Raw genomic sequence first — 139,605 nt, 5'->3', positions numbered from 1 at the left:
TAAGGAAGCTCTTGAAAACTATTCATCAGAAGGAATGCATTATACGACACACTGTCACTTTCCCATTTGGTCTAATCAGTAGAAGTGGGTGGAGAGTGCTGCTTGCAGAGGTTTGATGTGCCCTGCATGGGCTAATAAGGCAGGACATCAAAACACAAGGGAGAAAGCAAGTGGAAGATGTAAAATGATACTAATGTCACAGCAGACCTGGGAAAATGATGCATCAAAACCATCATTTTCCAAGGGGCAGGTGGATTCCCAGAGCACTGCTTTTCACCACTCAAAGCAGGGATAAGGTCCTCGAGCACAGGGGAAGAAAAACCCCAGAGATGTTACAAGAAGCATGCTCAGGGTGGTGATGGAGTTAACCAAAGTTCAGCTTGTCAAGGGAAAAGCAACCAGGGAATGTGTGATAATACAAAGATGCTGATCAAGAGCCTTCAGGATCCAGAGGACTTTGGCAGAATCTAAAGCCATCCCTAGGGTAACAGAAACATCGCTGCCCAAACAATCTAGAGCAACCAGTGAGATGCTGTTGTGTGTACAAAGCAGACAGCAGAAAAGGCACAGAGCTCATTGCAGCAGCAGGCAGGCCCAAAGCAAATCAATAAAGACTGGAGTACTACACAAGGGAAGAGTCATTGCATGCCCTGCTTCTCTTGTACTCTTTCCCACACAGCCTCTGTGGGCTTCAATCTCAGACCAAGTTGTCCTCAATGCAGCATCAGCCATGCTCTTACATACTAGGAATGGAATAAAAAAAAAAAGAAGTATAACTTGATACAGTCCCAAACCCAAGCAAGCAACTTCAATTTGCACTCAGCAAGGTGGATTTTGAGCTCTGGAACACAAATAGAATGACTAACATGAATGGGTTAATAAAAATGGAAATTACCCCATCTGAAGTGGAAGTAAAACCCAGAGCTTAATGTGCTCAAGTTAGAAGCACTGGGTAATTCCTGAGGATAATGATAATTAAAAAAATAAATCTATCAAGGAGTAAATGGCAGCATGTGCTAGGGAACAGCAAATGTAAAACTGTTTAAGAGAAGCCCATTAATCTGACTGCAATAGTGTGCAAGATTTCCTGAATAAGTTATGAAGGGACCAATAATTAAAAGATACAGTGGTTAATGGGAAGTGGTATAAAACGTAGCACGGGTTTACAAAAGGAAGCTCATGTCAGACTGAATCCAATGTCTTTCTTTAAAGAGATAACTGGGTTTTCAATGGGGAAAATGTGGTAGGTCTAATCTATTTGGACATCTGTAAGGAGCTTGCTAATAAAAGAGCACAGGAAATCGCTAGCTGGAACTAGAAAAGAGGAGGTGCTATAAGAATTAGTAGCAGGTACCTCACAGGAGGTGACAAGGATACACACAGCAATGTTATTAGTCCCAGAGGAGTCTTGGCTGAGCTTGAGAACAGCCCCCTCTTGCACTTGCAGTGCCAGCATTGGCTCACACAGAACAACTGCAAACTGATGGCAAACCAGGTGGGACAGACCAGCTCTAACAAGGGCACAGTGACCTGAGGACTGCACTAATAAAGCAGAATTAAAAAGCAAAACCTCTAAATTCAGTCACGCATTTCAGCATTAACGAACATTTGTGGTCTGACATGAAAGCTCATGGGTCAGAAAGGGAGCACATGAGCCCACCTCAGAGTAAACACAAGACAGCAAACAAGAGGCAGCCATGAAAGAGAAATTCAGTCCTAAAATATACCAAGTCAGGGATTTCTGCTAGAAGTTACTCAAACCTTTTGCACAGTGTCACAGAAGAAAGCAGTGAGGTGCCCATTAAGGATGTACGCACAGCTTATGGCTCACATTTTGGAAAGTTTGGATGCCAGCCATCCCTCAGACATGCATCCTGTCATAAACCCACCACACTTGGAGGCCAGTGATCCTGATAAATACATAAGTAAATGAAAAATCACCAACCCAAAGTCCCCTCAGCTTTCATTTGGCTGAAAAGAACCAACAAATCCTCCCTGGTAACACACAACCCCCAGCCCAGCATTCAGTAGCTGAGAAGTGCATCCCTCCTGGCACAGACTGATGGCCAACAAAGCATTTCCTCTATGTTATGTTCTTGCCCTCCCATCTTTTATCTTAGACTAACCTTAAAAAATTAAAACTACTGCTGGATTTCTGTGGTTGATGAAATCCAATTCTCACATCTCAGGTACTTGATAAAACTACATGCAGAATGAGGTTTTTTTCAGGGAACATTACAATTTATTGTCCTTTGAAGTAGACAAGGAAAGTTTTGTAGAAGTTTATGTCCTAAAATGGTTTCAGTCCATCTTCTGCCTCTTGGCTGCAAGCTCAGTCACATCACCGCAAATGCCAAGATGTGAAGTTTGCTTCACATTCACAAAGAGGAGATCCAGTTACTCTGTCCCCACCTCTGAGCTACGGATACTGCTGGGGCACCAAAAGGGGACACCAAGCGTGTGACACAAATCTGCTCCCACCACAGCTGGACTCCCTTTAGTGATGTTTTGCAGCATTTAAGGCTGTTCTCTATAACAGGAGGAACCCCTTGAAATCTGCTATGAATGTAGTATAGAAAAAGACACCCACTGGCAAAGGAAAGGACTTGAACCATTCTCCTAACATCACACAGGGAAAGTTACTCTTTATTTATGGCTATAAATTAATACCATGCTGGCACCAGTCAAGCCCAACACCAATCTACTGTGGAAAAGCCCAATACCACTTCCCTGCGCTATGGCAGTCAAGTCCAACATCAAACAGGAATGACATTGGCCTGGGCCATAGATTGTTGCATTTCCACCTGTGAGACCTTTCCACAAAGACACCTTCTCCTTGCCTGGCAAACTCCTATCCCGAGTTTTCCCCAGGCACAGCAGCTCTTCAGCTCTACAATCATGAGCCAGTGTGCATAAGGCACAATTTTCCCTATATTAGCAAAGTGGACAATACTTTAATAGCGATACAGACATTTTCATCCTGTTGAAGAAATAAAAATCAGGAAAGGCTGCACACACCAAGTGGTACTAAATTGCCATAAAATTCAAATTGGGCTGCATTACATTGCACAAACTTCCCCCCAAACGCACCCCAAGTAAGGTTATTAAATGGAAGTGATTTAAGTGCTGCAGAGGAAAAATAACATCAGAACTCCTAAGAAAGCCAATGTATAATTTTCCCATCTCAAGGCCATAATGTGGCAGTTCTAGAAAGGTTTCCCATTTTGGAAACATCAGGCAGGCACATCCTGTCTCCATCCCAGCATGCTCTAATCAAAAGCATCCAAATCTCAGGTTCAGCAGCTATTTGTGGGAACAGCCAGCAGCATGCAAGCAACAAGAGAGATTACAGAAGAGAGAAGTCCTGCATCGAGCAGCCTTAGCTGGGTCTCCTACCCTCCTGAAACATGTGCCTTTGTGCTTTAATATCCCCATACACTGCTGCACAGACCAGACAGGAACAACACAGACAAGATGTGAGCAGTATGGTCAAACCAGGCTTTCCAGAGCATCACTCACTCAAGGATGCTAAAGATAACTCGGTTTAATTGCACTTCTTGCAGTGTGTCTTGCAGCTTCTAGGTATGCTGAAGAAAGCAAGGAAGGAGTTGGGAGCAGGGTGGGAAGGTGCTCAATAGCCTGGAAAGCACCTGCAAAGAGCAACAGCACTTAAAATTAGAAGCTGGCTTTCCAACAGAGGACAGAAGTCCAGCTCTGATGTAATTTACAGTTTAACTGCTTCAAAGTGGCTCAGCTGCACACTGACTCACGGCTCTGCCCTCCCTGAAACCAGGGGTTCAGACACTGTGGAATGGAAATCAATGTCGATGAGCCAGAGCTCACTTTTCATTACCAAAATAATGAATAAACAGCCACTCCTTACAAAGGGCAATAGAAAACTTTACAAGACCATCCACAATTTGATTCTTAACAAGCATATAATATATGAATACCGTGAGCATTTGATCTCTTATGAGAGGTGGAAGAATATTAATTTACTGCTGAAGAATATTTTGGTTCCTCACCTCCTGTGATGAGTATCTCAGTTGGAGAAAAATCAAATCAGTTCACATTACTACCTGTATATCATCAGGCCACGCTGAGGTACCATTCAGAAGGTAATTGAATAAAGTTTTTAATCTCAGAGGACATTCAAACATAAGTAAACAGTTTTATCACTATTAAAACAATATCTTTCTTACTTAGCAGGCAGCAGACACGATAGCTTGTAAAGAGATTGCAGTATTAAGCTGAACGAAATGACAGAGCTGACAATACCTCTGCAGTGGTCGTTAGAAAACAAAGATTACTTGCAAATGTTTAATTCACTGTCTCAGCAGCTCTTTGGGAAAGATTGGCTATACATGGTCAGTAATGTATAGAAGACAATTAAGTTCTATTTGCAGAAAGTTAAATAAAAGATTTCAAAAAGACACAAAAAACTTAATGCAATTTATAAACCTCTTATTATTTCTTATACTACTATTCTCTCCAGAAGCTAATGAGAGCATCTCATCCTAACAGTCAAATAATTGTGGGAAAAGGCAATACATCAGCTTGGCAAACAGTTTCCTTATTTCTGATCATCCCTACAAAGAGATACCTTGAAATATTTCCATTGAAAAACCACAACAGCTTCCATCAAAAGCCTTAAGGAGATTATGAGAGCACTTTGTTTTGACACAAGGGCAGCTTGCTCAGCTGCTCCCCAGTCCTCCAGATGCCTTCTCCAGAGTCCAGTCCAGCTGGAACCTCACAGTCCTGAGCAGAGCACACAGCCTGAGCAGACTCAGAGAAACTCATGGGATCATTAACAAAACACCCCCAATTAAAACTCTACTTTTCTTCATACCCTGCTTGTCACCAAGTGATTTGCTGCCTGCAGGCTCCTGTGCCCACCATGCAGGGGGTGGACAGGCTGCAGCACTGGCACAGGGAGAGGATATCTGTGCTGCTGAGCTGCAAGGTAACACAGCCCTGGCACCTTCTAGGGCTCAGCCACCCCAGACCCACTGCAACCATCACAACAGCAGCACAGAAAATGCTGCACAAGGGTGTTATCCCTCTCTAGCTCTTGGTTTATCCCCACTTTGACACAGCCATTGCTTCCCCTGTGCCTGTCCTCCTGCTAAGCTGATCAGCACTGGGGAAGCCAGGGCAGCTCAGGTGCTGATGAGCAATGATGTCTCTACTTACCACCTTTTTGGGCACATCTGCCCTTCTGAGGCTTTAAAGAAATCTATATCCTCTGGTCTATGAGCAAGACACAAGGCATTATATTTTATTAGAACCGTGATATAGTCAGGAGAAAAAGCAAGATAAGAAAGAACATATTTGCCTGGAAGCCTTCCTCACTGCTGCTTTTACCTTAATACAGATATTGGAAACCTTCTTCTCTAGACATATGAACATTTAAAGCTTACAGGATTTGCTGAACACGACAAAAATAGCTCCACCTCAACACAGCAGTTCTCACAGTATAACCATCCTCCAACGACATCCACCTGAAAGAGACATTGCTGTCAAAGAGCAGCATGCCCACTAAACTGAATGGTATTGCAGAGACTGCAAAATTCCTTCAAGATGAAGACAAAATGCAGTAGTGCACAGTGCTGGGCTCACACAAGCCAAGATCCCCACAGGGGATTCTTTGGGCATCTCAGCTCCTGACTTCAGAGAACCATCCTTCCCCTCGCTGCCTGATCTATACATCAAAATGTACCCTGTCCTGCTGCCCTGCACCAGGCTCAGCCCTGCTTAACCTGCATGGTGCCCCACATGTCCCCATGTGTTTGAGAAACTCCTGCAGTCAGAATTGCTCTCTGTTGAGAATGGTTAACAATCCGATTAGCTAGTTTTAAGGTGCAAGGCAAGAAGGTACTTAAGTCAGGAGGAAACCTCTTTAATTAACTCTAGTGGAAAATAAGTTTGTCAGATCAGGTATGGGTATGTTTGTTTTGGTTCACTAGATTTCTTAATAAACACATTAGCTGTAACCTACTATGCAGAGCTTAATTGCACAGCTATAACAAAATTCCATAAAGAACATAGTTAACAATTGCTAAGCTGCAGTTGCTCCTGTTACTGCTCCTAGAGTTATTAGACAGTAGCGGCCATCTGGTTCCCCTGGAGTCCGAGCAGAGCAGGATCTGCATCAACCCACAAGAGGCAGAAAAGGGGAGAGAAAAACATACACTTAAACAGTTGTGTAGCTGGGTTTTGTCAACTTCAATTTCTGTTAACACTGCCTCCCACGAAGAGCAGACAGCTTCGGCTGGCATGGTCCATGCTTCTCCCACCCAGGAGCTGTTCTGTTCCATCGCCAAGAGCTACACTCACTGTGACTGCCTTGCCCCAAGCATCAGAGCCATGCTGAGTCCTGAAGAAAGCCTATGATACCACTCCTGAGGGTCGGGCCTCTGTGGCACTATGAAATTGCTCAACTGATAGTCCTACAGAGGTACCAGAAAATCATCCCTGGTGCTAAATCCGCAATCAAAGAGGCACAGACATGTTCTGAGTGTACAGCAGGACCAGAGTTCAAAGCTGTGAAAGGGTTTAAATACTGAGAGCATTCACTAGTCAGGTGAATGTAAGATCTACTTAAGACTATGAGCATTTAATAGTGCTGATAAAATTAGCAAAGGCTGGTAATTGCTTTGCAGAAAATACAAGGAATGAGCGGGGGAGGATTTAAACCGCTGTAATATTTAGATGTTTGTCCTTAAAATGCTTCACAGCTCTTTAAACTGGGAAGAGGACTTTCAGAAAGGGTTTTATGGATTTGAGACGTTCATTTGGAAATCATTCCTGAAGCCTTGGAGATTAAGTTGGAAGAAGTTATTATTGGGTGCCCTCAAGTCCAACTGATCCCCCAGGCTCAGCCCAGGAGCAGTTAAAACACCTCCTCAGTTTAGCATTACCTGCAGGGTGGCACAAGGTCTTGTCAGTGTTGGCAGAGAGGTCCTGTACAAGCCAGCACAACAGAATTCTTCCTTGACCAGATGTGGATTTCAGTGCTCAAGCAAATGCTTCAGACAAATGAGACAGATCATGGTAGCACTTTATGGATGTTCTCACAACCCAACCCAGCCCTCCCGATATCCAAGGCTTTGGATGAAGCTATCGCACTCCAGGAGTATCTCCAAGATCTGTCTTATCAGATGAGAAGCTTCTTTGAAGTCTTAGGCAAGGATATTCTAAAGGCTTTTCATTTTCTACTCGTTGATCCTATTTCAGTGGAAAGACATTTAACCTAATCCCTTTTAACTCTGGCTACAGAAAATAACTGGCCAAGACTGGCAGATAAGCAGTTAAAAGTCTCCAGTTCCTTTTTCAATTAAGGCTCTCTTGAAGATAACCTGTATCACATTTAGTGAACTTAAAATAGTTCATGCTTATTCAGTAAGTTTCACTGAAATTAATTTGTTTTTCTAAACACTGCTGATAGGTTGAAATACAGGATCTCTCCAAATTAAAATCCACTGTTGGGAGATGCAATCTAGTATTTCCTTCACATTAATGCCAACATTAGCAAAGTTTTCTTGAGCAGCTTTATTATTCCAAAGAGCTCTTAAATGATGGGAAATAAGTTATATATACAGAGGTCCAGGGTTCATCTTCCTTTGTGGGGCACCCTAAAGGGATCCCTTTGCTGCTCTCCCATCCCCACACAAAACAGGCATAGCTGTGGAGCACACACATGTCCACATTCACCTCCCTGCCTCACAGTGGGTCAGGGCTCACTGCATAGCCACAAACTGGCCAAGTCAAGGTCCTTTTGCTAAACCTGCCTTTAATGTGTGCATCCCACATGATCACTGGTTGGGTTGCTCTTCACAGCTGGATGGTGCTTGGCCAAAGCCTGTGCCCTGATTTATGCAGGCACTTGAAAGCATCCTGATGCTCAACTGTTAAGAAACATCTTTGCACAGACTCCTTCAGGAATCAGTAGCAGCATACAACAAATGGCAAGGGCAGTCTGTCAGCTACTGTGAAGCTTTGCCTTGGCATTATTTCCCTAAGTCAAAGCTAGACAAAGAGGAATCAGGGTTGGATGCCATCAGCTAGATCAGATCTTAAAATGGAGCAATATTATCCTAGCCAGTGCCACCAAGTCTCAGCAAAAGGCAGAGAAGCACTAACAAGATGCAGATTAATGGCCTCTTTGGCTCGCCTGTTCTTACCTAAGGGAGAAAAGAATCTCTAACAGCAGCAAAAGTGGTCCCAAGCAGGAACAGCAGCTTTAGGAAACCCTATAAACCCCTACACCCCCAGGCCTCCTCAGCAATACTTCAGCTACTTTGCCTGGGTAGAGAGATGGAATATACCCACTCCATCACCCCAAGGACAGAACCCTATTCAGTGCCAGTGACTTGGCATGAAGCATTAAAGGCTTTGCAGTGTGAGACAGAAATACAACACATGTAAAACATCAGTTACAGGTTTCTGCTGTAAGGCAGGGAGACAATGGAGCAGTGAGACTGGATTAGGTCTTTGAGGTATTTTAGGGCTCCAGCAGTGATGCCCAATTAACACAAACAGCAAGTGCCAAGAGCACTCCCAAAGCAGTAGGTGTAGATTACTCTGCAGAATTCAGCCATCAGCTTACCAGCTCCATGTGGTGTGTTTTCCAGAGGCTTTGAGCATCTTACCAAGTAGAGTTGTTTTCTTAACCTACCGCTGTAGGCTATGGGTTTAGAAACAATACAACAGGAGGAAAAATGAGTGTAACCCAAAGAAAAGAAACCTGCATTTGCTCTCAAGGAAACTGCTAGCTCATTCATCAGCCAAGAATTAAATAGCAATAGCTGTTCAGCTTGGATTTTGCTGTATTGCCCTATGAAATGAGGCACTTTGAGCCTGAATTCACTTGCTCTGCACACTGGGGGGGGCGGGGGTGGGGGTGTTATTAGATTATTGATATATAGTTGACAAAGGACAAGTGTTTTGAGATCCACTGAGCACTCCTGCCACAGTCCAGGTCCCTGCACACATACAATGGCTTCTATCTGCACCAAGTCCATAGTGTGCTGTGCACTTCCCCAGATGCCAGCCTCAAGGTGGGACCTCTGTGCCCATCATTACTGTCATATAAGGGAGCTCAGAGCCCAATGCTTGGAGTAGCATCAACACCAGTGTGGTATTCTCAGCTTGAACTTGCTTATCCTTGAAGGCACAAGTAAGAGCTGCAAGATGAGGCACCTTCATACTATACAGAGCACACCAGCCCATTGAGGTGTGTGGTGTGCAGTCAGCTGCTATATGAAAACAGACTTCTCCATCAGGTATTTGACCCTAGCAGCCTACATTCGGCCAATCCTGCTATCTGCCAGTGAAAGTAAGGGGGACAGAAGACATCAGGAGAAGCAGGAAATCAAAGATGCTTCCTTCTGCACTTCAGAGTACAAGAGTTGAGGTAAGTCAGTAACCTTGAGAGCTCTCTAGGTGATAAGCAGAAAAATGATTTACAAAGCATGCTTAAGCAAGGAATTACTCATGGCTGTTGAACAAGCTCTTGTAGCTCAGAAGATGAGACACTTAAAGCCCCGTGGCACTGCTGAGCAGCTTTCCATCTCCTGCATTGCAATGTTTCTTCATGCTGAGGTTAATGGATCACAAGGATGGAGGCTCACATCTCTGGGTTAGCTGAGATGCTTGACATCAACTTGAGATGGGAGCAGATGGGGCAGAACTATGGGGACAGCTATGCTGGCTGGCATCTCAATTCTTTCCCATTTTGTACTGAACCAGTGCACTGATCTGAGTGACAGTAGCTGGCAGCTGAGGAATAAGGGTGCAGGACTGCCTTGTCCACATGGCCAGGATGAATATTTAGTACAAGAGCATCTGGTGAGCTATTAGGTGACAGGGAGCAGGAAGGGTTAAAGGCAGACAGGTCTGTCATTACAAAAGGGTAACACAAACTAGAACTACAGGCTAGGGACAAGAGAGGGACAACCAGTCTAAGACCCAGTACAGCAGACAGCACAAGCCAAACTGCTCTGGTTTACAGTGACTGCTGATCTTACCCAGGGTCCCCAGGAACACAGAGGAAAAGGCTGAAAATGCACTGAGAAAATGAGTAAGGAAAGTAAGTGTGCTAGAGATGCAGACCATGTAATTACCAGCAGAAACCTCACTGGCTTAGAGGTAACTTAAGTTCATTAAGGGTCTAACACAAGATGGCCAATGACCTCAAGTGGCAGTGGTAGAGTGGAAATTAGCTCTTCAGGTTCAATACCAGCTTGTTTTGCATATCAGGATCCCAACAGAGCAGCCTGGGAGCAGCTGGGTAGGGGAAGCAAGCAAGAAGGTTTTCCTATAAACTCGTCTGGAGAGACCAGGGAAAACCAGGAGTGCAGCCAAGGCACTCACAGCAGGAACCTGCAGCCACAAACCTCTGCCTTAGCTTTGCAGCAGCTGGGAGATGCCTCTCCATACAGCAGCTCCAGTTTATTACACCAGCTTTGTACAGTGCTGCACTCTTCCTGAAGCAGAGTTTCCCTCATATCTCCTGCAAGCATGGTCCACAAGCACTAGGACAATGATATTCACATTGCACCTACTTCTGGGCCACCAAAACCATTTAAGAGCAAAGGGGACCACATTAAGGTCATCCCTTGCCCTGAAAAGCTCAGAAATGCCCTGCCTCCTGCCATATGACACCACCTTGTGCCATCAACTCCACACTCAGAAAGAAAACTGCTTTTTCAGCCCACAGCTCAAAGCATCCGTTGACTTTGTGCTGGCAAACCCCTACCTGATGTGTTAGTGAGGACAGTGCAAGGCAGAAATAAAGAGTTCAGAGAGGCACTGAGATCCAGAAGCACACTGGGCTTCTACTATCATCTTCATATCATGTAACATTGCAAAAAGGTGGAGAAAAAGGCACTTTCCTGTATCAAAGCCATTGGCAAAGACAAAGGGAGAACAGGAGCCGCCTCCTTGCAGGAGATGCTGAACAAACAGCAAACTGTGCCAGGCAGCGAGAGCACTGAGGGCACCAGCTGCTTTCCAGAGCTGGACAAAGACATGTACTGCCATCCCAGTCTTGGTGGCACCTCATGTCCCAGATCCCACTGGCAACACAGGTACTGCCTCACAGCAGCATAGTGACACACATAGCACTTGAGAACAAGCTGCCTCAGACAAACAAGAGAACTTGAATTCCTGCCCAGCAAATCATCCCCTTGAAAGGAACTTTGGGATCAGTGTTTATGAATTCCCGAGTGTGGGGTTTGTTTTTTTTCCCAAGAAACTTTGTCGGCTGTGACAATAACAAAAACATTGGTTTGGCAAAGTTTCTGTTTGAGGATTCCAGTGACAGCACAAGTGTTGTGCTGATAACAATAATACACATCTGTTTCATAGCCACTGCTATTTGCTGCAGACTATTTATGGGATGTACAAACCCCCTGTACACTCGGCACAGCTCAAGCTTTCCCCCCTGGAGAGGTCTTTTCCCAGTCAGGTGTTTTGTCTGGATAAAGCATAGATGTTACCTCCCAGAGATCCAGACTGGCACTTCTGCTGCACACATGGGCCAGCTCCACTGTTCTTCAGGGGACTAGGACTGCCCAGGGGCATTAGACAGTGCAGGTAGGAGCTGCACAAGACATGTACTCATCCACATCCATCCAATCCTGTTAGCTGGGGGTTCAACAGTCCTTGCAGGCTAAAGTCAAGGAGGCAGTGGACCTTCCAAAGGGACATCAGTTAACAGGGCTACTACTGCTTCAAAGGCCCTAGGTTCAGCCTAGTTCCTCACAGAGCCTCAGTCCAGGCACAGCAGCTCCAGCCACGTCATTACTTTATCCAACATACAGCAAAGCCTTCAAATAGACCTCACCTGGAAACTGAGCTGCAGTTCAGTTTAGCCAGAGCAATCACAGTTGTCCTGCTCCTGTGCACAAGGCACATAAAAGCCCACTTAACAGTTTTGCTTCCCTCCTGTTTTTCAAATCCAATCAACATTAGCACAAATAGATGCTCTCATATAAGCTGTTTCCAGGCAGCCCAGCTTATGACTATTTTATTTGACTTAAAAGTCTTTGTTTAAGCACTCCTTGCAGTTGAGACTGGGAGCATAAGGCAATCTCCCACGCTGGCTCTCACCTCACTCAGTTTGCCCAATAGATCTTGAGGCAATGCTGCCGATTACTTTATTGCTGCTAGATCTCACATTGCCCCCTCTGAAAAAGTGTGTTGACAGACACTGATGACTGTGGGTCAGAGCAAACAGCTGGCAAATGGCTACTACCGTTCCTGTGGAGGAAGCAAGACTATCAAGCCTGCAGTATTTATCAGGCAGTAGGAGAGCTGACTTGCCTGCTAAACAGGGTGGGCTGTGTTTTTAACTCCACTCAGATGAAGAGGGAGTAGAAATCTCATACAGTTGCTTGCTGGAAAGGAACAGCTTTCCCATCTAGCAATAGTGGCAGTGCCTGAATTACCACTGTACTGACAGCCAGGATATATTGCCTTACTACTCTAACAACTCTAACTACTCTGACAAGATTTGCAGCTCCACCCCCTATCATTAATCATCTAGGTCCAGAGATTTGACTTCTGTGCATCTCCAGCAGAGCTCTCTGATATGTAAAAGATTGCTCAACCCTATGGGATAGCTCCAACACAGAGGTGTCAAGAGCACCGTTCCCATTTTGACACAGGACCACAATACAAGTGGGGGCACTATGATGGGTCTGGACATCTTTGATACTTGCCTTCCTTAAAGACATGCACATGCTTGAAGACATGACATATATGAAGTCTCCAACTTGACTGGGATTTGCAGCCTACATACACAACACCAGGATTCACTGCTGAGCTGCTCAGGTCCGGGTTTGCCAGGTAAAAGCATCCCAGGTACATGCAGACAGGGCATTGCTCAAGAGTTGTGATGTATCTGCCATCATTACTGAACACAGCTGGTTTCCTTCATTTCTCAGTTAAGCTCATCAATCCATAGAGAGGCTATTACTGTTATTGATGTGCCTTGGACCCCAGGAGTTCTCAGACTTCCCACCCCAAGAGCTTTAAAGTCATGAATTAAGCCCTAAGAGTCATTATTAAAAGAGCTCCAACCACTGCATTATTTTCATCTACCGTCTGTTTAAATGCTTTAGGCTATACTTAGCTCAAGGTTTCCATCTATAAGAGCTAGAAATATACTTGCTTTTCATTAAGAAAAAAAGCAGTTGTCCTGGAGTTAAGCAAAGATTTGAAGTTTTCATTACTGTGATATTTGTAGCAAAGGCAAAACTCTCCAGTGCTTCCAGCCTGCCCTTGAGAACATATTGCTCAAGGTGGGAAAGAAAGAAAACCCAGGATCTGGCCACAGCTCCTATGGCATCATTTGTTCACACACCCCTATGGAAGACAAAGTTAAGACTATGCTACAGTTTACATCAAGACAGTGATTTCAGGGATTTTCATAGGTGTTTGCCTACACTCCTAGTGATATAAACCAAAACATGAGATCAAGAGGAACTTTGTTTCCCTTAACTTTTCCACTTGGGTTCATTTTTAAGCCACGAGAAGTGAATTGGAAACCACACCTTCAGTTTCCTAACATGTTCTGATGGATCCAACCCACTCTTCACAGAGAACAGCCTTCATTCACCTGCTTTAACCAAGAGCAACAGGAATGGTAACACATGTGGGGAGGAAAAGAATATTTGCCCTCAGCAATCCTCTTTACTGAACTCCCATTTCCCCCAAGTCCCAAAGAGGAACAAAGCTCAGCTACAGCCAATTAAAAGATGCTCTTTTCAGCAGTTACAGTGTCTGAAGTCCACCAACCTCAGCCAGAAAGAGCCCATTTAGATTTTAATTGCTGCTTCTAATTCACATAGTAGAAAGTTTGTGGTTACAAACTAGGATTCAGAGCTCCTTGAAGTCAGCAAAAAAAATGGCACTGAGATCAGACGATCAGACTTGGCCTTGTAAGGGGAAAAATCCTTTAAGAATAGCCTAAATTTCTATATTCAGTAGGAATTCAAGAAAAATTCAGTATGTTTTTCAAGCTGAACAGCAGTTCAGTTTATTTTCTGCTTTATAAAATAATCCTATTGGAAACATCGCTGTGCATACATTCAGTAACTATTTCAACAGAAAAGGAAACCCTACGCAATACTGCAGATAGGTTTAACAAATATTGAAAAGACTGCTCTACAAATACCACAGCCCTGCACAGCACTGGAATCACGAACAGCAGCTGGAAGGTGAATGCATCATCCCCATACATAAAGCATCCCATTTTCCTTCCACAATACCCTTGCTCTGCAATAGTCCCCTCTATATGGGTATCAGCTTAGTCAATAGCAATATAAAACAGATTTATAGCAAGACATCAACAAAAGAAAACTGTGAGGAACTTGTGCATTCACACTGCTGATAAGGTAATTGCTCCAGGAAGGAACAAGACCATTCACTGAAGTCAGTGGGAAAGGTCTTTATTTACAAATGGGAGCCCACAAAAATAGCTGTGCCTTTTACTGTGCTCTGAGCAGCTTCATGTTGCATGGATTGACTCTGGAGGGTGTGAACAGACCTGGACATCTATGGGTCCTCACATTATCGACAAGCACCATGCACTTTGCACAGGCCCCACTGCCTTTTTGAGTGGCTAGGTACAGAAAAATGAAAGCAAGAAATTGTTCTTAAGACCCTGAGTAAGCACTAAGTAATTTGTGATGCAAAACATACCCATCCTGGCTCAATCAATTAGTGTTTCCTGCTGCCAATACCAAGGTCTCCTTTCTGGAGAGCACCAAACACTCTAAAGCAGCTGTATCACTCACAAGGGCACTAAATTCTTCTAATAAGTAATTTTTAAACCATGTACCACACTCAGCCATTCATGTCTTCAGTGCTTATCTGCTGCTTTACTGAGGCCCTTTGTTAAGGCATGAGATTGACTGGAAGCTCTCTAGGGTGAGCTAATTTTCATAGAATATAGCTTTAACAAATTCTATGTAGCCAACTGGAAAATTAAGAACTGTTGCTTTTTCTCTGGGATTTATTAAGGTTGAAGTGGTCTTTATAAGTGTCTTCTCAACATGCCTGGGCAATCTAATCAATTGAAGAGAAATTAAGGGTTTGGTTAGATTTTCTTTCACAGGAATTGACCTGATGATTAGAGACGATGCCCTGTGTATTACTTCATCTACTGCAAGAAGAAAAAGAACTGTAGCTTGCTACAAGTGGCCAATTTTGGGTGCTTGAGGCAACCCCACCTAGCAAGAATCACTTGGTACTACTAAGAATGACTGTACAATGCATTTGCTTTGCATTTGATTTTGCTGAACTGGCACAGTTCTTAAACAGCTTCAAGCTGTGACAGCTTGAAATGCAGTGGGCCAGATTGGACCATGCAGACCCAAGCAGCTCCACACAGCTTCTTACGGTCATGACAATGCCTCCTCTGAGCCTTCCTGACAAGAGACAGAAGAACCTTCTGATTTCATATTTCCAAGAGACAACAGCACTATCTCCAAGCAGTGAAGGGCAGTTAACAGAAATTAAACCCAGATCCGACTTCGCGTATTCAAATCCCCATGTCAGGTAAATAGCCATTTCCTAAATCAGGTAAAGAAAAAGGCCAGGAAGCCCACACCAGCGTTCTCACTGAACACTTGCAGAGTCTGTAGCAATACCCACAGGGGAGAGAATGAGCATCACCATGGAGGCATCTGCCCAGCATCTATACATTAATCATTCAACATCTTGCCATTCAGAGCAGCCAGACACTAACCTTAACACAGCTGCTTTGACTTGTTATCAAGGCATCAGATTTGCTGGACAATATCAACATGTTCAGACTGATATCCTTCACCCTCTCAGTTGCAAGAGGTGCTTCTCAGACATACTGTACTGATGGCTGCAAGTCTGCCACGTGCCTGCAGAGATCCTGAAACCACCATGCATTCATTTCAAGGAAATTACTGGAACAGGGACAGGAATAAAATATAACCCACAGGAAAAAATAGTTTCTATTTGAGTGTAACAGATATCCCCTGGGAAGATGACAACCTCTGTGTATTTGTTGATAGAATAAGCCGTATCATCAGCTGGACCACAAGAGAGGCTAATGAGTTTCTGTGATTATTACAGAAGGTGTGCTCAGGAGAAGCTGAAGATTAGTGTCATTGCTCAGGTAGCAGTAGGGGATCAGAAAAACAGGATGAGCCCAGGCATCCCAATTCAGTAAAACTCTAATTCAGACTGGAACAGGCACAAAAAGCAGTGTTGTTTAGTTAATCTCACAAAAAAAGAGACTAAAAATAGCTCATTTTGGTTTGAAAAATGAAAGACCTGGCACACAATTACAGTCTTAACAGATCAAGGAGATTACTAGCATCAGACCCTGCCTATTTTCTCACTGAGAGCTGGAGTGACCCCAGTATTAGCACAAGAGGAATTCTGTATTTAATTTCCAGCACAAGCTCAGTTATTAGTTAAGTGTCTCAGTGTTAGATGAGGGTAAGTCTGGAAAAGTTTTCCTATAGGAGAACAGGAAGAAGTAGGCATCCCTCATTAAAGGCCATCTTGTCTTGTAGAGAGGATGACAGAGTGGCACTGCCAGTAGCAGTCTGGTCTGGGCTTCCTTTGCTCTTGCTTCAACAACATCTTACTTTTCCACTGATGACCATTTCATGACATGATGGAAGATTCTCCCTGAGATGCTGCCCAAGCACATCCCAGCAGCAGCACCTGCCTGCAAGTTCACCAAGCAGGACTGGGAATCTTCTTTGAACCAAAACAGTCAAACTTTTAGCTACCTCCCTTTTTCCCTTGACCCTAACACAGCAATGTGTGCAGGTACCAAAAGCCCCAGTAACATCTGCAAAGCCATTGATATTTTTCAGTCACCTTCTCACTATTTCCATGAAGCAATTGCAAGTTTTTAAGAAAAAAGGGAGAAGCAGCTTTAACATATTGAAAAATTAAAAATTTAGAGGGGCAGGATAAAACTGATGGAATCTTACATTAAATTATAAGACCGCAGGAATGCTAATGCAATTTTATCACTCATATTTAGTCTAATAAAACCCTCAGGCCTTTATCTCCACTCCAACACCATCCTGCATCACAAAATGGTTTGGCCAAGGAGCAGAGGTCGGATGCATTGTAAGGTGTCTAAGCCAGGGAAGCTGCCATCCTCAGGATTTACCCAGCCTGTTCAGTCCAGTCCCAGATTGCCTATGAAAGGGCAGAGCTGGGTACCAAATAATTGCCAGCAGGACATCTGACCCCAGGAGATCAAACAGCTCATGCTGGAGCTCTCATAACCTGCAAGACCTACTGGAATTTAACCCCCAGACCTGTAGGGATACGACAGGTGTTTTGTGCATCTTCTAGACCACAGATTTACTGTGCAGTTACCTGAGCTCAGTGTGCCATTAGCCTCATGTCCCTGCACTCCTTTGAAACCCTGTTCTGAGTTGTCGCAAGATAGGAATTCAGAGTGTTCTCAAGGATCTGTGTGCCTGAGACCTGGGTAGATATTAATTTCACACATTAAGTTGCTCACTAAAACCTTTCTACTCTATATCTATTTCCCAGCAGGATTCACAGGACCTTGCACTTGAAGGGCTACTGATCCCTTCCAGTCACTCACCCCACTCAAGCCCCAAGTTCAGCCTGTGCACAGTCACCCCAAAGTGAGCAGGGCATGATTTCCACAATGCACTTTAAGGCAATTTCTACTAAAAAAAGCCAACAAGAAAATGAAGAGCTGACTGAACTGCAGCAGAACTGACACATTGCATGGTTTTGAGGAATTATTTAATTTCCCCTATTGATAAAAGCTACACATTCGTAATCAGCTCAGTGCCTCACCAGCCTTGTGCCAGACTGAATCATTTCATCTGGAAGATGACAAACCACAAAAGTTCAAGGTTGCCACAACAGCAACCAGGCTTCAGGTATGGAAATACTATAGACAAGCAAAACTTGCCAGCCTCAAGACTCTGCATCACAGGCAGAGCAAGGCACATGCTGATGCTTGCTAGAGCAGTAGAGCTCCACAGCAGCCTTAGCCCAGAATGACACAGGAACACAGGGATTTAGCACCCATGGGATGGAGGGGACCCACCAGGTTCTGAAGGGCACCTTAGAGAGATCAGTACTTTCTTTGCTGTAAAGATGCCCTATACAGGCAGTTCTTGCCTTTAAAGTTTTAATCTATCCCAGGATGAAAAGGACCATCAGAGCATTGCCCCCAGACTGAGAAAGGCAATGTGACTGCACTGTCTTGCTGCTCTACAGGGACATCATGGCCAGCAACTATAAAGCTGAACTAAGCATGCACATATGGTCAGGGACCACTTTCAAAACATAGCTTTATTTTTGTTCCTGTGCCAGACATGTGGCATTTTACCTGTTTTAAATGCCATTAACTTCTATTGCCAGATTGTTTCTATCCAAAAATTGTTTTTTTTCTTCTCTTTAATATTTTAAACTGTAACAGAACTAGATTTTTCCGAAGGAAAAGTGTGTAGCCAAGCAAATACATCCATGTCATAAGATGAATGATTACAGCTAAAGCAGCTATGCTTTCAGGATTAGTCTTATCTAAATATTTCATTTCTTCTTGAATCATCAACCTCTTTTTACATAAATACTGATAGAGTTTATAGATCATTCCTGAAAGCAAAGTTTGATTAGAAAACCACTGGGGAAGAGGAATTCAGTGTTATCTAAAGGACAGATTTTGCTATCAAACAAAGAACCCATGACAAGATAATAGACAGATCGCTTATTTTTTCTAGTGGTTTTATTTTGAACAAGAGGACTATCATAAGCCTTTTGCTATTTCTGCCATTGCTGGATTATTATAATGAAGCATTTACATGGTATAAAACCATTAGGCATTGTCAGGGACTCCCTGGAACTCACTGTTCTGCAAGGACTCAGCACCACATGCACCTCCTATACTGTGGAATTCATCGAGAACTGTCAACACATGCTTCCTTCAGTAAATTAGAAAGTATAAGAAACCCTGTGGCAGGCAAGATGCAATACTGATGAGCTGCAATCAGCATAAATTACAACCTGAAAAGGAGATATAGCCAATACACAAGGAAAGAGAAAATGTCTATTATGACTATCGAAAAACCCAGGTGCAACAAGAACCTGAAGTCTCAAGATTGTTATTTACAGCAACTGGAGCTTTGCAGTAACACAAGACTCTGTTCATGTCTAGACACCATCAAGATGGTGTACACCATTACACATAGGCAAGCCCAGCTCCCTTGTGCACCGAGCTAGCTTTAATCTGCATTTACAAACTCTTTCTGGCAGAATCACACCTACAATAGATGGATGCACCCAAGTCCTGAGCAGCGCCTGTGCCAACTCCTAAGGGCAAGAGCTGACTCTAGCACCATAAGACAGCAGAGGATGTGTTGTCTGTGTGCTGGCCCCCTCCTCTGAAGACCACCTTGTCAGACCCTGGAATGACCTGGGATAGCATTAGAACTTTGTCTTGCCTTAATAATCCAGCTAATATGGAAAAGCCTCTCCCACATGCTGCTGGGTTTCCCTGATCCCCAGATCCTGTCCACGCTTCTTGCACCAAAGCCAGATGCTCAGCACCCAACTCAGAGGCTGTTGGAGGGCTGGATGGAAATAAAAAGGGTTAAATCTTCCAGAGGAGCAGTTCTTGCAGGAGGTTTCTGCATCTTGTGCAGGTCCAGCAAGGTCTGTTTTTCTCCTATGGACTGTTGTGCAGCCAGGACTGAGACCCAAACTGCACTGAAAATGCTTTAATAACTCATGAAGATGAGAAAAGGAGATTGGTGATAGGGATAAGAGCAGCCCAGTGTCACCAGGCATCCTAGTGAGTGACACAAATCATCCACGTTATGGATTTCATTTAGATCTCCCTGTTCTTACTACATGTGCACAATTCAGGTACCAATCTCCTCCAACAGCTCTTGTTAACTGGGTGATAAGTACCACTGATTACCAGCAGGCCTAACAACATCTTTACCTACTACCCCATTGGAAGATGCATTGATAAAGCTCCCTCCTGCAAGAGGAGAGATGGTATCTGCAAAGTGCTAATAGTCTAATGCCACTTTCAAAATAGCTTGTGCCAGCTAAGTTTATCCTACCTCTCAGCACTTTAAAAACAGAAGCTCCAAACACTTTTCCCCTACCAGTTTATCAAGATTTATATTAGATTTGGGTTCTCTATTCCAGCTTGACTTGCCCAATTTTTCAGCATTCTGTAATCAAACCCCAGGAGGCCCATGACTCCTGCACATGACATCATCTGCTTTCGAGATGCTCCTGTGCTCTGAAATGAAGAAGTAACTGTGTCAGGCAATAAGCAGGACGAGAATATTTCATGAATACAAAAGAAATAGTTAAAAGTCAGCAATTCATTTGGCAACATGGATGTGCTTTTGTTTGGTGAGAAAATGCCTCCCCTGGCTTTTTTAATCTTGGGATGCGCTGATTTATTGTGGCACTTTGTGCTTTTTCAGTGCTGTGCATTTCCATCCATTTTATTCCCTCAAGTGGGGCGGGCTTTCCAGTGGATTACCACCTTTTAGTAATTACAAATATAAATGTCACTGCTGTCAAATAACATAACGCACCTCACGCATCAGGACACAAGCTGTTTAAAATCAAGCTATTATAGTAAAGCCATCGCTGTGTGAATTCTCCTTGATTAAATGCATAGACATTAATCATTTTTAATAAAAACCGAATTGTGTCAAGGCAGCAATGAACTTTCCAGAAGACAGAGGAATGGAATGATGTTTCCAGAAGGCACTGTTCCTCCAGGCATCACTTCAGCACTGGAATACAGCTCAAGTACATAATGCATAGCAGCAAGAAGCATTACTTCAAAGTGACTTCCATACAGTAATATTGCAACAGCCCTGAAAGCTGCAACCCTAAACATATGGGAACCGCTCACCTGAGTGCAAGCAGAGCCACTGCAGTCGGAAGTGTCTGCATAAGCACAGCCCCGGCAAACCAAGGCCAGGGTCCATGGTAATTGGTTTTACTGCACTGTCAATCCTACCCCCAGGAAGAGGTTTCCCTGCCAGCCCCCTCAATGCCAAGACAGTTCCTATTTTCCATGCTGTCAGTCTCAGATCCTACCAGGTTTCAGGCTGTAGAAGACAGATTATCTCAGCAGCATCATGGCGGAGGCACTGCTGAGGATGGCCAGTTACTCAAAGAGAAAAGGGCACATTTTTTCCCCTATGCTTTTTTATCTGTGTCAGACCCATCTGCCATCCACTGCTGTGCTCATCTTTGTCACGCCTGGGAACCGTAACACCACCAAAGGGTCTGCAGCATGCACTAATTAAGCGGAAACACGGCTTGATGGAAGGATTTGGTTTCTTTATCCCTCCAGAGAAGGAATACTCTGGGAAAACAAGCTATGATTATTTCCCCTATATATTAAAAGAGTTATTTCACATCAGGATCAAATTGCAGTCACAGAGTGGAGCAGCCGCTTGGCATGATGATAGATTGCTATATCAGTCATACCTGTGAACCTTATTTACAGAAGCATCACAAAAACATTTGAGCTGGCAGCCTTCCATTTTGAGAGCAAATACAGGAAAAATGTTTTCTATTCCACAGAATTTACAACTTCTTAAAAAAGCCCCATGTGCAAACCATGCTTCCCTTCAGTCCTTCAGCTCCTGCTGACTTATTCAATATAGAGTCTTAAAGGCATCCCCCACTTCAAGCCCATGGAGAGCTCAGAACCCCCACAAGAACTGGGCACAGCCATAGTGACACCCAGCCCCATGTTGCTCCCTCTATCACCCCAGTACAGCTGCACAGGCAGCTGCACAACAAGAGCAGACAAGAAACTGTTCTGGGCTAAAAATAGAGGCAACTCTTTGCAAATAGTCTCTTATATTTAGCTTCAGAAGATGCAGCAAAACTCTGTTTGAAGGAAGCTGGTCTGTTACAAGCAAGATGCATCCCAGCAGGCAGTGCCCACCATGGCAGGCTCAGCTCCTCCTAGGAGACATGGGGTTTCTCTGTGGTGCCCTTGTGCACATCATGAATGTGCACATCATGTGCCCTGGTGGCTTTATCACAGTCTTAGCCAACAGCAGAAGCCCCTAGATGTTGGGGTTTGCTATTTCGTATAAGCTTTCCTTATCTGAACATGCAATTATACATTCCTCAGAAGTTATCTCTCTGCAGCCAAAAAGCACCACAGGCAAAACACAAAGAAGGAAGAAGTTGTTATAAATATTACAGCCAGAGTACACAGCCCTTCCAGCCCCCCTGCCCCAAGTCAAGTACATGAACCAGAACTGCAGCTCAGCCTCCTCTTCCCAATATAAACACATACAAGAAAGCAAGCAAACCCGGACACACACCACATTGCCACCTACCAACAGAGCCAGTGCTGCACTTTATACTTGTAAATCCCTTCTGGGTGGTCATTACAAGCTCAGGTCAACCTTTGACCTCCCTGGCATCACATGGAGCAGCTCTACTGAAAGCTGCTTCAATTGCAGGAGTCCAAGCACAACCCTTTCTCCCCAGGTATATCCCCTGAAAGACCAGAAGACCTCTTTATATTTAAGCAGGCTTTGCCCAGGTTCAAGCCCTCTCCTGCTCCTCAGCACCCCACAGCTAGAAACTGACCCCCAAAGGGCAGCAAGCTATTTCAAGCAGAAGCAAAACCAGAGCACTCACCACCCTGACCTACCACCCCTGGTCCCAAGCCGCTCCTCTTCCCTCAGCTACCTCCTCCTCTGGAAAGGCTCTTCATCCTGCAAGCCTCCAAAGTGAGCTCCTCACACACCACAATCCACCTGAGCTGGGGAGGAGCCTCTTATAAACTCATAGTGCTTAATGATTATCAGGTGGTCTGGATTCAAGGCACCGAAACAAAGCCTATCTGCTCCACCTGAGAGCTCTTCCCCCAGCTCCCTGGATTACCCAGGGAGGAAATGTGACTTCATGACAAATCATCCGTGGCTCTTCACATGGAGAACACGTATGGAAAGGCAAGCCCAGAGAAAAGAGCTGATAGAGCATCCAAGTTGAAATACTTTTGGTGTTTTATGGGGTTTTTACTTTCTTTCTGAGCAAGGAAACAAACTTTTCTATAAGGTAGAAACATAAAAATGTGAGGGGGAGATTCAGCAGCAGAGCACAAAAATTAATACATGTGATGAATACAAGCATCTGCATCTCGCTCTGCACTTCAGTATCATTGCAGATGTGTCCGCCCATACCACTGATGGTACCCAGCACTGCGGCTCTATCTGTAGAGCCAGGTCAGTGATGGAAGAACAACCTGGAGTCTACTCTGCCTCATAAATCACTGAAGAAATTACCTGGTGAGGAAAGACCTCGCTGGAAGAGGCAGAAAGAGTGGAGCCTGGCTTTGCCACCTAGATGTGGTAGCAAGCAGGGCTGGCTGGCAGCCTCAACCTGTCAGAATGTGGTCTCAGACCATGGTGTGCTGCCTTGCCCTTCACTGCTCAGCCTGTTCTTAATGTGCAGATGTTACATTTGTTTGTTTCAGAAAAGAGAACAGGTCTTCAGCAGTCTCCTACACCACAGATCTGTCAGTGCTTAATGTTGGGGTGATATGAGGCATCCCCTATTCTTACCCATGCATGATAAATGAAAGCCAGAGTGACAGCCGTACTTTACAAGCAAAGGGAACCTTCTTGTGTGCCATTGCAGAAATCATGCTCAGTAAACACATGGGTTTACTCTGCATGTGCAAATGTGAGCTCACAGAGATCACACAGGCATTACCTGCAAGAGCCCTGAAGCCCCTATGTGTAGCCAGCTTGGGGCAGGCACAGGAGCTGAGATGTGCTACAGCATCTACAGCATCCCGAGGTGGATCTAACTTACACCGGGGTGGATGTGCACCCAGGTTTTCCTTCCCGTATCAATCCAGAGAGCACAACATCCTCCTCATTTCCATAACCTTTGTACAAAGCAGAAGGGTTGAGTACTGCAGGGGGGCTGGGAGAGCTAGGAGGAGGTAAAAAGGTCCTGTTGCCAAAGTGATGGCCATACAGTGATAACGCAGCCATAGAACTGAGCTCCAATCTCCCCAAACATCACCCTCCTATCTGAATCTGAAAACCTTTAAAAAGCCTTTCATACACCTCAATTATCTTAACCACTAAGACATCACATTCCAGAATTGATTTGAACACACACCAATTATTTAAGTCAATTGCCTATTAAAATTCATTTTTTGGTGAAAGGTCAAACCTGCAGATTGAAACCAGAGGCAGTGCTTTATGGCTATCAGGATTGTGATCTGCACACAAGTTCATTATCATGTTTCTACAGAAGTAATTTCTCTTGTCAAACTGCTCTGTGTGCAAGTGTCACTGTTACAAGCTCTATTAATTAAGAGGGCTTTTTACTGTTATTAACAGAAAGTTTTAAATACTGCAGTCTCAAATAAAGGTAGGTAAAAGGCATTGGGGCTTATAACCAATGGCATGCTGCTCCTGATACTCAGAAAAAGAACTAAGTTTGCAGCTGGATGTTTATTTTATTCAGTTACAGAAGATCTCAGGAGCTTTAAGACTCCCTATGGAGAATAACAGTGCTAAGTGGTACCCTCTTCCAAAGCTGCTATTACATTCTGGTTGCACACACAGGGCTGCATCACTTATAAAGTGTGGTGGCTTCTGTTAATCCACCTGAAGCCCACCAAGAGGAAAAGGCCACAGCAATGGCCTCTCTGTGTCACCTTGAAGCTTCTGTCAACTCCTGATGAAAGGCAGCAGAAGAACAGCAAAGTAGCCTCAAAGCATTTACATTGCCCCCTCCCTTAGCAGCCAGAGCTGGGGAATCCCACTCTGGCTTCCTTCATTTCCCTAAGTTGCCATCTGATTGTAAGGTCCTAGGAAAAGGCCAGTTACTCATGGGTTGCTCCATCACTGCCTGCATGTGTCTTCCCCCAGCACACCTGCTTCCCTTTGCATCCTTCTTTTATGTAAAGGGATACAAGAGGCTTATGCAGTGAGGGGGCATTGGCACAGAGGGGCAAACACAGCATTTCCTTCCAGAGTCTCAGAAGTGTTTTATTGCTTTCGACATTGACCCTGTAACTCTCCCCAGAGAAAAATTAATTTTCTTCTGAACTAAACATCATTTGAAAGGAAGCCAGCAGTTCCAGTGGGAAAATGCTGGCATTCCCTTGGGAAAACAGGAAACAAGCCAAAAGAGAAGTTTTCATCTTAAAATGCCAGCTTGAAATACAACATTTGCATTTGTGCCCCCCAACAGCAGGCATAGCTTCCCTCTTAAGATGTTCTTTAAAAGGTTGTGTTTTGGTGGAAGGAGGAGGTGTTTGATATTTCTGATAGGAAAATCTGATCTCTGACCGTCTCTGAACATCTGAAAGTGTTTTGAGCTCTTTGCAACACAGCCTACATTATCAGTTCTGGGTGCTGCAAGTTGCACAGATCAAATCAACAAACTGTAAGCATCCTATGGGTAACTCTGTTCATTATGTCTCTTCCCAGCCCAGGGAATCGCTTCACTTCCACATGGCACCAACACAGACCAAGGCTGTGCTTTAATTACAGCTAATTCCATAGCTCTTCCAAGATTTCCTAACAGCTCTTTAAGCCAGTCACCAGGGAATAGTGGAACAGAAGCAAATGGGAGCACATAGGTGTTGCAAGGAGGATGGGTGGGTGACTGGGTCCATTCTCATATGAGTTCTTCATTCTCTTATCTTTCACCATGAATTGATTTCTTGTCTGCTGTTGAGCACAGTTTGGTTTCCTGTGGCATTTGCTGTAACAATGGAATGGTTAAATTTACTTGTTCTCAGCCAAGGTAAAAAGAGGGGAGATTGTTGGCTTCTCCAAAGTGACCCCCAAGAAACATCTGCTGCTGGATACAGATGAGAAGCCCCATCCAGCTCTATGTCTGGCTTTAGGTGAATAACCAGGAAAGAAAATTCACAGTAAAATTGGGGTTTTTTGTTCCCTTGCACCCACCCCTCTGCTTAAAACTTGGATAAATGTCACTGAATGAGAGGAAAAGTTTTCACTTACAACTAATGTTCAGAGCAAGCAGAGTAGCCAACTTCCAACTGATTTCTCTTCCCAGCTACTCATGTCCAGGAAGATCTGGGATAGTGGGATTTGCTTAACGAAAAGGGCACGTTATTCTTTATCCCCCCCCCCCCAACACCTCCCTTGAAATTAAGCCCAGGGAAGAACATACTTTACAGATTAGTTGGTATCCTAAGTGGGAAGTGCTGGAAAGACACAGGTGAAGGGGCTCCACCCAGAGTAGATGTTTCTCTGTTGCATGAGAAACGACAAGTTGTCTTCTGAAACCGAGAGCAAACAGCCACACAAAAGGAGATTGAGGATGGGGAAAGGCATCAAAAAGCAGAAGCCCTGTTTGAAGGGATGCAGTGCTGGTCCTGCTTCTGGTTGGGTTGGGCTTGACTCCTCTCTTTAAAACTGTTTGAAAATAACTCCATAGACACAACCTCTAGAAAGGGCCAGTGGAGGGGAGCAACCTGCTCTTTCAGTGCCCATCATGTTTCCAGTTCAGCTGCAGTGGCTGCTCTAAAGGCAGGCTGGGGCCTCTCTTGCAGTGTGTTTTGTGATACAGGCACATACGTGCTGGGAGGAGAGCGGCATGGCCAGGCCAGCAACATTAGCAGATGGTGAGCATCTTCCATCTCAGCACAAGCCGCAGGGCCGTCTCAGGAGGAGGGGAGGCTCAACACCTGCTCTTCGAGTCTCACACAGATCCCAGCAAGCAAAGGGATGGTCCAGGAGCAGGAGGTGCACTACCTAGAGCATCAACTCCCCAGCTGTGGTCTCTGGAGGCCATGGCAAGACATCTGCAGGACCACAGCTTCTGGGGACTGAAACTGCTCTGTTTGGCTGAAAGAAACCATAGGAAGGGACAGTGCCTTGGAGCTGTGTAGCCCAGGGGTTAAATTCCAAACTCAAGTATCTTCTCTCCACCTCCCTTCCTTTCTTAGAACAGGGTAAGTCCCTGGGCAGGACCTTACAGTAATGCCTCTCCGAATGTGAATGGCAAAGGGGAGGCATGTCAGAGCAACTTCCAAATGACCAGCATCGAGGAGCTACAGCAAATTGGCTGAGCTCATCCCAGTGCCAGTGTGAGATGGTCCCTGGGTAGGGTACACAGCTGATGTGAAACTGATGCTACACTTGATCTTAGTTGAAAGGCCATTAAAAGGAAATCAGAAGAGACAGGCTAAAAGCAATTTATGGGGTTACAAAATGATGTATTACATGCACCATGGCTCCAGATTTGCAGTAATTTAGACTGGTATTGATTGAGGAGCAACTGGGGCATATTCCACCACCTTTTTAATTTCAGTCTGATTTGGCCACTGCTTGCAGGTCAGCAGGCAATTTGCTGAGACAAAAACAAACCAAGCATTAGAGCAGCCTGAATCACCCTCTTCTACAAGTACCTTGTAAATAACTTTTAAGGCTGAACAAGGAGAAGAAAATGAAAGAACTGGTTAATCAAGACTGAAGTTTCAGGCTGAGAAAAAATGGTTTCACTGCATAGTTAAGAAGGACTATCACTCACACATAGCATCATTGCCTGCCTTTGTTTTCCCAGACAAATATGCTGTCTATTTCCTCATATTACAGTGCTAATTCTGATTCAATGTGAACTGATTAGATACCAAAATAAAGCCAAAGTACACACAGTTTCTCACAAAGGCCCCTAATCGTATCATTGCAGCAATGGGAAGGATGACTTGGTGGGATTCCAGATTATTCAAACCATGTAATGGTGAAGCATTGTGTTTACACTCTGAGGAGAGGAACAAGCTGTGAATCTGTGTGTAAATCTCCTATAAGGATAAACCTTTTCTCCTGGAGGTAGTGATTACAGTACTAATTGTACTGGCCCATGGAAGGTGATAGTGAATAGTGGAAACCCATCAGTACCTGAGGTGGGGAAATTGCCCATCAAATGACATCAGGGAAGAAAACTTGCCATGCATCAGGTGATATTCAGAAGACAAAGTGCAGGCAGAGGAAACGGGAGGAAAAGGTCATTTAATTCTTCATTCTGTCCGTTTGATGCTGGGGTTGAAGTGGTCCCTTCCTCACAAAGCTGCATTAACATGCATGAAATCTCAATCGTTTTCCCTGCTCCTTCCTAGAAATCTGCCCTATGTAGGAGCAGAGGGTGGAGGAGGGACGTGGTAAAAAGGGGAATCACTTCAAACCAATGAGTGTATCTGACTGCAAATTGCCTTCAGTGCCAGCAACAGCCCCAAGCTCACCTCTGCTGCGTGTGCGTATTGATCGCATGTATGTCATAGGCAAAGGTCTAAGTAAAGAAGATCAATTACGTGGCTTATACCAGCCGTAAGGTGCTCGATATAAATGGATTCTCCAAGTTTACTGTGACTATCAAAAGCCTGAACTCTGATACGCACAGGTAAGGAGACAGAGAAATCTCTGATTGAACTAATTAGCACTTTCCTGCTAGAAAAGCTCCTCTGATCTCTAATTGCATGTTCATTTCAGTTTTTTAATAGCATGCTTGTGAGGCTTTTTTTCTGCTTCCTGCAGGTAAAGGGAGCTGTGTCCTCATATTCTGTCACATGTGTTGGTGGAGCGGCAGATGTGATGTCCAGGTTTGTGGAAGCTTGGGAGGAAGCAGGAAAACTCTGCATTTACTTCAGACCAAGCAACTGCTAAGGGCCCATTTCCAGCTCATGAGGTGTTTGATCTCATAGCATCCCAGGTAAGATGAAGGGCCACAGTTCTGGCTCATAATAAAATCAGTTTGGGTGAAGTGAGGCAGGATAACTCCCATGTCCTTATGGAAATGATAACCTAATCCCAAATACACACGTGTGTTAGGAAGGCTCTGATGGATCCTCACAACTAGCATGGAAACATGTTCAGCTTCCAGTAAACCTGATCCCACCCTTCTAATAATGAGTTGTACAAGCAAATGAAACCACCTGGCATCTCCTGCCTTTGCCTCAACTCCAGAAGTCAAAGACCTCAAAGGTTATTGGCAGCTTTAATTAAAATTAGCTTTGAGATACAGAGCAACCTATAATGGTTATGGCTCATTCCAGATAGCACTGCAATAACCCTCTCTCATATTAAATATAGCAGCAATATTGTTCACCAGAGATGAGGACGTTAGCACAAAAAATCAGCCTCACTGTCATGGGGAGGGCACTGAAGCCAAGAAGGGGTCTAAAATGATTGCATTAAAGGCATTTGCTCCTGAAAAACAGGTATCCCACAGCCCTCTGCCCTCTTCAGCATCCTTCCCACAGTCTCCAGCAGATTAAATTCAAACTCCCCTTACCCTCAGCAAGGTGCTGCCAGTGGGAAGGCAGTTTCCAGGTTCCTGCCCCTGCCTGGGTAAAGGCTGCATTGTCTTTTCTGGAGGATCTCATTCACATGAGCCATTTGTCACTGGCACAGAGCTGGAGGCACAGCCATTGCAGATGTGTCCACAGTTTCAGCCCTGCTCAGCTTTTCCCATTCCAGGCCCTTGGCTCTGTCCAGGGGGTTGCAGCAAACATAAGGCTCAGCTCAGTTTACCCAGAGCTTAATGTTTGAGTAGGCTGACAAATATAACCACTGCTTTGTTGCATTTCAGATCTGAGATGGCCACAATGCTGCAGTAGAAGGGCTTTAGTTGGAAGCCCCTGAGGCTCTGTCTTGGCCTGGAGATGCAGAGAGCCACTGCAGATTAGCAAATCCTTGCTCTGAAGCAGTGAAGTCCAGTGGCTCTGCAGATGCACCCCTGCTGCAATGCCTAAGGGACATACAGAGAGTACATCAGTAACACCTACCCTCTGCTCACTTATAAATCCATGGTGTGGATGCAGTGTAACACCTCCTGTTCCCTCCTGTTGATTTAAACAGAAGTGTTTTTTACCTGGTGTAAATCCCCTCAACACATTTAAGGAAGCCACATGAGGAGTGGATTTGATCCAGGTAAGTTCATTTCATGGGTGGACATGGAAACTGCCCAAGTCAAATGGCCCTTGCAGCATCAGCCCACTGCAATTTCATGGGTAATGGAAAATTTAGTTGCTTCTGCACATGAATGACAGCCAAATCTCCAGTGCATTTTCAAGGCACCTGGAAAACCTCGAGAGACTGATTTGATTCAAAGGAGGCCTTTTGGAGATGATGAAAACAGACCATCTGAAGGAACTCCAGTTGAGTATCACAAGGCAAAGTCATCCAAGATCACTCCTTTCTTTTGCAAACCACACTTCTATGCTTCCTGAAATACTGAGCATGTGCATGGAACTCATTGAAACAAGTCTTTGCTCAGAAGACCATATCAGTGAAAAGGGATGTCATTTTTTTAAACTAATGAAACAAAATCTGACAATATTTCCCCTTTGAGAAAAATAATAAAACCTTCCTCCTTGGAATCTTTATTCCTTCTTCACCCTGTGCCTCCCACTAGATAATAAAGACAAATGGAAAAACACTGGGTTTGTTCTCAAAAGCTGTAAATGACTTCACAGGCTTTTTCTAAACTTGGGGAAACGCTTTGCTTTCCAACAGATGATACATTCCTTACTTATAGAACTATAAGCTCCTGCTAACTTGAAATCCCTCACATATGAAATGCACTTCAGTGGCCATTCTGTTCAGGAACAGTTCATCCTTGGGAAAATATTATTGCTGGAATGCTAAGTGAGTCCACAGCTTAGAGCTGGAAGATGCATTTAAATTCTCTAAAGAGGCTTTAGGAATTCATAACCATTCTTGATCTACCTTTAGGGGAGGGAATACATCTTTTTTGCACTGCAACAGCTAAAAGCATTAACTGGTTGATCTTTTCACTGATAACCCATTGTATTTCATTATACCCCTTTTATGGGTCTGTTCTGTTGCCCCAGTGCCTCGCTAAATATTTCCTAGCTGCAGGATGGCATCTTTGGAAGAGGAGCTCTGGCCATTGCTCTGCTCCTGAAGAATGAAAGCAAAATCAAAATGAAATGGGAAAACAACTGTCACCACAATGATAATCACACTGCAGACTCTTTTAGCATTTTTCCTCCGGAAGCTCTGGAATGAGGCACCAAGATGCGTATATTCCAACAGAATCATTATGTTATAATGAGACTGCCCTAACACATTCAGAAAGAGAAACAGTTGTCAAGACTGACTCAAATGGAAGTGTACAAGCAGAATACATAGCCTAAATGACAGTTAGGCTCTGTGCTGTCTTCCCCAGTCTGGAAGATTAGGATCAGTGTGGTCATACAGAGAAGCAAGTGTAAAATCCAGATCTGGATTTCAGGTTTTCCCTCAAGAGGTGGAAAATATACAGAGGAAGCCTTTCGATTCAGATTCATTTTGTAAAGGAAATGTGTATGTCTCTATCTGTTCACCCTAGTTCCAACAAGTAAATAACAGCCCCTCAGATCCCTGAGGAATGATGATTTACAACACTAGTGATGTGCACTGAAGAAAAATACAACTTGCTACTGAAAACAGCTGATTAAAGTGATCATAGTAAAGCCAAACAACTCAGGGCTTCCTGCTTTTATCATTCATACCTACTTTACCCCTTGTTACTCCACTCAGCAGCGCTAACTCCAATTTAATCTGCAGGAAGGTTGCTTGTCTGCAATGCTGATCAACCCAATCAGCCTTTGCAAACATTTACCAGTGCCAAGGGACCTTCTGGGAATGCTTTTAGCAGGAATAATTTTAAGGAAATTAATTGCTAAAATATAAACTTTCACAGAGACAGCACCAGGACTAACAACAGAGATGGCAAAACTGGAGTATCCACTGCCTGCTCAGTGCAAAGTAGCACTGCGAAGGGTAGGAGTTACTGAAGCAGTAGGGAAGCACAACTTGGCAGATCTGTTTAGTCCTGTCTCATCCACCATCACCGCTGCAATCTCTGCCAGGATTCTGTCATGGACAAGATCCATAAAGGGCAAAAGCTACTAGCAATGGAATCGAATATTCAATTCCCATTTGGGCAATGGCAAATCCTTTTCCTGGTTTGTCTCCCCTCTCCTGTTGCACTGCCCCAGGAACTGGCTAAAATGCTTTTTGCATTTTCTTCCACCACAATAGGAATACGTTATAACATCCATGGAGAGCAAGGATCCAAGTATCGGTCTCCCTACATCTGCTTTGCATACACACATAGCTTGTAGCTCCCTCCACACAAACCTCACCTTTGCCTTGTGGGCTTTCCCATCTCCCAGAGATCCAGCAAGATCCAATGACTAGAAGCTGGAACGTTACCTATCTGGATCAGAAACAGGGTGCAAATTCCAAGTAGCTTAACAACTGGGACAATTTACCACAGGTTGTGCTGGCATCTATGATGGACAGCTTAAAATTAGGATACCGGATGTTTTTAAATGATCACTGTGTTTCGAAAAGGAATTAATTCAGACATCCTCTAGCTAGTGTTTACTCTGCATTACCATGCTGTATTATCCTATAACTGGTTGTTACGCCAGGATTGTAACCCAGCAGGTTCCTCTTCCTTGTCTAATTAGTGTTTCTTCCTCATCACACAATGCAGGATTTGGTTTTACCCCCTACAGATCTCCATGTCCTGTGCACACCCCTCACAACACAAACTTATTCCCTCTTTCCCCTGCAACAAACCCTGGCACAGAAGAGCAGTGTTTGGGCTGATATGGAGTCTCTAACAAAACGAGCTTGACACAGTTCAAGTGTTGCAAACTTGGCAGCAGAGGCCAATTTGCCATCCAGATACTGTACATCTCCCTCCTTCCTAATCAGCAACCCTGCAGTGACATGAGTCGATCACCTTCCCTTCCTCTTAAAGCACGGGCTTTCCTGGGGCCAAGCCAACACATGGCACTGCACAGAGGTGTGCCATGTGAAGACATGGCTCTTGCGATGACACATCCTCCCCTACTGCATGACCAGTCTGATGTGTCCCAGCACTTGGCTTATGTAGGGTGTGAGTTACTGGTAGCACAAGCCCTTGTCTGTCTTCAGCTGTGTGAAGTGCCTGTAAATCCACAGGGCGATAACCAAAACACAGCATCACCCTAGTCATCATGCAAATCTCTTATCTCTCTAGAACCCTCAGTTAAGCGCAGCCAAATTCCTCCTGTATTTTGGCCTCGAAAACACAGCTCATGTCTTATCCCAGCCAATGGTTCTGCTCTTGCAAAATCAGGTATAAAGGCCAGCAAAATGGCTCCCCATGCCGTGCATTGTACTAGGTCCTAGACAGAGCAGTACCAGAAACACTGGACAACAAACTGGAACAGAAATGGGGACAAACTGGAAGGCATTTGCAGAAACCCCAAATTAAACCAGACTGAGATGTCTGGCACAATGCATTAAGGAAGATTAAAAGACTTAATCTGCATAGCTTGGCTGAGCAGTACAACTCAACAGCTATAGCCTGGCCTCAAAGGAAGACAAGAAACTGCATCCTGGTCCAGGGAACTGGCATTAGAGGTAATGAAGCGACACTAGTTTGGACAACAAGAGCTATTTGAGCAATTAGGAATGGGATGCGGTATCTGGTTCACCTATATCTAGACACAAACCTCTAGAGCAGGAGAGGAAGCTTGACCTTGTGCAGCCCCTACTTGAAGAGCAAACACTTGCTGGGACTGCCCTGCCCCAGGCACCACTGCATGTCCCACATTGTCTTGCAGGGACATTATTTGCCCCAGATAGGACACAGAGATCATTGGAGATTCCTCCTTAGGGTGGCTTCAGGTTGCATGTGGCAAGGTACTGAGGGATATGTGAGTTGTTGCATTAAAGCTGGCAACACAGGTGTAAGGAGTAAGGTCCTGGAGCTCTTCCGAAGGACTGCACTTCTTCCAGCAGCACAGACGTGGCTTACCCTTTTGTTGGCCCTCAGGAGTGGGGGAATCTTATCAGATCAGCCTCTGATTTCCTCTGTTTCCACAGCACAAGCAAGTATGCAAAGAAGTAAGATGACATTTGGCTTCTTGCAGAGAACAGCAGATAACTTAGTGAGATTAAAGTACAGCCTCCGCTCCCACAGAAACCATCTCCGCTTGGCCTGAACTTGCTCTGCTGGAAGGATGCGGCTCGAGCGCCTCTCTGTGGATCTGAGCTTTTCTCCTCAAGCTCTCACAAGCCCCAGCTCACAAACTGAGCTTTAACGTTTATTTTACTCTTAAAATACAGAGCCAAACTGCTCCTATTATATATAGCCAGGTAGCACCTCGGAGTTCACTGAGCTTGGCGCTCAGCTGGGAGTTGGTGCAGCCAGAACTCTTACTGTTTCATCTTTTGATGGTGATATATATGTTACCTCTCAAGGCCTTTATGTAGTTTCCAGCAGCAGAATAGCTCAAATTAGTCCAGACTTACAGCTTCCAAGGGCTCATGGAGTGACTGGGAATAGAAGAGCTGGCAAGGGCATCTTCTTAGCAATAAGCAGTCAGGTGCCTCTGGTCCTCTCCAAAACGTGCTGTGGAGCTCAGCACACAGCTCCATCACCAACACACATGTCAACACACTGATCATAGCAATTTTTCTGCATCCCTTCAAAGAAGCAGGAAACAAATGGTCCCCTGCTGAAGTCATGAGCAAAAACAAAGGCTCTTCATCAGCCTCCTGCAGCTGCTTGTTGTTTTGCTTTCTCTGTGGAGCCTGCCAGCTCCTGGTTATCTTGGCCAAGCACATGATTAAAGTTCTAGAGCAAATTCAAACTGCAAACAAACAAGCACATCTTGGGATGAATACACACAAACTGGTGGATGCACAGTATGTAGAACTGATTCGCAGATCTTGTACTGCCTCTTCTGATGCTAGGCAAGCCCTGCTCCTCTTCTGGATGGAAAGCAGATAGGGTAGGATTAAGGGCAAAGATCCCCAAGCCCTTTACATTTGCACAAATAGCAAGAACTAGACCCAGTGCTCTTTGAGGGGCCACAGATTAGTAGTGCTGGCTCTCTGCAGCATGGGAAAGATTGTAGGAATAAGAATTCCTGCCTTGAATAATCCCCCGTGCCCAGCTGTGGCAGAAGGCCCATTGTTTCTTAAAGAACCACAGAAACACAATCATAGTTACTGCCTCCACAGTGAGAACAGAAGAAAGGATCACGGATTGCTCCTTGTTCACTTCGGTGCTGAACCAGGTGGCTCAGTTTAAACAGGCATTGAGGGTGGTTTTAGCTAACCCTCTTGACTTTGCACTGAAGCAGATGGCAAGTGCTCACACAACCCAGTATCAATATCCATAACAATCAGATGAGCTGTGAAGCTGTAACCTGTGGCAGATGGAAAATGACAGCACAAAAGGCTTTACTATGGCCCTCAAAGCCTTTCACAAAGGTAGCAAATAGGAAGGTTTAATTCAGATAGTTTTTCATTCTCCAGAGCAAAACCAGGCATCTGGGACTGAACCAAGTGGGATGCTTCTTCCCTTTCCTACCTCCACCACACACTGGGTGACTTTATGTCCAGAGGATGAGCTGAGGCCTCTCATCAAAACCCAATCCAAAACAAGACAACTTGCTATGATAAAATTAAATAGGACCTTGACACTAGAGTGTCTACAGAGCTGAGCCTGCTGAATCCCTGGCTCCCTGCACTGATGCTTTACCAAACCTTTGGGGGCATCACTAGAATGAGACTTGGAGAACACACAGCTCATCCATGCACACAGATTGGAGGGGTTGCTGGTAGATTTGTCAGATTCCCTGTGGATTAGGCAGACATCCTGGAAGCAAGATCAGCTGTAAAAGGACAGAGGCCTCCTCCTGGTTTTTATGCCCAAGAAATCATATGTCTGGTCTGCTTAAGGATGGGTATTTTGGAAGATACCCAGTACAAGATGCAGGCAGGCTGAGAGCCCCCAGCTGAGCAGTCAGACTCTGCAGTTAATGTTTAGATGCTGTCAGTTTCCCACAGGACTACAGGCCTGAAAATACTGGTAAGTGAAAGACTGCCCAGGGAGCCTGCATACTTTTTTGCCCAATCTATCAGGTATACATGGCAAGCTGCTAACTTAATATACTTCTGGAGTAAGAAAAAAACACATGGATGCTTGACCTTGCATTGTCCCTGCTAGTTCTTTGCCTTTTGTTGCCTGTAGGAGGGATGCTTCAGCTCTTTATGGCCATGCTCCTGACCTGTCTTTGGCTTAGCACAGCCCTAACTTCTGTGGACACCTCAGCTTTGGTTCTTGGCTCAGACACCAGTCCTAGCTTGACCTCAACCCAGAGAGCTTGTCTGCACTTTTCCAGGCTGCAATTCCTTAGCAGTCTTAGCCCAAAATTGCCTGCTTTGAAGTCAAAAGAAAAACCCAAATTGCAGACCAGCCTAGCCCACACTGCAGAGTGTGCCCCTGCTGCTATGCTCTGGGGGATGACACTTTCAAGGCTGATTTGTTGCCTGGTTTGCAAAGAGCAGGTCTCTTGCTAAGCATAAGGATGTTGCTACCCATCTGGGTCAGAGCAGAAGATGACACACACTGGTGAGCCCTGGCAGCAGCAGGACAGAGCATCAGTGACAAAATACCAGGCCCATGAAGAGCAAGAGACTTTCACTGGAGAAAAACTTTTATTAAAGAGGGACGTTGTAACACACCATGTATCTGTGATGCTCCATGCCTCTGGGAGGATATCCAGACCAAATACTTAGCTGAGCCACACAGGGGTTGGGCCTGCCACTGCAATGAGAGGTCTTTCCTACTTCCAGACTCTTCCATCAATAGGTGTGTTTGTGCCTGATGAAAAGGGGCTTAGGCTGAGGGTTAGGTAAGGAAAGAAGGAAAGAGGCAGGGTGCAGATTTCTGTGGCTGAGCAGTGGCAGGCAAGCAGCTATTGGGGATGACAAATTGACCTAGGCTGAAAAACAGCAAGATAGATTTGAATAGAGTTGCTGTCAAACTATCAGTGCTGGATTGTGGGTTTTCAGGACTGTGATACTGCAGAGCCTTGCCCTCAGGATGAAAGGCTCACTACGGCTTCTTATGTCCCTTCTTTTTCTGTCTCTCCTCATCCATGGCAGCTGCTTGTGTCTGCAGCCGGCTCCAGAATTCAGGCAACTGCTCCCTGAGTCCCAGCAGGCTCTGCTGCCTAATGAGGGAAGAAGACGGTGGTTAAACCAGTGCCTGTCATTGTCCTGGTGCTCAGACAATCTTAGCTGGTTCCCCCAAGGGTACCTGAGGCTCACTACAAATTAAGCAGCTCAGACTTTTTTGTATCCAAAACCCCTCCGTGATTCCCTCATCCCACTCAGCACTCAAGTTTGCTGCTCTTGACAGCAACAACCTCCACATTCTTCTTTGCCTCTTAGCTTCTGTAGACACATGTCTCACTGCAGATGTATTTGCTCTCAGCTCTCAGTATCCAGGCAGCAACATATCCCTAGCTGTCATGTCTCCCCAGTTTTTCTGGTATAAGGCAGGCAGGAGTCTCCTCTCCAGCTTTATGAGAAGGGACAGAACTGGTGGCTGTTAGCATAGAATAAAACTTTTCTGCTCTAAACTAGCCAGACAGCACCACAGGATTCACCCCAGAGACAAGGAATTCGGGAAGACTACCACGTAATATGTGTTGTAAGGTCATACCTGCACCCGCCTGTTCCATTTCAAGTTGGAGAATTAAAGCATAGTGAAAAGAACAAACAGAAGAGTATCATTGACACGGGTCTGGCTAAACGTTCGCGAAAGAATTCAAGGCAAAGTCACTCAATAAGAGATGTCACATTGCCATCTAGTGACAGCATGGACCCAATGCAGCAGCTAAACTACAACCTCGGCCGGAGGGTGCTGGGAACCTTCACAAACCGCGAAACCTCCAACACAAATCTATTTAAACATCAGATGAAGCTATGAATGGGGGGGGGGGGGGGGGCAGGGGGGAGGAGGAGCAAGATACAAAGAGTTCCCAGCTCTGCCTGGCTATGGGGTCAAAAGGAAAATGCAGACACTTAAATGAGGATCATATTCCCTGACAATGTTCCCTGAACATCAACCTTACCCAAACATAAATCTGTCACAGCACACAGAAGAACCCAGAAGATCCAGGGTAAGATCTTGCATGGACCTGAGCAACACCATGGCTTACAATAATGCACTTACCTATCAGGCAGAAGGAGAACCTTACCTATCACGCAAGAAAATGTTACATCTCTCAAACCATGTCAGGGTCTGTGAGGATTTGAGAAGCAAATCTGGTTCCTGTGGGAAAGCCTCCTTCAGTGGGTAGGAGTTGAAGTCAAAAAGGAAGATGGTGCTGCAACTGGCCAATGCATCTGTCTGCTGCTGCTTATCTCCTAGACAGAAATGAGAACAGGGAGCTATTGCATGAGGGGTCATCCAGTAAGAAGAACTATCAAGGATCAGTACACAGCTGAATGCATCTAGTGACCATGTATCTAAGACCACCCCAGAGGCCTACTCACCTCGAAGCAGCAAGCACCAATTCACACTATCCACTGTGAACACTGGCTGCCAGGGGGATGCTACAGAATGAGAAGGTGGAATAATGAAGGAGTAAACAATCTGTGATGTGTCAGTGTTCATCAGGGACACTTTGCCATCCCAGGAGAAGACCAGCACCTGAAAAAGCAAGTTGACACTTGGATGCAAAACAAGTGAAAAGCATTTCCTGGAAAGAATATGGAATGACATTCAGGACTTCATATCCCCAATTATGATGGTGGGGTTTTTTGCTTGCCCTGTCAGTTGTCACCAGGCCACAGAAGATCAAATAAGAGGCTTTGCAGGGAACTTGAACTGGAATTGCTGCAGGCTGAGATTGGAAAAGGGCAGCAGAGCAGGTTAGAAATTAATTAAATCCAGCCTCTTGCATGGCTGGCTCTGGTGAGCAGCTTTAAGTCCTTTTCTCCCCATGCCTGAAAGTTTTCTGGGGCCATGTGAAAGGTCTGGCTGGACTTCTGCTTGTAACTTCCTCACCACGATGACTTCTCACATCTGACCCTGATGCCTGAAGCTTCACGGCTGACCCCTTTCATCTTTGCAGTTGGACTTGTCTCATGTGCCTCTCACCTCAGTGGTCAATTAGAAGACACTGGTGCAACTGGATGCTAAGTAAGATCATGGAAGAGAAATCCTTTGAGAGCGACCAGTTACATACAGACCTGTAACTGGTGCAGGAAGTCCCTATGCTAAAAATAGTTGGGAAAGGATGTGAGGGCAGCACCATATCTGATTGCTCTGTTCTTTATCTTCTTGGCACCCAGTTGCAGACATTACTGAAAACAGGATCCCAGGGCAGATGGACTTGTGTTCCCACCCAGTTCTTAAGAGAGCTGGCAGTAATACTCACTGCACTGGGGAATGCCAGCACAGGCACCACCACACTGACAGCAAGATTTGGATCTTCAGGCCTGTAAAACAGATTCAGACTTTTGCTGCTATCCATGTACTTGACATGTACTGAGAGGCTGTGATAATGACAAGGGCAGTTTGTGGCACACTGGCTGGCCTAAAGGTCCAGCCAAGCCCCTTGCCTATAGAGACAAAGCCTGTCTCCTTCCAGGCAGGAACCCCTGAAGCCCATTCCTGTGCAAGCCTGCCTAGGAACTATGTTGGAGATACAAATCCCCTGCCTGTCATGGAGACATGAAACCATAGCTTTTAGAGCAGCACCTCCCTCCAAACTGACCTTTTTTCTCAAATCAAGGGGATAAGTGAACATAAAATTGACAGAAAAATGGCAAGAAATGCTTATTCTGACTTTTGGCAAGGGCACAAAAGAAAGGCAAAAATTTCTCTGAGTATCTGACAGAGACCCAGCTAGCTGAACATCGGCCCCAGAGCAGTACTAAAAAGCACTTGTCTCTGGTGCATAGAAGAATCCAAAAAACCACTAATTCTGCCTTAACCATCAGGTTCTAGCACTGGAACTGATTCCTAGCAAAACTACACTTGCTGCTGACAGCAGGGCAGAGCTATCTGGGTCAAAGCAGTAGAAAGTTCTCTATTCCATAGAAACATGGGGCTCCCTGCTGGACCTGACCACTGCTCCACATGGTTTCTTTGGCTGGAGTGAGCTCTGTCAGAATCAACCTCACCTGTTTGCCAGGAGCATGACGCTGGACTTCTCAGCCCTGGGTGCTTTCACCAAATAGAGAGCACTGTCTGTACATAGCACTAGAAGCTGCACGATGGGACAGCCAGGATCTGTACCAGGACACGTTGTCTCATCACTGGCAACTGCAGAACTCCGTAGGAAGTGGATACTACGGATGAGGCGTCCCTCTGGAATAGTAGTCACAGACAGGGGGTATCCTGTGGAAGCAAGGGAAAAAAAGAGACAGCAGTTTAGGAAGACAAAGGAACTGACAATTTATTTAAGGAAAGCTTCAGCACAGGTATAGCCTGCTCAGGGGCAGCAGCCACCAGAAAATCCCCACAGAAGAAAATTCTTCTGCCAGAAGAATCCCTGCATCATGGCAGAATAACACCGGCAGGGATGGCAGCCTGGACTGCGTTGCCAGCACAACCTCAAAGATGACTTGTGGGTGCAGTGGCAAAGCAGTAACTGTCACTGTCTCACAGCTTCGGGGGCAAGACAGCTCAGTCCTTGCTGCAGCAGTTCACAGACACTTATTATGGATAGGAATGTCTCTGCAAAGGCCAGGGCAGTGATGCTGAGTTGGCAGCTTCTGGACAAGCATCCAGTGAACAAATGATTCCAAACTACTTTCAGATTTGCTTGTAAAGTCACTGCCAGTCCCTTGTTCCAACCAAGCCAGAGCCTTAAACTCCTAGGGAAAAGAGCAGCTTATCCACAGTGAACCCAATACACAGTTCCAAAGGGTAAGCTCACCTAGCTGCTTATCCCAGATAGTTATTGCTGCATCTTCACATGCCAGTGCCAGGTACCTGGAGCAGGAACTGACAGCTGAGCACACAATTGGAGCTGCACATGGCCACACAACATCAGGATTTGGATCAGAGTCTAAACAGAAGGACATGAAGAGAGCCAACTGTAAGAAGGTGCAGAGCATTCTCTCTAATAGTATTAGCATCCAGTTTCCCAATAAAACATGCACCATTCCATGGTCTCCTGCCAGTGTGGCTTTACTAAAGATACTGCCAGCCTGTGCAACATGGAGCCCCATATCCAAACACCAGCCTAACCCAAATGGTATGAGGCAGCTCTCCTCCCCATTCCTCATTTCCCTGAACCATGGCAACCTGGTTAAATGACAGGCACTGTCCACTGACTACTCCCACTCCCTACAGAGTACTCTGTTAAAGCAAGCAAGACATCCTTACCAACTTTATCCTTAAGTGAATGGTTAAGTAAGTAGAAGCAGAGATTGTGGCTTCCATGCCAGTGCACACTGATGCCAGCTGGAACATCTGGTACAGAGAAGGGGATGACAAAAGAGAGGAAGAGACTGGAGAGAAACAAAGGAACAACCCAGGACACCAAAACAGCATAAGAAAGCTCTCACTGAGCTCTCACAGTTTCTCTCGTGGAACAGAAACTCTGCTCACACACTAAAGCCAGAACAAAATTTTTATCCAGGCTTACACCCTTGGAGGTGGAATCGTTACAGTGAACCCAAGCCAGAGCCACTGAGCTCTAACTGGAGCTCAAAGTCATGCAATGACTTGCTTCAAATGGGCAAAAAGCTGTTAACCTATGGATTACCTGGCTGCACTTTCATTCCAGGCTGAACCTGTAGGATCTGGCTAGGCAGGAGAAAGTGAAAAGTAGCATGTCTGAAAAAAAGAAAGGAAGAAATATATCTATAATAAAGGCTTTGCTAAGTAGGTAGCACTGCAACAAGACCTGAAATGGCTCTAGCCCCTGCCCTGAAGCCTTGGGATGAAGAATCATAGAATGGTTAGGGTTGGAAAGGACCTTAAGATCATATAGCTCCAAGGAGGCAAAGTTAACACAGCAGCTTCCATCTGCACTTAAAAAGTGCCTGTGTTGATGTCTCATGGACTGAAATCCTGGTTGGTGCTCCCACTGACCTGGGCATCTCCTCTCTGCTCTCGCTCTCATCCTCAACCTCCAGATACTCCCGATACATCCTGCGGAAGATTGCTTCCTGCTGCTTCCACTGGGAATCTTTGATTAGGTGATTGTACCCCAAGCCAAGCACACTGTCATCATCCACTTTCTTCAAGGCATCCAAAGGGGTTTTAAAACTACTGCCTGCATTGGGCACACAAAGGGGAAATGCACAGCCCTGGAGAAGCAGACACCATAGACTGCTCAGAGACATTTAGACCATCCCTCCTTCAGGCTAGCATTATCTTGTACCTCTGGTGGGACTTTCCATATCACTAGCCCATCTTAGAATCATAGAAACATAGAATAGTTAGGGTTGGAAAGGACCTTAAGATCATCCAGTTCCAACCCCCCTGCCATGGGCAGGGACACCTCACACTAAACCATATCACCCAAGGCTCTGTCCAGCCTGGCCTTGAACACTGCCAGGGATGGAGCATTCACAACCTCCCTGGGCAACCCATTCCAGTGCCTCATCACCCTAACAGTAAAGAATTTCTTCCTTATATCCAATCTAAACCTCTGCTGTTTAAGTTTCAACCCGTTACCCCTTGTCCTGTCACTACAGTCCCTAATGAATAGTCCCTCCCCAGAATCCCTATAGGGCCCCTTCAGATACTAGAAGGCTGCTATGAGGTCTCCATGCAGCCTTCTCTTCTCCAGGCTGAAGAGTCCCAACTTTCTCAGCCTGTCTTCATATGGGAGGTGCTCCAGTCCCCTGATCATCCTCGTGGCCTCCTCTGGACTTGTTCCAACACTTCCATGTCCTTTTAATGTTGAGGACACCAGAACTGCACACAGTGCTCCAGGTGAGGTCTCACAAGAGCAGAGTAGAGGGGCAGGATCACCTCCTTCAACCTGCTGGTCACACTCCTTTTGATGCAGCCCAGGATACGCTTGGCTTTCTGGGCTGCAAGCGCACACTGCTGGCTCATGTTCATTTTCTCATTGACCAACACCCCGAAGTCCCTTTCTGCAGGGCTGCTCTGAATCTCTTCTCTGCCCAACCTGTAGCTGTGCCTGGGATTGCTCCAACCCAGGTGTAGGACCTTGAACTTGTCATGGCTAAACTTCATGAGGTTGGCATCAGCCCACCTCACAAGCGTGTCAAGGTCCCTCTGGATGGCATTCCTTCCCTCCAGCATATCAACTGAACCACACAGCTTGGTGTCATTGGCAAACTTGCTGAGGGTGCACTCAATCCCACTGTCCATGTCAGCAACAAAGATGTTAAACAAGACCGGTCCCAACACCGATCCCTGAGGGACACCACTCGTTACTGGTCTCCAGCCGGACATTGAGCCATTGACCACAACTCTCTGAATGCGACCATCCAGCCAGTTCTTTATCCATCGAGTTGTCCACCTATCAAACTGGTATCTCTCCAATTTGGAGACAAGGATGTGGGACAGTGTTAAATGCTTTGCACAAGTCCAGGTAGATGACGTCAACTGCTCCACCCCTGTCCATCAGTTCTGTAGCCCCATCATAGAAGGCCACCAAAGTGGTCAGGAGGATTTCCCCCTACTGAAGCCATGTTGGCTGTCACCAAGCACCTTGTTGTTTTTCATGTGCCCTCGCATGCCTTCCAGGAGAATCTGCTCCCAGATTTTGCCAGGCACAGAGGTGAGACTGACTGGTCTGTAATTCCCTGGGTCATCCATTTTCCCCTTCTTGAAAATGGGGGTTATATTTCCCTTTTTCCAGTCATCAGGAACTTCACCTGACTGCCATGATTTTTCAAATATGATGGAGAGTGGCTTTGCAACTTCATTCACCAGCTCCTTCAGGACCCAGGGATGGATTTCATCAGGGCCCATGGACTTGTGCATGTTCAGGTTCTTCCAGTATTTGAACGTAGCAACTAGGGCAAGTCATATGAGGACACGGCCCACCTTGCATTTCTGTGGCACTCTCCCTGACAGTATCCCAGCATAAGGTCTGCTCCCTCCTCATCCTCAGCATTTACCTATAAATCCAGGACTCTGAGAGATGAACTGGGGGTGCTAGGAACTAGGAAACAACCTCCTCCCCCTCCAGTGACAATAAAGCCAAGGGTATATGACACCCACTTCAAAACACACTGCATTATTTTGTGCTACAAAGGTGACACATGAAATGGTCAGGTAAGAAACAACTCCTGCTATAGGATTACATATAAGTACAGAAACAGGTCAGGAAGGGACCAAGGAGCACATTACTGGGACTTTCTGACCCGTTCTGCAGCCATAAGGGCCACAATTTCTTTGCCACCTGAAGGAGGCTGCAAGTTGCAAGTACAGAATCAGTCCTGACCTGTCACGGGTTTGGGAGGCTTCACTGTCAGCAGCAGCACTGGGAGACTCAACTTTAGATCAACTTTATTTGCAGCCACAGGAGACCCCTGCAACAGAAAATGTCAGCCTGAGAACTCTGTTGTGCCCTACACTGCTAAGTTTTCACCTGTTCACGGAATCAAACGCTTTCTAAAGAAAGTGTATGCAAAGGTTGGCTGACACTCCCTAGGATATACTGGGTTTAGGCTCATTCTTCAGGCCAGAAGCTTGAGGGAGGTCCCTAATTTCCCAACAACATTACAAAAGGTATCCTGCCCGAACACCTCCTATCTTTGTGTCCTAAATAACCTCCCCTTCTGATCTTCCTAATGTCTCTAAATTACTCTTGTTTCAGCACAGGCCTCCTTTGGGCACAGCAAGGCTCAGAAAAATACAGAAGGGAAAAAAAAGAAGCAGGACTAAAGGTTGCAGAGTGCTGCTGAATACACGAACCAGATTACACTCCAGAGAGACTGGAGGAAGTCACATATGTGCTTGGCTGGGAACAGAAAGTGCTAACAGGGGACCAGCATCAGTGTGTCACCACCATCACCCCATCCCACGCATACTGACACTTAGCTAAACAGAAAAGGTCTGGCTAAATAATCAACCTTGTCTGGGAAGGAAGAGGCAGGAACTTGGGTAGTTTACATGGAATCAGCAGAAGGAAAGCCTGGGTGTTTGCTTTTGGCTTGGCTAAGTTAAAGGGATGTTTGTCCTGAAGACAAGGCTGAAAAGCAGCTCCCTCTTAAATGGCCAGGAAAGTCTTTGCTGAAGGAAGAGAGAAGAGTTATGAGGCAGGTATCACAGAGGGTTACAGCTGGAGGTGCTGGGCAGAAAGTGATTGTGTTGAGAGGTGAAATCCAGCAGGGTGAAAGTGATGTAGGAGAGGGTTGAGCGCTGTCTCAGCGTTTTAAATTCCCCATAACAGCTCAGAACATTCACTGAGGTCAGTTACCATCTGTGCAGAATCATCTTTATGCAGCTCCAGACTTTTCTGCCAAAGAACCAGAGATGACAGTAGTTAATGCAACCAGGTAGAGGCCCTTCCCTGCTCAGGTGGGTTCATCCATGATCCCACCAGGGTCCTCTTGTTGTTAGTCTAAAACACAAACCCTGGTTCACGACCAGACTCCCAAGTGGAGGTATCAGGCCCAATTTCCACTCTTCCTAACCATTCCCCAGTAACATAAGGCAAAAGCCCTTTGAGAATACCCTTACATATGGCCTCCTCAGATGGGGCAATACTGTTGGGAAAGAAGCTGCAAGTTTCAGGGAGGGGCAGCAGGAGCGCTGGCCCTTGGGACTAAGGGAACTTTGTTGGGAAGCCTGTTTTGGGAGAGTAAACACGTCCCAGTAATACAAAGGCCTTATGAAATGTGGGCTGGGCAGCTGTAGAGACACACACTCCACCTCCCTGGGCCAACAGACTTGTTCAGCCTGTATCTTGCTGTCACTGTCTGCAGGAGAAAGGCCTGGAGAGAGACCTATAGGCAAAAAGCTATAGGAAAAAACAGCACAGTAGGAGATGGAACTTGTTTGTACCGCAGATGCATGGCTTGACCTCCTCTCCCCATCAGTCAGTCCTAATGCAGTTCCTGGGCTCTCCTCCATCTCCTTCAGCCAGGAATCCTTAGGCAATCGGTAGATCTCCAGCCAAGCTTTTGTGCTGTCTGCATTGGGAAACCATGTTGAGCAATTGGAAATGAGAGAAAAAGGTCTTTTCGTATATCCTTAAAAGAAGATTCGTATATTTTTGGAAATATAAAATCCCTGTGAGCTCCATGCAGCCCAGCTCTCCCCTCACTTCTGGCTTGACACGCTTGACTGGGACTGACATCTCAGCCTCTAGCTCAAGTCCTCAAGGTTCCACATCCACCAAAAAAATGCCATGGAGTGACTGAGTCAAATAATTTTAACTGTACCCTCTGAGGTAAAAGAGAAAGTGGGATGTGGTCACACACTGGTTCTCTGTGGATGCTACGTATCTCATTCTCGGCATATATTCAGGCAGATTCCATCAAACCTGGATCCAGAAAACCTGCTGGTAGCAAAGGGGCTGACAAAGGCAGCTGCCAACAAACAGAAGAATGTTGTAGCAAGGAATTTGTTGTAGTGTTTTCAGACACTGTCTCTGTCCTGTCTGGCTTACGTCTGCAGAGAAAATTTTTCAGGTCTATATATTTCCAGTGTAAAAGTGAGCCACAGTAAACCAGAGGAGGAACTGTGCCTGGTACTTCTGGAGAGGAGAGGGAAACCTGTTTTCACTGAGTCTTCTGGGAGCTGGGAACTACACTGACCAGTTCCAGAGACCTGACTTTTGGGATCAGTCTTGATTCACACCAGGCCATTTGGAGAAGACAGGGAGTGACAGGAGCAGCTCTCTAAGCTGGAAGAGGGACTGGGAGGCTTAAGAACAGAATCCCTGTGAATCTAGAACAGTTGGAGCATTTTAAAAGCACTGCTGTTGGCCCCTTTGCTACAACACAACAGCCTTCATTCATCACACCACGTGCACTTGCCTTGCAGCAGGACTCCTGCATAATCACCTTGTGGGGACAGCACCACCTCCACACAAGTATTTCTCTTGCTGATATCCTCCTGCCAAGGAAGAACAGGCATTAAAGGAAGATCGCTGATTCAGAGAACTCCATGGCCTTACACAGCCCTCAGTGGGGTGAAGGCCAGACAGATTGTTGAAGAACAGGAATAAATATGGGGCAGCTGCTGCTGCCCATGACAGAAATTACTGAGGGCAATTAGTCCTTCTTCATGATTGATTACTTACCAGCCTGTGCCCAGTGTCCATGGAATTAACTCAGTACTTACCACTTCATTTAGGATTTTAATGAGTAGGAAGCTTTCCTTGTGAAAGCAGAAGAGATAGACAAGCCCTGGAATAGAAATAGAGAAGTAGCATTAGGAGGAGAAAAGTGAACAGATGGTAGCCATGCTCTTTGAGGTGGCTGTGATAACACGTGCAGGACAGTGAACAGGACTACAGTTTTTTCATGGGCTAAAGGAAGAATATCTCACTGCTTCCAGCACTAAACTTTTGCTGGCTTCCTTAAACCAGCACCAGCAAACATTTGATTGTACATAGAGATGGCTAAGCCAGTTTGAAAAGTATCTCCACCAGAATTTAAACGCTTCAGATGTATCAACAAACTAACCAGAGGGCTGTGCAATTACAGCTGCAGGAGACCATGCCAAGCAGTGGTTTTCTGTCCAAAGTGTTCCTAAAATTTACTGTGCACCATATTCAGCTCTGCAAGTGCCTCTGCTGCTCCACATAGGACACCAAACCCACACCCTCTCTTAATCACAAGGCCCTAGGGCCACTCTGCCACTTTACATCTAACACCCTCTTTGCAGGGCTTTCCAGGAAACCTGTCTGCCCTTCAGTGTTCCTCCCGATTTAGCACTCTTCCATAATGCAGCTGCCAGCTCCAGAGCACAGCTGTCCCAGGCTAGGTCAAGGAAATCCACATCACACTCACCCATTTCATCCACAGCAAACAAGATGTGGACCTCATTTCCCAAATCCAAAGCATGGATAGCACAAATCTCTGTCCTGACTGCATCCCAAGCACAGACCTCTGTATAGTCAGACACCTTGAAGGCAGCCAGACCCACAGACAAGCCAACAAAGATGTATTTCCCGGACACTGCAAGGCAAGTGGCTGCTCCAGTTACCTACCAAGAAAGGGAAAAGAGAAGAGTACCCAACTGCTTCCCCAGTGGAGGATACATCAATACACCTAATCTTTCACCAAGAGAAAATGCTGATTTATCCTACAAGGGGGACATTTTTGCCTGAACTTCCATCAGAAGAGCAAGGAAGAGGCGCTCATCTCTGTCCCAGAGATTGTCCCGTGTTGACAATGAAAACGGTTGCTCCCACATTTCCCCTTCCAATAAACAGGGCTTTAAATGCCAAGAACTCAGTTCTGCCACTGCTAATGCAGAGCTGGGATGGGATACTGAACTCCTCTGGACAACCACAGAACTTCAGCAGACAGCATCATACCCTGTAGGAATACCTCCACATAACAATAGGGAAGACAATGCTGTCCTTCTGCTCACCATGCTTCCATTAAAGTGCTCACCATAACACAAACCTGAGTTTGCCCATTTATATGCTACTGACTAATCACCTTCTCCCCAGCCAGCAAGGGTGGAGCCAGCCTGAGAAGCAGGTGAATTTAGTTTAATGCCTGCTTCTCTGTTTTCAGAGAGGTGTGATAGATGGGCGGGAAGCAGAACCTGCCAGGCAAGCTCAGAAGCTGCAGCCTTTGAAGTGAATTAGTGAGCTCATGCTGGATCCTGGGGAAGGCGATGAACAGAAGAATGCGGCATCAACTGAATGGGTATTCTCTAGAAGAACTGCTACAGAGATTAATGCTGTCTCTGCTGAGAGGAGCTCTGTACCTGGAATTCAGCTGTAGCAAAGCATTCTGTGGGCTTGACCTTTAGTTTTTCTGCTTCTCGGAGCCTTTCCCTTCTTTCAATGATTTCCATCGCATCATCAAAAACCAGCATCACCAGTTTGGTGGCCATCCTGACAGGCTGAGGCAGCGCATCGCGCTCTCGCTCGGGATCCTGCAGGAAGAAGTCTTCCTCCTCATCCTTTAGCCAGTCCTTCTCAGATGGCGGAGGAATCTCCAGGGGATGCTTCCGGATATACCCAGCCATGGTGGTGCCCTTCCAGATGCAAACCGCACCAGAGATGCAGGAAGCACAGCACATGCAGAAGAATGAAGAATCGGGCAATATCTGCTTTCATGAGGTAATGGGGGGGAAAGGTTATTAATGATTTCTAAGAGGGAAAGGAGATCATTTCAGCATAGATAACCCTGTTCTAGATATAGATATATAGATATAGATAACCCTTCTTTCAACTGTCTGTATCACCCCTGTGACCCAGGGGCTTTGTCCCAGCCACACTGACTGCAGGAAAAGGGAGTATAAAACTTTTGGCACCGGATTGTATTAGAATTACACTAAAGCATTAAAAACTGTAAGTCTCTTCTTCATTAAATGACTTAATTCTGCCTGGATCAAACCCCAACACTCAATGGGGAGCACAGGTGGTTACACCGGAAGTTACAAACTCCATTTCGGGTGCTTTCGGCTCCCCCTCCGCACCCTCACACAGCGGCCTCACCTCGGAGCGGGAGCCGGACCCGACTGTCCCGGCCGAGGCGGAACCTCCGCAGCCGCGGCCAGCGACCACCGGGGCCCGGGGGGAACCCTTTAGCGGGGACACCCGCCCCGCTGTTGGCGGTTGCCGTGGCAACGGGGCGGCGCCGCGCGGCCCGGCCGGGAACGCGCTCCGCAGCGGAAGGTTCCCCCGGCGGGGCGGGGCCTGGGCGGAGCGGCCCGGTGCCCGCACGCATCCCGCCGCTGCCGCCATGGAGGGCTTCGTGGAGTTCACCAACCGTAGCCAGGGCCGAGACCAGCTCTTCCGGTGAGTGCGGCCTCGGGGCCGGCTTCCCGGGTACCCCCGTGGGCCCAGCGGCACCGGGGGGAGCAGCATCTCCAGTGGTGCTGTGGGTGACGGGGCCACAGCAGGGCCCTCAGCCGCTTTAGGGCGGCCTACCTCGGGCAGGAGGGCTGCCTGGGCCCGCTGTCCTTGTGCCCCTGCCCCGGGCACTGCCGAGGTGCGAGAGGGGCGGGCTGGAGCTCGGCCGTAAGCGCTGCCCTGCTGCTGCCGCGCCTGTGGATTGTCCGTGTTTCACCTCTGTACCGTTCTCCTCGTTTTTTCCGTTCCAGAGCCACTCAGTACACATGCATGTTGCTTAGCTATTTAATAGAGCGTAATGCTGATAAAGAGAAGCTGGTAATGAAACTCAAGCAGTTGGAGTCTAGCATGAGCTCTGGCCGCAAAAGTAAGTACCTGCTGTCTAGCGGGATAAGTCCTTCTTCGCTTGCTCCTTTCAGCAAAACAACTCCTGGCCTTGCTTTTCCTGTAGGTAACTTACCTTAGGCCACAAAACCTCTTTAGTACGTTCACAAAGTGGTCAATGGGCCTTACCCTGCCTCAGCTTGCCAGGCCACATGGGGCCAAATGGGCACTTGTTACTCCCTCAGCCTCTTCTCCCATTAGGCAATCCAAATTACTGCTGAGGGAATGAGAGACATAAGTCAACTGCAGAGATCAAGTTGTCAGCTCTGTCCAAGGCCAGACCACAGAGGTACAATGCAAGGCTGACTTGCTGCAGTCTTATTAGTCCTTCCAGCTAATGGGTTGAGACAGCCTGAGGTTCAGGATCATCATCCCAATAAAATCATCTCTGAAGGTCTATCCTTCAGTGTGCCTTTTATATCCTACTTCACATAGTAGTTGTCTTTAGCCATTTTTCTCTACTAAATCATACACCCTTCCATGCTTTTCTCATAGTCTCACTGTTTACATCACTTTGTTCTGTGTCATGGTTGCATCCATTATGGTTAGCCTGTTGCTGTGGTTGCACTGCTTGCTTTCCAGTTGACCTTACACCTACTTACGATTTGCTCAATATTGGAACAACTTCAATATCTGAGGCAAATATTCCAGTTTAATGTGTTACCATGGACGTGTTTTGTTATTCTGCTTAGCTCTAGTGTATGGCAATTTCTAGCAGAGAGGCCAGCTGATTTATCAGCATAGCTGTAATTCTCTTGCTTCTGCTAAAGAAACAGCTAATAAATGACAGTACTGCACTCTTGCAGTTCCACAGAGTTTGGGTGCTGCCAACATCTGTCACTGTGACACTGCAGCAGGTTATGAAAAGCATTTTTCATAACACTGCACTAATATTCACAAGGCAAACCCCAAACTGTACAGTGGATGAAATCAGGCTTGTCATGTGTTACAGCTTAAAATGAGATACACTGTTCCTGTTTGTGCAGGACTCTGACAAGTTGATGGCTGAGGAGGGATTTGGGTCTTAGTGTGCCAAGCATGTGAATCAATGGCTTTCCCAGAAGCTCAGGAATGTTGTAACTCATGGTTGCAGCAGGGTTAGTGCAGTAACATCTCCTGTCCAGAAAGTTAGGTGAGATCCAGTGAAACAGCTCAAATTGGAGGCTCTGTTTGTGTCCTGTTTGTTGACACTGGCTGGTGCAGGGCTGTCGGTCATACTGGTCCAGAGGGCACCCAGGCTCTGAGAATGGAGCAGTAGGAGAAGGCTGCAAGTCCTGGCTAGTAATAGAACTTGTGTGTAAGTCCTGGGCTGGTGCAGGACAGAACTGGGATGTGTACATCCCTATTTTTGCTGATAGTAGCTATTCACGCTGTGAGAAGAAAATGCTTAAGGATACAAATGCCCAAAGGCCACTAAGTTGTTTAAAAGTACACATGGACAGTGACAGGTTGACCTGTGCAGGGCTGTGTCTCTGCAGTTAAGACCATGCCATGCTAATCTTTGTGGGGTTTCTTGCAGTGTTCAGACTGGGAAACATGGTACATGCCTTGGTAGCAGCCAGAAGAACTACACAGCTGCCAGATGTGATTCCTCGCTTCTGCCTTACAGCCTCCAACCTGACCCGAGCCCTCTACTTCGTCTGTGATGCAGTACTATGGTTGAACAGCGTCGGGCTCCAACCTCATATTGATAAGCTAAAGTGGCGGAATTGGGCTACCAAGTGCTACTACATTTCGCTCTTGATGAATCTAGGTAGGGACTGGTATGAGATCTCCTGGAGGCTGGAACAAGCTATACAGGAAGAAAAGATAAAGGAGAACTCGTGCTGGGACAAACACAATCGGGAACTTAACGGTGTGAAAAGTGATGATGTGCAAGGATGTCTCCTCCTGCTGTTTCAGATATTGAAGAAACATCCTCCTTTGCTGCTGGACTTGGTGAAGAATTTCTGTGATCTCTCAGGTCCTTTGGATACACTAGGGATCTACAAGACCAACCCAGGAGTGATTGGTTTTTGTGGTGTCCTCTCCTCCCTGGTGGGGATCCTCACATTAGCAAGCCCACATCTGAAGCTGAAACAGTGACATGAAAGGAGGTGTATAGTATGCAGCAAGCCAAAGCCTTTGGTCCTCTGATAGGTTTTTATCCTCCATATGGCACTTTCAAAATGGACATGTCTCACAGTAACCTCAAGATTAATTTTGTCCTCTGAATAAGTGATTTCTACCCTTTATTCTTCCCTGTGTCTTTGCAGATGAGTTTGGTGCCGTGACACACTCCCTGATGGAGTAGATGGAGATGGGAGAAGGCATAAACAGGACTTGGAACATGGCTGCTAGATAAGGAAATATTGATGTTCCTATTTTTTAATACAGGGTTGTGAAACAGCTGCTTAGACAGCTGCAATAGGTATATGACTCATAACTAATCGTGTTTACACTGGAAAGCTGGAATTCCCTGATCAAAGGTCCCTACAGTCAGATTTTTTGTAGTGGGCGCAGGCAAGTTAGGAGCTGTTGTTAAAATGGCCTGAACCCAAGTAGAGGTGTTCTGATGGGTTTAGGTTGATAGATCCTGCTGTCTGTAGGTAGTGGTTTGAATGCAGTGTGATGGTAACTCGAGTGTATGATCTCTGTCACATGCACTGATGACACTGGATCCGTGGTCTAGTGAGTGCCAGTGTCCCAAGGAATTAGCACTGTGTTCTCCTTCAGTGATGTGAGCCAAGGACCACTGGCCACGGGCTCTGACTTCTCCAGCAGCCCATGGCTGTGGGTTTTAGTGAAGAACCCATGAGAGAAGCTTGGCTGAGTGCTGACGATGCTGTGATTTGTCAGGAACTGGGTTTCCAAAGCTGTGAATCTGAAACCACTCACAAGCACTAAATATCCTAATACATGCACCTTAACTCCCAAACCCCTGTGATTGCAAGTGCAACAGTTTTCCATTAATTATATTGTGATAAGGAGCTTGTTTTGCTGTTTTAATTTTATGTGAAAAGTCCCAGTATAATCAGGAGCTTTGGAACATGCAGTTGAGGAATTGAGCCTGGCTTAGAGCTTGTTGAGTCAGAAGAACTGCAAGGGAGTATTTCTAGTTGTGTAAGCTCCCAAGGGAAGGGAGTGGAGTTGATTGTGATAATACTATAATCCCTTGTGAGAGTTGAAGCTTATAACTGGATTTGGGCATTCATGGGTTAGATTGTCCTATCTGGTCCTCCCTCTCCTCTGTCATGACCACAAGGTTTCTTGTGTGTTACTCCCCTGGCTGAATGGGTTCTACCATTTGAAATGCCTTATGCTTGCCCTGCAACTGCATTATTATTCCTTACTTCCCTCACTGGGAATGATTGCCTGGTGGCATCATCTGGGTTAAAAGAGAAATGCAGTGTCCAGCTGTTTAATGCAGTATGAAGTGTTTGTTGCTCCTGACTTTGCAGATACCAGTTCTGACACCATATGAGGGAAATCTGCACGTTATGTAGGAGATAAATTATCATTATTCTTCATCAGTTAGGTCTGTGTGTCTTGCTGCTTTCTGGTGCGAGGACTCCTTGTTTAAGCTGTCAGGAGATGTGCACAGAGGCTACTCTAACCTGGATCAAGGTACTTTCTTATTATTTCTGATGCTGTCTAAAAACAGAAATGAAAAGGTGCTGGTCCCCTTTATTAAAAAGCAAAAGCTCTGCAATTGAGTAGGCACAGTAGGGCAGAGCCCAGTTAAATCATTGTGGTCAGACTTGGAATTACTTCCAGTTTGAATCTGAAGTGTTAGCCTGCCAGTGAAGTGTTTTAAAAACGCAGGTTGCTGGGCAGGATAAGTGTGCCTGAAGACCAGATGTGGCCTGCAGCAGCTCTTCTTTTTAGTATGGAAATGAATACCATTAAAAGTAGGGCATGCTGGCAGTACAGACTGTAGCGGAGCATTGTGTATGGGATACGTTATCTTCAAGGGCTTCCTCTCCTTTATAACAATGGAATATTTTTTGCTGCTTTGCTCCTTTTGCCTTACAGCTCCCAGCAGTGTGGAGCCCATCCCACCCTTGGTCAGATTTGATCGTTATCCCAGTGAATAGCAACCCCTGTGAGGAAGGAAGAGGAGTTTTGATGATCTGGAAGCAGAGGTTTGGGCACCTTTTGTCTACAGAATTTCATCTTCTTGCAAAAAAACAATGTATTTTGAAATTCCCTCTCAGGAAGCTCTGATACAAACCACTTCTTTCGCTGGTTTTGTGAACTCATTTCTCTTTTTCTCTTGTACTTTACCTGTAGGTAAAGGGAAATTGGTACTGAATAGTGCTGTGGCCCTACGGCAGCTACGCTTCCCTGTGCCCTGCAGAGGGAAAAGGGTGTTTTTTCCTCTGTGCCAGGCAAACACTGTGCAAGGCCCTGAGGCAGGCTTTGATGTTTCTCCTGTAGGGGCTGGCTTGCACTGGCAAGTACAGACTTCATGTGAGAGATGGGGCAGGGAGTTTTCAGCCTCTCTTAGCCTTACCTGTCCCGTTCTTCATGATATGGGTTGGAACATGCAGGAGTAACTCTCTTTACTGGATGTTAAGCACTAATAGTTGCCTTCTGCTCCCTAGCTGGAGGGGAGCAATTTGATGTACTTTAACATAATGTGACTGGAGCCATAGAATCACAATCATGTGGAGAAAATCCTTTTAGTGCCTTATTTTTGTATCTAATACAGCAGTTGGAATAAGGACAGCTCTTTGAACACAAGCAATAAACTGAGATGAGCCTGACAGTGTGTCTGTGTGTGTAACCTCTATGGTGGTGTAAAGTGATGGAAGGAGGAATCCTCCCTCAGTCTCTGATGGGGGATGATACTGCCTGTAGTTTCACCTGGGTTTATAGAGCTTCTTTTCACCATAGCAAGGTGGCAGCCAGATTCTTCAGACTAATTCACAATCCCCCACTTCAGCTGCAGAAACATGAAGCAGTAACTACAGGAGTACCAGGTTAAAACTGCATATATGAAATGCCCTGAAACCAAGTGCCATCAGTTGCCCTGAGTACCAGCAGTGAGAGCTGGAGCTTTGTGCCCAGCTACAGTGAAAGGAACGGCTGCATCCTCATTTTAGTATCTTATAAACAGTTTTCCATTGGGGTGGACTCTGCAGTTGTTTAATACCAAATGCCTGTTTCAGGGCAGGGAGTGAAGGGTGACATCTCCAGATGAGGTGGTGAGGGATGGAGCCAGGATAACATTTAAAACGAAGCATACTGTTAGTTCCTATTCCCTGCAGTGAGAGTCTTGCAAACTTGGAAGCTCCAAAATGTCAGTTCCTGAACAATACACAAAGCATGGCATTCAGCAGTGTTTGAGCAAGCGTCTCCTTCTGAATTACTGATCTCTTACACATTGTGTAGTGGAAACAGTTGTGACAGGAGAGTGGCCTTTGTGAGATGTGCAAAGTTAATCTACTTATAGACAAGGCCTTCCTAATGTTAATACCATGCTTGGTGTGGTATCTCAAGACACGAGGAGCCATTTGGGATTCCCAGATGAGTCGCAAGAGGATCAAAGGTCTAAAAAACCAACATCTCCAGGGATGGACCAAATGAACCAGTTCTGTAAGAGGAAAAGGTGACTGTGGGAGGGTGTGAGAAGGCTTCAAGTTTCTAAAAGGGTGTCAAGAAGAAGGCAATATATTGATCTTTAAGCCCATCCAGGAGGCAATACATACATATTGCAGCAAAGGAGAATTAAGTCACACTTCTTTTTGAACTGAAAATAACAATAAAAGACTAAATGGGTTGCCCAGGAAGGCAGTCCTAAGAAAGAACTGGACAGGACATCTGCCAGCAGTGGTTTAGGGGGTGCCAATACTGCCATAGGGCATGGAAATGAGTTAGCTACCCCTCCAGACCCAAGCATAAAGATACCTTGCAGGTCTGTGGGGATCTGGCCATAGCGTATAACTGGGTATGGAGCAGAATGCAGAGACCAGGGTATAAAACAGCTTCCCTGCACCCAGCTGATGTGGTGAGCTTTTGTTACACAGCGTGTTTCGAGGTGGAGGTGGTGGTACCTTTGCACTGCAGAGCCGGGGCTGGCACAGCCTTTGCCCTGGAGGAAGGGAGGGAATGAGCAAAGGCATTAGTAGGGCAAAGGGTGCATCGATCCCAGCTCCAGCCAAGGCAGAGGGAAGGTTGGCATGTTCCCTGCACTGTGAGCACGGCCAGCAGGGATGGAAACAGTCCCAGTGCCAAGAGAGCAAACGTTTGCTGCCCTTTGTCCTGCTGTCTGGAGAGCAGTGACTGCTGAGCTGGAGACAGCCCAGGACACCCACTCACCTCTGTGCCCAGCTTGGCAGAGCCCTGGGCTGGAAGGCAAAACTTTGAGGCTCTTCAGGAGGAAAGGGGTATTTTCCTCCCATGCATTGGAAATGTCCCACCTTCATGTACAAGGGAGCCATGGAGCTGTGTCAGATGCATGCCTCTGTGTCCTGCAAAGGGGGTGTTCAAGGACTTGGCTCTGCTGCCTGGGTCTCCCCAATGCTGAGCAGCATGCCAAGGGTCTCATTGCCTCATGGTGGCTAGTCCAGGACACTGAGCAGCCTTGTGTCAGCCTTGGATCATCTGCACTGATCCCCTTGGCAGAAGCAGCAGCAGTGGGAGCATTGCAGCAGGTCAGGGGGAGCAGTTGTTCCTCTCTTTAAAGCACATCTGGGGATCCATCTCCTGTTTTGTCCCCATCAGCACAGGGGAGATCTTGACTCCAGCAGAGGATCCCTGTAAGGGTAAGGCATTAGGGGCACAGAGCACATGCTGAACCAGCACAGACTGAAGCCCAAGCTCTGCTCAGAGGTGCACAGAGCCTGGATAAGAGATGGCAGGCACAAATTGCAACTGAGGAAATTCCATCTGGATATAAGGAAAAATGGGTATGGTTAGCACAGGAACTGGGCCGCAGAGAGACAGGGATCTTATCCTCGGAGACTTCAAGACTAGACAAGACCTTGAGCAGCCTGGTCTTGTTTTGAACAAGAGCTGGATGAGGTGATCTCCACTTCCAACCTGATTTTTAGCTCCATTTCTACTCCAAGCACCTGGAGTTTTCCTAATGCAGTGTCTGACCTAGCACCCAGCTAAAAGCCTCCTCACCAAAACCCTCAATGAATTCCCATCCTTGGACTTGCCCAAACCAGACTGGTCTGTGCAGGATGTGTCCCCCATGTCCACCTTCTGCTCCCTGTGCTTAGTGAACTCTCCTGGGGAGAAACTGTTCTTGGTCTGTGTTGCATTTCCCAACAGGATAGGATGCTGGTCTACCACAGGGCATAACAGAGGCTACAGAAACACAGGAAGGATTTAACCTCTGTGGAAACCCTGCCTGACTCTTCACCTTCTCCCTGGCTGCTCATCTGTTGCTTTTGAGGTGGTGAGGTCCAAGGGCAGCTTCATCTCATCTTCTCTTGATGAAACCGCATTAAACCCTGGTGCATCCCAGCTGGGCACCAGCATTACAGGGAAGACAACAAAGGGGATTTTCTGCTGTCATTTGTTCCAAATTACAGTGATTTCATGGAGCTTTTTGGCCACTTTCCACCGTAATGCTCCAGCTCCCAAACCCCACGCAACTGGGAGGTGGGGCCTGGTGGTGGTAGTGGCTGGGGCACGGTGCATCACTGTCAGAGGACCAGGGTGAAGGGACGGTGTCACCAGCACCCTCTGCTCCTGCTCTGCTGGGGACAGGCTGCCCCTCGGTGAGTAGCATGTCCCACCGGGACAGCTTCAGTGGGATGGCAGGATCAGCTGCTATCCCTAAGCCTCCTGAATTTCATCTGCTGGTAAGGAGAGGGAATCCATGGCTGGGAGCTGGAGCTGTGCTTTGTACTGGCACCCACCAGGAGCATTGGAGATGGGTGTTTTGCGGTGATTTTGCCCACTGGATGGAGCTGGGGCTGCACAGGGATAAGCAGTGGCATTGTGAGTGGCACAGCTGTAGATGTACAGGAGGGGGATGTACAGTCACATCACGACATCCCTACCCACAGCTCCTCTCTCTGCTCTCATCCTGCTGCTTTGCCCCCTTCCTAGCCTGCATTTCCCAGCCTCCATGCACATCCGTTAGCATTCCAGTTGCTCTGAGCTTGCTTTACAACACTGACATTTATCCTGCCTGCAGCTCTTCCACATTAGATGCCTCCCAACTAATACTTTGCATCTTTCGGGTGTTAAGACACACAGGCAGGGCAGGGCTGTGTGAAGACATTGGTTTTGCAGCTGAACTGGTAACAAGTCAAGCATTAGGCAATGCCGCATCCATTGCACCCATGGGAGAAGCCTCAGCCCAGCTCCCAGCCCTGCCATGCTATGGGGGGTGCAGGAGTGACTGGGGAAACCCATTCACAGCAGGGTCTGAGGCTCCCGGCTTTGCTTTGCAGGTGGGTGAGTCAGGATGACAGCCAAGAAGAACCAGACTCTACAGAATGGAAGTGCCAAGGTGGGTGCAGGAAGAGAGGGGAGGGCAGAGGGTGCTGGGTAGCACATACCAGCTTGGCCAGATGAATACAAGTCACGTCTCATGCTGTCCCATGTGCCCACCTCTTTACATAGACCTTTACCTGCAATAACATAGAGCATCAGCAAGGGGAAAGGATAAAACATGTAGTTTGCTTGAAATTAAATAGGTCAGAATCAAGGAAGTTAACCTTTGGTGGTGTCTGACAGCAGTGCCTGTCCCTCATCTGTGTCCCCACTGTGGACCCGAAGCCTCCAGCAAAGCCAGCTGAGCTTCCTGCTCCATCCTGTGCAACCAAGAGAGCTCTTGCCTCCTGATTGCTGTATGAGCCGGTGTTCACCCCGGTCATCCTCTGGGGCTGCAGCATCCCTCTCTGTAGTTTCATCTCACCAAGCAGGCACTGGGTGAGGGCAGGAGCAGAGGGTTGGAGCTGCAGGTTAATCCTGCTCACCCAGCTAGGAGGGACCTACTTCCAGCCATGCCCTGGCACTGGCAGCACACGTGGCATCCCCCATCACCCTTGCTAGCAGGATGCAGTGCCTGGCTTCCTTGGAGAGCTCTGGTGCCCTCTTCTCACATCAGTGGCTCCTATGAACACCCTATGAACACACATGCCCTCAGGGACAGACCCGCTCCTCTCCCCTTGTCCTTTTTGAGGTCCATTTACCTTACTTGTCACAGTGGTGGTGAGGCAGACAGGACAGAGGTACCCCACAGGCACTGGTCTTTACTGGTCCAAGGACAGGAGCAAGGGATGGGTCAGATGTAAGAACCAGCAGAAAGCCAGAGGGAGCACAAGATGCAGGAACATTGCCTGTGGCATCCCTGCTCCTTCAGCAGTAGCAGCCAGCCTGCTGGTCCATGGCTGTGCCGAGAGCCTCAGTGTGGTTCAACAAATGCCCTCCTCCTCCAGCATCCTCTGTGGTCACTGCACCAGTGTCCATGGTGTGTGGATGACGGGGTGCTCCTCAGGGAAGGGCTGTTGGTGACCAGAGCCCATCTGCCACCCACAGGAGAACGTGCTGCAGAGGGTGCTGCAGCTGCCGGTGGTGAGCTCGACCTGCGAAAGCCTCCAGAGGACCTACACCACCACCAAGGAGGCCCATCCGCTCATGGCCTCCATGTGCGAGGTCTACGAGCGGGGTGTGCAGGGTGCCAGTGCTTTGGCCATGTGGAGCGTGGAGCCGGTGGTGCGCAGGCTGGAGCCCCAGTGTGAGTGCAGGGGGACACAGCAGGGTTGAACCCGCCATGATGGGACTGTGCTGGCACTGCCATGTGCCCGGCATGGCCCCAGTGCTTTCCTCACCAATGCACCCCATGCTTTTGCCCAAGGCAGTTGCTGTGGCAAACAACCTGGCTTGCCGGGGCTTGGACCACCTGGAGGAGAAGATCCCTGCCCTCCATTACCCTGTTGACAAGGTAGGGCATAGGGCAGTCTTTGGCCCACCAGCCCTCTACCAAGCCCACAGCATGTCTGCTCTAGGCTTGTTTCTGGATGGTGATGGAGGGGGAAACAAGGTAGCACCTCCAAACAAGGGGTCCTGCAGCACAGGGGATGCTCCAACCACTTGGGGTACTCCCAAATATACATCAACAGCATCTTATATCCCATTCCTGCCAGCCACCTCCAGCCCCGACTGGAGAGAGCTGTTAATGCCCTTCTCAGAGCTATCCACTGGCACGGCCATGGCTGAGGTCCCTGTGGTCCCCCCGGCTGTCCCATGCCACCCCAAGCACACCCCAGCAGGGCTGTTGTTCATCTCTCCACCCGCAGCTCGCATCTGAACTGAAGGACACCATCTCCACCCCGCTCCAAAGTGCCAAAAGCACCATTGGCAACTCCATGGATAAGATCATGGAGCTGGCAGCAGAGGGCTACGAGGCCACCAAGAGCACGGTGGAGACAACAGCCAAGTACACGAGGAGGAACTCGGTGAGCCAGATGGCAGCTGCCGGGGTCGACACAGCCCTGGGAGGGCTGGAGAAGCTGATGGAGTACCTGCTGCCAGAGGAGGATGAAGAAGCAGGTAGTCCTGATGCCCTAATCTGGGTCCGTGTGGCAGGAGGAAGTCCCTGGGTTTTGTCATAGGGTTGCTTAGGAGTGTTGTTCCACCAGGATGTAACCCCATCCAGTACTCTTCTGCCTTTAGATCAGAAGCCCAAAGATCCACATGGGTCAGCAGCAAAGGTGTCCCAGCAGCAGCCCAGCGCTCCCAGTGCTCCCAGCACCCTCGGCAGGATCGGCACCTTGGTTAGCACTGCCTCCCACCGTGCTTACCAGCAAACCACCCATGGCCTCCAGCGTGCCAAAGCCAAAGGGCAGGAGCTGGCCACATGGATCCCCATTGTGGTGAGTGCCGGGTTCCTGCTCCCCCGTACCCTCTTTTGGTCTGATTCTGGTTTCAGATGGGACATTTCAGGCTCCTTGGAGCACATCCTGGAGCAGGGGGGTGGGTGCTGCTGTTTCAGCAGGAGGAGCCAGGGCCGGCAGCTCCCGCAGTGCATTCACACAAGTTATTTTTAGCCAGCTCTCAGTGTACATTGCTGATTTATGGCCTTGCCATAACATCCTTCCTAAAGCAGAAAGCCTCTGCAGGGACCCAGAGAGGATGGGGAGAAGGAGGTGCCTCTCCTCTCACACCAAGTGCTGCCATGGGATCCCTTCCCTGGCCTGTGCCAATATCCCAGCGCTCCCAGCTGCCCTCAGGATCTCTTCGCATGTGCACCAATGAAGCTCCTGCTCCCTGAACACCCCAGCCCCCCCTTAAACTCTCAGGATAAGCAGGATGGGACCTACCAGCTCCCTCTGAGCAGTGTTTTGCTCCTCTTCCAGGGCAGCCTGGCCAAGCCAAGCGTACCCGAGGCACCACGGGTCCATAGCGATGGGTGCAGCACCACAACCAGCCGGCTGAGCCAGCGGCAAAGCAAGGTGCCAGAGCAGAAGCAGAAGGCAGGGAAGAAAGACAACCACCATAGCAAGGAGGTATGGAGAAACGGGGAGCAGTGAGGTAAGGGGGCCCCAAAGCATCCTCCTGCCCGTGGACCATGCCAGCAAGGGGGATGTTTCCAACATACCCTTGGGACAAGGCTCTCATCCCTGCTGAACTGCAGCTTGGAGGAGGTGAAAGGAAGCTGGAACAGCCCCAGCAGCTTCCCCTTCCCTGAATCCTCAAGGCTAAGGGCATCCTGGCTTGTATATTTAAGACTCCTTTGCTGCTGTAGGGTGTCAGCACCAAGCTCCCTCCTGTGCCCCTGAGACTCCCCCTCCATTATCCCTGCAGCAAGGGATGGTGTGAGCCAGCGGGGCTCGGAATGGTCCCCAGCAGCAGCTCCGCTGGGACATGGGGACAGGAAGCAGCAGGTTGGGGTCACTGCCCTTCACCTCTGCCTGCAGCGGAAGCACAGCCGGGAGCAGAGGGTCCCTGGGGGCGGGGGAGTGGGGGATGCATGGAGTGACCCTGCTGCAGAGGGGATGGGAGCACAGGGACACCCCTGCGAGCCTGGTGTCTGAGCTGGTCCCTCCTGCAGGCAGGGGATGAGCCCGGGCTGGTGGGCACCATGGCTCACAACCTGCAGAGCGCCTGCGCCTCCGGCATCTCCAGCGTGAAGAAGGTCCCGGCGGTGGCCTGGGATGCAGCGGAGGGGTTGGTCCTCTTCACCCCCCGCAGGCTGTCCAAGGCCATGGAGACAGTGGATGCTCTTGGGGGGACCCTCGTCAGTGCCCCCAAGCATCTGCTGGGCACCCTGTACAGCTACGTGCCGGTGAGTCTGAACCATCCATCTCCAGCAAGCCCCATCTTGTCCACCCTCTTCCCATGAGCACCCCAGACTTCCAGGACACCTTAGTCCCACTCTCCTCCTGAGCACCCCCCAAGCCATGACCATGAGTCTCCCATAGAGCCAGCAGGTTGGCCAGTGGTGTCACCTTCACACGGTTCATGCCCAAGCCCGGGTGCGACCACAGATTCCTGGGAAGTTCAGGCTGAGACTGTGTCCCCTTTCCTTTCCTGCTCCATCCCTGGCAGTGCTCAAGATCAGGTTGGACAGAGCCTTGGGGAACACGGTGTAGTGTGAGGTGTCCCTGCCCATGGCAGGGGGTTGGAACTGAATGGTTCTTTCCAACCCAAACCGTTCTATGATTCCTTCACCCCACTGCTCCCCTTGGACCCTCTCTCCACCTCAGCTGCCTGCTCCCCTCCACTGCAGACCCCTCTGGGGCAAACTGGTTTGTCCTGGGGCTCCCCAGTTCCAAGGGCTGCAGGCACAGCCTGGCTCTGTGCTCACCCCATCTCTCAGCTCCGCAGGCAGTCAGCAAAGGAAGAGGACGCAGCCGGGAGCAGCGAGCCCAGAGCAGAGAAGGAGCAGAAGGAGGAGGAGGAGGAGGCCAAGCCTTCCACCCCCCCTGCCGAGGAGAAAGCCCAGCTGAGGGGGGACTGGCGGCTGTACCGCGGCCATCACCCCCTCTCCTTCCTGGGCCTGGAGGACCCCATGTTCCTGCGGCACAACTTCTACCGGGGCCCTGCCTTCGAGCCTGAATATCCCCTCCCGCGGAAATCTGCCTTCTCCCCCTACAGCAGGCGCGTGAGCGAGGGCTCCTACCGCTTCAGCCCCGAGCCCATGTACAGCCGGCCCTACTACACCGGCCTCTACAGTCCTGTCTTCAAGAAGGACTGAGCCATGGGGAGGATGAGCACATTCCAGCCCTGCACTAATCCACCCTCCTCCTCAGCATGCTTTGCCAGCCCCTGCCAGCCTCCTGCACACACCCCTGTACTGGGATGGGAGCTTGAAGTGGTAGATGTGCCATGGAGTGTATCTGGGCCAGGGTGGGGGGATAAAGGCAGCCAAAAGCCCTGTTGGAGGAAGGAGAAGGAACGGGGAGGTGGGATCAGAAAGGTAAAGGAGATGCAGAAAGAGAGGTGAGACCATAGCAAAGGGACCAGTCAGGTCTGGCACTGTTCTGTCCTGGTTAAGCAGATGGTGTGGACTTCAGATGGTCTACATGTTGAAACTGAGCAAGAACAGCAAAGCCGCTAAACATCACCATGCAAACCTGGTTCCCATCCCTCCTTCCTCCATCCCCCTCTGCAGGGCTCATCCCTTGGCCACGGATTGAAGATCCCCACTGACCAGCAAGACTCATGAGTCGGAAAGCCCTGTACACCCACCCCCAGAGATGGTGGGATCAGAAAGAGGATCAGTGAGAACAAATGGAATCCCTCTCTCCCACAGGACCGCCTGGCTTCCCACAACACGCCATTGTATCCGCTGCAATAATAAACCTTCCCGACCTGCTGCTTGCCCGCTTTAATAGCATGAGCCATCAAATGGGGGAGCAGAGTGGGGTGAGACACCCAACCCAGGGCCAAGGGAAACTCATCCTCGCAGCAGCCATGGTGGGTGCCCATGCCCAGCACACTACGTGTCTCTTCCCATGCTCCAAGTACAAATTCACAGCCCCAAGGAGCCAGGGGCTTCCTGCCAAAAACAATTTATTGCATCTCACAGCAGACACCAGTGTCCTGACACAGCCTTCCCAGGGGAAGGGGCTTCGGGAGAGGCAGGGAAAAGCCTCCCAGCAGCAGAAGGGTTCGGCTATGAGCCCAGCGACCCCTTTCCCCACCTCCCTCCCTCCCCAGGGACAGGCAGACTTACAGATGGAGCGGCTTGGGAAGGCGCACGGTGCGATTCCAGTCCTGGGAACAAGCCACACGTCTGGCTTTTCCCAGGCACAGTCTGTATGGTGCTTGCACAAGGGAAATGGCTGCGAGCACTGAAAGGCTGTGGGAGAGAAGACCATGAGCAGGATGGTTTTAAAGCAAGGCGGGTGGGATGAGGTCCCACTGAGGTCCTCTGGGTTCAGCCAGTGATGGGGACATCCCAATGTGGTGATGCACATGTGGAAACTGCCAGTGGCTCCCTGACAGAGAACCCCCCACCTTGCCAGCTCATGGGTGCTCCAGGGGTACCAGAGGTCCCTGACAAACATTAAACAGGAATAAGGATCCCAGAGTAGGAGTTGGGGGACCAGGAGCCAGGCAGCCAGGCAGAAGCAGCATGAACTCCCTGCTCACTGACAGCTCCTGCTGAAGAAGCTGGGAATGCTGCAGCCTGGAGTTGTGTCAAAATCACCTTGTGGTTTCCAGTGTTGGAGGATGGAAGGAGAAAGCAGGAGGTGCCTAAAAAGTTGGTACAGCAAAGGGTAGAGACTGCCCCATCACAGAGCCCACACTAAGGCACTACAGTTCCCAGCTGCACTGCTGTGTATGGCAGGTCACCCAGACCCTGGCATCAGGAAGACAGCAAGGAACCCAACGTACTTATGGAAACACACAGACCATCTCCATGGGCACCAAGGGAGGAGGCTTGGTCCAGCACAGAGAGAAGCAACATCCATGCTGCAGCTCAGAGGGAGTCTGTTCGCTTACGGGCAAACACAGCCGACATGGTCTTGACAATGCCACGGATCCCTGTACCCTTCTTCAGTGCCAGTTTGGTGTCAGGGATGCGCTCGGCCAGTCCATGGAACACCATGAGGGCCCCGTGATAAGCCTCGGCTGCAGAGACCTCATAGAAACCACAGTCTAAAGAGAGGGCCAGGAGCCGGCCCTCCTCGCTGGACACCACCCGCTGGTGGTGCAGATCCCGCTTGTTGCCCACAATGACAATGGGCACCTTCTCCTGGCTCTGCCCCTCCTTGGCCGCTTTGATGAACTGGATTTTGAGGGGCAGGATGTTGAAGCTGGCACGGTCACAGATGCTGTAGACCAGGACAAAGCTGTCTGCCCACTGGATTCGCTTCTCCTCTGAGGAGCCTTCCTCTGCCTGCTCCTGGAGAAAGAGAAAAACAAGGGGGGGGGGGGTTCCAGCTGCAAAGCACTGCAGGCTGTAGGTGACAATGCCATAGGGAATCTCAGAGCAGCACTTCCACTTCGTGCCTGTGCTCAGTCTGGGCTGGTAATATTAGTGCATCAGCTCTTAAAGCCCTCAGCCAGAAAACCATGGGCTATGGTGATGATTGTTACCCTGCCAGCAACACTGCAGACCTGAGCTCCGCAGTTGCCTACAGGCTATCTGACACAGCAGCTTGGCTCAGCTGTAGCCCCCAGTCTGTGGTTCCTCACAGGTAACTTTCAGTAGAGGGTTTTTGCCCCTGGGATGAAAATGGGTGATGGGAGCAGGGTCCTCTCACCTGGGAATTGGGGACGTCCCAGATGTGGAAGAGAATCTCTCGGCCATCCATGGTCAGATTGTGGCTGTAGAGGAATTCTGCCAAAAGAAAGAACAGTCATTTTCATGGACCCAGGAGATGCTCCCTTTACCCAGGTCTTCTCCTGGGGATAAGCCTGTCACGTCCACCCTGGAAGACCATGCTCCACAAGGACACTGCCCGGGCTCTTTTTGTGCAGCAGCAACCCCAGGGAGCAGGGTGGCCTTCACATCAGCCTGCCTCCAGCACTCAGCCCAGGAACACTGGTGCCACCAGCTGCCAGCCAGGACCTTCTGCACCCCAGAGAAGCAGCTGTGGAGCAAGGAGATGGGTCACCGAACACAGACAACCATTGAGCCCCCCCCCGGGGAGTAGGCAAAGGCAATGCAGAAAGGCAGGAGGGGATGGGAAGCAATGAAATCCTGCGGGCAGATCCTCATCCCCATCCCTAACGGGAAACAGCCTGGCCATAACCTGGCACTCACCCATGTCTCCGTACTCCCCGATAAAGCGTCGGGTCAGGAAACGCACAGTCAGAGCTGCAGAGGGAAGGATAACAACCATCAGAATGACCCTAAACCTGAAGGATTTTCCTTTCGAAATCCAGAGCACTCATGCACCATTCCCCTGCAAACTCCCACTAGCAGGAATGACCCCTGGCTTTCCCCCAGCCACCAGCAGGTCTGTGAGCATCAGTAAACTGCAGCTCAGTGGAAAACACCTTCCCCATCGCTCACCCTGCAAGGCTGTGTTCATTTTCCACGCTCGAATCCCAGCTATAGCCAAACCACAACTGTACTCAACCCCATCTCCGCAGCTTGCTCCACAGGGCTTCTCTCTGTAGCTTGTTCTCCAAATGCTGCTGCAGTTTTCAGCCTCTTTTGGGGGTCTCCCTGCCTGGACCCCCTGCTCCCAGCTCACGGACACTTCTTACCTGATTTCCCTACGTTATCTGCTCCCATGATGAGGACGTTTGCTTCCAGCTTCAGGGCAGTGGGGCCGGGCATCTCCATGAGGGCAGGGTGGTCGGGGGTGAAGCTGGTGCTCCTGCGCAGCGGGAGCCGCAGCCCCATGGCCGTGCCTCACCAGCAATCCCAGCCCCGTGTGCAGCCGAGGAGCCAGCGCTTCCCACAGCACCCAGGGGACCCGCAAGGGACATCCCCTCCCCGCCGCCGCAGGGGCGGTGCAGCGGGAGCTGCGGGCGGCCGGATGGACAAGTTCGCTATAGCTCAGATGATCCCAAACGAGCTCAGTGTCCTGCCAGCCCCCGGCACAGCAGGCGCATGGGAAGCACCGTCTGTCTGCACCAGCTGCTCCGCAAACTGCATCCCAGGAGGCTGCCCACGCCTGAGCATCCAGCACACTGTCCCTCGGTAGGGACACGAAGCCCACTGTCCCTTCCCCACGGTGATCCCACATGGGAATGGCTGTGAGGAGTGCTGGAGCATCTTGTGAGTTGAACGCTGTCTCGCAAGGGATGGAGCATCTCACAGGTGATAGAGTCTCTGTGGGCAATGGAGCATCTCTCAGGTGATGCAGTCTGTGAGCAATGGAGCATCTCTCAGGTGATGCAGTCTCTGTAAGCAATGGAGCATCTCTCAGGTGATGCAGTCTGTAAGCAGTGGTCACCTCTCACCGACGGATCCCCCTGTCCGTGACCGCGCACAGCTCTCTGACCCCTCGGTCTCTCCCCGCTCCGCACCGCTCCGCGGTGGCCGCTCCCCCTCGCGCCGCCGCCTGACGCCATCTCTGCGCGCCGGGCCCCGCATCCCCCGCCCCGCGCGGGCCATGGCGGCGGAGCGGGCGGCGGTGCGGGTGGCGGTGCGCGTGCGGCCGCTGCTGCCCCGGGAGGCGCTGCGGGGGCTGCGGCCCTGCCTGCGGGCGGACGGGAGCACCGGGGAGGTGTCCTTGGGCCGCCGCCGCTTCCGGTTCTCGGCTGTGCTGCCCGAGGCCGCGGGGCAGGCGGCCGTGTACCGCGCATGCGTGCAGCCGCTGCTGAGCGCCTTCTTCCGCGGCTTCAACGCCACCGTGTTCGCCTATGGGCAGACGGGCTCCGGCAAGACCTACACCATCGGGGAGGCCAGCGGCGGTGAGTACCGGTAGTGCCGGCGGTGAGTACCGGCGAGTACCGGCACTGCCGGCGGTGAGTGAGTACCGGTAGTGCCGGCGGTGAGTACCGACACTGCCGGCGGCGAGTACCGCACTGCCGGCGGCCCCCCTCCCAACCCGCCAGCCTCACATCCCCATCCATCCCATCGGTTTTGCGCTCTCCTCCATCCCTTCCCACATCACCATCCCGAACTGGCCTGCCACCCTGCCCTCCAAGCCCATCCCCATCCTGCCCACCCCAACAGCCTTCCCACACTGTTGTAGCCACCTGTCCCATGGACAACACCACCTTTGGGAGCACAGCGTGTAGGTTTTCTCCTCCACCACTGCAGGACATGTGAGAGGAGCATGTCTGGTCTGGAGGTGGTGGTGATCTTCCTCCAGCTGGGCTGCATCCATCAGCTTTGTCCCAGAATTAGCCATAAGAAGAGGGAGGTTTGCAGGGGTTAATGCTGTAGGTTGTTCATGGCAAGGGGCCGGAGGAAGAGGAAATGCTTCCCTCCTAGAAGCTGAATGGCATTATGGTACCTTACAGAGAATGTGCTGTAAATCTTTCAGCCAGCTTTAGTTAACTGCATAGTTTGTAAACACTAAGTTGTTTCTGTACTTCCAGTCTACCTCCAGTTTCCCAGTTTCCCATATGGGGCAATCACTGCACCAGATTTGGGGGTTGCTGTTTTATACATGGCTGTTAGAGACAAAAGCAAAACTATTTACCATTCAGATTGTGCTGCAAGCACGAAATACCCCAAACTTCTCCAGCCTGGGAAAGGTTTTGGAGTCACGCTGGCTTCAAAGGACAACATGCTATAGCTGCAGGCATGGTGTTTGGTACCTGCTGAAACACTAATGGGACCTTTCCTTCTTGAGGAAGGACTGCAAACAGCATTGCTGGAATCCAGCACCACAGTGGGATAGGATTTGCCCCAAGGTCCTGTAGCTTAGAAACACTCAGGGGGATGTTTAATCCAGGCTGTGGGACAGTTGTGAGGCTGCTCATCTCCAGATAACAAATGCTGCAGGCAGGCTCCTGCCCGTGGCTCTGTCCCCGACCACCATGGGCTCCCTATGACCATGTGCATCTCTGTGCCAGCTTCCATCAATGAAGATGAGCAGGGCATCATCCCGCGAGCCATGGCTGAGACATTCAGGCTCATCGATGAGAATGACCTCATCGACTACACAGTCCGAGTGTCCTACCTGGAAGTGTACAAGGAGGAGTTTCGGGACTTGCTGCAGGTGGATACAGCCAGCAAAGACATCCAGATCCGGGAGGATGACAAGGGGAACATTGGTATGTGTAGCTGCGCATGGGCTCACTTTTCATGGCCAAGGCCAGGGTTGGGTTGTCTGCCTGTAAAGGCAGAGCCAAGTCTTCTCCCTCCATACCTCTCCTGCAGCAGACTGCTGTGCTTAGTCTTGTTTGGTGTGGAAAGCTGGTCTGGGGTGACATGAGGCTGTGGAGAGGAGCTGTATCCTCAGGAAGCCTGACCCTCCCAGCCACAACTCCATTTGCTGTTGCAGTGCTCTGCGGAGTGAAGGAGTCAGAAGTGGAAGGGCTGGACGAGGTGCTGAGCCTGCTGGAGATGGGGAACACAGCCAAGCACACGGGAGCTACCCACATCAACAAGCAGTCGAGCCGCTCGCACACCATCTTCACAGTGACCATGGAGCAGCGGCGCGGGGCCGGCCGCATCCCTCTGCACCGCCAGCCACCCTCCATCCCTGCCTCGGGACAGGTCCTGGTTTCCAAGTTTCACTTCGTGGACCTGGCAGGCTCAGAGCGCATTGTGAAGACGGGAAACACAGGGGAGAGGCTGAAGGAGAGCATCCAGATCAACAGCGGCCTCCTGGCCCTGGGCAACGTCATCAGTGCCTTGGGAGACCCACGGAGGAAGAGCAGCCACATCCCCTACAGGGACTCCAAAATCACCAGGTACAGCTGGGAGCAGTACCCCATGTGTCACAGGTTCTTGGGCCAGCAGGAAGGAGGTGATATTTCTCCCTACCTTTCTTATGCCCAGCTTGCCAGGTTTGGTGCAGAGTCCCCAGGCTAGCTGAGAGGAGCCTGCAGTTTTCCCTTCTGCTCTCACACCAGGGCTCTCAGATTGACTGCTCAGGGAGCTCCCAACCTCAGGAATTATTCAGATGAAAACTTGCCACAATGCGAGTTATTATTATTATTAGAAACCGTTAATCCTCTGCTTAATGATTCCTCTCACTTCACTGGTGCCAAACCAGACACAGAGCAAGAACATTGTTTTCCTTGGGCTCAACCTCTGAAAAGGATTGGAAACCTGGTTCTTGCATTATTGTGTATTTCAGCTACATTAACCACTGTGCTCTTCTCTAGGATCCTGAAGGATTCCCTGGGGGGGAATGCCCAGACTGTGATGATAGCCTGTGTCAGTCCATCCTCTTCCGACTTCGACGAGAGCCTCAACACCCTGAATTATGCCAACCGGGCTCAAAACATTCAGAACAAGGCTGTGGTGAACTGCCGCAAGGAGACGGAGCACGTGGAGGAGCTGCACCGGCAGATAAAGAGCTTGCAGAAGGCGCTGGAGCAGCGGCACCGCTCCGAGACTCGGATCATCAACCGCTCATCCACCGCCAAGCGATGCGCGCCAGACCCCACGGCTCGGCTGCTGGCCGAGTGCGCCCATTACCGCACCTGCACCGATGCCGCGTACCGGCTGCTGATGGAGCTGCAGGAGGACAGTAACCTCACCGTGGAGCAGATCCTGCGGGTCAAGGAGTGGCTGTGCACGGTGGAGGGCGAGAGGAGTGAGCTGACCTCAGCTGGGCTGGACAGCGGCATCGAGAGCACCTCTGCGGAAGACCAGAGCTCCGAGGCCCAAGGCTCAGAGGTGGCAAAAGCCCAGGTAATGGTTGGGATGTTGTAGCTCTGAGGTTGGGTTGTACCTGGTCTGGTGAAATGTGTCCCTGCCTGTGGAACTAGATGAGCTTTAAGGTCCCTTCCAGCCCAGACTGCTCTGTGATTTTATGATCTGATGGCCACTGAAGGCAACAGCCTCAGCACAGTATGGTAGAAAGGTCAGGAGAAGGAGAGAAGCAACCTGGCCAAGAGGCCATAGAGAGGTGGAGAGATGTCCTCACAGCAGGCAGGAAGAATGTGGATTCAGCTGTGGCTGAGATCTATTTCACAGGAAGAATCTGGGTCTGCAAAGCTTCTGTGCCCTTGCAGAGTCCAGCATGGGAAGGGAAGGACAAAGGTGGATGCTGATGCTGCCCCTCTTATATTTCATGGGGAGCAGGTGAACACAGAGAAGAGGTGTGAATCCATCAAAGATGAGCAGGTGGCTAAGCTGCAGAGGCAAGTAGAGCGCCTGGAGGAGGAGAACCGTGATTTCCTGGCTGCCCTGGAGGATGCCATGGAGCAGTACAAGCTGCAGGTATTCCTGGGCTCTGCTCTTTGCAGGGACCTGCCCCACTCTTCCTCTTCCTCCTCAAGAGAGCACAGCTCAGCTTTTGGGTTTCTTAGCAGTGGGATCCATGTGTATGTAACTGAGTTTTTTTCATTGCTTCTTAGAGTGACAAGCTGCAGGAGCAGCAGGATAAGATCTCAGAGCTGCACATACGCTTGGAGATGGCAATGCCAAACCTGTGTGTGCCAGGGCTGCTGGAAGACCTTCACCTGGTGACTGCTGGCCAGAGACCTCACACAGCCCCACTGGATGCAGCCCCATCCCACAGCCTCAACGGGCTTCCCTCAGTGTTCTTTCCTGCTAAGCAGAGTGGAAAAGCCCATGGCAGGAAGGTGAGGGCACAAGTCTGTGCTGTTAAGGAGCTGCTGACTTTTCACTTGCGTGTCCTCCACTGTAGGAACTGCTTTTTCCCCTGCACTGTTGGACATGAATCTTATCAGAGACATAGCCCAGAACTTCACAACTGGCCAAAACAGCCCAGCTTCAAAACTGAGGCTTTTACTTTGATTTTATGTGTGGGTCCCAGATTTGCTCAGTGTCTGAGCAACAGAAGGCAGGGTCAGTCTAGCAGCACACCAGTTCTTCTGACAGTATGCTCACTCCATTGTATTGCTTCTCCCTGTGTGTAGCAGCAATGCCCATCTGAGAGCTGCGTTTTCTAACACCAGCTCTCACACAGTGTGTTTCCTCTCTGCCCCAGCAGCTCGACAGCAAACTCTCCTTGCAGGAGGAGGAGCTGGTGGGCTCGCACCCCAACCACACACAGTGCCCGGCTGGCAATCCAGAGCTCAAAGATGTGCTGAGGAGAGAGCTTGGCCAAGACCCACAGAAACCATCAGAGCTGTCCTCAGGAGAGGAGGAGGAGGAGTGGGAACAGAAACGGTCCCTGTTGCATCACCAGTGAGTTGGGGTTGCCCCAGTGCTGTGCAGTGCCCTGGCAGTCCTGAGACCTGCCTGTCCCACCTCTGCAGCACGGTTCTCGTGCAGGATGTAGAAGGAAATGCTAAATGCTGCATCTGGGGGCAGTGATTTTGCTGCTGACAGCTGCCTGTTTGCTGGGGAGCCATTTACCATCTTTCCCAACAACCACTACTGTTCCTGTCTCCTTCTGAAGCCTGTGGCTCATGAAGAGCCCTTACTGGGAACAGCTCCAGCAGTGCCCAGACCCAGCTGATTAATCCTCTGCTCCTTTTAGAAATGGGATCCAAAGCTGGAGCAAGAAAGAGATTTGCAAGCTGAGCGAGGAGCCGAGTGGAGGCAATGCCCACTCCATCCAGGAGGAGCAGCTCGAGCTGTCAAAAGGCAAGTGAAAGGTTGGACAGGCTCCCTCAGGCTGTGGGTGCACTGCTGGGTGCTGTTGATGTGAGCCCAGAGGACATGAATGGAGCAGATGACAATGTAGCTGCTTTTGTTAAGGAGAAGCTTGACCTGCTGGGGTCTGGCAAGAGTTGCATGCTTTGGTGGAAGCTGCAGGTGACTTTGGCAATGCTGTGCCAGGTCTTGGCTACAGATCAGGGATGGGATTTGTCCTTCTATCACCTGGCTGCTAAGGCAGGACGTTCCTTACCCAGGACTCTGTGTTGCAGAGGTCTGTAGGAGGCGGCTGCCAGGGAAGGACTCTGAATGGAGACTGGTGCAAGCACAGCAGAAGATCCGAGAGCTGGCCATCAACATCCGCATGAAGGAGGAGCTGATCACAGAGCTCATTAAGACAGGTGAAAGCTGCTGGTGGGAATGCACACCCATGAAATCTCCTCCTAGTCATGATGCTTGGTTCCTGTTCCCATCCTATATTGCTTGTGTTCAGTTCCTTCACCTGTAGGCAGCAGAGCCCTGTTTCTCCATCCCTCTGTGGAGTAGTTAAGGGAAAGGGAGCATTCATCTCAGTAGGCCAATGGGAAAAGAGAAGAAAGGTCCATCCCTCAGCAGGATGCTGGCTGCAAGGGAAGGAGCCCGGAGGTCACAACAGAGGGGATGTGTTGCAGGCAAGGACGCCCAGGCTCTGAACAGGCAGTACTGCCAGAAGATTGGGGAGCTGGAGCAGGAAGCAGAGCAAGTGAAGGCAGAGCTGAATGACAGCCAGAAGCAGCTCCAGGAGCTGGAGGACAAAGAGCCCTGGGACCCCAGCGAGAAGCACAAGCTGCAGGAATACCGCACACGAGTGGCAGCCGCCCAGAGCAAGGCACGGGTGAGTGGGAAGGGATCTGTCCACCCGGGGGCAGGGGCAGTGCTGGGGGCATCCCTGCAAAGGGCATGGGGGAGACAACACCCCAAGGGCAGCTGCTGCCTCCACCAGGTTCTTGGCAAGAAGAAGCAGGTGACGGAGAGGCTGGTGTCACTGTCGGCCCAGAGTGAGAAGCGAGTGCAGGAGCTGGAGAGGAACATTGAGCTGATGCGGCGGCAGCAGGGGCAGCTGCAGCGCCGGCTGCGGGAGGAGAGCGAGCAGAAGCGGCGCCTGGAGACGGAGGTGAACAAGCGGCAGCACCAAGTCAAGGTAGGAAGGGGCAGGAGCAGCTCTGCTGTGGTGGTATTTGTGAGGATGGCTATGGGTGGGCTCTGCAGGCGGATGGGGAGGCTGGGGTAGCTCTGATGGGGTCTGGGGTTGTCTTGGGGAGCATAAGACCTTAGGAGTATCAAAAGAGCTAGCAGAGAATATAAGCTGTCCCTCAGCCCATAGGGCAAACAGGTTCTGCCCCTTCAATGCTCACAGCTGCTCTTCCCACATAGGAGCTGGAACTGAAGCACGAGCAGCACCAGAAGATCCTGCGCATCAAGACAGAGGAAATTGCGGCTTTCCAGAGGAAGCGGCGGAGCGGCAGCAATGGCTCCGTGATCAGCCTGGAGCAGCAGCAGGTACAGACACAGTGACCCGGCCTCCTCCTGTGCAAAAGCACCTGTGGCACGCGCAGGCTGACAGGGGAGATCTCAACACAGGAAGCTCAGCTTGAGATGAGACATAGCCCATCTTGCCCCTGAGGAGGACAGTGCATAATGTCACTTGTACCTAGTAGCAGAGGTCTTTTCTTACTACCAGGACCTCTTCTAAATCTCAGCATTGGTAAAGAAGGTGTGAAGTCTTGTCTATTGGTAGAAGGGTGGTAGGAGATACAGCCCCAGTGACTCCCGGGGGATTTTGCTTAGCTCTGCCTCTTGGAGGAGCTGGAAGGACAAAACCAGTGAAGTCTGGGCTACAGAGATAGCAGAGATGGAATTGAGCCTCTCTGATCTCAACTCCACTGCTCTATAGTCTAGCAGTCCTGGGCATTGCTGCTGCTCTCTGCATTCACACACATACCCTTTGCTCTCCCTCCATCAGAAAATTGAGGAACAGAAGAAGTGGCTGGACATGGAGATGGATAAAGTCCTCGAGCAGCGCCGGGCCCTGGATGAGCTGGAAGATGAGCTGAGGAAGCGGGAAGCTATTGTGGCCAAAAAGGAAGCCCTGCTGCAGGAGAAGAATGGCCTGGAGAGCAAACGCCTGCGCTCCAGCCAGGTAGGACAAGAGTGTGACACCTCAACCCCTTGATTGCCAGCAGAGCTGGTAGGCTGGAAGGCTTGGGTGTCATTCTCGGTCTGGCGAGGGGCTGCAGGTCAGGATGAGGTGGTGGTGGAAACTGGGGAGGAAATCTGCCTCTATGGAAGAGGCCTCTGAGCTAGTTGGTTTGATAGCCTTTATTTTATATGTGTGTAGAGTCACTCGACCTATGGAGGGAGTAGAAAGGGGCTGAGGGCCTGACTTGCCTTCAGAGCACATTCCTTGAGCATCTTGTGCTGCAGGCCCTGACAGATGACATAGTGCGTGTGTCCAGCCGCCTGGAACACCTGGAAAAGGAGCTGACAGAGAAGAATGGGCAGCTGCGCCATGGCAGTGCCCACAACCAGCAGCAGATCCGACAGGAGATCAACAACCTGCGCCAGGAGAAGGACCAGCTGCTCAAACAGAGGTTGGAGCTCGACAACAAGCTGCGCCACGGCACCCTGCTGTCCCCAGAGGTAACTCTGCTTGGGCTGTCATGCAGGAGCATGAGGTAGTGCAAGGAGGAAAGAGCTGAGCATAAGGTCATTAGCAGATGCTCCCCCACATCCCCAAGCTGTGCATATCCCAACTTCTTGCCAGCACTGCTGAGATGACAAGCGAGGTTAGGGCATGGTGAGGTTAGGGGTTGGAAGTAGATGATCTTAAGGTCCTTTTGAACCCTAATTATGCTATGATTCTATGACACAGAGCAAAGCCTTTGCTCACTAGTAACTGCAGCTCTGCCCTGGCAGGAAGAACGGATCTTGTTCCAGTTGGACGAGGCAATTGAGGCTCTGGATGCAGCCATTGAATACAAAAATGAATCCATCACATGCAGGCAGCGAGTCCTGCGGGCCTCAGCCAGCCTGCTGTCCCAGTGTGAGATGAACCTTATGGCCAAGCTCAGCTATCTCTCCTCCTCTGAGACCCGAGCTCTGCTCTGCAAGTACTTTGACAAGGTAGGACACAACTGCTCTCTTTTGCCCTGTAAAGTCAGGCCACAAACCCATAGCACTGTGATCACCACGTGGCCCAGAGCCTGGGAGACAGGATTAACTAGTCTTAGGATTCATGGATCCCTGCTATGGCTCTGCCACATCATTGTAGCCATGTATTTTTGTTCCATCCTGGGGCAGCTGTGACATCCCAGAACTGCTAACCTTCATTCCTGTACCAGGCAACTAACTAGATGAGGCTTGGTGGGGCAGGAAGCCTTCCCAGGCTCTGAAGGAGCTGAGGTGTTCCTTGCTGTTGGCCCTGGCCAGGTGGTGACGCTGCGAGAGGACCAGCACAGGCAGCACATTGCCTTCTCCGAGCTGGAGATGCAGCTGGAGGAGCAGCAGCAGCTCGTGTACTGGCTGGAGGCGGCGGTGGAGCGGCAGCGCCTGGAGATGGACCGGCAGCTCACCCTGCAGCAGAAGGAGCACGAGCAGAACATGCAGTTACTGCTCCAGCAGAGCCGTGGTAACCACCCAGCTCCTGACACAGCAGTGGTGCTGCTTCTGTCTTTCACAGGGCTTGAAATGATCTTGTTTTCCCCTGCAGAGCACATGGATGAGGGGCTGGCCAGCAGCAAGATGCAGTATGAGGCAAGGATCCAGGTGCTGGAGAAAGAGCTGAGCCGCTACATGTGGGCAAACCAGGAGCTGAACCAGAGGCTGAATAGCATGAGTATCCATCCTGGACAGACCAAAGGTGAGAGGAAAGCCAGGCTGGGACTTTGCTGTTCCTACCAAGTTAAAAGAAAGGGAGTTTAAATGGAGTTTAAATTCCTTCCCCTGGCAGCAAGAGCTTTTAGCAGGGTCAGGAGCAGTGCAGATCATTGCTGGCCTTGAGCAAGCACTCTGGAGGTACTTTGATGAGAAGAGTAGAGATGTGGACACCCATCTCAGCGTACCCTTACTATCTCCCAGCAGGGACAGAGAGAAGCATTCATGGGGCTGGGGACAGAGCTCTGCCTGCACTCGGGACCTGTGAGGAATCCAGCTTCGGGGAACAGCCTATGCCTCTGGCTGTCACTGAAGAAAGCCATCGGGTCAGGGATGAGAGCAGGGACCTGGTGCATGCGCCTTTACCATCGACATGGAGACGTTCCTCCCTACCCAGCGACGGCCCTGGGGACCTTCGGCAAAGGGATGTGGAGCACTTGCCAAGAGCAGGGCAGCCCCACGAGGTGCATCCACCCCGCAGCCTCCCTCCTGCCTCCAAGCCCCGGCGGGAGCTGCGCAGAGCCAGCCTGACGGCAGCACCTCACCCCCCAGCCATGATCGACGTGAGGAAAAACCCCCTCTAGGTACAGCCTTAGTGCTTACCTGGCATGGGGCAGGGAGGACAGGATGTGGCTGACATGAGCTTCCTGCCCCTCGAGCCACCCTGGCTACAGACCTGTTACCTTTCAGAGGCCTGAGGAAGAGAAGAGGTGGTTTGTTATCAGGAGGGAAGCATAGAAGGTGTGGGCCTAGCAGCCTACATTGCTGCCCATCCAAGACAGCACTGCCTGGACACCTCTCCTCCTGCACCCTCAGCAGCTTAAACACTGGGAAGTGGGAGATGGACACCTTCCACTCTGGCCTCTAACACTAAAGCATGTTTACAGCTTGGAAACCTCTGCAGCCTCAGAGGAGATGCTCTGCACTCCTGCAGAGCTTGTACATAGATGTTTGTAGCAAATTTGTTTTTTTACATTTCTACTGTAACTTTTCTAATAAAGCAGTGTTATGAAGCAGCCGCTTGTCAGAGGGTCCTTAATGTTCCTAACTGGTTGCTTACTCCAGGTATGTAGGAAAGGATTTTAATTTAAGGGAACTAGCTTGCCGTCAGTGTTTTCTTAAATACCAGGTTTGTAAATGCTCACAGCCAGAGCTGGTCAGCTCTCTACATCATGCTGCTGCAGCAAAAGTATCTCCAGGCAGCAACAGCATTGTCTGAAGTGTCTTTGGTTGTGTCTTAATGCTGCAGCCTACAGGTTACTTCAAGCCATGTTGACTATTTTGAGGAAAAACTCCTGGCTGAATGTAAGGGAGATTAAATACAACCTTGTAACTTCACACTGACACCATCTACCTCAGGAGGGGGGACTTAAGTTTAACCCTTGCAGAGCAAGAAATGAAGCCAAGGTCCCCACTTTAAGGGGGGAATCAGCAGTTTGGCTACCTGATCCCAAAACAGTCAGCTTCTTCCTTTATCCCAAACCACAAGCACCATTTGAGGAGTAGCACACACCAAGTTCAAAGCCAACATCACAAGTAGGACCCACCTTCTGATCTTTCTCTTACATCCTTGATCTTGCTTTGAGGGTGGACATTACTGAGGGCTCTGTGTGTGGTTGAGAGACTTTATTTCCTGCTGTTGAAAACAAAGACCTCCAGTAGGTAAAAGAAGAATCCATCCTACTTGTTAGTAGTAATCTTGGAGCTCTATGCTTGTGTATCCATCCTCATCCTTGAAGCAAGTGCATCTCTCCCACAAGCAAAACAATCATTGGTAATCACACCATTCCTTCCCCATTAGCAAAGTTAGTTTTCCTGCAGAAATAGTATTTCCAGGAAACAAATTCCAACAAATACCATCTAAGCCCCTCAAAGTCAGGTAACAAACTTCTGCATTGCCATGGTGACCTTAGGTTTTAGGGTGACCTCACACTATCTTCATAGCCCTCTGCTTCCTGTGCATCCAGTAAACAGCATGGGGTGACTTCCCCTATACCCTGCTGGGCACAAACAGGTCACTGTCCCAAGGGGAAAAAAATCAACCCTTGCAAAGTAATGCAAAATTTCAGCCCCTTGTAGGCTGCATCTTGAGTACAGTCACAGCTCCTGCTGTCTTCATGGGGTTAGAATGCAAGCACATGTCACACACAGTTGAGTCACTATTTAATCAGTGAGAGTGTGGTAAAGAACAGTCTTTGACGTGTCATCTCCTGTTATTCCATCCAACTCTGGCCCACTGCAATATGCAGAAAAGGACAATGCAGTTAACTCCATCAGCACCAGCTTACCCAGCTGTGACCAGGAGCTCATCCACCAAACCATGCATAACCTACAAAGAGGGAAAATCCAAACTCCTCCTCCTCTTCCCTATTCCCAGCTATTATCTTTCCCCTCTTCTGTACTCTTGGCATTTGTCAAGTATTTCTGAGTAATTTACTCATTAATGCAGTTCATCTGCTTATTTTTCCGACTAAGCTCTCAGCAACAGAGAGATCCAGTAAGTGTCAGGACAAGATACAGAGCAGAAGCATGCAGCTTGTTTTGTACCCACTCACCACCAACATCCTTCCTGCAGCCCCCATCCTTCATCCACCACTTGGGCTAAAGACAGATTTCTGATTAAGTGACACAATGCAAATACACATCAGTTTATTTCACAAGGAAGTTGTAGAAATGTGACAATTCTCCCTCTTTGGCGGAATTGAACCTTCACTAACCCAGCTACCACACGCAGAAATGCCAAAAAGACCTAGCTAGGCTTTGACTGGATGGAGAGATGCTGTAATTGAGGTAAAAACTAAGTCAAGCACACCACACTTCTGGAGTGGTCCTTATTTCCGCTGTCATATGCCACATACTTGCATCCAGTCTCCTACCAACACAAGACAGCTCCAAGCCCAGCACCAAATAGAAGGTCCTTGTTACAAAACACATTGTACAGCAGGGATAATGCAAAGTTTCCCATACTGTTCTGGCTCCAAACTTCAGCTGAGGAGCTTTTTCCGTGAGTAAGTCCTGCTAAGGGGACGCTTCCTGAAAGCCGGGATGTGGAGTGGAGACAGCTCCTGGTTGGCAGCAATTTGGAAGGCATCAGATTCTTCTACAGAATAGAAAGAAGAAATTAAAGTTACACTTTGGTCGAGTTTACTGGTGGCTCCAAGAAATACCAACTGGATACAAAGAACAGTAAGCTGCACTTCTTACTAAGCTACTCTTTCTTCACTGCTACCTCCTTCCCACACTTCCCAGTTCATGCCAAGCTTATCGGAAGCATGCAAGATGGAGACACTGAAATGACATTGTTCATTAGGGACTGTAGTGATAGGACAAGGGGTAACAGGTTAAAACTTAAACAGCGGATGTTTAGATTGGATATAAGGAAGAAATTCTTTACTGTTAGGGTGGTGAGGTGCTGGAATGGGTTGCCCAGGGAGGTTGTGAATGCTCCATCCCTGGCAGTGTTCAAGGCCAGGCTGGACAAAGCCTTGCATGGTATGCTTTAGTGTGAGGTGTCCCTGCCCATGGCAGGGGAGTTGGAATTAGATAATCTTCAGGTCCTTTCCAACCCTAACTATTCTATGATTCTATGATTTAGCTGCAGGCAGAGAGCACTGCCTTTCCTCATGGCACAGGGGTTACCTTGAACACACTTCCTCCAAGGCGGCGGTGTCTGTCCCTGGCAAAGCAGTGGAGACTGGGTCAGTGCTACAAGGCTGCTAGCAGACAGTGTGCTCTTCACTGGTGGAGTTGAGCCTGGAGAAGCAGTGAGATGCTGCAGCAAACTGACAACTTAAGGGTGCTGTCAGATCAGTCTCATACACAGACACTTCTACATCAAAGCTTCCATCACTACAAGTGATACTCAGTTTATCTGAAAGAAAATCTAGGCTGGCAGAGTGGGTTTCTGCATGATGAAAGATAAAGAGCAGCCTGGAATTACCTCCTACAGGACTAGCTTGAGGCTAAATACCACTCATTTCCTGTCCTGAAGACGGACTAACATTGCTTTAACATTTGCCCATTTTTTCTCAGTGATATCCGCTGAATGACTAGGACTGCCTCTATACAAACCTTTCCTTGAAAAAGAGAACAAAGACTGAAGCTTCCAGGCATGCAGTGACTATAGAACAGTATCTGCTGTAGGCCCTTATAACGTTTAGTTTTAGAACAATACCAGGTTAAGTACTTGAAATTCATAGGGCCTTGCTTAGAGACACCAAGACAGCCTGTTTCACCATGGTCAGCTGCATCATCTGTACCCATGGCAAAAGCAAAGAGGTACCTTAAGCTTAAATACCAAACGATGCAACACAACTGCTAGCAAGGCAACCTTTTCAGATACCCATTTCCAATGGCCCTGCCACCATGCACAGACAGAAAGCACCAATAAATACAACATCCACAGGACTCACCCACCAAGGCTCCAGTCTATACTGAAGCAGCCAAATTTTAGGCTTAAGACAGTCAGTTTCAGTGCTGGATGCTGGGCAGAAACAGCTAGCAGCATCAACACAAACCCACATCAATTGCCAGTTGAATGCAATAGGGATCCTCCCTCCCTAAGCCCTCAAAGTTTCCTTTTCACTCCTCCAGCCTCCTGCTTCTTATTTCTCTGATCTGTCTCCCATCATTAATACTCCATCACATCCAGTCTGTCTCTCCACATCATTAACTTCCATGTTATTTACAAGCCACTCTGCCCCTCCACCACCTTCCCCCTCAGGCAGTCAGACAGAAAATAACTGTGCTCTTGTTTTTGTCTACCCCCCATTTTAACCATCTCAATTTCAACAGAGGGTCACTCATGCCACTGAATTACCTGACAAAAGGAAGACATCATCATCCCCTGTGTGACTGTGCTGCTCAAGAGTCATGAACGTACATGATCCTGGTTTCTCAGGAAGCACAGAGTCTAGCCTCGATTTGCTTCTGCTGCCATCATCTGAGGGAGAGCCAGAGAGATCCACACTGCACCTATCAGTGCAAGGTCTCTTGGTATCATGACTCTCCTCCTTCTCTGGCGACAGATACATTAAGACTCGCTTCCGCATTTTCAGGCCAAAAGTTCCCTTGGCAGAGTCCTCATCAGCCTTGGGTTCAGAGTCACCAGGAGATGCCAGGTCCTGGAGCCTGCAAACCCCTTCCACCTCAAATTCCTCAAGAGTATTTGCTCCTTTGCTGCTGCAGTGCTCCAAGATCTTCACCTCTCTCCCTGCTGACATCGTTTTCCACTCTTCAGCATTCCTCTCGCTTTGAGAACAGCTAACATTAGCAGTGCTGCCTGCTGCTCTCTTTCTCCGAGGCCAGTCATTGATAGCATCAGGGGTAGTCTTTCCCTTCTGCTTTGGAGAAGGTGTCCAGGAAACTCCTGCTTCCAAGGGGGATGGGGAGGTGTTAGAGGCACAGCTTGTTGGGGTGTATGACTGGCATATGTACGTCTGTCCTGCACCTTTCCCAGGTGTACTGTGGAAAGAGCGGAAGCAGGATGGTGAAACACAAGCAGCTGCTAGTTTTCCTGGGTGCTTGCTACACCAGGTCGCAGCCAGTTCACCAAAGGGGCTTTCCCCCCCCTTGGGTTTGCTGGCACTCGCTTCAGGTTGAACTTCCAATGATGTGCAAGAGCCAATTTTCTTGATGCGAAGTTTGGGCAGGCCTGAAGCTTGCATTTCAAGTTCAACTTCATAGGTTGGTGGGCTAGCAGAAGGCAGCTTGCAGTGACTTTTAGGAGTGGAGAACTTGGCTAGAAGTTGAGGCTCTCCCATCCGTGCTGCAGCTTCCCGCTGCCTCCGGTCTGCAGTGCAGCGCAAAGAATAGGCAGGAGGCGACTTAGGCACAGGAGGTGAAGTATTCAGGGCAAACCTAGAGTGTCTCTTAAGTCTTGGAGCCTTCAGCCCTGTGTATTCTTCTTTCAAGGTTTTTGGTTCCAAGTCCTCACTAACTGTTTGAGAACCACTTAGGAAGGACTCATGGGTGTTTGCACTGGAGTTCCCCTCCTTAAACCACTGCTCACCCTCTCTCTCAGCATTCTGTGCATGGACCTGCACTCCAGCAGAAGGCTTTGGAGACAGATTCTTCCCCAAGTTTTCAGAGTCCTCTCTTGGAGAAAACTTTTGAGACACTACCTCCATCTGTTTATTTGTCTCTAATACAGGGATATTTTGAGGAGCTTGGAACTGACAGAGCTGAAGGCTTTCTACAGAAGAGTTATCACCGTCATGACGATTGTCCTTATTTTCAGGTGTTGCAAACGCAACTATGAGTTTCTCTCTTCCAGGGCTCAGTTCACATTTGGCCTGCTTGGATTTGTGAAGCAGAGACCTCAGTGGAGTGCCAGCAATACTTGGAGATCTTTGAGGTTTGGATGCACAGAGTTCCCAGTCAGACTCTTTAGCCTCCACATGGGAAGGAGAGCATGTTATTACACTGTCCATGGAGCATTCACTGAGAGAACTGAAGGGAGGCTCTAACCTCACAGCAAGCTCTGCTATCTCTGTACTTGGTGGGCTGGTACATAATTCTGAACCTGGATCTTCAGGTTTTCTGGGAGTATTTTTAGTTCCTCGAGATAATGGATCTGACTGCACCTGAATTTCCTTTGGGAGGATTTGCCTCCGAGTACCAACTGGAGATGCTAATTTTGAGAGGTACCTCAAGGAACGTCTTGGAGTCTGCAGTTCTGTAGAACATCTTTCCTGCATGGCACAGGAGGGAGAAGCAGCTGGATTTGAGTCTGTCAGAGGTAACAGTGAGTCACTGAGCTCTGTGAATCCTTTGCGTTCTGGCATGGGGAAGCCAGCCTCTTTGCAAGGAGGGGAAAGTCTTTCTGCTGAAGAGAAGTCCTCAGAAGTTCCTTGCAGTAAGTGAACACTCTTGCTTTCAGCTAACGCAGATGGTGACTTGACCCTTTGTGCAGGATGAGAAAAGTACTTTCCCAAACACTTAACTGCAGACTTCTTTGCAGCTGGGCTTTTGCCATGAATCTCCTCCATCCTCTGTGGTGTCCTGTGAAGAATGCGAGGTGATCTCCTTGGCAGCTTACTGGCAGAACTGACTGGCTTCTGGGCAGGTTTATGAGGTGTTTTTCTAGGAGTCTGCAGAGGACAATAAATAAATGAAGAATCAGGCTTGCTCTATTCCATCAGTATTATCTACCCCTCCTGACAGTACTTCAAGATTTAAAACAAAAAACATTTAGACTTAAAAGAAACACTAAATTGAAGCTATGCAGGTCTCACCAAGCATGAATAGAGAAAAGGGATAAAAAGAGAGGTAAGTGTTTCTACCTGACAAGCAGTCAGCTCCTCTGAGTGTAAAGAATCTTTTCTTGTTCTTCTCCTTCCAGGTGAAGGATTCACTGCAGGACTACATGTGTCAATCACAGCACCAAAGAAAAGACTCTTGGGGGTCTGGACAGGGGCACTCTGTGAATGCTGCTTCATGCCTAGAAAATAGAACAGTACAATTCAACTAACACCAAGTAACCTGCCACAAACAATTGTCACAATCACCTCAGATGTACAAAGCCTATAGCCCTGGCATATTCTTTTCTAGCCAGATGTTAAAGCTCCTCCACAATTAGTTTCCTATTGGGAAATAACAATAATGTCCACCTGTAGAAAAAGTGCTCTAACAGGAAAAAAGTTAAGTCCAAGGTAGCCCAGCTTCTTAATAGTATTTACAGCTCATACCTTAACGTTCTGATTCATGACCACGGATTCTAGTAAGTACAATACAAAGAACTAAATGTCACCATCAACATAAATGTCACCAGCTAATAATCCTACCGAGAAAACCAGCAAAGAAGATCCCATCAGTCATTGCTTTATGCTACCACAGAGTAGACTGAAAGAAAGCTTTAGGATTTCTGTCCCACATTTTACAGGGATTTCATTGCATTTGAGGAATGCAGACTGACAATCAGCAGTGTTTTGGTAGATGGGCCTGACTAGTTTCTTAAGTTGGCAGTGTATTCCCCATAGGAATAGCTGCCTCACCATCCTCCAAATTCAGATTTCCAATTAGAAAAAATAACTAGGGATTCATTTCTGTCTACAGAAGATACTACATGATAAATCTTAGCTTCTTGCAATCTCTTGCAGAGCCAAATCAAATAAAAATCAGAGCTATCCATGCCAGCTTTTCAGATCAGCAACATCAGCCTGCTCAAATCCCATTCAGTACCTTCTACATCCTGCAGTGTAGAGTTCTCCTCTTCTTGTCCTTGATGGACAAGCTGTGAATCTTGTGAGCTGGGCTGTGTTGTAGAATAGAAAACCCCAGAGCAGGTCCTGTTCAAAGAGAGCTGTTTGATGCGTGGGCTTCTTCTCAACCCTGCTTCTGCAAAGGTAAGGAGATTTGAGATGGAGACTTCCATTTCCCTCAACAATGAGGACCATCTTCCGGAACAGTTTGTAACTGAACACACCATGAAGACACTTCCATACAGCTAGAGTACCGCATGCAGGGCAAGCATTTCAAAGAAATTAATTTCAAATACAACATTTGCAGGCAAACATTGTAAAGAACGATTTAGCTTTCCTGAAGATTTCGAATATTAATGCATATAAATCTTTCACATCATAATGCTTCCTCCTTTGAGCCATGGTAACTCTCACTCCTCTCTAGCAATTATATGGAAAGCAATGCTAGAAAAGCCATGTTCAATGCAAGTTACATCCAAGTTAAAGGACTAGTTAATTCACATATTTCTTTTTACTAGTGATTTCATCTTCCTGCTTGCTCAGCCATGCTGTTTTCTTCCTTTCTGGGGACAAGAAACAGCAGTAGCCAACATTACAGTCACTCCAGCCACTCCAAGTGGCTATCATAGTAAAAATCAGAGCAGTACTAGGGTCACAGCACACCATGTTGAAGACACATCAAAACCCTGCATGTGCTGGTTTGATAGTAAGTACAGCAGCTCAGAATCTTGTTCACACTCAAAGTCCTTCATGTGTTTCCCTTTTAAAGAGTTACTAACCCTTTAACTTACACACTACAATACAGCAAAGCCACCTATATTAAAAAAATAGTGTTTACCATTTATGGCCTTCTCTGGAGATTCTTCTACGACACCAGTGTCACAACCTGGATCAGAAGACCTTGAGAAACAGCAAATATTTTGGACTTGGCATACTGTTCACACTTACAAAACCAGAACTTCACACAGGCCAAAAAGCAGTACATTCTATTCTACATTGATGTATTGCTTTGTGGGCTACTCTAAGTGAACAATTAGTAAGTACTCTGCTTCCTGTTTACACCAGATTATGGGTAACTCAACAGGTGTATAGGGAAGAGCACCACATGGAAGCAAAGGCTGAATTTCAGCCCAGAGTCCACAAAACACAGCACAGGCCATTTCTTCAGAAGCTCTTGAAACAGCAACTGAGCCTAAAGAGAAGTTAGCTGCAGGAGTTAAAGCAGCCTGACTTACATGAGGAGTCAAGCAGTATTTCTCCCCACTCAGACAACAGAACTGAGCCTCCACTTGTTCTCTTACTACCTTAGGTGAAGGTGACACTTTGATGACAAAGAAGATACCTGGTCTCTGTGCTCGCAGCCATTACTTATACATCCAATACTTGAAGAAATTCAGGAGGAGCTTACTCACCGGCCTTTGATCTGCTTCTGAAGTAGTCTCCTGGAGACCTGTTTATGTAGTGGTGTTTCTGCGACTCTTTTGGTCAAGAGCTTGCGATGATCTAAAAGAATCAAGCAAGAGCTGTAACATCACCCAGTTATAAAGCAGTTAGGACAAATAAGTAAATAGCTTTGTCTAGGTTTCAGTTTAAGAATGACAGCCAATATAGGATCCTTGTGCATCACTCTCCCAGCACTCATAAGGTATTATTTCAGAGTCCAGTGTCTACACTTCCTTCCCACTCCCACAGTATTATCAACAGTACTTTGTCTCAGACATAATTAACCTACTGAGATAATTTTCATTCTTCACCTTTCATTCAGAGATCCTTTTATAACCAAGCATTTTGAGATCTGTTCTGACACAGGAAACTCCGTAAAAAAAATAGGTTTCAGTTTCAAAACCATCCCGTTCACCTTCCAACCATCACAGCAATGATCTTTTCTCCTTCATTAAAAACACGTCATAATTGTTTCATAGAACTGAGGATGCAAGAATGGGGATTTTAGGAAAAGCTCTTCCACAACAATCCTACACGTGCCAGTTGTATCCTACCTTTAGTGCCTTCATCACTGCATTTGTATCTTAAGCCTTCCACAGCAGATACTGACTGGCTTCTAGGCATCTTTTTCATAGACCTTTTTGATGGTGAAAGTATCTCTTCATTGAAGAGGTTCCTTCTTACCTTCGTAACCTCTGTGACACAAGACAAAAGCAAGAAATGGTCAGATTAAAAGGGTAAAAACAGGGAAAAAGAGAATAATTTTGTTAGGCCACTAGAGATGAAAACAGCAAAACAAGTTCTCAGAGACCAAAAAACATTGAAAATTAGTTTTCTGCTACTGAAACATACTCCTCTGAATCCATCCTGGACTTGTCTTACAAAGTTGCATTATTCCAGCAATAAGCGGATGCCATAGGAGGAAAAGCAGCCAGTCAGCATCCAATATGGAGAAACATTAAGTGAGCTACAAAATCTTAACTGAAGCACATGTTGGTTCAGAAAATATGAGGGATTTAATTTTAAGTACTTTCCAGACAGAGATATCCTGTTTCCCAGATACAGGAGTTCACTCTTGTCCTCATTTTCTTTACAGAACAGAGAAGACTGAAATAATCACAAGATCCAAGGAATAATGGAAAGGTTCTCCTTTCAGGATACATGATTGAGAGCGCACACAGAATCCAGCCATTATGATTCCTCAAAGTTTTTGCAGAATTGAACAAAACTTCATCCGTATTTCCAGCATGCTTCAGCATAATTCCATCATGGCTCACTAAAATTTACAGGGAGAACACGTGCTGAAGACGCACCTTTCCATGGCAAAGCTAGAAGTCAATATACCTTGCACAGCTTCTTTCTGCAATGAAGGCATTTGCTGGAGCTTCTCAGAGGCAAGGTAAGAACGCAAGCTCTCCTGAAACAAGAGGTATACATGAGCCTCACCAGAAGTGTAACATTATGGTTACTTATTATGAATATCAGCTGTAAGCTCTGAACTACACTAATTCCTCCTTCAAAACAATTTTGATCTCCGTACAGCTGATACAGGACAACTGGCTAAACGGATGCAGAGCAAGCGTTTTTGCACTCAAGTGTCACTTCACAATGTTGCTGCATCCCTGACAGAAGCAACCCACACACAATCCTTTTGGAGGGTTTTACCTTTCGGATGGGAATCTTGGCTGTCTTGGGAATCTCAATTTGACGCAAGTTCTGTGGTGCTTCTGTCATGCTCCTGTGTCTGGCTAACACGTTTTTCCTTTAGAGAGTATATAAAGCTCAAGTCAAAATAAGGTCAGGAGCATGGTTATCAACCTAATAACAACTTTGGTTTGACTCTAGAGATATGAAGTCTTTACCTAAATTCTGACTGCAGATTATACCTTACTTATGTTACAACACTGAAAGATGATTTGCAATTTGAAGAGCTATACCTAAAGTTAAGGTTGGTATTAAAACTCATTTCACCATTTGCAAAAAGGTACTTAGGGTCCCCAACATAGAGATCTACAGTAAACTGCAGTTTTAACAGTATAGTGGTCACCTACTACACAGTAGAACATCCTCTCACGGAAGATGCCCACAAACTCTGCTGCACATACAGAATCAATATTACACTTTCACATAGCCAACCATGGCAAGTTAACATGAAAACCAGGAGCCCTTAATGCAAAGCTATGAGCAGCTTGGCCCAACTATTTATCCATCAGCAGAAACAGAGATAACTGAGCTGTAGCTTAGGTAACTCTTCAGCCACAGCCCAGGCTGCAACAAGCTGCTTTTTATTTGGAATTACCTTCTCTTTTTGGCAGATCTGGTGCGCAGCTCCTCCAGTTGATCACTCTCACTGGGCAGACAAACAGCAGTGGGAGTTAAGGCAGATGATAAAGACAGTGGAAGGCTTGGAGATTTGCTATCCAGAGTCACAGAGTCATCACTGAAGAAGTCTGAAGGCAAAACAGATGCCAGCTTCGCGGGTATTTGTGTACCAAGACCATAGTAAATATCTCCAAGGGTCTTCGGCATTGAATTCATATACCTAGAGCATCAAAGAACACACATCAAATACAATCCCCCACAAAACTTTCAGTGTTTCAATCCCAAGGTTTGAACTAAATCTTTGCTCTCAAATGTCAATTAAAACTGAAAAAAAATAAATAGTTTTTTCTATCAGCTTACTTATCAGCTACTTTTTCTTTATCAAGTATAACAAACAGAACATGTTTGAACTTTTAACAATTACAAGATGCAGTAAATCAAAGCTGCAGATTGTTGTTTACTCGAAGAATATATCCAACCAAACCCCATCCCCAGTAACACTTAAGCCATGCTGAAGAACTTACAATTCTAATATTTCCTCTAGAAACTTTGTCAGATACCCTGAGTCTTCAGTGAGACACAAAATGCGCAGCATATCTGTCATCTGGAAGAGAAAGAGAAGTGGGAAAATGGATTAAGTTGGGACAGTTGCAATATCAGAATTTTGAGCAAGCAATATTATGTGTTACAGTAAAATCAAGGGGAAAACTGCAGGTTCCAGGTCTTCATATCTAGTGCCATCCAGAAACACAACCTGGTCTGGAATTTACTTGCCTCTTCTAACAGCTGCTCCATTTCATCTGTGTTGCTTTGCAGTGAAGAGCACTGCAGACATAACTCGAGGCGTAAAAATACCTGAAGTCGGCACCTAAGGAAAAAAAAAATAGATCATACACTGCCTTTTTTTCTGGTGGAAACAGCAATTTTACTGCAAAAGTGCTCAAGAAAGCAGTGGGAAGGGAAGTGGCTGCTTTTGACAGCATAATTTGGTTAGCATTTCATTTTGGTGGCAAGGGAGATGCCTTGTTTCAGATACAGGCTGCAATACTTAGCACACAGCATATGTGTATCTGAATTTAATGAGGTGGTTTTACTGTGAACAGGGATTCTCCCTGGAATATTTACCCAATCTAAATACTTTTCCACTTGCACAAAAAAAAAAGGCCACCATTAAAATCTGCTAACTAACACCACAGTATCCCAGCAGTTGAAGTAAATAGAGCATCTCATACTCTCTGACTTTGGCCTCCTTCTGTGAGCCATGCTGTTGTCTAAGCACTTTGCTGGTCTTCAGGAGATGGTTTCTGACTCTTTCCACACAGGCCACCTGCAGATATACAGAATTACAGCAAAAACTTTAAGTCAGTTCCCTGTCTTTTGGGAGTAGCTTCATTTTTAACTTCTCCTTCAAGGAAAGGAATTCTTTTTTCTTCACAGCAAGGTCACAATGACATGAGACATGGAACAACTCCTAACTTGAAATCAGAGGTCACCTGCTTGCAGCTTCAGGCCTATGGATTTGGTTTTCATAGTATTTCTTGTAATTACTCACAAGTTCACTAATTTTGCAGTGAGTTACTTTAAGTCTGTAACTAGTGTTAAAGACTGCTAAGAATCAGAATTCAGAATGAGGTCACAGAAAGACATCTGTTGAAATCTTTACCAAAGGGGTAAGCCAGTAACTGAACTGGGTTTTCCTGGGCTCTTTACAGCTATCCACAGAATTTTCACTATTGAGTTGGCACAGGTAGTAGTTAGCAGTGGTTTTAATTACATGCAGCTGTGCATAAAATCTTCAGGTAACATGAAGGAAAAGTAGCCCGAAATAGTAAAAACTTTAATTTCTAGATCAGCAACAACCCATATGCATTTACCTACCTCTTTCTCTTTGGCATCCTGTATCTTCAAGAACCTTTTAATGGCCATGATCATATCCTGGGCACACACAGATGAAAGAACTCCCTCAGCAACAGCCTTTTGGTAGCTTGCAATTAAATGGGACTGCAGCTCCTCCTCAGTTTTGAAGTCTGCAAGGGAAATGGTCAAAGTTAATTCAAATTGTGTTCACCCCCATTTACCTTACTGACGAAATACTCATTCTGGCTGAAGAAAAGAACAGAGGTCACACCAAAGGTTTTCACCAGCAAAGATGCATCCAGATCACAGACAACAACAGAAACAGCCCCAGGTTCAGATCCATGACAAATGGCAAGCTTAGCTCCAAGTAGATCAGCAAGCTTTTGGGCTACTGCAGCAGTCAAGAAATGTTCTTTGTTTCTGCATGATGATTAATCAGGACATTTTGAGTTACATCTTGATGGGTGCCTCCCTCTACTACTTTTTGTTAACAATAAAAAGGAAAAAAATTGTTCCTTATTGCTTTTTTCAGATGGAGAAAAGGCAGGAAACTAACCCCAGGATTAGTTGGAACACTAGGATGTAAACATACATAGAAACTAACTTGGAGAAGGGTGGAAAAGAACAACCACTCTGTGCCAAGCTGAAGATACAGAAACCCAAACACTGATCTGCCCCCCAGCATCTAATACTCCAATTATTACCCTTTTCTCTCTCTTCCATAAAAATCCCATATAAGCTCCTACAAATATGAGGACTGATAATCCAATACACACCTATTGATAATTTAAGTGCCTTTTCCTTTTCTTCCACCTTCTCATTCAATCTTTTTGCTGAAAGCTTCCATGGAACCTTCTCATTCACTGTTGGTGGCTCACCATCAGGTTGAAGCTTCTGAGCTTTTACATTTAGCCTTGCTACATTGAGCATCTGTAGGGATCTGGACATGGTCTTCATCTTCTGCCTGACTGGAGTTCGGGGAACCCCACCTGCAACACCACAGAAAGGGAGTGCTACTGCCACACACACTGGACCAGACACTCCACCCAAGGCAGAGCACAACACAGAATTCAGTCAAGTGAGGTTAGTAATCTTCTAGGGCAAAACACAGGGTTTGTGCTTCTGCATTACATACATGTACACGCAGCTATTTCTCTAAGTAAAATACAGGTGAAAACTTGTTCTGCATAAGAACTTATACCTATGTAAGTTACACCTTTAGGAAAGCAATCTTACATCACAGAAATAGCCAACAGAGCAAGACTTGGAAAGACATCAGCTGTGGTTAGTGTACTGAAATGTGACAAACTGTCTTCTAGAAGAAAGCATTTTATTTCTCCAAATGAGAACAAAGATGAGAGGCTGCAATATTTACCAGCACTTGGAGCAGTCCTTAGTTCAACAGCTAGTGAAACTGCAGAGCTCTGCATGCTGCTCTGGAACAGCTTTGTCGGTCACTGAGCAGCCCTGAATCAGAGCATTTGAATAGTTCTTAAAGGACAATCCTAATATTAATATGTAAACTATGCTGTCTCCAAATTGAAAAAGAAAATCTAAAGCATGCCACTGCTCAGGAAAATACAGCTCTCCAGGGTTCATGTATTACAAAGGCCTGCTGAGAAGTCTTTTACCAACCTTCACTGACAATTGGCACACATAAGCCCAAAGCATACATACGCCTCTTTCTGCTATTTCCTGGTCCAGCTGCAGCAGATGTTTCACTGGATTTTCTCTGGTACAGCTCAGACAGACTTTCTAAGAGTTCCACTTCAGATTGGTCCACATCATCCTTCTTGCTGGCACAAGGAACCTGAAGGAGCCTATATAAAAGATCCATTCAACATAGTTATCAAAAAAGAAGGGGGTGGGAAGCTTATTCCTTGTTCCCAGTGGATGGGAATCGCATTCTTCTAAGTACCAGCAACATATACTAGTGCACTACCAATACCTGCTCCCCAAAACTCTTCAGATACTAAAATCCCACCCCACCCCCCAAAAAGGGTCACACAAAGATGAAAACAAGTGTGACAAGAGTTGCCTGAAGTACAGTGGATATGCCACTGACACATGCCATGAAACTACATGAGCAGCTTTGTGCTATCTTGCATTAGGCTTTTGTTAATGTACCATTCAGCCACCTCTCTGAAGAAAGCAAGATTATTCATTCCCACTAGATACCAACTATGATAACACAACCACTATCTTCAGTACCTTGCAGTGAATCCTACAGCATAAAGAAGAGCTAAAGCCTGACATTTCCCCAAGTAGCTTAGATCATCTTAAGTTGTCTGTATCCCTCCTGAAACTGCCAAAATCTTAATCCACTCAAAGTACTACCTTAATATCCTGTTCCCAGATCCTTTTGTTCATACACCAAGACATGCACACAGAAAACTGAGTACAGAAATAAAAGTACTAAGAGCATTTAATTCCAGAATTCTGAGCAACACTACAACCATACTACTTATCAGGAAGCAGAAATCCTCAATGTCTCCTACTCAGAGGAATGTTTCAGAAACATACCTGAATGACTCCATCAGATCAGAGCTTGCTCCGCAAGCATTCGACGTAGGATACCATGCTTCAAGCACTGAAGGATGCCAGCCACCTGTATGGGACAGTTCCCTTTCGACCCACTCTGGCACAGGAGCTTCTTCTGTGAGCAGACACATAGAAAATTATTAAAGAGCTAAATGAAGTGGCAGAAGGCCCTTGCCTTCACAGAGACTCTAAAGCAGAGGTTTCCAAACCTTTAGTCCTGGAAACCCTATTTAATGGCCAACAAATCAGGTGTGGAGACTCATAAGTAAGATTCACTCTAACAAAAACAGTTGAGCTAGCAGCAACCTCCCTGAAGCCACTTCCAAAGGCTCTACTGGCCAAAGATGGCTTGTGACTCATTTCAGGAAACCTCAAACAATTCATCCCCAGGCACAGCATAGCTGCACTTTATCTACAACCTAATGGAAATAAAACAAAGATATATCACTGCAGATTTCTGCATTATATTAGAAGGTGTGAGTCACAGAGGACAAGGCAAAATAAGTAAGTCCCAAAAAAGTGAGAGACTCCTCACAAAGCAAATCATTAACTTTCAATCCTTCCACTCCAAAACAGATTTAGAGACGATCAAAAGATGGTAAGTTTTACATTTCCTGACACTTACCCATACTAGCCAGAGAATCTTCCACCACTGTGTCGATTTTACTCAACACACTATTTACAACATCTGGGAGGTGAAAATCATGGTTTTGGGGACAGTTCTCCACTACATCTCCTTCAAGGTTGCACCGTTGACCTTCAGCAGTCTTCTCAGTACCAAGTACAGTCAGAACTGCAGTGCTCTCAGACAGGGGTGACAAAACAGCAGTGCAGGAGCACCAACTTGTAGACAGTAATACCTCAGCAACCTGCATTAAAAGAGAGAGGAAAAGTTTACATTACCTAGAAATACAGAGACCTGGCGGTACAGATGCTTTACAAGCAGGCTATAGACTTACGTGATCTCCCAAAGAACATTCTGAATTTATCTCTGAATGAGCAATGTGCAGTGTCACAACATGATGAACTGTCACCCCTTTTGTTATAGCTCACTTCAGAATAGGTGTTAGTTTAAAGGAAAGGAAAAGTTACCATGTGCAGTTCTTCAGTCACTAAAGTCCTTAACAGCTGCTGGAACAGTGACCTGTTGTGCTCTGCCTGCTCAGCCTGTGAGCTCTGCAGTATCCAACTCTCTGTGAGGAAGTGCCCAGCCTGTGCCAAGCTCCAACCTGACAAGCTGCCTTTCAGGAATATATTGACTGGACAATGCAGTTGCCGTTGGCTCATGGCAAGGGGTTCTAGGATCACAGGACAGCTTTCTTGTTTCTTTCCTCCTGGATAAGATAAGCAAAGGATAAGATCAAGCAAAAAAAACTAAAACAAGTGAAGAAAAAAAGGTTTTCATTGAAGTGAACTACAGTGTAAAAAAATCCCAAGTTTCATGGCTAAACAGGGAACAGCTCTCCAGCAAGTGGTTGCAGAACCGACCTCCTCCCCAGGCTCTCAAGAAGCTGAGTGCACCAAGGGACCACTAAAAGAGCCAAAGCACACCACATGCTGCTTTGAAGCTAATCTTTCTTTTGATGGAGCTTTTAATTTGTATTCTAAGTTTAGGTAAATTGAAGCTGAGGCAAAGCATGTATAAAAGCATACATACACCTATATGAGGTGGGACCAGCAAGTAGGTCTTCATACATCCAGGCTTATGGAAGCATGGAAAACTGAAGAGACTAAATCAGAAATATGGGCTAATAGCTCTCCTATCAAAAGAACAGAACCCATGCAGGACTTTTGCTTTAAACTCAGGCCCTTAAACATCTGAAGTTACTTCTACACCTCCTGTTCCCAAGGAAAGCTGGTCCAGGCTCTGGCACATCACAGTTACTACTATGCCAATTATCTGGGTGTTATTACCAGGCATACTGAGAAACAGTGTTCCTTCTTGCTGGGGGAAAACTGTTTGCAATACAGAGGGCTTCAGGAACAAGCAGTTCAAAGTCGCATCCAAGGGCAGCAGGGTGGTCCAAGGGATACTCTGTGGCACTGGGGAACTGGTGTCAAAGTTGTGGGGACTCAAAAAATGCACCAAGGTGTCAGCTGGCAAAATGGTTCCTCCAGTCTGACAGATCAGTTCCAATATTGTCCAGTATCCAACGTGATCTGGAGATTCCATCACCTGAAATCAAGGAACAGAGACATTTCCAGTTAGTGTTGGTAGAGAGAGAGAACATCTACATAAACAAATCAAGACAGATGCATTGAGAACAACCTGAGTATGAAACAGCTACACAGCATCTAAACCCAGTGCTTCCCAACTGGGTTTATGGGCTTTATAAACCTCCATAGGAATACAATAGAGAATATACCATTCCCACTAGATTAAGAGCTGCCAGCACTTTAAACAGGTTCAGCTCCAAGTCCAGTCTCTCAGACTGCTTATCTGCAACTCCGAATAGCTCAAAGCCCAAAGCATCCCCCAGTGAACACTTCACAGTCAGCCGTAGCTGTATCCCATCTCCAAGCCGGTGACCACCATCAGTCTGCAGTCTCCTGCCGGACACGATCCTGTGCATCAGGAGGGACCCCACCGATGCTCCTGACCGGAGCGGTGCGGTGCCAGCGCCTTACCTGCGCACACTCAGCGGTGTCCACCCAGAACAGCGCGATCCTCTGCTCCGCGATCAGCTCCTGCACGCTCTTGGGCAGCAGCTTCTCCGCCAGCTCCTGTGCCGCGGGGGGGTCCGCAGGGGAGGCCGCGGCGTGGCTGCCGGACACGAACCGCCGCAGGTCCCTCCGCGACCGCGGGCAGGGGGAGAACAGGAACACGGCGTTCACGAAGCCCTCAGGGGGAGCGCGGCTCTCGGGGGGCTCTGCAGCGGCCGGGCCCGTCCTGCGGCTCCTGCGCAGCGGCTTGGTGGGGGACGCGATCTCGGGCCGGTCCCACTGGAAGTCCAGGAGCGTCTCCTTGAGGCCGTGGTGGGTGAGCGCGGCGCGGGACGCGGGGCCGGGCAGGCCGGAGCCGACCCCCCGCGCCCCGAACCGCTCCGCCAGCTCCTCCTCGAAGCGGGCCCAGGCGCGGGGACCGGGCGGGCGGAAGCCGCCGCCCCGGGAGGCCCCACCGCGCCCGCCCAGCGAGTCGAAGAACCTGAAGGCCCAGCGGAGGCGGGGGAGGCCGAAGCGGCTGCAGAGCTGCGTGAGGAGGCGCAGAGCCCCGCGCTGCAGCCGCGCCCGCGGGCCCGGGCTGGCCGTGTCCAGCAGGAACACCACACTGTGCGAGCACGACATGGCGCTGCCGGCGGGGCCGGGCCCGGCTCGGCTCCGAGCCCCTCACAGCGCGGCCACCATGGCTCGGTACAACCGCTGCCGCCTCAGCGCGCACCCCCCCCCCCCACGTTCCCTATTGGGCAGCGGCCGCAGCGGGGATGTGACGCGCTTGCGCAATGCGGCGCGCGCGCTGGCGGACACCGCCGCCGTTCAAGCAGCGCTCTCCGCTGATTGGCTGCTGCGGCGCGCGTAGGCAGGTAGAGGTAGAGCGCTGCATTTCGATTGGCGGAAGGGCCCGTGACGACACGAAAGGGCGGGGCCAAAGAGCGGGGAGAGCCGGTTTAAATTTTAAAGGCGGCGGGGCTCCCCTGGCGGTTACGTCACTTGTCTTACTCTCTCCTCATTGGCCGTAAAGACGATGACGTCACGATGACGTTCGCTCCGCGAAAGCTCTGAGCTAGGCTTTATTCCAGTCCAGACTAGCGCAGCACAGCCCAGTGCAAGACAGCCCAGTATAGCCCAGGCCGGACCTGACCTGAGCTGGGCTGCGATAAACTGTGCTGGATTGAGCTAAACTGGGATGAGCTGGGCTGGGATGAGCTGCTCCAACCCAGCTTTGTCCAGCTCATGTCCTCCCAGCCCAGTCCAGCCCAGCTCAAATTAGTCTAGTTTAGCCCAGTCCAGCCCAATCCACCCCCTATGGGTGCAAAGGCAGGGAGGTGTGGATGGACAGGACCTTATGGCTGGGGGGTGAGGATGAAGCCCTGAATTGTCATTGACCCCCTTGCTCCTGAGCCCCGTTTCCTGGCACACTGCTTACCCCACGGGTGGCAGCAGGCACGGGGAGATCCATGTGTGTATGCATCACACCGGGAACAAGGAGGAGGAGGAGGAGGACATCCCGCAGACCAGAGCTGCCCAGATGTCCACAGCACCTTTCTCTGCAGAGCCTGAATGCCCCAGCACAAACCAGTGTCACCAGCAGCACTTGTATTTATAAAGCAACAAAGACCAGTGGGCAGCAAAGCACCATTCACCGTGCTGCTGAACCGGGCAGGTGTAATGAGCTGGAGCCAGGAGCTGACTTGCTCGGGTGCACACCGAGAGCAAGAGAAGGGCACCAGGGCTGCCTGGCTGGAAGGGTGGTGAGCAGCCTGTGGGATGGGGGCTCCTGCTCTTGGCCCTATAAGACATTGTCAATGCATCACTCTCCTGTTGGAGCACTGAAGAGCAGCACCCCACCATGCTCCTGCTTGCATTGCCCAGCCACTGGCACCCGTCCCAGCAACCATCTGAGGGCATTTAGCAGAGTGTGACCAAAACCTGCCTTATCACGGTCCAGCAGGGACCACAAACAAACTGGGGGCAAGGGGGAGTTCCCCAGCAAAGCCTGGCAGCTCCTGACGTGGGAATTGCTGCCGGCTGCCCAACCCCCTGCTCCTTTCTTGCTCTCCAAGGCCATCCATTTCTCAGGAAAGCCATCAGAGATGGTGGCTGAGCCCCAGTGACCTGCATGTTTCCTTGTGTGACAGTTGGAGTTGCTCACACCTCTGCTCACCCTCGTGCCTGCTCCCCAAGGACACTGACTTCTCTCTCACACACAGCCCTCGGCTTCTTTCTGGACAATCATTTACTTGCTGATAAGTGCAGCTTCTTGGAAGGAAGGAGAGAGCACAAGAAACTTTGTTTGTAAATGGGGTTCAGGTTTGGTTGGCACTTTGATCCAGTTGGGATTAATTTTTGTTAAATTTAGAAAAAGTCTTGCTTTATTTTGACTGGTATTTAATGGTGAAGGCTAAAAGAAGGCCAGAGAAAACTCAGACCTAAATGAGTTTGTGATCTCCCCCATCCCACCACTTTGTCCCGCCCCAGGGGGAAGTTTGTTTGCCATTCTGCTGAAGAAGCCAAAAAAGGTTTGGGTTTGGATTAACTCGGATGCTTCACTTCTGGGGTACTCCTCAAGGACCTGCACAAGCAGTGAGGAGTCACCTTTGATGCTGTTGGCTTCTGCTCCCCAGTGAGCTAGCTGCGCTCTGGGGTAGATCCAGCCAGGAGCGAGGATCACTGCCCACTGCATGGGGCCATGTCTGTTCCTTAAGATTGCCTGGTTTTACCTGGTTCTCCTCATTCCAGTGAATCCTTGGAGCTGTCAGGAGATAAAGAAGGGAAAGGTAAGGATAAGCAGGCAGGCCCTGCTGGGACAGTTCACAGTGACCCAAGGAGTCCCCATTCTCTCCTCTCTAGGGAGAAGCTGCCCTGAGGCCTCCAGACAGGAGGGAGGGATTTCTGTGTGCTTTTAGATTTTGTTTTTTACATCTTTCAAATAGTTTTAGTGCTCATAAAAGTGAGAAACTGGGAGAGACCCAGCTGGGACCAGTCCTGTACAACCCTGCCAAGATTTAGTCCCACATCTCCAGAGCAGAAGGACAAACGTACCTGCCCCTATTCCCCCAACAAGTTTTTGGGGAAACCTTGCCCCTCTTATAGGTGCTGGACACGATGGTCTAAATTTGGTGAAGCAGGCTTCGTATATGTGACTGAGCCACCTGGAAATCTGACCCATGCACCCCTACCAGGCAGTAAGGAACCTTGTAGGACAGATGCAAAGGACTTGATCTAACCCAGCGTAGGAAGCTCTGCTCCAGCATCACTGCACGCACAAGAGCTGGCATGGCCCAGTCAGCCTTTCCAGTGTTAGCCTGGCCCTGCAAAGAGCCTGGATAGAAGCTGGTCCTTTAATGGGCTCTCACAGCACGGACAGGCAATGGAGCATGCCAGCTCTGATGGAACTGCAGTGGTGAAGTGCTGATCTGCAGGTTGATAAGAAGGGGCAGCACAAGGCAGTGCAGCAAGGTGAGGCTATCAGGCCAGGGGAAAAGCCATTACCCTTTGTCCTCGGTCTCCAAACACAGGGGAGAGGGGCTGGGGACAGAGCTGCTGCCTCCTGGGCTATGCAAGGGTTTCGCAACCTGCTTTTCTGGGGATGCTGCCATTTCAATGAGACCGTGGATTAGAGAAGCTCTGCAGTTTGGTTCCTTCTGCTAAAGAAAAATCACAAAGTACACTTGCTGGTGGCTACGCTACCTTACCAACCTGTCTTCTATTATAAAATGTTCCTCTGTGCCTTTGTCTTGGCGTTCTCAAGGTGTCTAAGAACTGCTCTAGGGCAGGGCTGAAGACTAGTCCTACCACGTAGCTGGCATGAGAACATGTAACTATCAACAGTGCTTCTAGCGATTAGGGCTCAGGTATTGTTTAGGGATTTCAGCTTCTTTCCAGCTGAAGATCTCTTCTTTCGTGGTGCATATACCCGAAACTGTCCTGCAGAAACCACATGTAATGGGAGACCCAGAAATATACTGGGTGGGTCCTGAGCAGCATTGCTGAATGGAAGGCCGGTCCTCAGAACAACAGCAACATCCACTTGCCTTATCAGTCCTCACCAAGTGACCCCAGCCACATGAAGCTCTGCTCATGCAGGACAAAGGCAAGGCAGATGGGGTCCTGTTTTCCTCAGCCACATAATGGGCAGGAAGAGATGGGTGCTGGTCTGGACCCTTGCTGAGAAACACAGCACTGATCTGCAGCCCCAACCAGTGCTCCCCTGGTGTTCTGCCATGGTCTGGTGTTCATCTGCTGTCCAGGTTCACCTGCTGTCTTACTGCTGCCCTTCCACAGTGTGTGTCTGATCACTAGCTGGTCTCTCTGCCATACAGAAGTGCACCTGAGCTGCATCTCCCCAGCTATTCTGACTACTGCTTCTGTCCTACAGCCAGCATGGGGCCCAGATGAGGTTGGAGAATGATTTTGTATGGTCGTCAGTCTCTTCAAGACCATCCACAGCATTTTTCTGCCATCTGTCACTTGGAGAAGAAAGCAAACAAGGGAAAAAATAACAATAAACTCAAATTATTGCCTAATCACCACAGCAATCAGTGCTGCTTGCTCAGCCTGCAGGACACAATTAGATGCCATCAGCAGATTTGGGCAGCTTGCCTGGGCTGCTGTCTTTCATCTCTTGAAGACTGACTGACAGGCATCTCTGAGATCTGCAGGCAGAGGAAGGAGCTGGGATCCCTTTGAAGGATTTACCCAGCTCTTTGGGAAAAGAGCATATGGTTCAAAACCATGGGGAAAAGAAGAGTATTGTGTTTATGTTTATGAATGAAAGGAGGCCCCATACCAGAGGAGAGGATGTTCAGGGTGCAGCACTGAGGTTTCCAGCCCCATCTCCAGCACTACCTCAGAGCACTGCCTTGGTTTTATGCAGTCCCAGCTTGTCTTGCTCAGATGATGTGCTGGGTAAATCGCTTCAGGACATCATGGCACATGTCACTTAAGTCCTTCTAGATCCATGGCAGAGCCTTTGGCAGAGCTACTGCACGTCTGTGCACACATGCAGGATCTTGGTGTTTGGTTTGAAGCATGTATCTTCCGTTTCCTCTTGGGACTCCCCCACACACTGCTTTCCCAAAAGCAAGCAGTGGGACTTGCACCCAGCCCAGTGACTCAAGCTGCTTCGGCAGGGATATGGGGTGGCCCCACACCTCATCTTCTGGTCATCACAAGGGAGTGTGATCCTTGGGCTCAGCCCCATTTGCTCTTGGTCAAAGAGAGTTAACTACTCTGGTCATGGGGTGGGCAGCCGCAGGCAGACCCCTGCTGCAGCAGGGCTGTATCCCCCACATCTCTGCACCCAGGGCAGAGGCTCAGGAGAGGAAACAGACCCTGTGACAATGGTGTTGCCCAAGAGGCTCTGGGAGTTGCCCTGCATGGGATGGCAAGCCTGTTCCCGCTCACCTCCACCATGGTTTTGCAGGGTGGAGTCAGCTGTATGAAGGCATGTTGCAAAGCCAGGAGCCAACAGTTTCATCCTGGGACAAAGGGTTTCTTGGGGCTGCTGCAGTGCCCTGCAAGCCAGGGGGAACAGCAGAGAGGTGCAGCAAGGGGCACCCTGCCTTCACCCTCGGTGCTCACTGGGGAAGGATGCCTGCAGAGCACTGCGGGTGGTGAGGGGAGCACCCACTGCAGGGAGGCAGGATGCTCAGGATCAGGGCGCTCCTGCAAGGGGCAGGGAAGAGGTGTGTGGCCAGGCAGAGCAGGGGGCAGGACGCCCGGACTCCACTCCACACTCTGCTGCCCTCCACATCTCCCGGTCCCCGAGGGGACAGGGCTCAGAGGTGCTCCGAGCAGCGCGGAGGAAAGGTTGGGAACACGGCCCTCCTCCCGCGGAGGAAGGAGAGCGACAGGAGCTGAAGCTCCCGGGCTCTGAAACGTGATCCTGCCACAGGCACCTCCCTGGGCCCCACCTCACCCTCTCCTATATATGCCGCCGGCCTTGGCCGGGCACAGGGGACTAGAGCCCCCGAGGATCCCTGCGGATGGAGAGGCCGAGGCACCAGGGCATGGCGAAGAACACATACATGCGCTGGCGGCTCCCGCTCGTGTGCCTCCTCTGCGAGGTGGCCATGATCGTCCTCTTCGGGGTCTTTGTGCGCTTCGGCCCCGAAGCTGATGCACACTGGGAGGAAGAGAAGCAGAAGAAGAACATAACCAGTGACATAGAGAATGATTTCTACTTCCGATACCCATGTGAGTATTTGGGAAGCCTAGTCCTGGCGCTGGCTGGTCCCCATCCCATCCCATGCCATCCCATCCCATCCCATCCCATCCCATCCCATGGTAGAGCTTGCCAGAAGCGATGTCTCCATTAATTGTTGGAAAGTCAGGCTCCTGTCTTGAGGCTGGTTTGGGATACACAAAAGAGTAAGAGAAGAGCCTTGTGGCCCCCCTTGGGGCTGTGTCAGCAGGGTTCCATGACGTCCTTTTTCCAGGAATAGGGCTGACGTGTTCCCAGCACCCAGCAAGTTTCGGCTTGCTGCCCCCTCCCTCAGCTCTGGATCAGAGTGAGCTTTTCTGTGCATACGGAGGAACGGCTGTTGAGATCCTGTGACATCTTCCTCCCTTTCCTACATCCTCCCCCTCACTCGTAAATTACCCTTTAGCTACTGGCATTTCCATGCCAGACTCTTCCTAACCTGCCAGGCTCCCAGGGCTCTTGGGTCACGGCATCATATTGCCCCATGGATTATTCAGGTGGCTAAAGCTCTCCTGGTCATGCAGTGCCTTTGGCCAGCTTTGATCTTCAGGGCTGGTCATTGCTTGGAGCCATTCAGAACAGGCTGTTTCTGTAGGCAATTGTTTCCAAGGAAGCAACAGGCCTGAGTCATGCGTCTATTTAGAACATTTCCATTAAAAACACCTGCTAAATCAAAGGAGCTATAGCAACCTGTAGCTGCTGAGGATTAGCAACTTCAGAACAGGATTTGCTTATGGAGAACCTCTGCTTAGCTGGCCTCCGGGTTAGTGTTTGGCCGTGGGTGCCCTTAGGACTAACCTCAGGCGGGTTGGCAAGAAGCAACATCAGTGGCTGAGGTATGCTTTTGTCACTGAGTGCTGGGATGTCCTCATCAAGGATCCAAGAAAGAGCTTGTAGGAGCTAAGGACATCACATCTCTTTTCTGCCCTCATATCCCACCCCTGCTTTGCGGTGCCAAATATTCCCCTTCAAATGGCTGCATGGATTCACACAATTAAATGGACCCAAGAACAACTGCTTAGCTCGGTTTAGCTTTGCCTTATATTTCTGTTGCAGACCTGAAGAAGGGTTCACATGCCCAAAAGCACAAATGGTATTTGTCTATTACCTAATTACAAATATTCTCTCTCTGCAAAGACAGACAAACATGGCAAGGTGTCCAAGCCTTGGCATTTTGATCTCCGTGTTCATCCAGCACTGGTAATGGTGTAATGGTGGAACACCCAAGGACCAGTTATAGTAACATGCTCGCAACCTCTGCTCTTCATAGGACCTGTCCCAAGTGGCAGTGGGATAGGAGTGATGAACTGACAGGTCCTCCAAGTCCAGAGATGATGGGGAAGGCAGGCAGAGGGGAGCCTATGCACGACTGTGGTGCCCGTTGCCAGGTCCTGTCAGTGTGACAATTCCTTCTCATTTTGAATCGCACATTGATATTCCCTAATGGGTGACTCATCTGCTCTCTAGGGAAAAGAAACCAGATTCTTTGGTACAGGTAGCATTCCCAAAGCCCAAACACTTCCTCTTAGCAGTGATGCCAATCATCCTCCCACACAAGCAGGGTCACAAAACCTTTAGGGCATGGCAGCACCTGAAGACTCATTGTCTCTGAGTGATACCAACGTTCTTCTTCAGGGAAAACAATTGCAAGGGTTAGAAAAAGGTTTCAGACTGGGTGCAGCCTGAAGAAAGACGTGATCTTCCTCCTGGGTTTGTATAGGGTCTAACACACAGTGGGCATCGTCTGTGTTTTCAGAGGGCACACAATCCCTAACTTTGACTCTGATCTGTGTATTTCTGCTTCTAAGGATGAAAGTGGGAATATATAATGCAAAAGGCAGCAGATAATTCTGGTTCTGTATTGTGTTGATTGCACTGGAGGAGAGAGGTGGGAAGAATAAATACAGCTGCAGAGGGAGAGTCTGCAGGATTGTATGGTGAAACCAAAGTTAGGAGAACTAGTTCTTTGGCCATTCAGGGAAGTGTGTTTGAAATGACCTGTTCTGAACAGTGCCAGCTCCAGGTCTTGTCTCCTTCCCTTTTTTATGAGAGATTTCATGGGCATGGGGAGCATTTCTAAAGAGCAGATTAACCTGTCCCTGCAATGTGACACTGCATTGCTGGAGCCTGTCCAAATGCTTGTCCTTAAACAAGCTGCAAGATCTTGTAAAGCACCAAAGGACAAAAGCTATGGCTTCTGTAGAGCAACACCTCACCCAAATCCTCACCCAGCCCTTAGTGGAAGCAGCAGGTACAACACCATTGTCCCTGCAGGAGTGGGTCTGGGGCTGCTGGATTTCAGTGCAAGCTTGGGATATAGCAGGTTCTCAGCCTTTGTCCTGAGCTTATGCCTTCTTTGAGGTGCACAAACATTACTGGTTTTAATGGCTATAATGGTTTGTGTGCTGTGTAACACAGAGCTGGTGTAGCTCTGTTAACTCTGTGTTTACCTGTTGTAAAGTGAGGGTGTGCAGGTGGGAGTCTCCCAGCAGGAGATGCCAGCTTTGAGTCTTCTGCTCTTTTCATAGGCCTCCAGTGTGAGGGCTTGCATGGTTCAGTTGTACCTCTGCAGAGTTTCAGCTCACTTAATTGCAAAGCGATGCTTATCTGGTAGAAACATGCAGCATTAAAAGTACAGCAGGTTCATACAGCAGGTTTATTGCACCGAGAAGGTCTTTGAGGAGGCTCACACAGGTTTGGTTTCCCCCAGGGAAGGGCATCTGAGGGGCTCGAGTTAGTAGGTCAGGGCATTTATGGGAAGAACTGGGTCTCTCTGGTTTAAGCATTCCAAATCTCACAAGGATCCTGGTCTCAAGGGTATTTTACCACTGATTTCAGCGACATTGAAAAATGTGTTTGTGAAGTTCCCTTGTTCTTGGACTCTTCTTGCTCTGAGCCATTCCCCCAGACCCTGCATGAGATGGGCCTACCCAAAATGACCATCCATGTGTTTTTAATAAAACAACATTGCTCATTTTACATGCATTTTCTGAGGTTTATGTAAAGGGGAAAAACCAAGCTGAGTTGAAAATGCTTTCCTCTGTACACTCCATTAGTCTCTGATCTTCTCTTGCATGCATACTTTCAAGACAAAGCCTTTCAACCAGAAGCCAGTTTACGAAACCTGAGCCATTCTCAGGCTTAGAAATGTGGGGACTTGGAACAAACACACATTTTCTCTTGAATTTCCCCCCTATTGCCAGTGATGCAGGTAGTTTCCTTTCACCACTTCAAATGGCACTCACAGCCCTGCTGTTCTCTCAGAGCTGACGGCCTCTTCACTCTGTACAGCTTTCCAGGATGTCCATGTGATGATCTTTGTGGGCTTTGGCTTCCTCATGATGTTCCTCAAGCGTTATGGATTCGGAGCTGTGGGCTTCAACTTCCTCCTTGCTGCCTTTGGGATCCAGTGGGCTCTCCTGATGCAAGGCTGGTTCCACTCTTTTGAGAATGGGAAGATCCTCATTGGAGTGGAGAAGTAAGGAGGAAAGGGGCTCTGGGGTGCTGGCCAGTGGAAAAGTTGAGATGGGAGGCAAGCAGCTGTCAGGATCTGTCCCTCTATGATGTGCAGTCAAGTCTCTATAAATGTTGTCTTCCCTCCACATACCTCCACTTGCTTCCCACCTTTTAGCCCAAATGTACCTGCCATTTAGGTGCTCAAAGGGAAATCTGAGACAAGTATCACCCCTTAATCCCAAACTGGGCACTATGGACACCAGTGCTGGGAAAGCATATGATCCATGTTACTGAAATAATATGGGAATGCACCTTCTCTGGACAGTATGTAAAGGTGGGAGGAAGGTCAATGGGAAATCCAGGGCTGTTTCCTAAATGATGGATCTCTAGAGCTGGGGTAGGTGAGGGTGAGTTACACAAGAGTATTTCCTTATTAAACCACCATTTGCCTTCCCCTTTTCCAGCCTGATCAATGCTGATTTCTGTGTGGGCTCTGTGTGCATTGCCTTTGGGGCCATCCTGGGCAAAACCAGCCCCATACAGCTCCTTATCATGACTCTGTTTCAAGTCACGCTCTTCGCAGTGAATGAGTACATCCTCCTCAACCTGCTCCATGTAAGGCTTTAGGCAGAACCAGGTTGGTTCTGCTCCTTAGTCTCTTTATCTCACCAAATGGTCTCCCTTTGCCATGGCTCCACCAAGCCACTCCCTCATAAGCATTTGAAATGCAAGCATTCAGGCAGAAAAAGTAGACAGATCATGAAGGAAGGGGTCATCCCTCCCTGAGATGGGAGATGTGCTAGGGCTTTACACACAAGCCTGGTAATTCAAGGGCACTGGGTCCCTCTGTTGCAGCAGCAGACGATGAGTCTTAATACAAAGGACCAGTCACTCTCTTTGTGCCTGAGATTTCCCTCTCATCGGTTTGCCCTGCTGGAATATGGGTGTTGTAGAAGAAAATTAAGTGACAAAGAGGATGAGATGTCTGCTGACAGAGGCAGGGTTCCTGCCCTCTGAGAGAGGGCTTAGACGGCTGAGAAGCGAACAAGTTGCCAGAAGAACTGAGTGCACCTAGAAGCCAATCTGGCTATTGCTGCAACCCATTTGCCACTGGGACACGTCAGAAACTCCCTTCTGCCCTGATGCCTTCCAAGATAAAGCTAAAAGGAATGTCATGGTCATGCACAGGACCAAGAAAGCAGGATAGATAGCAGAATCAGAGCGTTTCTGTGCAACTCTCCCCATAACTAAGTGCAGGCTGGAAGGAAGAGTGGGAGGACAATCTGGGCATGATGCAAAACAGATCTCAGCTCCAGAATGAGCAGTGACTGCAGAAGCAAACCTCTGTTCTCCCATGGCTGCAGGTTAAGGACGCAGGTGGCTCCATGACCATTCACACCTTCGGAGCTTACTTCGGTCTCACAGTGACACGCATCCTGTACAGACCCAACCTGGAGCAGAGTAAGGACAAGCAGGGCTCTGTGTACCACTCTGACCTCTTCGCTATGATCGGTGAGTCAGCCCCTGCCTCAGGGGTGCCGGCACATGTGGACCATTTGGCTGCAGAGGAGTGGTCCCTCAGGTGTCTCTGGGAAAACCAAACTGAAACCAGGATCTGGGGCTGGAAAGCTCTGTATTGCAGTCTTCTACCTCTTGAAGCTACTCAGCTGCCTTCATCAGCGGCTGGGCTGAGATGGTACCTGGGAAGACAAGGATGTATTTTGGTTGCTCCTCTCTGCCGGATGGTCCCATCATGAGGGATGCAGCTCTGGGGCAGCAGGACTACAAGATTAAACTTCCCATGTGGCAGAAAGATCTTCTTTAGAGGTTTTTTTAATTCCCATATTCTCTCTTTACCCTTCTTTGTCCCTACCTCCCCATTCCACCAGGAACCCTGTATCTATGGATGTACTGGCCCAGTTTTAACTCAGCAGTATCTGAGCATGGGGACGCCCAGCACCGGGCTGCCATTAACACGTACTGCTCACTGGCTGCTTGTGTCCTCACCACAATGGCCTTCTCCAGCATGCTGCAGAAGAAAGGCAAGCTTGACATGGTAAGCTGGGAAGTCAGGGGACTTCTAATGAAGTTGATCAAGGGTCCAGGAAACTACTGGCACTTGTCCTTTGCTGAACAGATGCTGGGTTTTAGGGTGTGATGGTGAAACAAGCATTCAGGCTATACTGAATAAGCAAGTGGGAAGTGAGTCCTGCAGTGCTTGAGGTGAAGGGTGATACTTGCATGTGGTGGACCTAAGTCGCAGCAGGAATTGGACATGCTACTGATGGGCACATTGCAGAGCCATGTTTAGCAGCCCTCTCCAGCAAGCTGAGCAGGGCCTGCGCAGCAGCTCGTGAGCAATCGGGGGGCTGACTTGTACGTGTTATGTGTGTGGGTGACATGTCTCTGTGACAGCAGAGCTTGCGTGACACATGGGTGAGACAATTTCCATCTGATCACAACTCCCTACCCGGATTTGTGGATGCAAAGAACGTGTGTGGTACAGGGAGTGGGAGTCTGTGCGCCTGTGCTGCAGACAGAGGCTGCCTCTTCTCCTCTTGTTTTTCACCAGTGAGCAGGAAAACAGGCCCTGAAGTTTCCTCTGGGGATGTTTTCAGTGCTGATTCCTCCACTTTGCCATTTGCACCATCCCTGAGCAATTGCAGTCTCCCCGAGATGCCAAAACAGAGTGGTTCCTTCTGCAGGTCCACATCCAGAATGCAACACTGGCGGGCGGCGTGGCCGTGGGCACCAGTGCGGAGATGATGCTGACCCCATACGGTGCCCTCATTGTTGGGTTCATCTCTGGGATTGTGTCCACGGTGGGGTATGTCTACCTCACGGTGAGTGCTGCTTCAGGGGTCTGCCTGCTGTGCACCCCAGAAATGGATTCACTTCCCTCTGAGGGTTACTGCTTTCCACCATCTCTTATGTAGATGCACTTCTGGCTTCATTTACTGCCCAAAAGTGCAGTCTCCTCAAAGGAGAGTGTTTGGAGGATATGTTGTTATTTTATCTTGAGCTTGGCTCACATCTATGTCTACAAGCCCCTAGCTCTTTAATGGGACAAGGTACCACTCTTCCTTCTCTGCTTATCCCAGTCCTCCATGGAATGAACTAATCCTTTCCAGGGCTGTGCTCATGTCCTTCATCTCTCTGTACCTCTCTTCCCCTCAGCCCTTTTTGGAGTCCAGGTTGCACATCCAGGACACGTGTGGCATCCACAACCTCCACGCCATGCCAGGCCTTATTGGAGGCATTGTGGGGGCCATCACTGCAGCCGCAGCCACAGAGGATGTGTATGGAAAGGAAGGGTAAGGCAGCCTGAAAACCTTCCCTGAGAACAGATGTTACCAGGGGCTCCTAGGTCTGGGATCAAGGAGCAGTTGACAGCCCCTGTTAATTGCCCATATCTGTCCCTTTCCCCCTCAAAAACATGGGGTGCGCTAACCGCATCAGGCTTACTGAAGTGTAAAAGACTCACCTCTGACAGCTGGCTTGTGGTGGCCTTAAAAAGGAGCCACAACCCTATTGCTTGTGTTATCTGGAGCATGGTGGGTGGGGAAGCCTCCTCCCTCCATCCCTGCACTGTTCTGTGGGGTCAGGTGAAGCTGAAGGTCTGAAACACAAAGGAAATGTTTGTATTTGGGCTCCTCCTGGGTAAGACTTTGCCAGGGGCAGAGGAGGAGGAAGGGAGCAGTGCTTTGTGCCGCTGTGACACTGTCCTGCTCCATTGCAGAAGAGGGATGGGGCTTAGGGAGCAGTCCCTGATGGGGCAGGGCCAGAGCCCGGAAAGCTCTCCTGCCAGGAGGAATTCTCACCCTTTCGCAGGTTCATCAAGGCCTTTGACTTCACCGGCCCCTACCAGGCACGCACACCCGGTGTCCAAGGCGGGTTCCAGGCGGCCGGCATCGTGGTGTCTCTGCTGATGGCCTTTGCCGGGGGTGCCCTTGTGGGTAAGCAGGAGGGGAGCCCGGGGAGGGGACACCCGCGTGGAGGAGCCAGGGAAACCATGGCAAACGGCTCGAATGGGGCTCGGTGCTGCTGCGTTTGCCCCTGTGCTGCCGGGAAGGGTGGGCTGCAGCCACCGCACCCCTCAACCCCAGCGTGCTTGCAGGGGCCATCCTGAAGCTGCCCATCTGGGGCGATGCCTCGGACGAGAACTGCTTCGAGGACGACATTTACTGGGAGGTGAGGCGGGGTCTGCTGCCCCGGCGGGCGCTGTGGGGCACAAGATGGCGCTGTGGCCCCGCGGCGCTGAGGGGTCTGTGCCGCGCCGCAGGTGCCGGAGGACGAGGAGAGCGATGTGTACCACATGCACAACCCCGACAAACCCGCCTCGCCATGAGGCACGGCCGCTGCCCCACAGCGACAGGGACCCGGGGCCTGCTCTGGCGGGCCATGGTTCATGTTCTTCCCTCGAGGACAACATGCCCGGCTCTGCCCTTCTCTCTGCTTTTGTAACGAGCTTTGTGAATAAAATGGACGCGTGTGCTTCTTTCCAAGTGTTGGTAGTGGTGCAGGGTGCGATGTAACCCGAGTGCCGACGGCATCTGGGCTGCTCATGGTCAAGGGGAGGTGTTGGGACACTTCGGTGTGGAGGCACAGGCAATGGCACTGTGAGGACAGCACAGGCAAAGCGGACACTTGGCTTGTGTTAATAGAAATGGCAGCAGCCAGACCTGCCACGGCCACAGCTGAGCCCGTGTGGGAAGCACAGGCCTGGGTGAGGGCCAGCTTTGGGTCTGGTTACGCTTTACATGCCTCCACCATCACCTTCTCTTGACCTGCTCTACTGAGGCCTCCATCAGCCCCATTTGTGCACACAGTGTGGGCTGGCACCACCCTGTCCTCTGCTTTGGTTTCAACCATTGCTTCATCAGAGCATTCCTTCTGCTCACCGGTGCTATCCTCATGGGAAGAGCACAAAGGCAGAGCACAGCCCTGGGTTCTTCATTGGACCATCAGGATTCAACCAGAGTTGGAGGAAACAGGGATGAAATCAGGCCTAAATGCTGTGTGTTTTCCAAGGTGCTACGATGTGAGGAGCAGGAAAGGAAAAGGGGAGGAATAAAAAGGAGGTAGGAGGGCTGATAGGTCTCTTCACTGCGTCTAGCTGTAATTCTCACACCTGAGGGGGGGAGTCAAAAGTAGCTATTCACATCCCCTTGGGATATGACACCCTCATTTTCCATGCTGGGTAAAGACAAAAACCCTTTACAACATGTTTCTGGAATTTGTCAGCGGCTGCCAGCAGCAGCATGTTAATTAAATGTCGGCAAAGATGGAAGCAAGAGGCTCTGCTCTAATTGGACACTTTGCTTGGTGGAGCTGAAAAACATTGTGACAGAGGAGGAGGCATGAAACACTCTGTTCCTCCGCCATGGCGCGGCAATGGGGACAGGCAGGCGCAGGAGATGCGCTCTTCCGAGCCCGCCTTGCCTCTGTTTGGCCTGAAATAACCTCCCTGTTGAACAAAGAAGGGTAACAAAATAACGTAATAACATAATAAAGCCTAAAATCCGCTATAGGAACAGTCCCAAGGCCGGCAGCACTATGGGATGCAGGGAAAGGGCTTATTGGCTTAAGAGGAATTTGGAAATACTGTAGCTGGGGCCATCAGGAGCTGCTGGTATATTGTATATGCTTTTATGGTGGCAGAGGAAGGTCTGAAAGGTGTTAGAAATGGTTCCCCAAGCACAGTCCCTGCAGAGGCTGACTGTGTGTTGAGCTGCATCCTTTTGCCAGGGCAGTGGTGGGAAAATGAAGGATGATCCCTGATTCCATGTGCTGGGGTCTGTTGAAGGAAGGAGATCTCCTCCCGGCCTCTTTGCACTTAGGAAGATTTAACAGCCCTCTTTCTGCTCAAAGCTTCATCCAGAGACCCCATCACAAACCACCACAGGGATGTTTACTGACGAGCACTGTAGTTGATCTCATTTCAAACCAGAGTCCTGAACTCTTTTCCCCAAGTCTGCAAAACCTTGAAAGCAAAGCAGCCCTTTCAGGCAAGCATTCCCTACTGTGTCACTGGACCAGCATCTCTCTATCCCATACCATTTAAGCTCTGGCCATGCTCCAGATGAGCCAGCATCCAGCTGTGCATCTGTCCCCTACGGTCTCTAGTCTTTCCACTCAGAAACTTACACAGGACCTTGAGGATCAGTAATGGCAATGACTAAGTGACCTTCATTGCTTTAGCGAGGTGGCCAGCCCATATCTCTGGTGGGGCAGGTCTGTGAGCACCAGGAGATGCTCCTGCCCCATGTGCACGTGCTGGAGCCCCGATCTCACTCCCCGTCCCTCTGGGCTCTGCCTCCTCCTCGTGGGAAGACCCTTAAATTGCCCAGGCTGCTGGGCAGCGAAGCGTTTTATTGCCCGTGCTCTCGCAGGGCTCAGTCTGGTCTCAGTACCTAAATCACTCGCTGGGGCTGGCCTTGCACTTTTAATTCCCTGGCAAACAATGCCGAGGTCGGGCTGGCGCGTTTGAAGTGCGGTCGCGGCCCCAGCGGTGGACGGAGGGTTTCTCAACGGGGGAGCATGGGGAGTAGAGGATTGGGCTGCTCCAGCAGGCAGGAGGATGTGTGAGAAAGGGGCTGTCGATACCCGCGGGGATTAGGTGGTACAAATTGGCTGGGAAGCACCGGAGGCATTGACCAAAGTTGTCCTGGGGCAGGTTCCCATGGGGGGGGTGGCTGAAACAACCTGCCTTCAAGGAGGCTGGAAGGCCCAGCCTGGCTGCTAATCCCCTGGGATCTATGGGCACGGAGCAGAAAAGAAGTTAGAAAATAAAGAGGAAAATCTCATGTAAAGGTGGTGGTTTCCCCAAGGGGATGATGGTAGAGAGCGAGAAGCGGGGGGAACAGCATCTTTAATCCCACTTTTAATAGGCAGGTGGTGGCTTTGCTTGTATTCCTGCTCCTGGGAGCTGCTGCAAAGGATCTGGGGAAAGCTTACCTCTGTTGTTCCCCACTCCTCGTGGGGACCCTGTGCCTCTGCCAAGGAGAAGGGGGTGCACATGCTTCCATGTGTGTGTTGGTGCACATGGTTGCAGGTACATGATCCAAGCCTCAGATTTGGGCTGAAATGAGCATGTTGCATGCCCCATGTACTGGCCACGGTGGATCACCTGCTAGCAGTGTGTCCATATGTACAGAACCCTGTGTTCCTACAGATGTGCCTTCAGCCTTCTTGACCGTGTGACACTGACACTGAAAACCACGTTGTCTGTGTCGTTCCTGGTGTCAGTGTGCACATACCTCGTGGCATGGTGCCACTGTGTCCATCCGCCTCTGCTGTGCACATCCATCTACCTTTGGGCTGGTGCAAGCGTGTGCATGTCGGACCCGGCGTGTCCACGCCTGTGTGAGCACCGCTCCAGCCCCTTCTTGAAGGAGTGCTGTAAATTGTAATCAGATTAGGGCAGCCGGTCGCTTAGAGCCCTTGAAAAGGGCATACGTCCCCTCATCAGTACCTAGCATTGAGTCGCACAAAGGGTCTAAGTAACTCGGCAGGGGTCGGGCCCTCTGGAGCGCAGGGGAGGGGGCTCGCCTTTCTTTTCTCTCTGTCCCTTGTAATTATGTCAATTTGCTAGCCAAATTGTTTGCTTGAGTGGACAGTGGGGGCTTGCCCCCCTTCCCACCTCCCCCCCACCCCTAACCCCATTCATGTGCTAATGTGGGAAGGAGCATGGCCTCCTAACTTCGGGAGGTGGCCGTCAAGGAGCAAAGCACAAGGGGGGGCACGGGCTGGGAGCCCCCCATTTACGTGCCCGTGGATGCCTTGGCCTCGCAGCCCAGATGAACGTGGCACTCCTGTTTGCTTTAGCCCACGGCAGGGTGTACAGCTCCCACCCAACCCTGTCCAGCCCAGGTTTTAACTGGCCACTCCTCACCTGCACCACATCCCCACTTGGGTCATGGCATCCACAGGGCTGGGAGCCATGCCCCACTGCACGGTGGCTTTTTGGGCACACCTCCCCACCCGTGCACCTCCCAACATTTGCATATATTCTGCCTGCAAATCCTTGTCAAGGGGAGCCTCTTTATTGCCTGTATAGATCACAGGGTGTTAGTTAAGGGGCTTCTTTGTATTGCCTCAGACAGCTGGGGTCATCAAAAGTCCTGCGGTGGGAAGGAGAGACAGGAGGAGGGGGGAAGCTCTGACAATACGGACTGAAGGATTAAAGGAGCATATAAAGTTCCTATTGAGTGAGACAAGAGGCTGTTCACTCCCAAGATTGACAGCGACCAGGAGGCGATTCCCAACACAATGTCCAATTAATTCTCTACCCTCTTCGCTGCCGTCTCCTCCTCCCTCCTCTCCTGGGCTGGGGCATGAGCAGGGAAGGGCTGAAGCTGAGATCCTCAAGAAGGTAATTAATTATTCCTGACTAAGAGGAGCCTGACAGGGTGCGGGCCAGTCCCCAGTCTCCTGGACATCCATCCTCCCCCTCCCACAGGCTCCCATCAGCTTGGACCACTTCAGGGTAGTTTTCCTTTCCATTTCAGACAGAACTGTCCCAACAAAGGTCCATCACCACAGCACATCCTACATAATAACCATAGTTAGTGCTGAGCCCAGAAGAGGTAGAGCTACGGCTGCCGCAGGGCAAGGCAGTGACAGCAAAAGAGCTAGAGATGAACGGACAAGATGCATAGGCATGCAGAGCATCTGGGGAGAGGCAGAGCAGCATGTGCCAGGCCTGGGGTCAGATCTGACCTCTGTGCAGTGGTGATGGTTAAAGTAGCTCCATTTACCCTGGTTTTGTGGGGAGAAACATGCTCCTGGCAGTTCGGGTGCATTGCCTCTGTTCCCTGGGCTGCCTGCCACACTGACCCCAGTACTGGGCATAGAAGGATATGTAGGACATGACATACTTCTGAGTGTGCTCTTACTTCTGCTAACTGCATCTCTTTGATGTACCCCCATGTACAGGAGCAGGATCTGGGCTACCTCATTACATTCCTGCAGACCACTGAGAATGAGTTGATTTGTCTGGTCTATTTTCTTCCTTGCAACATCTCATTCCAGAGGGAGGGAATAACCAGGAAAACACCTTTCCCCGAGCTGGAAACCTTTTGCTTGATACTCTCTGCAAATGCCAAACATCCTTTCAGTGACAAACACCTGCAAACCACCTTGTTTGGGAGGAAAATCCACACAACCGGGAGAGCCTGGTTCTCACCACAGGGGACACTTTTGTGAGCTTATCTCCTCCATTCCACTGACCCCTTCCCCTCCATCATCCCTGCCCATGGCTCAGAGGATGCCACCAGCCCTGCCAGCACAGAGTGAGGACCCGCTTCATGCACCTCATGAGCAGGAGATGCCCTGGCGATGCCGCAGTGGGGCTGCCAGCGGCTCGGCATCTCCTTGCAGCTCGCTCCCGCCGCACACGCTCCCAGTGAAGTTGTTTGAAAGTCTTGTGGCAGTTTTCGTGGCCAGGAATAACAGATTAGCCATGATCTGATCAGCCCAGTATCTAAGCTGTATTCTCCCCGCTGACAAGTATTTGAAAGAGGGGAGGGGCCACTTTCAGCCCAGCGATGAATCTTTCACGGACAAGAAAAGAGCCTTTTTTCTCCCCGCCAGCCGCAGGCTGCTCCGTGCCCTGTTGCTAAGCGAGACCTGGGGCCGCTGCTTGCACGCGGCCAGCTCCAGCGGAGCCCTCGGGTTAGCAGGATCAGGAGATTCACACCAGACATCTCGGGGTTTAAGGGGGTGTTTCTGTTCTCACCCCCCCTTGGCTGGCAGATAACAGCTCGCTGGCGAGGCCCGGGGGTGCCCCTGCTGAGGCAACTCACCCTGGGAGGAAAGGAAAGATGCCGTTGGAGGGTGGATCGGGGTGTTGGTGTCAGGGGCTCAGCCCTAAATGCATGGGGTTTACTGCATGAGGTGTCCCCAGCCAGGCTGCAGTTGTCACCCCACACAACCACAGCCCCCATGTCCTGGTGGGCTGGGGCACAGCGGGACCTTGGGGACATGGCTTTGGATGATGCTCAGTGCTGATGGCCAGCAGAAACCCTGACTTGGCCTCGTGCAGGGGTGGCTCTGCACATGGGCTTGCAGGGGGATATGTGGCAGAGGAAACAGGAGGATAATTTCCAGGCTTGATCCAGCTTTTTGGTTCCTGCATCCTCTCGCTGCTTCAGAGCACTCTCTCCCCCTGCCAGCACAAGCCGGGGCAAACCGCCCTGCGAGAGAGAAGGGGAAGCACTAAAACAAAGGCTTTCCGGGCTATTTCTGGAGCTGCCAGCATGAGGTGCCCTCGCCTAAGACATGGTGCTCACATCCTCCTCTCCTGCAAGGCAGCAGTGCAGCAAGGCTGCAGGCTGCCAGGCCCTGGACTGGCACCTTCCCACAGCCCTGCCTGCCCTGCTCTGCCTGCCCTCCCTCGCAGGCAGCGTGCTGGGGGGGAGGAAGGGGCTCTTCTCCGTGCATGTGCCCCTCCAGGGACTCTCAGTGCCGGTGCCAAACCTCATTCATGGCCCCTGAGCAAAGACACCCCTGAGTATTACCGGTGCTCAGCAGCTCAGGCTCTTTGTGCTCAGCCCTATGCAGGGAATCCTCCCTCATCATTCCCTCATCTCTATCTCAGCCTGGGAAGATTTGCTTGACCTCAGGGCCCTGCAAGCCCTTGATCTCATGACAGAAGGTGGTGACCAGGGCTCATTGCAATGATGTGCAGGAGGGCTGTGGAAGACACCAGTGGGGAGGCTGTTTCCCTTTCCACAAGGAAGGGAAGCACTCTGGCACAGCACCACAGGCTGGTCCCTCCCCACAGCATGTCTTGCACACAGCTGGTGAGAAAAGCCCCAGGAAAAGGTGCCAGAGGGGCTGCAAAAGTTACTGCTGCTTTGAGCACAAAAAGGAAAGAAACCCTGAGCCTTCAGGTTTGAAGCACAAAGTGCCAGATCCATGGCTGTGATACAGCCCCTTTCTGTAGCTTTAGCAGTACAAAGCAGCTGAAAAAACTGGCTTCTCTGGCAAGCTGAGCTCTCCTCCAGTTTTGGGGGGTCCCTTGGTACCTGTGCAGATGCCACAGCACCATAGGCAGTGGGACAGGATCCCCCGTGCCCTGAGGTTGTCCTAAGTCACATTGGAGGCATGATGATTTTTTCCAGTCCCCTTGGGAATAAAAGTACCCACATTTGGTGTTCTGGAGAACGGTGGTGTTACAGTGCAGGTGCTCGCTCAGTCTGTTCTTGCCACAGATAGCAATGTTCAAGCATCTCTAGGCTTGAGCCAGCAAAGCACAGGCAAGGTCTGATGACCTCTGAGATATCTCTCACCTGTACAACTGTGTCTCCCTTTTCCCCTGGTTTTCAGTTTGGGGACCTTACTGCTGCTCTGCACCTCACTCTTTTTGGGTGGCTCTGCCAGCCATGAGGCACAACCTCCACTGCACAGACAGGTCTTCTGCCTTGCTCTGCACTGTGCAGAGGAGCAGTGGGGGAGTGGGAGGGCTTCAGCACACCCTTCATCTCCTGGTGAGGCTGAAGGACTTCTGACATTCATCTTAATGCTTCCTACTCATTCACTTCATTGTCTACAATACAATGACCCAATGCTCAATCCATGGACCCATGTCTGACTGTCACCGGCCTTCACATCATCATGGCACTGATCAAGTTTCTAGGAGCTCCATGTGCTACAAACAGTAAATCCCCAGTGACAAAACAGATTGTTCCTGATCTTTATTCCTTTTGCCTCTGTTGTTTCTCCCGGCTTTGCCTCCACGTTTTGGCTTTGCCTGGACTTGGAAGGTGCTTTGTGGGTGAAAGCAGCAGCATCCCTTTTGGCTTCATTTTCCTCTGGGGAATCCTGAACCATTAAAACCAATTGACTCTTTAACTCTGGGAAGTCTCTACACTGAAAATTCTCTATCAGACCCTCTTCTGGGAAGGATGTGGTCTGCAGAGGGAGGCCTGACTGTCCTCCTGATGGTCTGCTTACCTGTGGGAGAGTACAGAGCCTGGGCAGCACCCCATCTTATGGAGCAAGAAAGGAAAATACACCTTCAAGGACTAGTCAGGTAAAACCTGACCTGAGAATTCATGTCCCAGTGCTGAAATAAACCATTGTGCAGCAAAGAATGGTACACAATGTAAGCACTCAGGAAAGAAGAAAATAATTTTATCCTGATTTCTAGTGTCTTCCTGACTTGTGAGCACCCTTCCATACTCACACATGTCAGCAGAACACCGCGGGGATATATTTATATGAAAATCTGGCTGTCTCCACAGCTATCTATAGCATTTCTTCCTGTGCCCTTCACTCTATCCTATGACTACGGGTTTAGTTTGCTTTGGTTTGGTTCCAGTGCCTGGAACATCTCCTGTGCAGAGGGGATGGTATCAGCACCCTGTGTCCAAAGAGGAACGAAATACAGAACCATCATGCCACCAACCCAGCAGCCTGGATGGGTTGTGGGGCACATTGCAGCATCCTTTTCTGGGGTGCTGCCGGTGGGGAAGGGGGTGCCCCCATCAGCCTCCGTGCAGACGAGGGCCCCCGCTCAGGAAGAAGTGGCAGCACATCAGTATGCAGAAGTGGTCGCCTCTCACCAATAAATTAGCATAAACCACTCTAGGAGGTAAATAGACATACAAGGCGCCAGTGTGTGCAGCGTGGGCTGCGGCTTTGTCTCAGCACCACTATTGTCACGGCCCCTGCTGCACACTGACCGAGTGGGGCCGGTGTGGTGGGCTCGTACACTTTTGACTGCTGGATAAAAGGGGGGAACATAAAGAGAGGGGAGAACTTTCTTTCGGGTTTTTTTTTATAAGTCCAGACGAAGTTACAGACGTCTGTTAAACGTCAATTACAGCTGAATAAAGACGTCTGCTCGAGGCTTAGTTATGGCTCCTTTCAGCCACTGAGATTTTTCCAGGGCTGGCCCGGGATGCCTTCGGCAACCTAATTTGGAGATTGTAACTCTATAAACAGGCTCTGGCATTAATCAAGGCTGGTGAAAATGCAAATGATGGCATGGAGGAGGCTTGGGGACAGGACAGGGTCCTGTGCCTTGCAACTCAGGGCATGGAGTAAAAAGAGAAAAGCAAAGAGGAGGAAGAAAGGGGCCATGCAGAGGAGTGGGGGTCCATAAATAGAAAGCTTGGCGGGATTTGCTGACTTTCCTCCTGGTGCTCTGGGAATCTGGTCCCATCAGGACTCTGTACCTGACTCCACTTTCCACTGGTTAACTAACCCTCATGGTGCCTGCCCGCATAGCTTTTCCCCAGCAATACCAAACCACCACCAAACCAGGCATTTAATGCTTTAAAATCCTGGAGGATCACCGGCTGCTTTGTAGCATTCAGACCATGTAAGAGAGGGTGTCAGAGCAGCATGGAGACTGCGAGGAGTCACTCCTCTGGGAGGACAGCTCATGCTCTGCGTGGTTCCCCATTGCTTATTATATGGATTGTGGATATTGTTTCCATTTTGTCATGGGAAAAAGGCCTCTGAGCTCCAGTGGGAAGAGGGGGGAGGGACAAAGTCCCATGTCAGTGTTGTCCACACTATTAAATGCATCGTAAAGACCAAAGCACTCTCCAGCAGAGACAAGATACCTTCTTCCCTCTTGAATACATCTACATCAACAGGATGAAGGTAGAAGGCTGGAACTCCCCTTGGCCTCCTTGGCAGTATTGCCTTGTGTCCTGGGACAGGTACTGATGAGAACCACAGCCATGTCATAGCCAGACATTGCAACCCAGAATAAAAGGAATAAGCCCAAAAATTGGAGTGATGCTGAGATCTAACAGTGTGGGATGGATGGTCAAGAGGAGCTCCAATCTCTCTCCCTTCCTCAGATCTTCTGGGAATCTTCTTGTTTTGGGAAACATTTGAGAGGGCAAGTGCAGCATTTTGGGGATAACAGTAACACAGAGCCCTCTTTCTATTCCTTCTCCTTGGGAAAGCATTTTCTCCTCTCATTTTCACTCTGTGAAGTGCATCCTCTCTCCATCCCAGCCTCTCATTTTTTGATTCTTTGTCATTCCCTTTCCCCAGTCTCACATGGTTACACACTTTCCTGCCTCCTCTCTATTTTGGTATCAGAAAAATAAAACTGGCAGAGAAACACAGAAGCTCTGGAAACTCCTTTCTCTGATTCCTTGGAAGAACTCTATCTCCTGTACTGAATTTAACACACCCAGAGTACCAGGTTCCTCTTTGCCCCAATGGCGATAGAGGTTGGAGTCCTGGCCACCTCAAATACCTTCTATGGGACACTGACACTGCTGGGGACTGAAACTGTATGTATATTCTCCTGGTTGGTTTCTATCCACTCATTGTTTCACCATGAAAACCGACTGTGTGCTTCTAGAAAGCACCTGAAGGACTGCCACCAACCTGGAGAGGGTCTGCAGGAGGGATTTAGGCCAGAGGACCTTCTCTGGTTATGGTTCCTACACAGCTGAGCAGTTTTCCTGCTGCAGGATCCTGAGATCCTCCCAGGGAGGTGTGAATGTGCTGAGGCTGTGGGGAACCCCTTGCAGGGAGGTGACACATGTTCATGGGTGCCTTTTGTGGGATCTCATTTCTACAACAGGACGTAGTTCAGGGAAGAGCCAAGGGAAGGACAGGAGGGTGAGACCTCGGAGGGCTGCAACACTGGCATAGGCAGAGATGCAGAGCGGCAGTCCCCAAACAGGAAGCTGGTTGTCATGGGCTGGACTGGGATTGCTGGTTGATGTTACCCTAACGCGGTGTTCACATCCTTCTCCCCCTTTCATTTGGGAAGAGGGGGACAGACTCCTTTTGGGGGAGCTGACAGCACCTCCAAAGAAAGGAAGGTCAGACCTTGCCGTGACGAGGTACTGCTGAGCTCAGAAACCAAGAGACAACAGAACAAGAAGGGATGGAGGTGGGGAGGATGGAGATGAGAGGATCAGAAGGGGAAACGTGGATGAGGGCACAGAGCCAGCCTGGCGGACAACGCCCAGGGCTTCCTGAGGAAAAAAAACGGGAGGACGGGGTGGACCAGCGACAGCTGGAAGATTTAATTGCTCCTCTCTGCAGACCTGCTCGGCTCCCTCCCTCTCAGATCTGCATTTCAATATGAGAGCAGCAGTAAGTGGGATGCCGCTGGAAGGGGTTAGAATGATTAATCATTTAAAAAGCAAGATCTTAATTACAGGGTGCAATTTTTGCTATTTAAGGAGTCCATTAGTTTCCAGAAAGGGAAAAAAAATACATATATATATATATATATTGCAGGTTATTCTCCTTTGGAAGAAAATGGGCGTGAGGGGCCGGGGGGGCTGTGGCACCCAGGCTGGCGTGGCCGCCCCTGCTGTGGTGAGGGTGTGAGGATGGCGAGGGGGAGGTGGTGTCATTTGTTCCCCGAGTGATATTTTTGAAGGGTGCTGGCTGCAAGCGCTCGCCGCGCTCAACCACGCGTTGGCACAATCTGTGCCGGAGCAGGCAGACAGCTCCGCTCAGCATCCCCTCCCCGACACGGCTCCTCCTCCCCCGGGGGCAAGGGGAGGATTCGGCCGCTGTCGGCACTAACTGACCCCTCGGCCGAAATAGCTCCCAAAGGGCGTATTGGGGGGTAATTGCCGTGATAACAGCTTGTCTGCCGGGAGCCAGGCTGAGACCTCGCACAGCTCGTCTCGCCTGTGCTTGAGGCAGCTCTGGCCACGCTGGGGGGCTGCACAGCACCGTGGCCCTGACGAGTGACACGGCGCATGGAGGCAGGAGGGGACAGCTCAAGTGATGCCCGCGATGCCCCGTCGGCTGCAGGCTCAGCCCCGTCTCACCCCGCGCCGCAGCCTGGAGGGAGGTGACGGGGGTTAATCGCCCACCGCCTCCCCTCTGACCCCTCTGTGGGTTTTTCTCTTGTATGGTCATTTAGCCGTCCCCTGACACAAAAGGGAGCGATTAAACACAGCTCAGGCCCTTCATGCTTTAGTGGATTAATTTGCTGATCCCCCACGGATTAAAGGTCTCGACAGGATCAGCGGGAGCAGCGGGGCAGACCCCGGCGGGAGGAGGCCACTGATAGTCCCGGGAAAGCCCCAGCCCCCAGCAATCCCCCTCTCCTGGGACCTCACGGTGTCACTGAGCTGTGTCAGGGTTCAAGGCATCGGAAGCTCCTCTAAGTACTGCATCCCACAACCCTCCTGCTCGCTTTGCCAAGCAGCCAAGGGAAGAGGGACAGGAGGTATCCATCACCCTGCTCGCTCCGGGGGCAGAGCCTGTCCCCGATGCACCCAGTGAAGGTGGATGGAGTGAACACAACGAGCTGCTCCAGAGGAAAGGGGTGACAGTGGTGACTTTGGGGGCTGGACCCCAGTGGGGATGGGGCACAGTTGCCCTCCCCAGGCCTGCGGGAAGCAGAGATTGCATCTGCCTTTAATTACTCCCTCTCTGCATATCAGATGCTCGTGCACCTTCTGCACATGAATGCTGATTAATTGCAGGGTTAGGCTCCGAGGCAGGCCGGACCACATTATTTCTGATGTTTGCTCTTTTCACGAGGAGAATAAATGCCATGAATCCACAGTAATCAGTGGCTTTTAGCTTGTCACTCTTATGACACTCTTTACTTAGACCAGGAAATGGCAAATGTGGTGGAAATAAGAACTTTATTATCTCTTTTTTTTCCCTCCCCTCCCAAAAGGGAGGTGTGTGATGAGGAGGGGGAAGAAGATGGTGGGGGCATCTCTTGGGAGAGGGAGAAAGAGGCTCCATTTTCCCTGCGCCCAAGGAGCCGTGCTTTGCTCTGTTCAGTGAGGGAGAGAAGGAAAGCAGCAGCACCTTCTTTGTGGAAGGAGGCTGGGGTGGTACGTCAGGCTGGGGCTGTCCTGGAGCAGTGGCAGCACCCTGGGGATGGAGAGCAGAGGGATCCCTGCTACCTTCCATGGTGCCCATGGCCTTGTGTGAAATACCAAGTACAGGCATGCACCGTACGGCCACCAAATGGAGACATACATCCCTGTGTGCTGCATCCAGCCTGGGAGACATCGAGAAACAAGGCTGGGGGGACACCCAGAAGGATGCTGTGCCTCCTGGCAGGGTGGGTGCTGTGGGATGAAGCAGCATCTCCCACCCCTCGTCCTTTGCCTTCCCTCCCAGCAAGCCCCGCTCTCCTCCCGGCCGAGCCCCATCGGCTCAGGTGGGAAAGTCTTTCACCGCCTCCCTCAATGCCCTGCTACCGATCTCATTGCCACCGCTTAGCTCAGTGCGAGGGCAGCCCTCTGCTTTTCAGCAGCGAACATCTGGCGTGCTGCGGGCGCCCGGCCACCGGCCCCCTCCCCGCGCCGCCCGCCGGGGATGCCCACAATTAGGCAGCCCCCGAGCCCCCCGCTCAGGTGAGCGCCCAGTTCCCGGCGATGGAGGTGTAATTAAGGTTAATCAGAGGGCCGGGGGGTCAGGGTGGTGGTAGGGAGACCCGTCGAGCCTAATGGCGGCCGTAATTAGGCAGCTGTGGAGAAGCGGTTAATGAAGACGGCAACCGTTAATAAAGCTCTTCCTGAGCAGCCTTCTGGCCCGGGTAATTGAGGGATTTGCAAGTGCCATCTCCCCCTTAACCCTGTAATGAGCAGACCCGTGGCGGCCCGCGTTAACCCTTCCAGCGGCGGAGGCGGTGGCGGCGGGGGCCGTCGCCTGCCCCGTGGCAGCAGGGATGGGGTCGTGGGATGTGGGTTTGAGCCTCTCCCCTCGCCACCGGGTCCCCGGGGCTCCCTCTGCCCCGTGGCTTCCCCGGGAGCCCTTTGAGCCATGCTCAAAGCGGCTGGCAGAGCCTTTGCTCGCAGATGCTGTGGTTTCCCACGCCTGCTTCGGCATTATGCAATTCCCCCCCCAGCCCTCGCCACCCCCCCGGCCCCACCACCCACCAGCGCCGGGATGTCATCATCAGCCCAGGCCCTGGGAACCCACATTGTTAGCTTAGTAAATAGAGAAATCCCCACTCAAGCATTGCAAATGAGGGCAGAGGGGGAGCCGGGGAACCGCGCCGGCCACGGCGGGCCGCAGGGTCTCTCCCCTCTCTCTCTCTCTTTGAGTTGTCAGATGAATTCAGTGGTTAACAAAGAGCAAGGGAGGGAGCTGAGCTGCCGTCGCAGCTGGGCAGGGCGGTAAGAGCAGGCAGGACTGCAATGCCAGCACTCCAGAGAGCAGCTTCGGCCCTGTGATGCTTGCTGCTGGTGGGCATACACCCATGGCTGTGCCTGCCGGGTACCCCAGCATCAGCAGCTCCATACCCTGAGGCTCGTACTGTAACAGGGGGTGATGTTTTAGAGGGCGAGACAACCAGGGGAAAGACTGAGAGGGAACACATCCCATCCTCGCTTCTGCTCCTGGTTGTACCAGTGCGGCTGCAATTCCCCAGGGAGACGTGGGGACCCTGCTGAGCTATGGAGACCCGCTGTACCCAGAGCATCCTGGAAGTGTCAGTAAGGAAGTGAAGCAGATCAAAAGACACAGAAATGCTTTTATTTTCATCTAAAATAGAAAACAAGCACAAAAAGACTTGTACAGAAGGGTGGTTCTGCTTCTTTGAATGGGGCATGAAAACAACCCAGTTAGTGGAGTACCCAGTGCCAGTTCTGGCAGCAGTGATGCTACTTTGGCTGTAACACAGCCAAGCTTCTCTTGGCCTTAGCAGGAGGTTTTCCTTCACCTCTCACTAGGGATCCTCCTGTTTCCCTCTAGCTCTGGGTTTTTGCACACACAAAGAGCTGTTGAGAATGGCACATGATTCCCTTTGCTAGGTGCATGAGGACCCAGAGGTGCTGTACCGAGTCGTGTCTGAAGCCAGCCTCCGTGCTGAGACCCCTGTGTGTTTGCCTCTGCAACAACCTGCATTGCAACTGGGGGGGGTTCAAATCTTCATTAAGATGTGGAGGTGTGGATGCCCTCCTCTGCTGGCTGCCTTCGCCTGGAGCCTCAGAAGGTCATGGTAATGTGTCAGCAGCTTGGCAGGCGTTCTTCCCTTTCTGGCACTGAGAGCAGTGATGCTGATGCCGTTGCTGGCGCCGAGCAGTGCTCAAGGACCCGCTGCTGCAGTGCCCAGAGCTGCTGTCCACAGGAACCCCATGGGTGGGCATAGCCCAGGGTCAGGGGAGCCCCTGGCTGGGAGCAGGCACCCATGGGGTTAGATGGGAGCACAGCTTCAGGACAGTTCTCTCTCCTGATTAAAAGCCTTTACCATCATCACTGGACACTCAGGGAAATGTGCCCAGACATGTTTGCTGGGAAAACCAAGGGCACATTTCCCAGGCCATGGTGATTTGTAAGGGGTTGAAATATCTCAGGCTTTGGTTTTTTATGCTAACCCGGCTTCACTGAACTGCTTTGTTAAACTCTCTAAACTGTGTGTTTCTATTATAGTGACATGCTGCATTTAACACAAAATAAAGACCTTTCAGTGGTGACAGCAAAAACATTTCTCTCTGGGTCCCTGCCCCTGGTTCCTGCCATTGCAGCAGGACCAGCAGTGAGCAGAGGAGGCTCAGGGAGCCCCTGAAGTCCTGAAGAGGGATTCAGCAGGACAGCGGCAGCACAGCCACCCTGGTAACTTGTGTCATTGGGTGCATGTTGGGTATCAAATCCTTATCCAACATAAGCAGGAGTAGACCTGCTTGGACCCTCTGCTGGGACTGAACCCCCCCACTCTACCCTGTTTGGGGGTACAACAGATGCCTGGCACTCCCCACGCAGGGACAGCTCCAAGCCTCATCTCCAGGACTTTCCAGTGCAGTGTGTGGATTTACTGCTGGTTATACTGGGGGAATTAGAAGGAGCCAAAACCTGCCCCTCTGAGACAAACCCAGAGAGAGAATGGATGTTTGCCCTGCCCTATACATCGGGGCGTGTGTGTAGGGGTGGAGAAGGTGCTGAGAGGAGAGAGCAGCTTGGAGAAGCTCTTGTGTACAGAAGGGATGATGAAGCGGAAACCTCTCCCTGCAGCCCCAGATTCTCAGGGCCCAGAGGCTCCAGGTGCTTTGCACCCCATGCTGCGGGTGCAGGCGTGCTCCCAGAATTCCCAGCCACATTCCAGCACTCAGGAGACTGGTGATGGCTCAGACCACATCCCTCCATCCCTCTCTGGTCCCATGGGCTGTCCCTGCAGCAACACCCTCAACCAAGCGTTGCGATACATCAGCTCCTATGGTGCCTGCTTTTGGTCTGGGACACTGCAGGGTCACTTTGATGGGAGCCACAAGTGAACCAGCACTTCCAGGTATTTTAGAGTGGATTTTTCTTGGGGAAAGCAAATTCTTATGAGATCATAGATAAAAAAAATACAGGGGAAAAAGGGTTTGGCAGGGACCAAGCAGTCTCCAGTAGCTGGTATCTCCTGGTGATGAGCATCGCCAAAACAACCTGCTAACAAATACAACCTCTCACTAATTATTTACCAGCAAACCTGCTTGGGCAGATCCCACCAAGAATAAAATATGTAGATTTCTCAGGAGAATATTGATTTATTTCATTTTTGGCTCCGTGCTCCATCAAACACATTTACCCAGCCACATACAAAATACATCCATCCCCTTCCCTTAAAACAAACAAAATAACCTCTCCTCTCCATCTGGCCCCTCTCCCTGCTCCTTTCTAGCCTGGTCTGCTTCCCTATTCCTCGCAATATGGAACATGACAGGGTATTTTCAATGCTATTTTTGTCCGTTGTGTCATAGCTTATATTTAAAATAGCATTTAAATCTGCCAAGTAGTGCAGTGTTTTAAACTGCTGTCAGACTGAATTTCTCCTCCTACATACCGCAGATTTCAGCTATGGCTTAAAGACAGCTGAGGGAAGCTTTTGAGGAGGGGGGTGGTGGAGGTGGTTGGGGACCAGATTGTCTGCAGGTGTGAGGACAGTCAGAAGATATTAATAGGGTAAAAGGATGCTAAAGGGGCTGGAGGGAAGGAACAACCCCAAAGAGAAGCAGGGAGGGTGCATATGGGGGTGAAATCACCTTCCCAAAGGAAGCTCTTGCTCGGGACAAAAGGCTGTGGTGATTGGATCAGCAGCTGTGGAAATGGGGGTCCCTGGTCTGAAGTTGAAATGAAAGACCCCCATCAATTGGTATTTGCTCTGCATTTGGGGTTTGCCTCATGGGTCCATAAAACAGGGTCAAGCCTTTAGAGAGAGCAGCCCTAAGGCAGAGGGGGTTGTGCTTCCTTGCTTGCACTGGGGTTTATTCTCCCTTTCTTCATCATCTATTTTTTGGGACATAGCTGACATCTGGGAAGCCCTGCAGCAAAATGGTACAGTCATGGCTCATGCTCAGTGCCTGGAAAAGAGCCTGTTCCTCCTCCTTACACTTGCTGGGATGTAAAAATCTGCTGGTCCCTTCCTATAACCACCATTAATAAACATCACATCCATCCCCAGCAGAGCTGGCTTGGTTGCAATCAAATTAGAAACATCACCCTAACTTCACCCAGCCAAACCCTCAGCCAGCTCAGACCTCCATGACCTCTCCAACGTCATCTCCCACCAGAGGAGGTGCTCCAGAAGTGGGTTTTCTCTCCCATCTCAGCCCTTTGCTTCGTGTGTTCCACCTTCAGGACTTTAAGTGCTGGAACAATTGTTTTCGCCCTTCACACATCCCACGCTATCTGTGGGGACATCCCAGCAGTGTGATGGGTCCTGAGTGGCATCTCCCAACCTCTCCCCCTTTGCTCTGCTCTGACCCTGTGAGCATCCTCCCTTGCACATCCATATCATAAGATGCTCCATGCCATCATGCTCCCAGTTGCTGGTAAGGGATGCCCAGGCTGTGATCCATGTTCCTGCTGCCTCCCTCCTTCCCTTCCTGCCCGGCTGCTCCCGGCTCTGCCCCACTCGGCTTGACTGCCTGCATGGGAATTGTTGGCCACTGGATCCTCCTCGATGCCTGGAGGGGTTGGTGCTTCATGGCGTGCCCCCACCTTCCAAACAGGGGTTGAGTTTCTTTCCTGCAGCCATCCGAGGCTCACTTCTTGCTCTGTCTCTGCTCGCATCTCACCCCCTCCCGGGACACGTGTGCCTGCCATTGATATCTCCTCCCATCTTCTTCTGTCAACACCGCCTGAGGAAGGGACAGATTTCATTTTTAGCAACGTGTCCTCTGTGTCAATAACTCCCCCTCGTCCCCTCCTGGGCGGCAGGGCTATCTGCTCTCCCATCTCCTCCTCCCTGCTTGGCAGGCAGCTTTCCCCTTCCTCTCCACCCTCTCTCCTTCACCATTTTCCCTTCTGCCTAGAGTTCTCCATCCCTCAGAGGGAGAGGTGACCCTTCCCTCAACTCCTTGCTGTGTCACCCAGTGCCACATCCCTTGGCACAACCCCATGTGTGCCCCAGAACCGGCTCTGCCACCCCCGGACCAGAATGACAGGGGCATCTGCATTACACCCTGGGCTGAGACAGAATCTGCATTGGGATCTTTCCCTTTGGAATGACCTTGTGCCTGCAGCTCAGGACAGGGCAATGCCCCGTGGATGGGGATGCCTGGTTGGGTTTGGTTATTTATCACACCAGGGCTGGGAAGGGGCACAGCTCCACGATTGTATTGTGCCACGTTAATCAGCCGCATTAAAATTCCAAGACAGCTCCTGCCAAAGTGACTGCGCGCAGTGCAAGGTGGCTGGGAAACGCTGGGAGCCGTGACAGGCAGGCGCACAGGCAGACAAAGAGCTCGCTCCGTCACTCCGGGTCTGCTCCGGGAGGAGAAAACCAACACACACACATGGATACACACCCCTCTCCATGCCACCACGCAGCCCCACACCACCCTGCCATGCAGATGCCACTGGACAGCCCTAAGCAACCAAGCACACAGTGGTCAGCCAGCTTGGCATCATCCCAGCATCCTCCCACGGGGATGTCCAGGCTGGTGGGGCATCCTGGCTAACCCCATGGCCAACCATGGGGATGTGTGGTACCCACCACAGGGAACTGGGATGTCATGGAGATGGGGACCACGCGATGCTCAGCCCCCAGCATCCTGCCTGTGCGAGGGGTATGTGTCCACGTGGGGCTGAGAGCCCTCAGGGTGAGGGTCCCCCCCAGGCCTTGTGTCCCCCTCCACAGCCCCTGCCAGCTGTAGTAATGCATTTTGCCACAGGGTGCCACTATGGCAAAGCTGTAAGGCCGGCCGGGCCTTGCAGCCCTGTTGTATAAGCGATACCTGGCGTTACCCACGGTAGTCGTGGTTTCCTTCTTCCCCTCTGCTCCCACCTCACCCCACTCCCCCTGCAAGGAAACTGCACAAGAGCACCCCAAATACTCATCCGAAGGGGATGGTGCTGCCAGGGGATCCTTGTACTGCATGACAGAGAAGGGGAAGCTGCGGTCCCCTTTGAGGTGTCCTGAGGTGACATGGCGAACAGTGGGGACTCCCATGCCACCAGTGCGATGGCATTGCTCTGCCTCCATCGGAGCCAGCAGGGGATATTGATCCTGGAGGGACCATGTGCCATGTCAGTGAGTGAGGGGGATGCTGAGCGATGCAGATGCTCAGGAACAAGGTGCTGGCCCTGCTCCTTTCCTACATTTGGGGTGCTGGGCTCTGGGGATGCAGCTCCCTGATAAAGAGGGTCTGGCTCCATTGCTGGGGGTCAAGGAAAAGGCCATGGCCACTCACCTCCTCCAGCCTTTCTCCAAGCCAGCCCCATCCTCCTGCAAACCAGGCCTGTGAACTGCTTGCGGCAAAGGGGATGCTATAGCTGGGACACCTCCATCCCATCCCATCCCATCCCATCTCATCCCATGGAGACAGCACTATAGGAGCAAGCAGGCTGGGTCATGCACCTCGAGTTTCTCATCTCCCTGGCACACTCCAGCCCCTTCCCAAAGAGGAAGAGGTACCCAGGGCAGCTCAGCCCTGCACCTACAGCAGCACCCAGCAGACCCATTCTGCACCCACATCATGGCTCAGCTTAGGAAACAGAGCTGCTGCGAGCTCCGCAGGATCAGGCCATAAAGAGGAGATATTTTAGGGTGAAAAGCACTCTGCAAATGGCAGGCGGTGGGATCCTGTGTGCTACATCCGCCGCAGGCAGAGAGAGAAAGAAGATTCGCTTCTTCCCTCGCTAATAAAGTCTGGCTGAAATGACACAGTATAATCAGTGTTTACCTGGGAGTTTACATATGGTTTGTTGTAATTATAGTTTCAATTCCTGCTTTTGCTTTTTTTTTTTTTTTGCTTTTTATTTTTTTCCCCCAACATCTATTTTTCAATCAGTAAAAGTAAATACTATTTTCAGCCCAATGTAATTCTTCCACTCCCGTGGCCACAAACACAGCGAGGAGAGCGATTCCATTTGCGCGCTGTGCAATTGAGCAGAGAGAGGAGCCCGGCGGCTGTGGGGCATCAGCGAAGACAGCGTGGGGACATGGGGACATAGGGACAAGCCATGAGTGCCCTGGGACCTCCACCCCGTCTGGCACTGGGTATCTCTGCCAGTAAAACACAGCATCAGGCCCAGCCGCTGCTTCCCATCCGCATCTTTCAAACCCTAAAGCCGCCTGGTTGGAGGCAGCAGGGAAGGGATAAGAGCCATTAGGTGCAGCATCATTTATTTCAGGGCTGGCAAAGCTTTGTTCCAGCATGGGGATTGAGTTGGCACTAAAAGCACCGCGATCACCCACATTTAATATTTCCCCCCTCCTGTTTTTACTGGTGTGATTTATAACAATTCAAGGATGCTGGTGTCAGGTCCCTTCTTCACCCAACTATTGTCACACACACACACAGGCTGATTAAAACAGCCTGGCCCCTGCCGGTTCCTCCTTGTCCATCCATCAGCCGCTCTGGAGACAAACTTAGACATCCTGCTTCCAGCCCTCACCTCCATCCATGTGTGCTCTGGGGCCCAGGGGTGTAAGCCAACGTTGGGTATTAATTTGGTATGCAAATAAACACCCTTAAAAATATATTTATAAAGGTGAATTTATTTATGTCATGCCCCTAATTCCTTGGAAAAAATAATGGGGAGCTCTGTCTCAAGGAGGAGTTGGGCATTATTGGGATGCAGAATGAAAATGCTGCTCTAGAGACACACAGTTGAATGTTTGCTGGTTATGGCCCCAAACCAGGCACTGCTTGAGCTCAGTGCCAAGGCACTGCCGCTGCTTGAGGCCAGTGGGCAGACATAGGAGGGGAAGCTGGATGATGCTGTGGATAAGGGGATGATTCTCCTGCCCCGAGGGTCTCATCCCCTTGGAGGAATCAAGCAGAAGCCATCAGCCCTGCACCCCTTTACACCCAGCATCCTCATCATCATCATCATTTCAGAGTTAAAAAAGAAGTAATGAGGATGCTTCTCCCGGAGCCACATCCTTGGCCTCCACTCTCTACAGTGCCCCACTCCCCACCAGCACAATCAGTTTTGTTACCAGCCCCAAAAAGGGCTGTTTTCTCCCCGGATGCACACACTGTTCTTGGAAAAGCTCCAGGGCCAAAAGGGGAAATTACAGCAGGGTTTTGGAGGGGCCCAGCAGGGCATGCAGGGGATGCGGCCGTGCGGGAGCGGAGCAGCTCTGCAGCAGTTTCAAGCAGGGCTCCTCAGCGTCTGAAGTTTGCTGCCCCGATCAATGCCTGTCCCAGAGCAGGGGCAGCTTTGGGTGATGCATTCCAGAGAGGCTGAGTTTGGGGTTTCCTAAGACAGGGGGAAGGAGGGTGAATACTGGCCGGGTGGGGAGCAGCATCCTTCTGCCGCTGCCTGACACAGGAGAACCTGAACCCCAAGCAGTTTCTTTAATGTAAAATAAATTGATTTCACAATAAAATAGCTATTCTCCCCAAACATGAATATATATTTTTACTGTATTCCTTAAAGCCAACCCCACTCAACCCTTTTCCCCCCAAAATTAAGGGTTTGCTGGTTTAAACTCTCACCCAAAATATTTGTCGCGAGGAACAAAGATAGTGGGATCGTCTCTGGGGCTGGATTTCAATTCTCCCTTTCAGGCTTTCATCTTTTCAACCCAAATTTCAGTGACAATAATCCCGTTTTGATTGACGTTAAAATTATTTATTGTCACATCGTAACTGTTTCATAAATTGTGCCTGCTTTATATTTTGGGGGCTCATAAACACCATATCTTTACTACCTTGGTGCTTAATGCAAGGGAAGGAGCCACTTGTGAAGGCAGGCAGCAATAGTGTTAGCCCAGACAAGATGTAAAAATGCCCTGTTATATGCGTGACCCTAAAGAAAGAGCTGATTCCAACTCTTTTTAATTTATATATCTAAAATCTCTGGTTTATACAATTTTTGCTTTATTTCTTAATAGTAAATATGCCACAATACCTAATGGTAAAAATCCTGCAAGATGAGGATGATTTTAATCTCCATCCAGCTCCTGAACAATGAATTTATCAGGAATATTCCCAAAAATCAGGAAAACAATTCAGGCCACTCTCATGGTCCCCATTTAAGGGATTTTTCACCATTCTGGGAGTGAGTCCATCCAAAACCAAAATTAAAACAAAGCCCCGAGACATCCATTCCTGAGAGCCATGAAAATCTGGGTCGCGCTGCAAATGATTTCTTCTGGTTTTTAATTTCCACAAATTACTGGAAGTTACAAGAAGCATCAGCAGATTTTATTGTTTAAAAAGAAAATAAAATAAGGGGAGAAAATTAAAAAACAACACAGGAAAATGCAGCTCTTCCAGAATAAACCAAAAGCAGTTTCCCTGGCAAAAACATTTCCCTGGATGGAACATTTCAATGGGTCCCACAGATGCCTTTTGCCAGGGGCACTCTGCCTTTTCCCCCTCGGTACCAGGGGATGCTGGAGGTGCCGGTGGATGCAGGGCCCCATGGGTGCTCCAGGGCCACAGCATCTCCCCCTCCTGCCTGCAGGCAGAGGAGGCTGTTTGCCCAGTCTGAAAACCCTTTATTGGGGGAGCCTTTGGCAGATAAAGGAGGTGTCTGTGAAGAGAGAGTGAGTTTGTTCCCTGTGATCAAACCAGGGTGGAGGTGCCTGGACCTCATGTGAGCTCGTGGGACCAGGGAGGGATGCAGGGCAAAGCGGGGAGCAAGGATGCTCTGATGGCGCTCTGTCCTGGGCACTCCCTGCATCTTCTTCCCTATGCACAGCCTTACTGCTACCCATCCCTAGCCACAGATCCCCCAAAACCAACCCCGAATCTGCAACATCCTACATCTACACACCACATTGTTGGTGCTGCTATTTGGGGGTAGCATCATGGCCCCATAAGAAAGCCCCTAGAGAAAGGCAAGGCCTTTCCCGCAGGGACATAGGGTGGCCTTGGGGACATGGACCCTCACCCATTGCCATGGGGTTGGTGATGCTGCCTTGGTTCTCCTCACTAAGCTGTGCTCGCAGTGCCGGGCGGCCACAACGGCTCTGGCAGCCGCGTTTGTTTACGGGCTGAATTTGTATTAAAGCGGTTCATTATTTCCCTGACTGGCAGGTTTCCAGGGTCCGTGCTACTTCATAATTGCAGCCAATTAAACCTCCACAAAATATGCATTGCGGGGATGGGGATGGGGGGGACACAACACGAGAGAGTTTCTCACAAGCCCACGGGTGCCTTATGCTGCCGCGGAGGAGCTCCATGGTGGGGCTGGGGATGTGGCATCGATGCTGGACGCAGGGACCTCATGGGGATGGTGGGGCAGATGCGAGGATGGGGATGCTGTGGTGCTGACACTGCAAAGGGGTTTTGTCCCTTCACAGGACAGCACCAGCAGGATGCAGCCCAGCTCCTTGGCCTTGCGGGTACCAGCCTGCCTGCTCATGCTGGGGATGGGTGTTGCAGGCAGGGCTTGGGCACGGCCCCAACCAAGGGCATCCCACTGCAGCTGCTCCTTTTCAAAGCTCAGTCCCTCTTTTCCTGCCTTTCCACTCATTCCCTTCCGCACACCCTCTGCCTCCACAGGCCGGCAGAGCCTTGCCTCCGAATCCCATCCCAATCCAACTCCAGACACAACCTGGGAATAAAACAATCCTGAGGGCCAAAATAGAAGGAAAACTTCCATGATCCTGAACCCGTGTGGGGCTGAGGCTGCCCAGCTCCCTCCACCTATCACCTCGGGTGTCTTTTACAAGCCAGAAGGACTCGAGCACGTTTCTCAACCGGCGCTTGAAAAGCAGCCAAAGGACGGGAATAAAGAGACATTATTTAGCGATCGCTCACCCTGCTCTTTGAAGCTGGGAAGCTCGGCAAAAAGGCTGGTGTTCAGGATGGGTGTTCAGGATGGGTATTCAGAACGGGTATCCAGGCTTTGGGAATGCTGGGGGGATGTTTCTCGGATGCTAAAATCACTCAGAGGGATGCGGGAGCGCGTTCGAGGGGAGGATGCTGACGGGGAAGTGCTGCCTTTCAGAAAGGCAAATAATCGCAGCCTAGGTTAGCTCTTCTGTCGAGAGAATAATTGTGCTTCTAAAGGCCCTGATATGATGAGCAGCACTGCTTTGAAATCGAAATAAATACATAAATAAATCAGGGATCTTGGACTGATTAAGGCAATTGCTTCCCTTGCTTTTGCAACCCCTTTGGGTCCTGCTTCCCAGAGCCAATTACATATTTTAAAAGTTTCTCTTTTTTTCTATAAAATAAAATACTTGCAACTCTAAAATAAAGTTTCTTTGTGGATGCCTCATGCACAGCGAGGCTGGGGCAGTTTGCAGTTATTAACTGCTTTTAAATGGCTCCAGCTCTGTCTCGGAGCATCCTTATGAGCTGGTCACAATGTGGCTGTGCCCTCTGCAATGCCCCACACAGGGTCAGGGCACACTGGGCCCAGGCCCAGGCCCCTTTGTGCTGGCAAGTGGCCACCGCGCCCTCCCCATGGCCTCTCCTCTTCCTCCACCCCATGGTAAGCCCCACAGAAGCCCCCAGGACCTGCTGAGATCCTGCTGTCTGGGCCGGGGTGTGGATGTGGCCGGAGGGGAAAAGAGCCAGGAAGATGCTGAGGATGCTCAGCCATTTCTTTCCCAATATATCCCCAATTTCTCCCCCTCCTGTATGGCCATGGGGGAGATTTGCTTTGTCCACTTTGCCCACCACTGCAAGCAGCTCCTTGCTGCCCAAATCCCGGCTTATTCTTAGGCTCTGCATGGCCATACAGCACAAGCCCAGGGGCTGCCTGGACATTGCTGGGCACATCACACCAAACACCACCATGCGCCTCCAGGCACTGAGCAGGCTCCATTCCTCACCCCAAAACCACCCAGTGGGGTTAATTCAGCACACAGCTTTCTTGCCATAAAGAAAGGGGGGAAATAAATCTTTCCTGCAGCAAACAGAGGCACAGAAGCCTCACAAGGAAGGGCTCTAAGGCACATAGGCCTCCTCGGATGTCTTCTCCCCACAAACATGCATTATTGACAGCAGAAGCGATGTTGGATTGGGATTGGGTTTGGGATGTAAGGAAACGCTGCTGATTATTGATATTTTCCAGAATCACTTCCAAACCTATTCTTGGGCTTGACTGTGTTGCGTGTGTCATCTCCGATGGATGGCTTTAAGCTTTGACTCAAAAAATAGCATTATTTCTGTACTACTATATAAGGTTTCCTCCTGGCTGTGCGCACGGGATTATATATGTATGTGTGAGTGGGTGTGGGTGTGTGTGCAGGGATGTCAGGAGACAAACAACTCAATCTGGAGCCGGTGGGGAGGAAGAGCTGCACACGCAGCCCCGAGGAGCTGCTGCTTCCCTTCGGTACCAGTTCAGTTTCCTTCCTCCCAGGCAGCGGAGTCGTCTGAACACACACGTTATCATTTGGGCCGACCCGCAGATAAACAGGCGGTGATGTTGTAGGTGCAGGTATACATCTGGGGGTGCGTCGGGAGGGTGTATTCACCAGCTGTTGAATGTTGGAGACGGGCTGGTGCATGACAAGATGCCAGACGCTTTTCAGCACATCAAATCTGTACCTCAGCACTTTTCAAGGCGCAGGGAAGGAAACAGTAATTAAGCGACAGGACTTGCACTGCTTCCGCGCCGGAGTCGCTGCATCCCTTTCAGCCCTGCACACGTGTGCTCCCACCACACCGAGAGCCTCAGCCCTTCCCAAACACAGCCCTGGCTCTAGTTCGTATGGTAACAGCTGAATTATCCAGCAGAAAGTGTTTCACCTGTTCTGGGATTCTCCCGGCAGCACCTTCCTGGTCATTTCTGTTGGTCGCTTCCCAGCTCTACTGGTTTTATAAAGTGCTTTGGAATAATACTGGGAATAGCAGCATGTGGGAAGGAGGAGGAAGGTTTTATCTGCATGGGGTCTTCCATCTTCAGCTCCTGTTTCTATGGATATCCAAATGGAGTTTATATTTATCCCTCCCGTTTGAGCCATGTGTGCAACTTTGGAGGAGGAGGTTGAGAAGGAGGAGGAAAAGGAGGAGGCCACAAACCGAGCAGCTCCACTCAGAGCCCTGACCCCTTTGAGTCACCAGTGAGAGCATCACCCCAACATGCAACATCAGACTCGTCCTTTCTCCCAAGCCCAAAATGTCATTGAGAGAAGGGAAACAGCAGAAATACTTGAGCTAGAGGTTAATACAGCAGCAAGCACCATGTCCAGCAGGGAAGTGTCCTTCTCCATGACTCCCAGCTGCCGGACAGGGATGCCAGGGCAGGAGCATCACAACCTGGTCCCCAGTCCCTCATGCAGCAACCCTGTAAATGGCCAAATTCCCTGGGAGAAAGGGATTTTTCCATCCGTCACATTGTCCTTTGCTGTCAGGAGAGAAGCCGGCACAGCCCCGGCACGGGGGGGTGCTGGAGCAGGTAGGAGTGGGAAGGCGAGCGCGTGACTTGGGCTGGCCCTGGCGCACCGGCTCCCAGAGCATTACCATGATGGCTCCATCATTAATTGATCAATCACAGGATGACAGTTAATTAAGTAGAAAATAAAGCTACTCTGCCCAGGCTGGCATTAGCAGGCAGCAGCATTAGGATTTCTGGAGTAGAAGGAGGGAAATTGGAAAACAAAGGCACAGCTGGAGGAATAACCCCATTGCTGGTGGCTGGGAGTGGCAGCCTGGCACGATGCTCCCTGGGCTACAAAGCACCCGCAGCCCCTGCATGGCTGCCACTGCCAGCTCACGGCTTCTCCCTTCCTTCCCAAGGAGCCAGACCCCATCCAGGTCCAACCCCTGTTATCCTCATGGTTCCTTCTCCACTGGCCACACTCCTGCTGCCCAGGCACCAACCACAGGACCCTCACCAGCCAAAGATGCTTTTCCTTTCAATCCCATTTTCCACCTCCCAGTCCTGCCCTGTGGGCTAACCCAGAGCCAGGGTGTGGAAAGAGAGAAAGGCAGAAAGCAGGCATCCTCCTGCCCCCCGCCTCGTGTGCCCGGGATTGTCTTGATATGAAAAATTATGGGTTTTGTTAAAATCTATTACTAATGAGGCGTCTTTCCTGCCCTTAATTGTTGCCAAGGCGATGACCCCAGCCAGCCATCTTTAATTAACTTAGACTAGATCTCCTGAAATGAGTTCCTCGGGTAAATTGCTCACCATGGCTTTCAGGCACGGAGCCGTGTTTGCCAAGCCCACCCGCCCCGGCACACTGCCACAGCCACCACAGAGGTGATGGCATGGGGCTGGTGTCCCCCTCTGCTTCCCCTTGCCACCACCAGGCTGGGTAACCCTGACACCTATAGTGATATAGGGATGGGAATGAAGGAGCAACCGATGCCTGACCACAGGGAGGACGTGGATTTCTCCATAAAGCAGGAATTCAGCCCTGCTGATGGCTTCTCCCAGGATCACGGAGCTGTGGGACCAGCCATGCAGCGGCTGGCACCTCTCCAAGCAAAAATCACATTTCCTGCCTGACAGATAACGCCGGTCAAGAGAATGCCAGGACAATTCCTGAAAATGCCATAATTGTTTTAATCTGATGGCAGATAAAAGATAATGATGCTAACAATATTTAAACGTAATTATAGTTTCCTGCGTCTGCCGGGCTCTCTGAATCCTCTCCACTCAAGTGCCTTTGTTTACCAGCAGCTTCAATAAGGCAGGGCCCGTTTCCTTCTTCTATCGCCTTCACACCTGCACCTCCATCGAGGCAGGGGGTGGATGCATGCCAAGGGGATGGATCTCCTTAGGGACCTGCACTGGCCAGCTCTGTACCCCAATACCAGGCTCTCCTACCTTTGGTCCACCATCTCCCATCCTCTGCCTCCTGGGGTGTGATGCCTCCCTTTGGAATGGTGGTGCATGGAGCACCATGACAATGGGGGTATGTTTGGGGTGGTTTAGGAACAGTAAATCCCCCCATTGGGATGGGGTAGGTGGCTGGTTTTACTGGTCACCTCTGTCAGAGCTGTTACCCCTCCTATAGCCCCTAAATCCCATCCTTATCTCCCTCCAACACAAATCCTCAACATGGATATAAAACAAAGCAGGACAAGGGTATTTTTCAGGAATAATTTGCTGAAACAAATAAAAAGGACTGCAGGTGGATGTCCAAGGGGGTTGGCATATGCAGAAGGAGAAAACAGAGGAAGAATAAAATGGGAATGAATCCCCTGCATTGGAGTCCTCCTTATTCTGGATACTGCTTCCATGATCTTAAAGAAATCCCCCACAAAAGAAGCTTTCTTTATGGAGATCTAGGTGCTCTGATGGCCTAGGTAGCAGCAGGAGAGGCTGGAAAACAGCTCGATCAAGTGCACAGAAACAAGGAGTGAGAAAAGGCAGGATTCCGGCAAGGCTTTCAGAAGAACTTAAATATGAAATGGCTATTTCAGGAGCTGGAGTTTCGCCTCCTGTGTGAATCGGTCTTTGTAAATAGGAATGGAGGATAGCCAACTTCCCCAAAAGGGCTCTACGGGGGGTCCGGAAAATCACAACGTCCTGAGTTTAATGGGGAAAACAGATAGAAATGGTAACAAAGAATGGGGAGAAACAGCAATAAACCTGATTGTTTGGTAAATAAGGCCGAGGCTGCTGCGGAGAAGTGAAGTTTGAAAAGCAGCTGGGGAATGAATAACCGGTTAAAAGTTAGGAGACAAAGTGGCATAACAAACCCCGGGGGCTCCCAGCACGGAGGGGTCAGTGCCGCAGCTCCTGTGGTGAGCAGGAACATGGGCCTTTGGAAGTGCCAGGGAGGAGGGAGGAAGCAGCAAGAGGATAATATCCAACGTGATTAAATCTGGCACTGTACAGAGGGGTATGGAAGGGTCTCGCTGTGCTGATGAACTTGGCCTTCACATGAAGGAGGGATTCAGTGTTGAGCACAGAGAAAACAAGTCCATTGCTGATGGGGCAATGAAACAGATACATCCAGCAAGGAAGTGTGCTCCAAGGCATTGATGAGACTTTGGGAAGATCAGCTCAGTCACTGGCAGGGGGCAAGTGATGCACAGTGTATCAGAGGGCAGGGATCAGCTCACCCTGTGCCACACGGGTCCCTGCATATGGAGCTGCTTTGGCAGTTTGGAGGAACGGGGAAGGCCATTTGAAATCAAGAGCAGAGAGGCTCTGGGATGCTGTCAGGGCTGGGAGCCAGCTGGGGATAGGGGTCCTGCAGGACACTGGCAAGGTGGGCACCCCTCTGTGCCACTGTCCTGTGCCCTGGCCTGGCCTGGGACACCTCTGGGGAGGGGGTGGCTCATTCCAGAGCTGCCACAGGTTTGGGGGTGGCCCGGGGTCCTCTGCTCATCCCCAGATCATCGTTGGCCTCCAGAGCCAGGGACGCACCTCGGGAGGAGACCTCGTTCCTAAAGCAGGACCTGCTCCCTCCCAAATGCAACTCCAGCGCTCCCGGCGGGAGGGGCTCTCACAGTTCCCCTGTGTCTCCAATGAAATCCATGTGAGACACGCAGGGAAAGCTCCTCACACGACACACACCACACAGGGGCTTGCCCACCTTGTTTGCCCACCAGGACCGAACCGCGGGTGGGTCGAGGGGGTGGTTACCGGGGAAGCCCGGCCCCGGCCCTCCCGGCCCCGCAGCCCACGGACACGCGCGGCCGGCGCGGAGCGTCTCCACGGGCTCTGCGCAGCCCCGACGGGGCGCGTTGACATCTGTAACCAACACGCCGGCTCCGGCTAAGGCAGGGCTGCCCGGCCAGGCGGAAAATTAACACTGACATTGAGTTTAATTAAACAAAACAACCGGGCTGCGAGCTGGAGCGGGGACGTGGCGGCAGCTGGAGGAGCCGGGCTGGCCGCGTTTTGGGACCGACACCCGCCGCCGCCCCACCGGGACGAGCCCATCCCGGCCGGCCCGAGCCGCGCCGGGCCCGTGAAGCCGAGGCCGGCTGGGGAG

The 139,605-nt window shown here is 49.6% G+C and overlaps 7 protein-coding genes across 10 annotated transcripts; 4 read left to right on the top strand and 3 right to left on the bottom strand.

Annotated features, from left to right (window-relative positions):
• Positions 1 to 36,553: 36,553 nt before the first annotated feature.
• WDR93 (WD repeat domain 93) lies at positions 36,554 to 50,616 on the bottom strand. Of its 2 annotated transcripts, XM_034065864.1 has the most exons (17): positions 50,231 to 50,616; positions 48,763 to 49,107; positions 47,832 to 48,027; positions 47,161 to 47,225; positions 46,854 to 46,932; positions 45,877 to 46,004; positions 45,290 to 45,328; positions 44,312 to 44,399; positions 41,977 to 42,160; positions 41,648 to 41,718; positions 41,266 to 41,352; positions 40,814 to 40,945; positions 40,056 to 40,272; positions 39,308 to 39,368; positions 38,421 to 38,577; positions 38,123 to 38,291; positions 36,554 to 37,090 (listed from the first exon to the last, which is right to left on the bottom strand). In XM_034065864.1, the coding sequence occupies exons 2-17, from the start codon at positions 49,078 to 49,080 to the stop codon at positions 36,973 to 36,975; spliced, it is 2,109 nt and encodes a 702-aa protein (XP_033921755.1). In that variant the 5' UTR covers positions 49,081 to 49,107; positions 50,231 to 50,616; the 3' UTR covers positions 36,554 to 36,972. The 2 variants fall into 2 exon arrangements, with proteins under 2 accessions (XP_033921755.1, XP_033921754.1); XM_034065863.1 differs by lacking the exons at positions 36,554 to 37,090; positions 50,231 to 50,616 and adding an exon at positions 49,499 to 49,565 and having other exon boundaries at positions 37,931 to 38,291.
• Positions 49,679 to 54,987, top strand: PEX11A (peroxisomal biogenesis factor 11 alpha). Its single transcript, XM_031048713.2, has 3 exons — positions 49,679 to 49,801; positions 50,107 to 50,222; positions 51,759 to 54,987. Exons 1-3 carry the CDS (start codon positions 49,746 to 49,748, stop codon positions 52,322 to 52,324), a joined length of 738 nt encoding a protein of 245 aa, XP_030904573.2. The 5' UTR covers positions 49,679 to 49,745; the 3' UTR covers positions 52,325 to 54,987.
• Positions 54,988 to 56,058: 1,071 nt separating this feature from the next.
• PLIN1 (perilipin 1) lies at positions 56,059 to 64,007 on the top strand. 2 transcript variants are annotated; one of them, XM_034065866.1, is made up of 8 exons: positions 56,059 to 58,694; positions 59,726 to 59,924; positions 60,049 to 60,131; positions 60,487 to 60,739; positions 60,863 to 61,062; positions 61,546 to 61,695; positions 62,241 to 62,474; positions 63,804 to 64,007. In XM_034065866.1, the coding sequence occupies exons 1-8, from the start codon at positions 58,650 to 58,652 to the stop codon at positions 63,855 to 63,857; spliced, it is 1,218 nt and encodes a 405-aa protein (XP_033921757.1). In that variant the 5' UTR covers positions 56,059 to 58,649; the 3' UTR covers positions 63,858 to 64,007. The 2 variants fall into 2 exon arrangements, with proteins under 2 accessions (XP_033921757.1, XP_033921756.1); XM_034065865.1 differs by having other exon boundaries at positions 63,009 to 64,007.
• A 191-nt stretch (positions 64,008 to 64,198) lies between these two features.
• LOC101875617 (ras-related and estrogen-regulated growth inhibitor-like protein) lies at positions 64,199 to 67,490 on the bottom strand. Its single transcript, XM_034066219.1, has 4 exons — positions 66,857 to 67,490; positions 66,408 to 66,461; positions 65,905 to 65,981; positions 64,199 to 65,543 (listed from the first exon to the last, which is right to left on the bottom strand). Exons 1-4 carry the CDS (start codon positions 66,993 to 66,995, stop codon positions 65,118 to 65,120), a joined length of 696 nt encoding a protein of 231 aa, XP_033922110.1. The 5' UTR covers positions 66,996 to 67,490; the 3' UTR covers positions 64,199 to 65,117.
• A 156-nt stretch (positions 67,491 to 67,646) lies between these two features.
• KIF7 (kinesin family member 7) lies at positions 67,647 to 77,722 on the top strand (the record flags this gene model as incomplete). Its single annotated transcript, XM_034066143.1, is given in 19 exon segments — positions 67,647 to 67,706; positions 67,708 to 68,011; positions 69,125 to 69,325; positions 69,556 to 69,967; positions 70,385 to 70,916; positions 71,310 to 71,447; positions 71,585 to 71,812; positions 72,181 to 72,380; positions 72,676 to 72,782; positions 73,067 to 73,195; positions 73,466 to 73,668; positions 73,777 to 73,974; positions 74,208 to 74,333; positions 74,797 to 74,973; positions 75,258 to 75,473; positions 75,750 to 75,956; positions 76,263 to 76,461; positions 76,543 to 76,692; positions 76,911 to 77,722. Coding segments are annotated over 19 exon segments (4,167 nt in total), but the record flags the coding sequence as incomplete, so codon positions are not given.
• Positions 77,723 to 79,335: 1,613 nt separating this feature from the next.
• Positions 79,336 to 96,355, bottom strand: TICRR (TOPBP1 interacting checkpoint and replication regulator). Of its 2 annotated transcripts, none has more exons than XM_034066425.1 (22): positions 95,699 to 96,355; positions 94,985 to 95,246; positions 94,163 to 94,404; positions 93,696 to 93,939; positions 93,053 to 93,185; positions 92,207 to 92,349; positions 91,306 to 91,518; positions 90,551 to 90,699; positions 89,905 to 89,999; positions 89,447 to 89,540; positions 89,197 to 89,276; positions 88,650 to 88,892; positions 88,016 to 88,112; positions 87,695 to 87,767; positions 86,905 to 87,045; positions 86,320 to 86,410; positions 85,746 to 85,807; positions 84,888 to 85,043; positions 83,990 to 84,147; positions 81,526 to 83,797; positions 80,346 to 80,459; positions 79,336 to 79,806 (listed from the first exon to the last, which is right to left on the bottom strand). In XM_034066425.1, exons 1-22 carry the CDS (start codon positions 96,353 to 96,355, stop codon positions 79,691 to 79,693), a joined length of 5,835 nt encoding a protein of 1,944 aa, XP_033922316.1. In that variant the 3' UTR covers positions 79,336 to 79,690. The 2 variants fall into 2 exon arrangements, with proteins under 2 accessions (XP_033922316.1, XP_033922317.1); XM_034066426.1 differs by having other exon boundaries at positions 94,994 to 95,246.
• Positions 96,356 to 101,703: 5,348 nt separating this feature from the next.
• RHCG (Rh family C glycoprotein) lies at positions 101,704 to 109,789 on the top strand. Its single transcript, XM_005148751.2, has 10 exons — positions 101,704 to 101,926; positions 105,225 to 105,411; positions 105,854 to 106,004; positions 106,754 to 106,901; positions 107,279 to 107,445; positions 108,095 to 108,232; positions 108,567 to 108,703; positions 109,221 to 109,345; positions 109,507 to 109,580; positions 109,672 to 109,789. Exons 1-10 carry the CDS (start codon positions 101,716 to 101,718, stop codon positions 109,735 to 109,737), a joined length of 1,404 nt encoding a protein of 467 aa, XP_005148808.2. The 5' UTR covers positions 101,704 to 101,715; the 3' UTR covers positions 109,738 to 109,789.
• The last annotated feature ends 29,816 nt before the right edge of the window (positions 109,790 to 139,605 follow it).

This window comes from Melopsittacus undulatus, chromosome 9, assembly GCF_012275295.1.
Source record: "Melopsittacus undulatus isolate bMelUnd1 chromosome 9, bMelUnd1.mat.Z, whole genome shotgun sequence".
Taxonomy (NCBI): Eukaryota; Metazoa; Chordata; class Aves; order Psittaciformes; family Psittaculidae; genus Melopsittacus; species Melopsittacus undulatus.
This window is presented reverse-complemented; position numbering and strand designations above follow the sequence as displayed.

Coding starts and splice junctions, on each gene's coding strand:
- WDR93 (XM_034065864.1), bottom strand. CDS start 49,080: ATGTGCTGTGCTTCCTGCATCTCTGGTGCGGTTTGCATCTGGAAGGGC. Junction 46,005..46,853: donor TGCAGGAGTCCTGCTGCAAG/GCAAGTGCACGT, acceptor TTCCCAATGCAG/ACAGCACAAAAGCTTGGCTG. Junction 37,091..38,122: donor AACATTTTCTTGCGTGATAG/GTAAGGTTCTCC, acceptor TTCCCTCATTAG/GCAGCAGAGCCTGCTGGGAC.
- PEX11A (XM_031048713.2), top strand. CDS start 49,746: ATGGAGGGCTTCGTGGAGTTCACCAACCGTAGCCAGGGCCGAGACCAG. Junction 49,802..50,106: donor GGCCGAGACCAGCTCTTCCG/GTGAGTGCGGCC, acceptor TTTCCGTTCCAG/AGCCACTCAGTACACATGCA. Junction 50,223..51,758: donor CATGAGCTCTGGCCGCAAAA/GTAAGTACCTGC, acceptor GGTTTCTTGCAG/TGTTCAGACTGGGAAACATG.
- PLIN1 (XM_034065865.1), top strand. CDS start 58,650: ATGACAGCCAAGAAGAACCAGACTCTACAGAATGGAAGTGCCAAG. Junction 58,695..59,725: donor TACAGAATGGAAGTGCCAAG/GTGGGTGCAGGA, acceptor TGCCACCCACAG/GAGAACGTGCTGCAGAGGGT. Junction 60,132..60,486: donor TCCATTACCCTGTTGACAAG/GTAGGGCATAGG, acceptor CTCCACCCGCAG/CTCGCATCTGAACTGAAGGA.
- LOC101875617 (XM_034066219.1), bottom strand. CDS start 66,995: ATGGGGCTGCGGCTCCCGCTGCGCAGGAGCACCAGCTTCACCCCCGAC. Junction 66,462..66,856: donor AGATAACGTAGGGAAATCAG/GTAAGAAGTGTC, acceptor TTCCCTCTGCAG/CTCTGACTGTGCGTTTCCTG. Junction 65,544..65,904: donor GGGACGTCCCCAATTCCCAG/GTGAGAGGACCC, acceptor CTCTTTCTCCAG/GAGCAGGCAGAGGAAGGCTC.
- TICRR (XM_034066425.1), bottom strand. CDS start 96,355: ATGTCGTGCTCGCACAGTGTGGTGTTCCTGCTGGACACGGCCAGCCCG. Junction 93,940..94,162: donor TGACTGAAGAACTGCACATG/GTAACTTTTCCT, acceptor CTTTTAATGCAG/GTTGCTGAGGTATTACTGTC. Junction 85,808..86,319: donor CAGAAGCAGATCAAAGGCCG/GTGAGTAAGCTC, acceptor CTGTTTCTCAAG/GTCTTCTGATCCAGGTTGTG.
- RHCG (XM_005148751.2), top strand. CDS start 101,716: ATGGAGAGGCCGAGGCACCAGGGCATGGCGAAGAACACATACATGCGC. Junction 101,927..105,224: donor TTTCTACTTCCGATACCCAT/GTGAGTATTTGG, acceptor CACTCTGTACAG/CTTTCCAGGATGTCCATGTG. Junction 108,704..109,220: donor GATGTGTATGGAAAGGAAGG/GTAAGGCAGCCT, acceptor ACCCTTTCGCAG/GTTCATCAAGGCCTTTGACT.